Source organism: Chanodichthys erythropterus, chromosome 8 (assembly GCF_024489055.1).
Source record: "Chanodichthys erythropterus isolate Z2021 chromosome 8, ASM2448905v1, whole genome shotgun sequence".
NCBI lineage: Eukaryota > Metazoa > Chordata > Actinopteri > Cypriniformes > Xenocyprididae > Chanodichthys > Chanodichthys erythropterus.
This window is the reverse complement of record NC_090228.1, coordinates 46596933-46730872: the sequence shown is the minus strand read 5'-3', so window position 1 is coordinate 46730872 and position 133940 is coordinate 46596933. Positions and strand designations below refer to the sequence as shown.

Genomic DNA, 133940 nt, shown 5'->3' with positions numbered 1-133940 from the left:
CTGAGAGAGAGTGGCATAGACGCCACTGACGCCTCAGTGTATTCTGGGGATTTGCACTGAGATCTTTAAGGAGGAATCTGTGATTCATCAGAGGAAAGTCTACTGCTTCATACATCTGAGCATTCAGGAGTTTCTTGCTGCATTCTATATCTTTTACTGCCATCTGACAAAGAACATGGAGCCATTGCAGTTGTTTCTGAATGATAAACATGAGAAGTACAGCTCTACAAAAAACATGTCTGCACTACTATCATCAGCAGTCGACAAAACCCTACAGACTGAAAATGGACATCTGGATCTTTTTTTCTGCGGTTCCTGCTGGGTGTCTCACTGGAGTCCAGTCAGAAACTCTTACAGGATCTACTGACACACACAGAGAACAGCTCAGAGAGCATTGGAGAAACCACACAGTACATTAAAGATGAACTTAAAGGAAGTTACGGTCTATCGGCTGACAGATCCATCAATCTGTTCCTCTGTCTGCTGGAAGTGAATGATCAGACTCTGTACAGGGAGATTCAGGAATTTGTGAAATCAAACAAACACTCAGAGAAGAAACTCTCTCCTGCTCACTGCTCAGCAATTGCCTACATGCTTCAGATGTTAGAAGAGGTGCTGGATGAGTTTGACCTCATGAAATACAACACATCTGATGAGGGTAGATGGAGACTGATACCAGCTGTGATGAACTGCAGAAAAGCCCTGTGAGTATTCATTCATAACAAAATAAACATTTGTATGTAGTTTAGATTCAAACTAATTTATCTATGGAACCATAACTCAATTTTTATTCATAGAACACAAATGTGGAAATAATTGCATACTTTTTATATGGATATCGAAAAAGAAAGGATATAAACAGTTGAAGCCTCACTAAAGAGTAGGCTGTAGAAGCACAGTCGTGTGAAAACTGTTTATAATCTCATGGTCAGAATTCAAAGCACACAGTTTTATATCCCAGACAAAGTTTTACTTAGTACAGTGTTTCCCAAAACTGTTTCTGAAGTCAAACCAATGTCATTTGAGTTTAATGGCAGCAGTGATGAAGAGTCTCCAGCTGTGCTTCATCACATACTTTCAGCTCACCTGACTCTATTTCACATGCTTTTGTTAGGGTTTTCACACAGCTAATGTATCAATTATGAAGTGTTTTTAGAAAGCTTCATGTCATATAGTGTATTAGCTTTGGCAGTGGTTTTTCAATGCTGGCCCTGGGGACCCACAGCACTGCACATTTTGTATATCTGTCTTATCTGACACACTCAGTTAAGTTCCCTGACCTGAAGATCTGAATCAGGTGTTTTAAAAAGAGGTCAAACATCCAAGATTTTTAATAATGTAAATTGGAAATGTTATTTTGGGGTCTATGCCCCCAAAATGAGACTGACAATTAACGAGTGAAATAAGGAAGACATTCTGCACAATGGGGCTTCTCAATTAGAAGGCTATACAATATTGAGGCTGTGTCCTTCCTATATCAGTCCTTCTGAGGACTAAAGACTTGTGTCCTTCTTAGCATTAAACACTAGAACAGGGCTGGGCAACTCCCACAATATACCAGCCATATTTAAATAATAAATCCCAGTTTTACAATTTATTTTTGTTTTTAAATTAAATGAAAAGAGATTAAATGAATATAAGTTTGAACTATAATGTTTTTTTTGTGATATAAAATCATTTTGGTGATCATATATTATTTTCAGACATGCACAGACCTACTATATACCGAGTACTCATTTTCTATGACATACTGTATATCAGGGGATTGTGTAACTTAAGTATATTGGACAAGTAAATTCACTTTGATATGAAGAATTCACACTGCTAGCCATTTCAACACACTGTGAAACAATAAGAAACTTTTTTTAGTATTTCTTGATTTTTGAGTGTAACAGAAATAAAATACTGTATCTGCCACCAGAAAACACCTCCTCTTCTGTGTGTGCAACATCTAGGTATAATAATATTATCTGCTAAAACCATAACATTAAATCTGATTGGTTTTCATTGGAGACGTCATATGTAAATGATATGCAGCCCGTGACACTTGCACTTGGGCCATAGTGTGGCCTACTGGGAAAAAAAGGTTGAGAACCACTGCCTTAAATAGGGCACTATTTGAGGGGACAGCCATTTGTAGTGGTGTCTGAAAGACATTTCAGAGTCCACTCATTCAATCCCACAATGCACTACAATAACGAGTGTACAACTGATGTACACTCAACGGCTAGATAATACCCATAATGCACTGTGAGAGTCGCGCCGCATGAATTCCTGTGTCTGACCAGAGGATGGCTCCCACAGCTGAATCATCCATCCACTTCCCAATGTGGTTTATAGTGTAATATCATACAGATATAAATTAATTTTTACTTGATTATTAAATTGTTTAATTAAGGTATATACATGCTAGTTTACATGCACAGATTATAGAACACGTTTTTAACATCCATCTCCTCCTCTTTGCATCTTCCTTCATAGACTTGTTGGATGTGGTCTCTCTGATCAGTGCTGTGAAAGTTTGTCTTCAGCTCTACAGTCATCATGTACCTATTTGAGAGAGCTGGACCTGAGTAACAATGACATCCAGGATTCAGGAGTGATGCTGCTCACCATTGGACTGATGAGTTCCCACACTGTCAACTGAACAAACTGAGGTTTAACCTTCACGTTCACTATTAGATATGCACAATCTATGAGCAATCAATGTATTACTGGCTGATAACTGGGAATATTCAGTTATTACTGTCTCAGTAATAGAGAGTTATTTTGCTATATTTTAACTGTTTTGGTGTATTTGCATGCTCACTACTTACACATTATCTTATTTGTCAGGTGGTTTCAAAATATATATATATATATATATATATATATATATATATATATATATAGTACAATGCGTGGCCTATCATGCAGCAAATCTATTCAGTGTGGAGAACACAAATGTAAACTACTATTAATGCTTGGTTGCTATGGATACAAGGGTTCCAATACAATATTATTGGTGGCTTATTGATAGTATAAGATTTACTTAACAAGTAAAGTATGTAAAAGGTAAATGACAGTCGGGTGTCAATTAATTTTGACATTTTAATTACTGAATCCTTTGTTTTGTTCAGACTGGCAGGTTGTCGATTGACTACTCAGTGCTGTGAAAGTTTGTCTTCAGCTCTAGAATCATCTAACTCCCCTCTGAGAGAGTTGGACCTGAGTAACAATGACCTGCAGGATTCTGGAGTGAATCTGCTCTCTACTGGACTGAAGAGTTCAAACTGTCAACTAAACATACTGAGGTGTGACTCTCACATATTCACTATATACTTGTCTGTGTATAAACAGATGTTTTGTAGTAATCAAATTTTATTTTAAATTTGACTATTTGAAAAAAAAGTTTTTTATTAGTGTCATTTTATAACAAATAAAAATTTGTGAGATGAGTAAAGAACCCTAGTGACTGAGCAGGTAGTTGAAAAAGAAGGCAGTGGACCAAACTGGTTATGGGACTCGCAGCACGGTAGGCAGAAAAAGAGGTAGACTTGAGGTAGGTTTGCTGACAGATAGTCGGAGATCCCTGGGACTGGAGGGATGCTGTCAGTGGAGCCAAATGAGCTGGAGAAAGGGGAGCAGACACAACAGAGGAAAGTACAAAAAAATAACACAAACAATAGGTAAGAGCAGACAAAGTGAAATCAGGGCAAGTGGAACAGACTAGGGAGCCAAAAATAAAAACTAGGTAGACTGGGCAAAGGACTAGACCAACTGAGAAAGCACATGGCAAACTAACACAAACAAGGCCATGTGCTTGCAGACATGACAAATAAAACAAACCTGGGACATGGAATTAGGATTGTACAAAAATTACATTTCGATCTTTTGTGAACAACCTTAGTAGTCAAAAATGTAACATTCTCATTCAGTCAGATTGAAGGACCAGAATATATTGTGTATATATCTTTTAAATTTTTCTTTAAATGTTAATCTTCTGCTAGCATGTTCTTTTGTAGCTAGTAATGGGTTTATTAGCTTAAAACCACACCGATAAGGTCCACCTTAGGTCAGAATTATTAGGTTATAATAGCTTGAGCTTGACCTGTTTGTTTTTATGATTGACATACATTTCCTCCCTCTGACAAGACAAAAAAAACACTGAAGATCCACTTTGCTGTAGTGCTTGGCTCCAACAATAATCAAACAACTAAACAAGCTAATCAAGGTCTTCAGGATTACCAGAATGCTACGAGCATGTTTTATCAGGGTTAGGAGTTAAACTCTGCAGGAAAATGGATCTTGAGGGCCAGAGTTGCCCAGTGCTCCTGCTGTAGAATATACAGCGATTTTTAATTGATTTTAATTGTTTACACAGATCTGTGTGAATGGGGATCATTTTTGACAACATTGTCATCTGTATGCGAATAATGGAAAAGTTTTTTTTGTTTGTTTGTTTGTTTTTTCATTTTTAGTACATTGTTCATGTAAAAATCTTATATCGCTCCTTTCTGACATTGGTGTTGATTTAGTTCCTGCTTTGTTTTTGTTTAGACTTGGCCATCTGTAATCTTTCACCTGGTCAGTGCTGTGAAAGTTTTGTCTTCAGTTCTACAAATATTCAACTCTCATCTGAGAGAGCTGGACCTGAGGAACAATGCCCTGATCGATTCAGGAGTGAAGCTGCTCTCCTTTGGACTGAAGAGGTCACACTGTCATCTGAACATACTTAGGTAATTAAGAATGCAGATAAATATTTACTCTGATCAAATTAAATGTCTAACTTGCTCTTGATTTCTTGGGAGCTTGTAACATCACATCAGAAGACAGTTGCTTTTATTTTCTCTAGTCTTTCACTGAAAACTTTTGGTCTTGGTTTTTAATAAATTGTCTTATTTTTACATTGTGGGATGCTCTGACACAGTACAATATGAATGAGGTGCAATCATTTCATCATAACGTCTGACATAATAGTGAATTTGAATAGTAATGCCAATCAGAGATGATAACTAGAGACAGTTCTCAGAGTTCCATCATAGCAGAATTGCAATTCTTGTATTAAGGTTATTAAATAATGCCTTATTTTCAAAAGAAAAAGAAAAAAAGGTGGGAATAATGAACACATTAACTTCCATAGCTTGTTAAAGTAACATTAAAAGGTGCCAAATAGCTGATAAATGAGGAATACATTAACCCTTTAGAGCCTTAAGCTAAAATAGGCTGTTTTCACAATGTGATATCTTCAAATGCAAGGTGTTGACAATTTAAATAGACAAAAAAAAAAAAAAAGGAATAAATTATCTGATTATTATGTAGAAAAAAAAAGAAATCATGATCGAAAGAATTTAACACTTCAAACTTGAAACTCCAACTATATTACATATATACAAGTCTTTGTGACACTGGGTTGCACAGATTTCATTCAGGAGAAATACACACACACACACACACACAAACACATGCACACATATGCATATACTCGCATACATTTACACGCAAGGATACATTATACAGATACATAGAACACATGCAAAAGAGTCTCACTCATCCTCCTCCCAAGTCTCATCAGATATCATCCTAATTGGGTTTCTGTGTTGTGTACTCCTTCTTCACCATGTTTTTGTTTGTTTCTTTTATTATTAATGCAATACAAATCTCCATAAACTGCCCCACTCCATATCTCTCCATTAAAATCCTCCTTTCACCCGCTGTCCATGAAAGCAGCTGCCATTTGCTGACGGAAAAGCACAAAATCACAGTAATAACCCATATATTGTCGAAAAGCCCATGTTGTCTTAATGTCTGCTTCAATTTGAAATATTATGATAGTGCAAACTTTCCTGCTTCCAGTCAGTGATCTCACATCATACTCATGCAGAATGTCCAATGTGGGCAATCTGGTCACGATGATTACTATTTTTAATGTTTTTGGAAGTATGGTCATGCTCATCAACCCTGCATTTATTTGATCAAAAATACAGAAAAAAACAGCATTATTGTGAGATATTATTACAATTTAAAATAATGGTTTTCTATTTTAATATACTTTCAAATATAATTTATTTCTGTGATGCAAAGCTGAATTTTCATCATTCATTGTTAACAAAAGCTTCACTGATGTAACACTAGGCTATATCACAGTAAACACCTCATAATCTGTCCAACACAATCCAAAGAAATCTTGTCTAAACATTCATATTATTCAGAAATGATTGACATCTCTCTTTTCAAACAGATTGCATAAACAAAGAATATTTGACTTACATTATTTAAAACTTAACATTTAAACGTTTCTTTAGTCATGTCTCATGTTTGTGTGATAAGTATTCACTAAGTTACAGTTCATTTTTTTAACAAATATCAGAATGAACTTTATTGAGAAAGAGACGGCAGATCATGCATCATGTTAGTTTTCTTTATTTTGCAAAAAGCACATTTTGAGCTTACTGTGAGTGCACTCAAATAAAAGTAGACAATTCTGTAGTTTCAATTGATATATTACATTTATATGCATGACAAAAATGACTTATAAATGACAATAAGTTGTTTTGTTTTTTTTGCTATGTGAGGAAATCCAGCAACTCCAGAGTGTTGAAAAACATTTTAAGTGCAGTAGAGGCTGTAATTATGCAGAACAATTAATCTTATTAACAAAACATGCATATGCACAAATAGTTTGGGCATGTTGCAGTGATACAGCAATCTGACTGCACATTCAGAGTATAGTCTTAAAACTGAAAGTAGAGAAATGGAGGAATGATTATATTAAAGACTCTTTCCTTGCCCTTGTATTCAGTTTGTGTTTGGAAACTGTTGAACTGTTTTTATACTGTTTGATTGATTTCAGTAAAACATAGTGATAAATTGACAAACTAATGTCATGTAAGTCCTTGCTGTGTGTGTTTGTAGATTGTCTGGCTGTATGGTGACAGAAGAAGGCTGTGGTTATCTGTCTTCAGCTCTGAGTTCAAACCCCTCACACCTGAGAGAGCTGGATCTGAGCTACAATTACCCAGGGGATTCAGGAGTCAAGCTGCTCACTGATAAACTCAACCATCCAAAATACAGGCTACAAAAACTCAAGTATGTGTGTGTGTGTGTGTGTGTGTTTACTAATTGCATCATACATGCGTGACACTTTGTCACATAACGTGACACTTTGTGTTTTACAGTGTGGATCATGGAGGAGAATTCAGGATTACAGCAGGACTACCCAAATGTATGTCTACAATCACACACACGCACCTTTAGTGACTGTTGTTGTTGTGTTATAATATTTCTCTCTTTTTGTGTTCAGATGCCTGTAAACTCACACTGGATCCAAACACAGTAAACAATGAACTTATTCTTTCTGATGAGAACAAAAAGGTGATATGTTTGGAAGAGTATCAGTCATATCCTGACCATCCAGAGAGATTTGATGAGTGTCCTCAGGTTCTGTGTAGAGAGGGTCTGTCTGGACGCTGTTACTGGGAGGCTGAATGGAGAGGAGAGGTTGATGTATCAGTGACATATAAAGGAATCAACAGGAAAGGGTGGTGTGATTGTCAGTTTGGACTCAATGAGTACTCCTGGAGTCTGAACTGCTCTGATAACAGATTCACTGTCTGGCATGATAAAAAGTCAACTGACATACGTGTACCATCAGGCTGCATTAAAAGAGTTGGAGTGTATGTGGATATGTCAGTCGGTACTCTGTCCTTCTACAGCGTCTCCGACACACACACACTCACACACTTACACACATTCACCTCCACATTTACTGAGTCTCTCTATGCTGGATTTTGGGTTTATCGCCTTAACTCCTCAGTGTCTCTGTTTGAGTTTGAAAAGCTTGTAAGAAAAAACAGAGATGTTGCACATAAATGAATTAAATACTTTATAAATCTTTAACACACACAAAAACTCACATGTTGGGTTTCTGTGTTTTATGGGGACTCTCCATAGACATGTTTTTTACATTGCACAAACTATATATTCTATCCCCTAATCCTAAACACAACCCTCTCAGATATCTTTTATGTATTAAAAAAAACTTAATTTAGTATGATTTTTAAGCTGTTTTTCTCATGGGGACTAAAGTGTTCTAACAAAATCAAACATTTCTAACCTTTTGGGGAAATTTTATCCCCACAATATAGGGAATACCTGAAACACACACATATAAACTGAATAAAATATATAATAATTCCACATACACCCTTGCTACAATTGTACATGTATCTAGAATTTGTAATATTTCAATGTAACATTCTGATGCAGTGCTCTTAAGAGCATAATCATATGTGTAAATATGAGAATGTTAAAGTACTGAAGTATTCTGAGCAGAAACAAAAAAATTAAGAAATATATCGTAAATTCACTCCTCAGGTCCTTGCAATGGCTTCCAGTTACATTTAGAATTGATTTAAAGCACTGTTACTTAAGGTACTGTTTAAAAATCACTCAATGGCCTAGGACCCAAATACACTGCAGACATGCTCATTGAATATATATATCATCAGGATCAGTTAGAAATACCAAGGAATCACTCAAGCAAGGAGTCTGCCTTTAGCAGTAGTCACATTCAAATCCAGACTCAAAACACATCTGTTTAGCTGTGCATTTACTGAATGAGCACTTTGACACTGTATGTCCAACTGATTAAATCTTTATCTTATCTATGTATCATCTTTTTTATCCTTTTATTTTTATAACTGTTTTAATTGATCCTTGTATTTATTTTTGGCTAGGGATGTCTGGTTGGAAGAGTTGAGAGAATTAGGAATGAGATGCAGTGAGAATACTCCACTCTATTAACACTCTGGGGTGGGCGGTCACGCCAAGGTGATCACAGCGTTTTTTTTCTAACCAGTGTGAAAGAGACTCAAAATACTCTGTCAATGTTGCACATACAATTAAGAGTTATACACCATTTTAATCTGTGGAATATTTTCTTTTATTTGTGTACACTCAGAGCAAAAACAAAATGTTGTGCTTTTTGTAAAATAAACAAAACCAACATGATGCGTGATCTCTCGTCTCCCTCTGAACGAAGACAAATCTGATAGTTCTCAGAAAATGAACTGTAACTTAGTGAATACTAATCACAAAAAAATTAGACTTATGTCTAAAAAAATGTTGAAATGTCAGGTTTTAAATCGTGTAAGTCAAATCGAAAACAAATATTCTGTGTTTATGTAATCTGTATGAAAAGAGAGCCATGTCAGAAATCCGTGATTCAGCTCATTATCCGCTAATGCGGCCACGCCCACGGAGCCAGCGCTATTCAGACGCAAATTCTGAGTCAATACATGCATACATGTCGTTCTCAATCGTGTATTTATTGTCTTGAAAAGTGTTTTGAATAGCCATAGTTGTAGCGATCTCTGGCCTCTGTTAGTTCAGTTATTTCCTGGATTGCCTATTCTTCTTCAGTGCTCAGGCATTTGTGGACAAAAGGGGCAGAGCGCCCACTCCGGCTTCAAGTATGAATTGTAAACACAGTATCCAGCACTCATTGTAATGACAATAAATCCTGAATATTACCTCCTCTGTATAGAAATTTGACAAACATATGAGAATCCATCAATATTTCTCCAAATGTGCATGCTTTTAAGCTAAAAGCCTATATGAAATGCCATAGAGGTAACATAATTGTTCAGACACTTTGCATCACAGAAATACATTATATTTTAAAGAATATAATAGAATACCATTATTTTAAATTGTAATAATATTTCATAGTGTTGCTGTTTTTTTCTGTATGTTTGATATACACCATGAGCTTGAGACATGATCAATGTCTCACAGGTTTTCTTCTTTACAGCCTACCTGACTGAAAGGCCTCATTATTTATGCAGCTCATTAGAGCTCTTTATGCAATTCTTTTGTCTTCTCAGGTGTAAATGACCCATTATACATGAGGATTCACGCCTCCCACGCATACTGTGTTTCTTGACCAAAGATGTTTTAGAAAATTTAAATCTCTCTATTGTTTTATATGAAGGAGTAGGCAGCATAATTTTTACCTCATTTTTGAAGCAAAAACTCTAGTCTACAACCTCAAATACCCAGAAGTCTTTTGAACAAAGATTTAATATATATTTTTTGGCCTTATTTCAGTGACTTAAGTTTTTTGTTTTTTCAATAACCACACATAAACGTTATTCCTTCAAAAACACAATCATGTACATACATGTTCCTCACATATTATTGTAGACTAGTTTGTGCTGAATACAGTGTAATGACACTTTTGTCATTTATATGTTTATGAACACAACTGAAAAAAGCACAAATGTCAGGGCATGTCAAAACTTCTCCAGGGCCCCAAAAATCCTCAGACCCCTGAGGGTTAAAGACAGGAACACACCAAGCTGACGCCGACAAACTAGTGGCGACGAAAGCAGACTGCGGGGTCAGCTCACATCAGCAGCCTCTGTGTCCAAAGTTGGCCTGACACACCAAACCAGCGGTCGACAGCTGACGGCCAAGTAACATGTCTGTTCTGTGCCTGCGTAGGATGAAATGTCTTTCCGTACCAGCAGGTGGCAATAGCTGAACAGCCAATCAGAATGATCGGGTGTATTTCCCAAAAGCATTGTTAGCCAATTAACATTGCAAGTTCCGTCGTTTCTTACATAGTTCAATGATTTGGTGTTTCCCGAAACCACAGTTCAAATGAACATTCGCAAACTGCATCGCAAACTTGTGTGGTTGGAACGACAGCTCTCGAGCTGTGGTTAGAAGCATAGTTTCCTGTTTTTTATGACATGTGGACTTAATAAATCGTTATCTTGAGGAAAATAAGGAAGCTGACATTAAGTACAACGTATATTTTTTATTTTGAATATATACAAATATCATTTATATATTTTAGTTTGTCAAGAGATTTAAAGTACTGTTTTTGGAGAGTGCGCATGTGCGTACATGCTCTAGTAGGCCTACGTCAGAATAAGCATTTGATTTAATCTGGAAATAAATCAAAATAACTGAGGAAAATGAGAATTAGTCCTCTAATGTCCATTTCTGTAATTTCTAGCAGAAATTTCTAGCATTAATTCGATTTCAAACTGATTAATTTAAAGAAGTTATTACTCCACCACCTGGGTGACGTCATTCACCAACGTGGTGGAACAACAGGTTTGCGACAATACGGTTTCGGGAAACATTCGTGACTAGCTAGTTGATTTGTTCAACGATGCATCGTACTATAGTAATTCAGCAGTGAGTTACATCGTTGTTTGGGAAACGCACCCCAGATGGCCCGACAAGCTACGACACCGGTTCAACATGTCGAATCGGGTGAAAAATGCAGACGAGGACCAATTTCAGCCAATGGTGTGGAACACACTGAGAAAACTTAGTCGGCTGACGAACAAAAACTGCTCGACAGCCGAATGTCGGCTTGGTGTGTTACTGCCTTAAAGGGTTGAGGGACACTGAAAGCCATCAGAGGCAGAGTGTGGTGGATACTCTACCCCATTAAGAGTTTGAAGGGGCTGTGGTAGATTTTTTCCCTACGCACCTGACTTAGTTAAACCCGTGTGTCCCAAACACCCATAAACCTATAAATTTATACTCTACTGAGCGTACTTTTAATACCTGTTCGAGTCGGCCGACGTCTCGGCCTATTTTGGGGCACTATCACCTGATACTAAGCTCTTTAGTGCTCCTCACCTCCACTAAACACTATCACTATAGTATAGAAAAAGATCTCTAGTGCTTAGGTTTGCTGCAGCCTAAAAACCAGACAGACTCCAGTCTATGCCTCAGGAATATGCTTTAATCACGTGTAACGTCTGGATGGATCCGTTCAGAGTCAATAAACTTTGGAGTTTTCAGAATGCTTTTTAACCTGATGAACTTTGTTTCTTAATCACTAAATCGGCTCCGAACAGTCTACTAAAGATGAGCCCACTTGACACCTTTGTTGCCCTCCGAGGTAACACAGCAGGCCCACTTTCCTTGCTCTTAGGACATCAAAGGGGCCCCTCATGTGGACTATGGGCCAGATCCACATTCCAGCACCCACACACACTGGCACACACAAAAACACACACACAGACACACATACAGAAACACACAAACATAAATTTTTAACTGTATATATATCCTACCACTATGCTGAAATATATATTTAATATATTTTAGGGCCTATGCATGTTTCCTAGTGTTTAAATTAGTGTATTTGTGCTAGTGTGCATTTTAACGATATAATTTTGTCTGTAAACCATAACTTCTTGTTTATGCCTTTCTAATCTGGCGAGTTTGGTCTCTCCGTAAAGCTCCGGACTCGAGCTATTTACTGAGGTGGGTCACATGGCTGACATATGCATTTTTCTATGTGTTTTTAATGATACTGTGAAGAAAGCACTCGATCTCGAAATCCGGTCTGATGGCCACTAAGTATGCAAATTCATCTAGGAGACCAAACCAAGGAACTTTGCCCGCCAGATAGTGCTGCGCATCTATTGGCCGCTACAATTCAGGAGGTGTGTTAGTTTGGGTTTCCATAAAAACAACACCACACACCTTTTCTTATTTTCCGGTGACCTCCCGATCGGTTCTCGTGCACGTCTCCCCGGACGCCTCAGGTGACCGCGCTTCCCAATCCACGCGCGCAGCTTCGGGAGGACCACTTCCTTTCTCTCTCTCTCTCTTCGGTTAAGTTACTTAAGTTTAAACCTCCTTTTTGAAAACCCCGCCGGAGAAACCCTCTCGGAAAGGACCAAGCCAAGCGCGTTGAAACTGCTACTCACGGACTTGAACCAATAAGCAAGTATTATCATTTACCTTAAATTTGTCTAAACTGATTTCTGTGCTGGCTCTCTCAAAAGGGTTTAACTGTGTAATTTGCCATTCTTTGATCATCTTTTCTTTTCCCTGTCTTTTCTTCATTTTCATTCTCGTGTATATATATGTGTATTCTTGTATATATATTTAGATGTATAACCTCTGTATTCGTAGTTTGCATATATTAAAACGTTTATTCACGCTCGATTGTTCTGTTTGTTCTTTCAGCTGAAAACCAAGTCACTTTAACGTTTTCGATCGCTTTTATGCTTTGATGTTATAATAGGCAAGTTATTTTCATGGCCAGATAATAACTCTGTTTATAATATTCTGTGAGGGACTTAGTTTGCTGGACAAACGAACAGTTTCTCTAAATAATTATTAAACCAGAACTAATCATATATGTAATTGATTATAATTCGTTGTAATTGATTCACAATATATGTTTAATTCCCCCGTTGGGTCGATATATGAATCATAATTTATTCATAACCTTATGAATTATTATATTCATATTTCATCCATAAATTTATTAATAACCGCTACACATTCGTTACACACGGCCGGGGAGAGTTCTCATCACATTCCAGAGAATCTCTCTCCGAACAAAGGAATACAGCAGGTTTTATAGGATTTCAGGTACACTTCGCAGTCAGTATGGCATGATCTATTACTCATTATCATTAGTCTTAATACAATTGGTTCAGATTTAAGGAAAACATCTCAGTTCCTCCGTCCACGCATAAATTTAGGATTAGAACAACTGAATCACAAGATCATCAAAAAATGTCTCAGGGTTAATAGTTCAGATTACTCAATAGGTTAGAACAATTCCTCAAAGACTATTTTTTATCCCCAGAAGGATGCTGTCTAGCCAGCACAGCAGAATGTTTCTGAATCAGCAACACTCAGTCCTAGTGACTGTTACTCTATTTCTAAGTTAGATTATTATTATTAGGCCTGTAGAAGAAAAGAAATGTTAGTTCATTATTAATTAGTTCAAAAATTCCATCACAGGGCACTGTGTCACCTTTGAATTATAAGGTTCTATTTGACATTTTTGTCAAAATTGAATTATTCATATATTCTTATTTACATTATGTGAATTTTTTTAAGTTATGTTTATTTTGATACATTTCTTTTTATAACACAGAAGGGTCTATCCGCAGGAGTATGAAATGCAAATATTTTGAAGCTCAATATCTCAAAAGCTTATAGTCCAAGGTGGTGACTGGAAGCCATCAGAGCAGACAGTGTGGTGATCACTAGGAAGCCGGGAGTTGCTACTAGTGTGTCTCGCGAAACTGTTGCCTTGCCTCTGTCTAATAAATACTTTATTAATGTATTCTTTAAATTAAGAGAAATGCTTGTTCTCTTTAATCACATCCTCTGGTACTTGAGGTCTGCTGTCTTGCAAAGTTTAGCTCTAACTTTAAAAAATACACCCATTTGTAATTTTCAAGTAATCCTATACAATTTGGTTTGCTGGAGTCATGGCTGTGGGAACTAGGGGTGCTGCAGCACCACCTGTTGACAGCTGCCTCACTGCACTGGAATTTAAGATGACTCGACTAGTAATAGTTGTTTTTCATTTTCCAACTTTATTTTTAAAATTATTAAATATTTAATTTTTATATTTTTTCAAATGTGATTTGTGACTTTGATAAATAAATATAATTCATTGTGTCCGTGTTATCACTGTTAAAATTAGATTATTCAAATGAGAAAACAATGGAGTCTTTACACAGCTAAGTAGTTCAAATGGCAGTCAAAGACAAATATCTGATTTCTTTAAAAACGCTCCAGATTCTAAAAAAGCAAGGTATAAAACAAATCCGTGTCTGATAACAGAAGCACTTCAGTTGATGATGGTCTCCAAGCATCTCAATTCAATATTAATATTATAAAGTGACGAGAATATTTTTGGTGTGGCAAAAAAAAGCAGTGAAGCAGTGTTTTGAAATCTGCCATCACTAAATAAGTTTGGTATTTATATTGGTTATTTGCACCAAAAATATTCTCGTCGCTTTATAATATTAATATTGATCCACTGTACTTGCATGAACTGATTTAAATATGTTTTTAGTACCTTTATGGATCTTGAGAGAGGAAATGTCATTGCTCCCTATGGAGGCCACACGGAGCCGTCGGATTTCAACTAAAATATCTTAATTTGTGTTCCGAAGATGAACGAAGGTTCTCCTCACACACAACTCAATTTGTCTCCTCTGACCGTTGTCCTGTATAATCCTGGCTTGTCTCTGATCTCTTGGCTGCATAACAGGCTAATCGTATGGCTGTGGTCATTCACATGAGTATCCATAAACATTTACAATTTCCTCAGCATCCAAACTTTCATTGAGATTTATTGTTTTCCTATTGTTTAAATTGACCGCACTCCATCCCACAACGTCACTTCTGGTTTGGCACTTTTCAGATACGGAAGTAAAATTTTCTCACAAAAACGACTCCAGAAGCCTCACTAACGTATTTACAAGTATAGTATACATTAACTCACTGGGGGGCTCTAACCTGCAATTTGCCCTTTAAAAGTCTAAGTAGTACTATATTAATTACAATACTTCAAATAAATCTTATAGACATTTGCAAATCAAGGTCATGTCTGAGAGTAATTTTATGTGACTGCAAATATATTCCTCAAAGAATCCTCAAAAAAAAAAAAAAAAGTTCCATTGATAATAATAATCAGAAATGTTTCTTGAGCTGCAAATCAGCATGTTCGAATTTCTGAAGGATCACGTGACACTGAAGACTGGAATAATGATGCTGAAAATTTAAGCTTTGCAAAGAGTAGACAGAAGCAGAATCCAAGAGAAGGCTGTTTTCTCCAAATATCCAGCTGCAATTTTGCTGAGCATTTTAACTATTTATTTATTTACACAGTCATTCTTTGTGTGACATGAATCAGTGTGTGTTCAGGGTCTGATCTGAAGCTTTTACTGCAGGTCTGTTAAACAAGCCTGAATGTCATTTTTGCTTTAACACTTTATTTTGATCGTCCCTTTTGAACATTCTGTTGATTGTAAGTAACTATGCAACTACATGCCAACTAACTCTCATTAAAGTATTATTAGACTGTCTGCTTAATACCTGCTGTTTATTTCGATGGTCCTCCAACAGACTATAAGTAACTTTGCAAGTACATGTCAACTTATTCTAACCCTGCCAGTTTACGAAATTCTCTACTGACACTCTAATGAGAGTTATTAGACATGTAGGTACAATATTACTTATAGTCAACAGAATATGTTAAAGGAACCATCAAAAAAAAGTGAACCCATTTTTGCTTCTGCATGTGTCAAAAATATACTTTCATTATTGATTTACCACTATATACTTTATGGTGGTTTATGATTTACCACTATATACTTTATGGTGGTTTACACACCCTGGCGGTACCTATGATGAAGTAAAACAAATAAAAAAAGTCAACAAGATCTAGGCTATATCCAGATCAGATGAAGGACCTGCGCCTAGACAGGACCACAGTGCAGCCCTGAAGTGTAAACCGAGATTGTGTCAACTAGACTCTTTCCAGTGAAGGCATGATTGACATGACAGCCAGTGGCACAGATCCTCAACAAACCTGTCTCCATACCAGCATGATGAATCTTAAACCAGATGGAACTGAAATAAATATTTTGAATATTCTGATCCTAATCTGATTTGCAATGGAAATGAATCAACACTGAATTGACTCAAGCTAAACAATGACACTATTTTTAATTAATGAAAGTTACAATCACTTTAACTTTCAACATTATCAGTGGTAAAAGTAAAGATTCTCAAAGCCTTTAAAGCAGACAAAGTTACTTATTACAGTTTTTCTCAGACGCTTCGGTGCATTTCTCACATCACTATTTACATTTGCACAACAGTTAGTTCAACCTCCACAACATTTAGTCATTTGTGCACATCATAATAGCAGTTTCTCATTCCTTCGAACAAATTTCAAATGCTTTTGGACATGCATCAATTGCTTTCATACAACTCTCTGCTGTTTTATAACATTATCATTTGCTTATGTCATGTCAGTCAAAATTAACTATACTTGTGAATGCTGAATAGTCATTCCATATAAAACTAATAGTCCTCATTTCATTGCTTGAGTCATTACATACAAAAATGTTGAACTAGTTGTCAAAATCTGTCAAGCAAATTTTACACATTTTTTTAAATCTTTTTTTTTTTTTTTCCTAAAAATGTCTCCTAAATTGAACAGTTTCTCTCAGGTGAATCTCAACTTTCACTGATGAGAAGGGGAGTGTGAAGCATTAGTTGCAACCAATGATAAGCCACTTGTCTACAATCACTGTCAGAGCTGAATCCCATAAACCCCCACTTTACAAGCATATATGAACCAAGCAGGACATAGTCTGTACCATTTCTAAAATACTGTGACACACAAATGGAAGGTCAGCCTCGTGGAAGAGGGGTGAGGGTGCGAGGAGGAGGAGGAGGAGGAAGGGGAAGGGGAAGGGGAAGGGGAAGGGGAAGGGGAAGGGGACAAAAAGGGGAAGAGGAAGAAGAGGCCAAGTATATAGGCAGATCCCTGATGAAATCAGGGCTACAATTGTGGACCATGTTATCAATCATGGCCTCACAATGGCTGAGGCTGGTCGAAGGGTGCAGCCAAATGTTGGGAGAACCACCGTAAATTCAATTATTCAAACATTTCGTCGGGAGTGTGTATAAATGGACAGTAATTCAGCACTAAACAATCTGCACTGCACTACTGTCATTGTGTCATACATGAAGCTTGCAGTGGGACAAGAACTTGTCACTGTACATTTTACATTTAGACATACAGCTTTACTGCATCATACATTTAGTGTATTGTAGTGTACAGTAGTGTTACAGTAAAGATTTGCCATATTTACTGTAATTTTACTCTGCACCACAAAGGATTGCAAGACAACCTCGCAGAGGTGGAAGAGGGCCCCTTTTTACTCCGCAACAAGAGGAAGCCATTTGTGCAGTGGTTATTGCGAACAATGCCATAAGGTTGAGAGAGATACAAAGTGCTGTTATAGAGGATGACAACATCTTTGGGAATATCGAATCTGTTTCAGTCGCTACAATTGACAGAGTGCTCAGGAGAAATGAAATGCGCATGAAACAATTGTACAATGTGCCATTTGAACGGAACAGCGACAGAGTGAAGGAGCTCTGTCACCAGTATGTACAGGTAAAACATGTATGTGTTCTATGCATATTCTAATGTTCAGTGCTGTAAACTGTTTACTTTGTGTAGTGTCATGCACTACACTTACATGACAGTTCTGTGTATGTGTATTCACCGTGCATACTGTACAATATGCTATCCAAAATGCATTATGTTACACAGGAAAAGTTGTTATAGTTTTTCTCACTCCCTCTTCTGTAATAAAGCATGTACTGGAGCTGGAGGCCAGGGAACCACTGCACACATTCATATACCTTGATGAGGCGGGTTTCAATCTGGCAAAAGGTAGAAGACGTGGAAGGAATCTCATTGGACAGAGAGCAACCATTGATGTCCCAGGCCAACGAGGAGGGAATATTACTATGTGTGCAGCCATCTCAGAAAACGGCGTCTTCACCCATATCCCCCGCCTTGGTCCATACAACACTCAACATCTGCTGACTTTTTTAGACACTCTTTACAGGGACATAATCCCTGAGAATGAGAGGGGTCTAACTGGAGACCATCTGAGCAAGCATGTTGTTGTTTTGGATAATGTGCGTTTTCACCACTCAGATGTCGTCAGACAGTGGTTGGCAGCACATGATAGGATGCTGGTGGCATATCTCCCTCCCTACTCACCATTCCTAAATCCAATAGAGGAGTTTTTCTCTTCCTGGAGGTGGAAGGTATATGACCGGCATCCACATACCCAAATGGCCCTGCTAGCAGCCATGGATGCAGCATGTGATGACATCACAGCAGAGTCCTGCAGAGGGTGGATTCGCCACTCAAGAAGATACTTTCCTCGCTGCATTGCAAGAGATGATATTCGCTGTGATGTAGATGAAATTATGTGGCCAGACAGAGAGGAACGCCTGGATGTGCATGAATGATTACAGTACTATGTATGTTGTATGTTCAGTTCCTCTATGTACTGCAATATTATTTACAGTTGTGCACAGCTCTACCTAAAGGGAATTTATGTTTGTTGAAAATAAGGGTGTATTTTTTTTTTCTTTTGCAAAATGCTGTGAACAAATTAGAATTGCAAAGAGCATATGCATTACAGTAAAAATGTGAAACATACATATTCAGTGTCTTGTACTCAATTACCTCACTAAATACAGTAATGTATAACTTTACTGTATTTTTCAAATGGCTGTGCAAATAGTATATAGTGCTGTCCTGAGCATTTTCAGGTAGTGTCAACAAGATCTGACTTTTTTGCATTGAAAAACATTGAGAGTAAACTGTCATAATGAAAACATGACAAAGCCATTTGACTATCTTGTTCATAAACAATGGTGTCAGGACTTTTCATCTTGATGACACTGACACTTTCATTGACATGAATACTTGCTTTTGAGGAATGACCTATCCATTTTGAGCAAGTGACACGCTTTTGCAGGTTATCAACTAGGTTTTGCAGTTTGTACTAATTGTTTTGAGAACTGCATTAACTGTTGTGCAAATGTAAATAGTGATGTGAGAAATGCACCAAAGCGACTGAGAAAAACTAAGTTCCATGATTAAAAATACAGACAGTAGAATGGAAAAACATACTTTATAGAAAAACTTAGCTGTAACAAATAATGCACTGCTGTGAAGGAGAGGCTGTAAAACCCTTTCTTGTAATATGAGGTTCAGTCTGGTCTCATTGTTAATACGTAGGTATTAATATGTAACTTTCAAAGACACAAAATGTACATTTTTGTACGTTTAGAAAGGTGCTAAAACGTGCAATATTGATGTATTTATAGCACTAAAACATAAAAATACTTACGTTTTTACAGCGAAAAAACATAAAATATTTACAAGTCTTTGTCATAAAGATATATGTCATAAAGATATATGTTTAATTTATATATATATATAAAGATATATGTTTAATTTCCATTTTATCATTTTATCCCTAAACCCCACCCCCGAACCTTAACATACCCATAGAAAAACTGGTAACACTTTAGTTTAGGGTCCAATTCTCACTATTTATTAGTTTGTTTGTTTTTTAACATCATTATTATTTGGATATTGACTGTCATAGTTAATAGTTAGTTAATAGTGAAAATTGGACTCTAAAGTGTGACTGAAAAACCTAGCTGTAACAAATATATATATATATATATATATATGTGTGTGTGTGTGTGTGTGTGTGTGTGTGTGTGTGTGTGTGTGTGTGCTTTTGTTTATATTACATTGTGGGGACAAAATGTCCCCATGATGTAATATAAACCTGAGTTCACCCACATCGTGGGGACCAGCCAGCGGTCCCCACAATGTAAATGGGTTTATAAATCATATAGAATGAGTTTTTGTGAAAAAGTAAAAGTTTGCACAGTTTCCTGTGAGGGTTAGGTTTAGGGGTAGGGGCAGGGTAGGGGGATAGAATGTACAGTTTGTTCAGTGTAAAATGCATTGAAGTCTATGGAAAGTCCCCACAATTCACAAAAACAAACATGTGTGTGTGTGTGTGTGTGTGTGTGTGTGTGGCAAACCCGAGTATAGTTTTACACATCAGCCCAGTCTATTCTGTAATGTGATACGCAGAGTCTGGGTTTTTTGCACATTAATCTGAAAATAAATGTGGCACACCCAGTTTTTCTGATGCACTCCCAGAGTCTCCTTTTTACACAATAAAACTGGCACCCAATGTCTGACAAGTGGGTCATTCTACAGAAACGTCCACTTTTGGTATGACAAAATGTCTTAAAATGTATTTCTTTTTCTAATATTTAAACTTAGACCACATTATTATATTATACTTGGACTTTATGAATACACATAAATGACAGCTTAATGATTTTTTTTTTTTTTTTTGTACATTTATTTAAAGACTGCATGACCCCTTTTTTTGTCACTGGTGTTATCGTACTTCTCTGGCATTTTTAAACATTTTTATGAAATATTATTTCTCAATTTTTTCAGCACATGCAGTCAGAGTTACAGAATAATAATAATAATGCAAAAAATAAGGAGATTATGTTTTATTTATTTTAATCAGGTTATGGTTAATCAGGTTGAATGATGATAATTCGATTGCACAACCATGTATTTGCTATAACAATCAAAATATTTGAAAAACAGTTATAAAAAAAAGTAATGATGCAATCCTTTAAATCTTAATTCTTGAATGTAGCAGAATTCAGTGGATGTAAAATTATTCACATGTCACATCATGTCACATATGACACATATTATTTAATGTGACAGACAAAAAACAGTAACACCAGTGACAAAATGAATCACCAGTGATGTATACATAGGACCAAAGATCCTTATTCTTTAACCATAATAAAGTAGATTGGACTAAATTTTTACATTTGGTGTACAATAAAAGACTATCATTGACACTTAGTGAAAACATTCAGAAAAAGATCATAAACAACATTTTAAAACTGTCTGTAAAATACGCTGTCTGTAAAGTCGCTGCATTGAATTTAGCCATATACCCTTAATTTAGCCATATCTGCCCAAAGGAGGATTAAAAATGAGAAAGAAAAGTTATAATCACATAATCTTAGTGCTGTTTTATGCAAAATAACTAAATTAATAGCTTTAAATAAAGTTTATCTATAAAAAGGTAACACCAGTGACGGTAACACCAGTGACATTTTTCATGAAAAATACATTTTACAAAATGGCTGCTGCAAGGAATCAATCCACATGTTGTCAATCATGATATATTCACTAAATCAAGTAATTTAATCCATTTGTATTCTAGTTTTTTTTTTTTAAATTCCCTAGCAATAAAGTCACACCAGTGTCTTCAACTAAAAGCTTCATATGAAATCATGATTTTCTAATTAAAATTTCTGTTAACTGAAAAGAGATAGTGGACTTTCCATGGGACATTCTTCATTGATCTTCGGGAAATAGGAAGAAGGAAGTCAAGTGATGTCATCAGTGTGATTTTTTTTCTTTCAAAATAAGAGATTTTTGTTAAAGGTAACACCAGTGACACAACACCAGGGGACAACTACATTCATTAAAAATTTTATAATATTTATTTGGCATTTGTTTGTTTTAATGTCATTTACATTATATATTTGATAGTTATGCATACATTATTGTAATTAAAATGGTAGAAACCCTGTTTGTGAGCTCAAAATAAAGCCTTTTCCCTCTGTACATGATTGTGGGGACGAGCACTTCTGTGGCACTTGGAATTTTTATAATTAATTAAAAAAAACAAATATTGCCACATTGATGGCTCAAAAAGGTTTAATTTTTCAAATAACATATTGTTTCATATTAAAATATATTTAAAAAATTGTAATCCTAAAGTGTTTTTCAAGTGTAATATTTCTGTAAAGTCTAGGGACAGAAAAGTGGACGTTTCTGTAGAATGACCCTCGTACATCTGTAAAGATGTGGGAAAGTATGCATGAAGAGAAAAAAGGACACATAAGGAGGAGTTATAACACTCTTGTACCTAATATGGGCCAATCACAGGCGTCTGCTGTCAGGAAGAACCAATCACATTTGGGCTGATTCTTGTTATTTGATCCTTCACAGTCAAGGAAATCGAAACCAAAAGTAATTCCTTTTCTGATAAGACGCCATTTAAGATTGTTGTTTACCAAAGCTTACAAGTTCAAATTGGTAAGTCCAATAATGCCATCCTTATTTAATTTAACTTACTTATATATTATATTACTTATTTAACTTACTTTCATAACGTTGTCATAGAAATGTCTTGACATTAGATGTGTGTGTATGACTTTACTTATGAGGTCGAAAATGTCCTCACTATTAAAAAATGACCTCACTAATACAGTGAAAACTGTTGAACACTGACTAGTGAGCCAGACCTCACTTGATAAAAAGACTTGATTTTTCATGTCCAAATCATGTTTCTATTTACGTTGTATTTTACACGGGTTTCTGTGAGGGTTATGTTTCAGGGTTGGGTGAGGACAACGTCTTCTTTTATGGCGCATTCCCATTATACGAGGTCCGCCAAGGACATAGAAAATATAATTTACCTGATATAAAAACTAGAAATCTATCAGACACCCTCACTAATATAGTCAAACAAACGTTCATATGCCTGTGTGTGTGTGTCCGTATGTTTATTTGGTGTATATTTACAAAAGGTATACTTGAGGCATTGGGCACAATTAATGAATAGATCATGTTTATTATATAATGTATTATATACATTTCTGTGAAATTTGAACATTCATATCAAGGTTATTCATTACCGATTTCCCCCAGTGTTGTAGCAACAGGCTTTTTGTGTTCTTCCCAGGAAACATGGGCGTAGATATGATTCGTCATCATGTTTTCTCCCCTGCGTAGTAGTGAAGAGTACAATAGATGAGGTTACTGTTTACAAACAAACACCCAATGATGGCACTTCTGTGTTCTTTTCAAAACACTAAAAATACCTGGACAACATAGGCATCTATGGGCACTTTGTTAAAATTATTTTGAAAATGAACTGTGGTGCATGTATCAGGTTTTAATGACTACACAAGTAAGTTTGAGTTTAGTTTGAGCAAACATTTCTTTCAAAAAGGTTTTTAGTGGTGTTCACTGCCATTATAACTTACGTTACAATCAGCTGTGAGCAAAGTGACATATATCTGATGCAATAAAGTCACTGTTAATTATATAGTATATTTAAATAATTAGCACACTACACATAAGCAATTAATATTAAACTTAATTTACAACTATATTCAAGCTTCAGATTTTAAATTTTGATTTTAAATGGCTAAATTTATTAGGTGCACTGAAAGGAATAATATCAATATACATCATCTGTGCACGAGGTAGGGCCTTAAAAACATCATCCAATCGTTTGTGTGATGTGCGTGCTCCAGTAACTTTCCACAGGCGCCGCATGCAATATTTTTGTCAGGAGTAACAACTGCAGATTATTATTACCTGCGGTGAGTCCGACATAATGAATCCACTAACACGACACAGCGGATGCCGGTGGTAAACAAACACTCGTGTTCCAATACTCGTGCACGAGTTTTGGGAGGCGTTCCATCGAAATGAGCTGTGAAGGAGGGGGGTTGTTCTTACGCATGCGCTAATTTCAAAAACTCACTAAAAGTCTTTGGTTTCTCAGTCGTCGAAAAGACCCTTTATAACACCTTAAGCCGTTGGTTGCAGTTTGCAACCTCACTGCTAGCTGCCGCTAAAACTTGCACACTGATCCTTTAATAACACATTTTACAGATGTATTGTAGCGCTTTTAGTCAAGTCACCTTTATTTATATAGCACTTTATCCAATACAGATTGTTAAAAGTAGCTTTACAGGGATAAACATGAGAATAATGATGCAAGCAGAATTCAGACTCCATTTGTAACACTAGGTGAACTTATAAACAAAGGGAGAGCTGGATCCAACTGGAATAAAGTTTAATAACAAAATAAACGTAAGACCACAGAGACCAGGGAACTTCTGATGGATAACAGAATGAGCAGCACCGAACACAAAAAAAACACAGGGGTTTAAATACACAGGGGCAAACAAGACACATGTTTGAACATGAATGAACACAGATACAATGAGAACAGAGAATTTATTACAACATAAAAGTCCATACAAAACAAAAAATACAGAACCAGGATCATGACACCTCTGATTTAGAAGGCAAAATAATATTACATTAATGTGCATAACTCTTTACTCCTAGAATTATACTCTATTGGGTTTCATATTGGGTTATCTATGAGCAGATTTCACACTTAATTTTGCATTGTCTTGTTACGCGGGAGAGCATGAGACAGAGCCTGAGAGCACAGGAAATGTGTGAGAGTTGGCAACACTGCGTTACAGAATGAAATTGTTTATTAGAATGTATTATTTTTGGTTTTTCTTTTAAGTCATTTATATTGTCAGTGTTTCTAATTTTTTTTTTTTTTTTACTGATAATCACATTTAAATCACAGGAGAATGAGTGGCTATGAGGAGAGAGAGGAGGAGAATGTTGTTCACTACCAGAACCAGAGAGAAGCATCTCCAAAGCCCAGCCATATATCTATGAAGAGTGATGGATCCATGGGAGCACCCCATAACTTCAATGATGGATCCATGGGAGCACCCCATAACTTCAGTGATGGATCCATGGGAGCACCCCATAACTTCAGTGATGGATCCATGGGAGCACCCCATAACTTCAGTGATGGATCCATGGGAGCACCCCATAACTTCAGTGACGAAACAGTGACTGTTAACCCCAGGTGAGACAAAAACCAGTACTGGGGACAAGGGAAAGAATTATAACTTAAACATCAGTGATAAAAGGAGATAATCTTAATTATTGAGGTCAGTTTCTCAGTATCAGACCAAAGGAACATCAGACAGTGTTAACTATCTGCTGTGTGTCTATGAAGGGTGACAGTGTCTTGAGTCTTTTGAATCCTTTCACCTAAATTGTTTGTTTTGTTCTCAGGGAACTATGGTTACAGTTGTTCCCTTTCAAGTGAATTCCATGCTGCATCTAACATTGATGTTATGGGGAATGAATACCCACTTCACTATACTGACAAATCCCTGTCCTAATGTATGGATTAAAACAGATAACAGATAATATGAAAAAAAAAAATTGGGGTACAAGTTAAAGCTGCAGTCCGTAAGTTTTGCCTCTTTGTCGCCATCTCTGTTTGAAACTTGAAATTGCAGTTAGTTGCGGAATTACCATTTTATGGGGGTTGTGCATCGTCATGGCTCCTCAGCGCAGATAAATCTAATGTTTTAAGGAGCAGAGAAGTATGTGTAGGCTGTCAGTCACCACACCAGAGTGGATACTGTACTTCGTAATAACAGATACTATGTCTTGGAAGTACGACCAAAATAATACGTTTCATCTAAAAATGTCATCTGAACAAGTAACATTTGTTCTGACAGACTGAAAAAAAATGTTCTACAATCAATCTAATGGTGATTAAATGTAATTTAATCATTCTCTGGCTCTGAAGGATCTGAGCAATTTATAGATTATCATGACAGAATATGCCAATTAATGACTTTAAGATAGTTAACTCCACATCAGCTACATAAATTCATCAACTAACCGTTCAGAAACTTCCTGTTGCATTCTACATGTTGTCACTTCTTGTTGAGTCTCTCCATTATTGTTTGACTCTGGTTTGAACATAAAAGGCTGAACAGTTTCTGACATTTTCAGTGAGTCTGCATGAGGTAACATTAAAGGTGCCATAGAATGTGTTTTCAAAAGATGTAATATAAGTCTAAGGTGTCCCCTGAATGTGTCTGTGAAGTTTCAGCTCAAAATACCCCATAGAGTTTTTTTTATTCATTTTTTAACTGCCTATTTTGGGGCATCATTAAATATGCACCCCTTTAAATTCTCGTGCTCCCCGCCCCTGAGCTCGCGACTGCCTTAAACAGCATAAACAAAGTTCACACAGCTAATATAACCCTCAAAATGGATCTTTACAAAGTGTTCGTCATGCAACATGTCTAATCGCGTAAGTATGGTATTTATTTAGATGTTTACATTTGATTCTGAATGAGTTTGATGGTGCTCCATGGCTAAAGCTAACATTACACACTGTTGGAGAGATTTATAAAGAATGAAGTTGTGTTTATGCATTATACAGACTGCAAGTGTTTAAAAAATGAAAATAACGACAGTCTTGTCTCCGTGAATACAGTAAGAAACAATGGTAACTTTAACCACATTTAACAGTACATTAGCAACATGCTAACGAAACATTTAGAAAGACACTTTACAAATATCACTAAAAATATCATGGATCATGTCAGTTATTATTGCTCCATCTGCCATTTTTCGCTATTGTTCTTGCTTGCTTACCTAGTCTGATGATTCAGCTGTGCACATCCAGACGTCCTGCCCTTGTCTAATGCCTTGAACATGGGCAGGCATATGCAAATATTGGGGGCGTACATATTAATGATCTGGACTGTTGCGTAACAGTCATGTTATGTTGAGATTCACCTGTTCTTCGGAGGTCTTTTAAACAAATTAGATTTATATAAGAAGGAGGAAACAATGGTGTTTGAGACTCACTGTATGTCATTTCAATGTACTGAACTCTTGTTATTCAACTATGCCGAGGTAAATTCAATTTTTAATTCTAGGGCACTTTTAATCGGAGCTCCTGAAACTCCACCCTCTTCTTGAGAGTAGCAGCTCATTTGCATTTAAAGGGACACAGTCACAAACAGCGTTTTTGCTCACCCTCAAAAAGTGACAAATTAACATGTTATTAAAAAAAATTATCTTTAGGGTATTTTGAGCTAAAACTTCACATACACACTCTGGGGACATCAGAGACTTATTTTACATCTTGTAAAAGTGGCATTAAATGACCCCTTTAATGTTGACAACATCAAAATTGCATGACTGTGTATTAGTGTTATCTAATTAGCATTATCTACCCAATAAATCATTAAAATGTCTTGCCTGTCCAGCAAAAAAAAAAAAAAAAACAATCTCTGAATCCATTTTAAACCCATTCAAAACACACAGTTCATGCCACATTTCAAAAGCCCTGCAGATATTTTTATTCTTGTTTTCACATGGGCATGGTCGCATTCCCTTTTTTTGTTGTTAGCCACTCCGCAGTCCGAAGTCTTTTTGGGAACAACACTGATTGAATGTCAAAGTGTGGTTTGAACGCCCCGCCCCCATCTGAACTGGATGTTTTGATTGGTTTTGCACTCGGGTCAGACCTGTCAGTTATTGACTGAAGTACAGGGCTCCACTGCAGTAAAATGATTTGATCTGAGAGGGCAAGGAAGGGAGTGAAGCATCCATAGTGGGAGACGTTCAAAGTGACCGCAGTCAGCCCCCTCGACAGCTGACAGAGCATGCTACACACTCATGCAGCTTACACAAATATCAAAAACTATCTAAACTGCTTATTTGCCATCTCACTAAATAGTTATTTGGCCTATGGGACAAAATAACAAAAACCAACAAACAATAGGCTTGGCAGAAACACAAGAAGCTAATACTGCTTTGTTCCAGGTATCCTTTTTAACTTCCATGATAAGTCATCATGCATCATGGGCTGATGTTGTGCCAATCAGGATTGGAATAGTTTCACACATTACACTTTACTTTACAACATTACGCTTTCCTCATAGCATTGACGTCAGACTCAGCATGGAGTTCCCTCGAAAGAGAACTGATACTAGACCAGCAGTTATGGGCAGGTTACTCTGAAACCTGTAAAAAAAAAAAAAAAAAAACTCCAATCAGAAGCAGGCAGGCCTTGCCCAGCTTTACACATGCTCTGCCTATGCTTGCGCCTGTAAATAATTTTTTTATTTGTTCTTGTTGTTTTTAGTCTCCCCCAACCCACGCACACACAAGTGTCTAACCACCCGAACACGCACTCGCCCATCAAATTTGTCACATGGAGCACCTCTGTTACTGCAGGAGCAAAGGTCGCTAGAATATAAGAGCTCATTAGTGGATCAGCATTTTTATGAACACACATTTCACAGTTGAAACAAACATGATGAGATGTTTGTGAGATGTAATTTGAAGAATAAAGCTCATTCTTGCTTATCTAGGATAGTTTCTGCATAAAAAAGTTTGTTCTTAATGCAGAAAGTGTTTTACTTCATGGCTGTACTAGATGATCTTGCTCAAATTCATTCTTTTTGTTGTTGTTCTTGCTTTCGTGAATAGAGATGATCAGCCTGGAGACCTGCAAGAGAATTCTCACCCACCGGTAAATAATGAACTAGACAAAGTAAAAGATCTACATAAAATCAGCATGAAGAACAAGTATGAGAGCTTATTTGAGGGAATCAAACTTAAAGAGAATCAAACCCTCCTGAACAGGATCTATACACAGCTCTACATCATAGAGGGAGAGAGAGAAGGAGTGAATGAAGAACACGAGGTTTTACAGATGGAGAAAACACCCACAACAAAGAACTCACATAACACTCAAATCATCTGCAATGACATTTTTAACTCCTTACCTGAGCCAGGATGTGGTGAGAAAGACAAAATAAAAGTTGTTCTTACTAAAGGCATCGCAGGAATTGGAAAAACCGTCTCTGTGCAGAAGTTTGTTTTAGACTGGGCTGAGGGAAAAGCCAATCAAGATATAGATTTCATGTTTGTGCTTCCATTTCGAGATCTCAACTTGATTAAAGATCACCAGTACAGTCTTCACAGACTTCTACTGGACTTTCATCCTGAACTTAAAGATCTGGACTCAAAGATTTATGAGGAGTGTAAAGTTGTGTTCATCTTTGATGGTCTGGATGAAAGCAGAATGACACTGATGTTTAAAGACAGTGAGAATGTTTTTGATGTGACTAAGACTTCATCAGTGAGTGTATTGATGTCAAACCTCATGAAAGGAGAACTGCTTCCTTCTGCTCTCATCTGGATCACCACCAGACCAGCAGCAGCCAATCAGATCCCCTCCAAATACATCAACCGTCTGACAGAAATTCAGGGATTCAATGAGCTTCAGAAGGAGGAGTATTTCAGGAAGAGAATCAGTGACGAGCATCAAGCCAGCAGAATCATCTCACACATCAGAAGAGCAAGAAGCCTCCACATCATGTGCCATATTCCTGTCTTCTGCTGGATCTCAGCCACTGTGCTTCAAAAGCTCCTGAAAGAAGATCAGAGAAAAGAAATCCCTAAAACTCTGACTGAAATGTACATTCACTTCCTCCTGATTCAGATCAACAAGAAGAATGAGAAGTATGAAGAGAGAGATCCAGAGAAACTCCTGCAGTCCAACAGAGAAGTGATTGTAAAACTTGCTGAACTGGCTTTAAAACAGCTGATGAAAGGCAATGTCATGTTCTATGAGGAAGACCTGAGAGAGAGCGGCATAGATGTCACTGACGCCTCAATGTATTCTGGGATTTGCACTGAGATCTTTAAGGAGGAATCTGCGATTCATCAGAGGAAAGTCTACTGCTTCATACATCTGAGCATTCAGGAGTTTCTCGCTGCATTCTATGTCTTTTACTGCCATCTGACAAAGAACATGGAGCCATTGCAGTTGTTTCTGAAAGATAAACATGAGAAGTACAGCTCTATGAAAAACATGTCTGCACTACTATCATCAGCAGTCGATAAAACCCTTCAGACTGAAAATGGACATCTGGATCTTTTTCTGCGGTTCCTGCTGGGTGTCTCACTGGAGTCCAGTCAGAAACTCTTACAGGATCTACTGACACACACAGAGAACAGCTCAGAGAGCATTGGAGAAACCACACAGTACATTAAAGATGAACTTAAAGGAAGTTACGGTCTATCGGCTGACAGATCCATCAATCTGTTCCTCTGTCTGCTGGAAGTGAATGATCAGACTCTGTACAGGGAGATTCAGGAATTTGTGAAATCAAACAAACACTCAGAGAAGAAACTCTCTCCTGCTCACTGCTCAGCAATTGCCTACATGCTTCAGATGTTAGAAGAGGTGCTGGATGAGTTTGACCTCATGAAATACAACACATCTGATGAGGGTAGATGGAGACTGATACCAGCTGTGATGAACTGCAGAAAAGCCCTGTGAGTATTCATTCATAGCATCACAAAATAAACATTTGTATGTAGTTAAGCTTCAAACTAATTTATCTATGGAACCATAACCCAATTTTTATTCATAGAACACAAATGTGGAAATTATTGTATACTTTTTTTTTTTATATGGGTATTGAAAAAGAAAGGATATAAATAGTTGAAGCCTTACTAAAGAGTAGGCAGTAGAAGCACAGTCGTGTGGAAACTGTTTATAATCTCATGGTCAGAATTCAAAGCACACAATTTTATATCCAAAACAAAGTTGTTGTTTTTTTTTTTTTTTTAATATATTTTATTTAGAGTTTTGAAGTTATATTAACAAACACAAAGGTATAAAACAATAACCAACATGAGACAACAAGGACACACATTTTCACAAAATAAAGGGGGAAAAGAAAAAAAGAAAAAAAAATATCTGGATTGCCTCAGTCAGCAAATATATACAAAATAATTATTGAGAAAAAACATAATTGATAATATTCACAGTTGTTTTTGTAGATCAGTTATATCACCAAAGGAGAAGAGAATTAAAACTGATACAAAATGAAAAATAAATAAATAAATAAAAATAAATAAATAAATAGAAGGGGATGATTACAGAGTATATTATTTTTAAACTTCCAAAAGTCTCAAGAGAGGTCCCCATGTGGCTTCAAATCTTTTTTGTGAGCCAAGCTCACCAAAACGTAACTGTTCCATTTGGATAATATAAAGCATCTCATTTAACCATCTTTGAAAACAAGGAGCTTGTGAAGTTTTCCAATTGAGGAGTATTACCTTTTTGGCTGCGATTAAGCCTACCATTAGAGCGTGCTGATGAGTATGAGGGATAGTATCCATAACATTAGAATAGCCGAAAATAGCCAGATTGTGGTCAGGCTGAATGTTAATTCTGTATGCGCTTGAAAACAATTCAAAAATGTTAGATCAGAAATCATACAGAGTAGGGCAAAACCAAAATAAATGTGCCAATGTCCCCTCCGTCATCTTGCACCTATCACACTGAGCAGAAATGGAAGGAAATATTTTATTCAATCTTGTTTTGGAGTAATGAATGCGATGCATAACTTTAAACTGGATTAATTTATATCTCGAATTAACAGAACAGCTCTTTATTCTCGACAGGCCTTCTTCCCAGATCTCATCAGACACGTCGTCGTTCACGTCAGTAGACCAGGCTATTTTAAGGTGTTTGGTGCACATAGGTGTTGTAAAAGCATGAACAAAACGAGATACCAAATGTCTAGTTTCAGGATTAGAAGATAAAAGTTCATAAATAATATGGTTTTCAGGTTTATTTATAAAATGTGGAATATTTTTCTTAACATAATTTCTAATTTGAAAATAACGGAAGAAGTGAGACTGTGGGAGTACAAATGTATTTTTAAGTTGCAAAAAGGATGCAAATTGATCTTCTTTATAGAGATAGCATAAACTCTTTTTTCTCCATCCTGAGAAGGCTCCATCAATCCGAGAAGGCTCAAACGAAGGATTGCATGATATTGGTGTATTGATTGAGACCTTTGGTAGTTTATAACATTTTTTGATCTGATTCAAAATCTTCAAAGAATTTCTCAACACAAAATTACTACTGCCTAATTTGCAGATAGATTTAAACTCTGTAAAAAGTAAAGTTGGGAGAGAAGACTCTGGCACTGACATAGCCTCTGCACGATCCCATAGAGGAGAAGTCTCAGGTAGCATGTTATCCAGAATACCCATTTGCCAGAAAGTGAGAACCCTGGCATTTGCTGCCTAGTAATAATGCTTAAAATTGGGAAGCCCGAGGCCTCCACAATCAGTAGTGTTTTACAGTTCCATACAAATGAAAGAATAACTGAATCAAGTTGCTTAAAAAAGGTTGCAGGCAAATAAATAGGGAGATTTTGAAAAAGATATAGAAACTTAGGAAGAGTAACCATCTTTATCACATTTACACGGCCAATTAGTGATAAGGGGAGCAGTTTCCAGCTTTCAGTGCTTAAAGTTTATTAATCATGTCTAAAAAATTTAATTTAAACAACTGTTTAGGGTTCTTTGGAATTTTCAGACCGAGATATGTAAAGTGATCATCCACTATTTTAAATGGTATGCTGCTCAAAAAGGTATCACTTAAGTTATTCGTTAGGGGCATAAATTCACTTTTACTCCAATTAATTGAGTATCCTGAAAGTTTACTAAAAGTGTCTATGTAATCTAAAATTTTTGGGACAGAAACCACAGGATCTGTCAGACACAGTAAAAGATCATCTGCATATAAACTTATCAGACTTTCAGCATTGCCCAATGAAATACCATGGATATGTGGATGGGTTCTAATTCCTACAGCTAATGGCTCGAGTGCAATGTTAAAAAGTAGAGGTGATAGAGAATCACCTTGTCGTAAACCCCGGTTCAGTTCAAAAGTTTGAGGAGAAGGTTACCTATCTGGCCATTTAGGATAGAATTATACTCATACTTTAATTTTAAGATTTTATTATAATCAGACTTTGAGAGTGACACTCTATATGCTTGTTCGAGCACTGGCAATGTTTCCTCTATTTTCCTAAGCCTACTATTTAAAGCCCGCTTTTCAGATGACTCAAATGATATGATATGGCCTCGGATTACGACTTTAAAAGTATCCCACAAAATTGAATCTGAAACCTCTCCATTGTCATTAGTCGTAAAAAACTCATCCATTTGTCCAGTTAAATATGAAATAAAAGTTGAATCTTTGATTAGCATTGGGTTGAAATGCCACGAGTAATTTCATTTTGGCAAAACACTTTCAATTTGGAACGTAACTGGGCTATGATCAGATATTAATATATTATGATATTTAGTATTACTAATATTGGAAACCAATTTGGATGTAACCAAAAAGTAGTCAATTCTAGTGTATGATTTGTGAACATGAGAGTAAAAGGAATAATCCCTATCTGTCGGATGCTGAAGCCTCCAAATGTCGACCATATTTCTAGATTTGTTTAGATTGTTAAGTGTTTGTATGGAGGTAATTGTAGGTGGTGGTTTTGACGATAGTCTATCCATATAAGGATCTAAGTAACAGTTGAAATCTCCACCTACTATTACATTTGAAGAGTTTGCATCAGGAATTACACTAAAGATTTTGTGAAAAAAAATCAGAGTCATCAAAATTGGGGCCATATATATTAAGCAAAGTTATTGGGAGAGAATTAATATGCCCAGATACCATTATATATCTACCCTGAGGATCAGCAACCATGGATGAAAGTCGAAAAAGAACATTCTTACAAAAAAGAATAGCTACACCTTTAGCTTTGGCATTGAATGGGGCCTGGTAAACCTGCGATATCCAGTTGGTCCTGAGTCTGCATTGATGAGTTACACTAAGGTGGGTTTCCTGGAGAAATATTATATCAGCCTTGAGTGATTTCAAATGTGCAAATACTCTACTTCTTTTAATTACATGGCCAAGCCCTCTTACATTCCAAGAAGCCAATGTGATCGCTTCTCCCTTAATGTTAGTCATCAAACTCTACAATTAAAGATTGGGACATTGAAATGAGGCAGTCCAGAAAAAAAAAGAAAAAAAAATTCACATAAGACAGAAACATGTAAAACTCTTTAGAACTTAGAACTTCAACCCACCCCCTCCCACATCTGGCTTCCCTGAAATGAAGCACTTTGTCCCCTATTCGACCCGAGAACACTACTCGCATGTGAGTAGTAGGAGGATCCATCACGTCACTTCGATCGCGGCAAATCCGCTCGACTCCACTTCCAAGTTACAAACATTTCAGTCTAGAATTATTGACAATAATGCCGTCCATAACGATACAGTTTGTTTTTGAAAACAAAAACTATAATGTGTCAACAGTCAGTATAAAGTATTTTAAGAGTGATACCAGTGTTGCGCATATGTCTCTACTCCTGTCTCAGCCTGGTCTCCACAAATTTCGCAGCCTCTACAGGGTCAGTGAAGGTCTTGAACTGTCCGTTGTGCTGAACATGGAGACGCGCAGGAAAGCGAAGACTGTGTGTCACCTTTAGCTCTCTCAGCTTGCGCATCACGTCACTGAACGGCCTTCGCTGTTCCATAACTTCTGCAGTGTAGTCCGGAAAGATATAAACCTTGTGTCCGTTGTATTCCAGGGTGCGATCACGGCGAAGTCGAAGAATTCATTCCTTTTCCTGAAAGAAATGCACTTGTGCAATAATGATGCGGGGCCTCTCCCCATCTGATGGCTTGAGCGTACGGTGAGCACGGTCAATGACCAACGGTCCTTGAAAATGAGTCTCGCCCAGTAGTTTTGCAATCAACGCTGCAACAAACTCTGTCGGTCTCCCTTTCTCCTCTCCCTCTGGGATACCAATTATTTTTAGATTGTTGCGTCGAGATCGCCCTTCTAAGTCATTGACCTTCTCTCTAAGAGCTTTATTGGTCTTCTGCAAATCAAAGTCGCTTCGAGAGAGCATAAACGGCCCTCGTGAACTAGTGTTTGACCCTCAACAGTCTCCACTCTTTCCGCAAAATCCCGTACCGATGTCTGTAGAGACCTAAAGTCTTCCTCGAACTTGTCAAATTTATGGTTGCAAGAATCCTGTTTGATATCTTTTCCCACATTAACGGTGTATCATCGTCAGTAGAAGCTTGACTCGTCGAAGCTTGGGATTAGCTTCGTCACAACTAGCCAACAGCTGAGGTCCAGAATTTTTCGAGGTTTTTGCTGATTTTAAAGGCATTTTCGCGCATCAAGGTGTTGATCAATTGAGAGATATAACTAAATAGAAGTTCACAACACAGTATATGAAATAAAAAATAAAGACGGCGTCTTGTTTCACTAATTTAAAAACTTGGCGTGGAGGAGCTCGATGAAATACGTCTACTCCATGCACACCTCAACAGCGCCCCCCAAAACAAAGTTTTACTTAGTACAGTGTCTCCCAAAACTGTTTCTGGAGTCAAACCAATGTCATTTGAGTTTAATGGCAGCAGTGATAAAGAGTCTCCAGCTGTGCTTCATCACATACTTTCAGCTCACCTGACTCTAATTCACATGCTTTTGTTAGGGTTTTCACACATCTAGTGTTTTTAGAGATCTTCATGTCATACAGTGTATTAGCTTTGGCAGTGGTTTTTCAATCCTGGCCCTGGACTGCACTGCACATTTTGTATGTCTGTCTTATCTGACACACTCAGTTAAGTTCCCTGACCTGAAGATCTGAATCAGGTGTTTTAAAAAGAGGCCAAACTTAAGTTTGTGCTTCAAAATATCCACGATTTATAATAATGTAAAGTGGAAATATTATTTTGGAGTCTATGCCCCCAAAATGGGACTGACAATTAAGAAGTTACATAAGGAAGACATTCTGTACAATGAGGCTTCTCAATTAGAAGGCTGCACAATATTGAGGCTGTGTCCTTCCTATATCAGTCCTTTTGAGGACTAAAGACTTGTGTAGCATTAAACACTAGAACAGAGCTGGGCAACTCTGGCCCTCAAGATCTAGTGTCATGCTGTGTATAGTTCAGGGATGCTCAATCCTGTTTCTGGAGATCTATATCCCTGCAAAGTTCAGCTCCAACCCTGATCAAACACAACTAAAGCTAAAAATTAAGATCTTCAGGAGCACTTGAAAATTATAGACAAATGCATTTGATCAGGGTTGAATCTGAACTCAGCAGATCGGTAGATCTTCAGAAACAGGATTGGGTACACCTGGGCTATACCAGTGGTTCTCAACCTGCAGACCGTCAGAAATGTAAATGCAGCCCACAATATACCAATCACATTTAAATAATAAATCCCAGTTTTACAATTTATTTTTGTTTTTAAATGAAATGAAAATAGATTAAATGAATATAAGTTTGAACTATAATGTTTTTTTGTCATATAAAATCATTTTGGTGATCATATATTATTTTCAAACATGCACAGACCTACTATATACTGAGTACTCGTTTTCTATGACATACTGTATATCAGGGGGTTGTGTAACATGAGTATATTGAACAAGAAATTTTCACTTTGATATGAATAAGTGACACTGCCAGCCATTTTAACACACTGTGAAACAAAAACAAATTTTTTATAGTATTTGTTGATTTTTGAGTGTGCCGTATCTGCCACCAGAAAAGACCACCTCTTCTGTGTGTGCAACATCTAGGCATAATAATAATATTATCTGATAATACCGTAACATTAAATCTGATTGGTTTTCATTGGAGACGTCATATGTAAATGATATGCGGCCCGTGACACTTGCACTTGGTCCATAGTCTGGCCCACTGAGAAAAAATTTACCCTATACCCTTAAATAGGGCACTATTTGAGGGTAAAGCCATTTGTAGTGGTGTCCAAAAACATAGTGGACATTACCGAGTGCACTCATTCATTCAAAATAACGAGTGTACAACCAATGTACACTCAAAGGCGAGATAATACCCATAATGCACTGTGAGAGTCGTGCCACGTGTAGAATGAATTCCATTGTCTGACTAGAGGATGGCGCCCTCAGCTAAATCATCAATCCACTTCCCAATGTGGTTATAACATAATATCATACAGATATAAATTCATTTTTACTTGATTATTAAATTGTTTAATTAAGGGTCCATGCATGAAATCTGTTCTATTTTCTGTTCATAATTTTATATTTATATTTTCTGTTAAATATTTATATTTATATTTTTTGTTCATAAGTTTATATTTACACTTATGGAGTTATGGAGGGGTGGGACATTTCCTGAACACACGCTAAGCAGTGCCAATCACAACACATTGGGCCAGCTAAACTCAGCCTTGTTTCATGGCCACTCCTCAAGCGCCAGTTGGCCCGCTATTCTGTGGACCAAAAACCTTGGCCAATGGCCCCAAGAAGGCTTGGTCAAGCCCCAGAAGTGACAGTGGAAATGATACTGGCCCTTGCATGCACTAACATGCTTGCTTGTGGCTCAACAATGGAAATTCGGCTAATTAGACTGTGCATTAAGGGTGCATGGCTGTGTTGTAAATGTTTCCTCCCCCTTGGTCACAGCATAAAAAATACTTTTAAATTAAATTGTGGAAAAATACTTTATATTATATAATAATACTTTATATTATTGTTTTTCTATTAATGCAATATAGTAAATGACAGTTGTCTGTGGTATCCCAGTGGTAATGTGATAAATTTACAACAGAAAATGTAATACCTTTATATCCAAAGTCATTTTTTCTTGCATTATGAAATTAAATTGGGTGAGGACAGTGCCGATTCATTTTCCACTAATTCTTTTTGTGATTTGAAATATGCGAAGGATTCTGAGTTAGTGGAGGAAGTGAAGGATACCACTTGATGTGGATGCAGCCTTAGAATTGAGAAGCAACCAAAATATGCAGTGCTGTGGGCCCCCAGGACTGTTGAAAGACATGGTCATGTGCAGAATATAGAAAACATTTTTAACATCCATCTCCCCTTTGCACTGTTATCTTCTTTAATAGACTTGTTGGATGTGGTCTCTCTGATCAGTGCTGTGAAAGTTTGTCTTCAGCTCTACAATCATCAAGTACCTATTTGAGAGAGCTGGACCTGAGTAACAATGACATCCAGGATTCAGGAGTGAGGCTGCTCTCCATTGGACTGATGAGTTCACACTGTCAACTGAACAAACTGAGGTTTAACCTTCACATTCACGATTAGACATGCACAATCTATGAGCAATCAATGTATTACTGGCTGATAACTGGGAATATTCAATTATTATTGTGTCAGTAATGGAGAGTTATTTTGTTATATTTTAACTGTTCTGGTGTATTTGCATTCTCACTACTTAATAAGATAGATTATCTTATTTGTCAGGTGGTTTCAAAATATATATAGTATAATGTGAGACCTGTCATGTAGCAAATCTATTCAGTGTGGAAAACACTATCCTTTATAAATCAAATATAAATTGTTATTGCTTGGTTGCTATAGATACAAGGGTTCCAATACAATAGTATTGGTGGCTTATTGATAGTACAAGGTTTACTTAACATGGAAAGTATGTAAATGGTAAATGACAGTCAGATGTCAATTAATTTCGAAATTTTAATTACTGAATCCTTTGTTTTGTTCAGACTGGCAGGTTGTCGATTGACTACTCAGTGCTGTGAAAGTTTGTCTTCAGCTCTAGAATCGTCTAACTCACCTCTGAGAGAGTTGGACCTGAGTAACAATGACCTGCAGGATTCTGGAGTGAATCTGCTCTCTACTGGACTGAAGAGTTCAAACTGTCAACTAAACATACTGAGGTGTGACTTTCACATATTCACTATATACTCGTCTGTGTATGAACAGATGTTTTGTAGTAATCAAATTTTATTTTAAATCAGCATCATCTGATAGCTGTGAAGATTTTTAATAGTGTTTTTGTAACAAATACAAATTTGTGAGATGAGTAAAGAACCCTAGTGACTGAGCAGGTAGCTGAAAAAGAAGGCAGTGAACCAAACTGGGTATGGGACTTGCAGCACGGTAGATAGGAAGAGACAGACTTGAGGTAGGATTGCTGACAGAGAGTCGGAGATCCCTGGGACCGGAGGGATGCTGTCACTGGAACCAAATGAGCTGGAGAAAGGGAGCAGTCACACAGAGCAAAATACAAAAAATAACACAAACAATAGGTAAATGTAAGTTAAGAGCAGACAAAGTGAAATCAAGGCAAGTGGAACAGCCTAGGGCAGCGTTTCTCAAAGTGTGGGGCACGCCCCACTGGTGGGGAATAGAGACATGACAAGTGAATCGTGACAAACGGGAGGAAATTTGGTCACTTTTGTGCCCATTTCTATTACCTTTGAGCGGTACGGTCCCACATAGCCTATGGGATTTTTATTTCTGTGCCCCTGAGAGTACGGTCCCACATACAGGATTTAGAATGTCCAGAGTTCAGAGACGTCACTTAACTGCAAGATTCAAACTATGTTTTCACATTTTGCTGGCGCTGAGCCAGAGACTGACGTGCACTCCACTTCTCATATATCACAACTATGCAGTGTTTTCAATAACATAATGTTTATTTTAGGTTTCAGACATAAGTGCTAGTAAAATCCATAAACATAAATATAGACATAAAATCCATAAGTACTAGAAAAACAATACATATAGATCTTGTAAAATACACACTGATGTCTATGGAAGCAGCATTAACAATCAATTCAAATATAATTTGCCGAGGGGTTTTATTCATATCCGATACATATAGTGTAACTATAAAGTTTACTCTATTTTTCTCCCAGATCACCGGCTACTTACTTACATGCATTTCAGGAGAAATTGATGAATTCACATGCTGTAAATCCGACTGACAGGACTTTGAACACTGCACAAACTAAGATGGCGGTACCCATCTCGCGTTATAAATCAAGATCATTTATAAAGGTTTTTAAACAACAAAACACACTCACTTACACATATTTGAGAATCGGAATATCAGATAGTTTATGACATGGTAAGCAAGCTTGTGAATATTTTGAATAAAAACGAGAAACGAAATAAAAGCCATATATCTGTCATACAGTGTTGGGGCCATTCACACAGAACATGTCTTTGCATCTAAAAACATGAGAAGCAGTGCTCAGGAATGATTTAAAAAAAAGTGCAGGGTAGAACGTGAGGGTCTTGAGACGTGCTTTTAAGACGTGATGCAATAATGACAATAATGGAAATAATAGAACGAGGCAAATAGCAGAATTGATAGATACCAGTTTTGACATGGAAAAAAAGGAAAATAAGATAATAATGAGCAGTGCCTCTGCCATGTTACAGTCAAATAAAACATTTGTCTTGCCAACTTGCTACTGTAAACAGAAGCTCACAACGCTTGCCCTGCCTCCGAGTTCTTCTGATTGGTCCACTGTTTTGGAACTGACATTGATGAGCGGCGCTACTTGTAAAAGTTGAAATTCTTTTAACTTGACATGGCGTCTTAAAAATGCGGCGCTCTTGTGCGAGGCGCTGCAAAAGAAGCGAGACTCAAGCGTAAAGGTCATGCACGTCTATCATGCGCGTGTTCACATAGAAAAACAATGGTAAAGTAACACATTGGAATAGAAAAACGCATTCTGTGTGAACGGCCCCTTATTGTGGCTGCGGTGTGTGACGTGAAAAGTAGCCTATGACGCGTCACCATGGAAACAGTAAGGGGAAACGTTCTAAAAAGTTTGCATTAAAAAAACTCTGAATATCTTAATTTAAACTCATGCATGAAAGGGTTCATTACTAATTGTAAATAATAATTGAATTATTATTTTTATTTACTTTTGAACAAAGTCTTTTCATACAAAATGATAATATAATTGCACTTTTATTTTTTTTATTTGAACATTTCTAATGGTGCTATTTGAGGTTGTTTTTAAAATGTGATGTTCATAAAATAAATTTTAATAAATTTTAACAGATAAACTAAAAGCCTACTTTATTACCATTTTGTTGGGGCGATTGGGGACATGTGGGGCTCGTGGGGAATGGCAGAAAAAGTTTGAGAAACACTGGCCTAGGGTGACAAAAAAAAAAAACTAGGTATACTGGGCAAAGCACTAGACCAACTGAGAAAGCACATGGCAAACCAAGGCCATGTGCTTGCAGACATGACAAACAAAACAAACCTGGGAGATGGAATTAGGATTGTACAAACATTACATTTCAATTTTTTGTGAACAACCTTAGTTGTTAAAAATGTAAAATTCTCATTCATTCAGATTAAAAGACCAGAATATATTGTTGTGTATACATCTTTTAAAATTTTTTCCCTAAATGTTAATCTTCTGTAGCATGTTCTTTTCTAGCTAGTAATGGGTTTATTATCTTAAAATCACACTGTTAAGGTCCTTTTTAGGTCAGGATTATTAGGTTATAATAGCATGAGCTTGACCAATTTGTTTTTATGATTGACATACATTTTCTCCCTCTGACAAGACAAATTTATTTTTAATTTTTTCAACAAACCTGCTCAGTTGAAAATCCACAACACTAAAGAACATGGGTGGGCAACTCTGGCCCTCGGGATCTACTTTTCTGTAGTGCTTGGCTCCAACAATAATCAAACACAACTAAACAAGCTAATCAAGGTCTTCAGGATTACCAGAATGCTAGGAGCATGTAAGTTTTATCAGGGTTAGAGTTAAACTCTACAGAAAAGTGGATTTTGAGGGCCAGAGTTGCCCACCCCTGCTGTAGAATATACAGTGTTTTTAATTGAGTTCACAGATCTGTGTGAATAGGAATCATTTTGAAAACATTTTTGTCATCTGTGTGCGAATAACGCAAACCTTTTTTTTTTTTTTTTCATTTTTATTACATTGTTCATGTAAACATATCTATTATCTCATCTTTCTGACATTGGTGTTGATTAGTTCCTCCTTTGTTTTTGTCTAGACTGGCCATCTGTAATCTCACTGCTCAGTGCTGTGAAAGTTTGTCTTCAGTTCTACAATTATTAAACTCTCATCTGAGAGAGCTGGACCTGAGTAACAATGCCTTGATGGATTCAGGAGTGAAGCTGCTCTCTTTTGGACTGAAGATTTTGCATTGTCATCTGAACACACTTGGGTAATTAAGGACGCAGATAAATATTTAATCTGATCAAATTAAATATGTAACTTGCTCTTGATTTCTTGAGAGCTTGTAACATCACATCAGTAGATAGTTGCTTTATTTTCTGTAGTCTTTCACTGAAAACTTTTGGTCTTGGTTTTTAATAAATTATTATTAAATTATAAATTATAAAATTATTTTTACTCTGGGATGACACAGTACATGAATGAGGTGCAAAAATTTCACCATAACGTCTCTAAACACAAAATGAGGACTTGAACAGCTGGAGGGTATTGTGTGTGATGAAGACATAACAGTGAATTTGAATAGTAATGCCAATCAGAAGATAATTAGAGATTAGCCCTCAGAGATCCATCATAGCAGAATTGCTACTTTTGTATTAAGGTTATTAAATAATGCCTTATTATCAAAAGAAAAAGAAAAAAAAAGGTGGGAATACTGAACACATTAACTTCCATAGCTTGTTAAAGTAATATTAAAAGGTGCCAAATAGCTGATGAATGAGGAATACATTAACCCTTTAGAACCTTCAGCTAAAATATTTTGGGATTTTTTTCAGAAAACAATTGGCTTTCAAGAAATTACAGTTCTTGACAATTTATATGTATAGCAAGGTTGTAAATAGAATTTAAATAGACAAAAAAAAAAAAAAACAGGAATACATTTTCTGATTTTTATTTAAACTTGAAACTCCAACTATATTACATATCTTCCAGTATTTTTGTGACACTGGGTTGCACAGTTTTCATTTAGGTGACCTTTTTTTATACACGCACACATAAACACATGCACATATACATATACTCATACATTTACACGCACGGATACATTATAAAAATGCATAGAACATATGCGAAAGAGTCTCACTCATCCTCCTCCCAAGTCTCATCAAATATCATCCTAATTGCCCCTTGTGCTGTGCATTCATTCTTCGTCATGTTTTTGTTTGTTTCTTTTATTAATTATGCGATCCAAATCTCCCAAAACTGCACTCCGTATCTCTCCATTAAAATCCTCCTTTCACCTGCTCTCCCTGAAAGCAGCTGCCATTTGCTGACGGAAAGCACAAAATCATGTTCCTGCTTCCAGTCAGTGATCTCACCATCATATTCATACAGAATGTCCAATCTAGGCCAATATCTGGTCACGATGATTCTCAAATCTGTGAGTTAAAAGAAAATATAATCTGTGAGCATGTTGAAAACAGAATCATATCAACTATTGTATTAACATTAATATAATCTCCACTCTTAAATAAAAACATGATTTTTGTGATCTCATGCATGTACATATCATTGCACATCACGTGAAGAAAATGTTGTATAGGCCTTTTATATTTTAAAGTATAAACAGTACCAGTCAAAAGATTGGACACATTACTATTTTTAATGTTTTTGGAAGAAGTCTTATGCTTATCAACCCTGCATTTATTTGATTGAAAATACAGAAAACACTATTGTGAGATATTATTACAATTTAAAATAATGGTTTTCAATTTTAATATACTTCAAATATAATTTATTTCTGTGATGCAAAGGTGAATTTTCATCATTCATTGTTAACAAAAGCTTAATTGATGTGAAACTAGGCTATTTTACAGTAAACACCTCATAATCTGTCAAAAACAGTCCAAAGAAATCTTGCCTAACCTTTCATATTATTCAGAAACAATTGACATCTCTCTTTTCAAACAGATTATATAAACAGAATATTTACCTTACATTATTTAAAACCTGGCATTGTAACATTTCTTTAGTCATGTCTCATGTTTGTGTGATAAGTATTCACTAAGTTACAGTTCATTTTTTAACAAATATCAGAATGAACTTTTATTGAGATAGAGGCGGTAGATCATGCATCTTTAATTTGCAAAAAGCACATTTTGTTCTTACTGTGAGTACACTCAAATAAAAGTAGACATTCTGTAGTTTCAATTGATGTATTACATTTATCTGCTTGACAAAAATGAAAGTGTATTTAAGTAGATTTTTCTGCTATGTGAGGAAAATCCAGCAACCCCAGAGTGTTGCAGAGTGCAGTAGAGGCTGTAATTATGCAGAACAATTAGGCTTATTAACAAAACATGCAAACACACAAATAGTTTGGGCATGTTGCAGTGATAACAGCAATCTGACTGCAGCCCATATTTGAAACAGATTGAATGAGTGATGCACATTCAGAGGACAGTCTTAAAACTGAAACCAGAGAAATAGTGGAGTAATTATATCAAACACTATTTCCTTGCCCTTATATTCAAATTGAGTTTGGAAACAGTTGAACTGTTTTTATTCAGTTTGATTTCAGTAAAACATAGTGATAAGTGATTAACAAACTAATGTCATGTAAGTCCTTATTGCTGTGTGTGTTTGTAGATTGTCTGGCTGTATGGTGACAGAAGACGGCTGTGGTTATCTGTCTTCAGCTCTGAGTTCAAACCCCTCACACCTGAGAGAGCTGGATCTGAGCTACAATTACCCAGGGGATTCAGGAGTCAAGCTGCTCACTGATAAACTCAACCATCCAAAATACAGACTAGAAAAACTCAAGTATGTGTGTGTGTGTGTGTGTGTGTGTGTGTGTGTGTGTGTGTTTACTGATAGCATCATACATGCAAAACGTGACACTTTGTGTTTTACAGTGTGGATCATGGAGGAGAATTCAGGATTACAGCAGGACTACCCAAATGTATGTCTACAATTACACACATTTGCACCTTTAGTGACTGTTGTTGATGTGTTATAATCTTTCTCTCTTTTTGTGTTCAGATGCCTGTAATCTCACACTGGATCCAAACACAGTAAACAATGAACTTGTTCTTTTTGATGAGAACAAAAAGGTGATATGTTTGGAAGAGTATCAGTCATATCCTGACCATCCAGAGAGATTTGATGAGTGTCCTCAGGTTCTGTGTAGAGAGGGTCTGTCTGGACGCTGTTACTGGGAGGCTGAATGGAGAGGAGAGGTTGATGTATCAGTGACATATAAAGGAATCAACAGGAAAGGCTGGAGTGACTGTCAGTTTGGACTCAATGAGTACTCCTGGAGTCTGAACTGCTCTGATAACAGATTCACTGTCTGGCACGATAAAAAGTCAACTGACATACGTGTACCATCAGGCTGCATTAAAAGAGTTGGAGTGTATGTGGATATGTCAGCCGGTACTCTGTCCTTCTACAGCGTCTCCGACACACACACACTCACACACTTACACACATTCACCTCCCCATTTACTGAGTCTCTCTATGCTGGATTTTGGGTTTATCGTCGCAACTCCTCAGTGTCTCTGTTTGAGTTTGAAAAGCTTGTAAGCAAAAGCAGAGATGTCGCACATAAATAAATTAAATACTTTATACTTAATACTTTATACTAAATACTTTATATTTTTAACACACAAAAACTCACACAAGTTGGGTTTCTGTGTTTTATGGGGACTTTTCTATAGACATGATTTTTTATATTGTACAAACTATATATTTTATCCCCTAACCCTAAACACAACCCTCTCAGATGTCTTTTATGTATTAAAACAAAACTTAACTTAGTATGATTTATAAGATGTTTTTCTCATGGGGACTAAGGTGTCATAACAAAATCAAACATTTCTAACCTTTTGGGGACATTTTATCCCCACAACGTATGGGGAATAACTGAAACACGCACATATAAACTGAATAAATATATAATAATTCCACATACACACTAGCTATAATTGTACATGTATCTAGAATTTGTAACATTTCAATGTAACATTCTGATGCAGTGCTCTTAATTGTATGTGTAAATATGAGAATGTTAAAGTACTGGAGTATTCTGAGCAGAACCAAAAATTATGAATATATCGTACCACTCCTCAGGTCCTTGCACTGGCTTCCAGTTACACTTAGAATTGATTTTAAGCACTCTTACTTAAGGTTATGATGGAATTTTTTAATTAATCATAACTAACATTTATTTTTCCTGGCAACATTTATATGCTTTTGAAACCTAAATGTCTTCAGACCTTGCATGGGACTAAGTCAGTGTGTGTCTGAATCATGTCTAAAAATAAGAAAAGTGACACTTAGGGACAGCTATCTAAATATAATAGCCCCATGATATTGAGTAATCAACGAACTAATAAACACATGATTTGGGCAGATCTTGCTTTACCTAGTAACATGAGGGTTTGACATAATGAAGAACCAGTCATATTGTAGAATGCTTTACCATGTTCCGATCCTATATAAACTGTTGTGTTCTTGCTGGTGGGATTCTCTTTGATTGATACGATGTCCTACGGCCGTGAATAAAGCTTATTCTAAGGCATTGTCTGGAGTCTATTGGGTTATTGCTGCGCAGCAATTTAGGGAGCACTAGGTTTAAAAGGGTCAAGACGTTGACTGATATATTATTGGGTGTCGATTAGGAGACGCCCCGGAGGATCAGGTATATTATTGGGTGTCGATTAGTAGACGCCCCAGGTAATGGGATTATTGAGTGTCGCCAGTAGGTAAACAGGTAAACTTAACCCTCTGGAGTCTGAGGCTGATTTTGGGCCCTGGAGAAGTTTTGACATGCCCTGACATTTGTGCTTTTATCAGTTGGTTATAAACATATTAATGACAAAAGTGTCATTACACTGTATTCAGCACAAACTAGGCTACAATAATATGTGAGGAACATGTATGTACATGTTTGTGTTTTTAAAGGAATAATGTTTATGCGTGGTTATTGAAAAAACAAAAAAAAAAAGTAACTGAAACAATACCTCAAAATGCATACTAAATGTTTTTTCACAAGACTTTTGAGAATTGTATATTTTAGTGTAGAGTTTTTGCTTCAAAATGATGTGGAAATGATCCTCCCTACTCTGACACATAAAACATTGTATTGATTTTAAATTTCTAAGACACTTTTTGTTTAGGTAGGCCATATGCGAAGAGGTGTGACTCTTCATGAATAATGAAGTGATTTACACCTGGGGAGATTAAGACCCTGCCCCTAATGAGCCGCATAATGAGCCATTCAGTCAGGAATGTGACTGAGTCAACTAAGAAAATGCAAAGACAAGACATATCATTGTTTTTTTTCTTTTTTATTTAAAATAAAGTTAACAATATAATCCACATATAAACTAGGGTCAAAGGCACATTTTTTGTGTACAGGCAAATAAAGGTAAGGTTTATAAAAAAAAGCCCACTTTTACACCCTATACATAACCTGCTTGATCACATATAGATAATCTTTGCAGCCCAATGGTCAGTGAGAGGTGGTGAACAGAGAATCTGAACAGTCACACATCTGTGTGCCATTTTTGAAAACAGTTCAACTGAAGACACAAGTAAATGTCACATGCCTGGCATTTCCAAGGTGTGTCTTGCCTTTTACCAAGCTGTACTTTGCAAAGCATGCAGTTCCGACGACCAGCGGTGGCATTATTCCTTGCATCTGATGTCAGCTCTGCTCCTGGAACCGGTACATGGTCACTTTTGGTCTGTTTTGGAGCTGCTTTCTGTGACGACACACCACAGAGCTCTGCAAATATATTATCATCAAATATGAATCTTATGAATATTATCATCAAATATTATCATCAAATATGATGATTTGCTACTTATGAAACATTTCTGAACAATTGTAAACAATAAATGTTTCTTGAGCTGCAAATCATCATATTAGAATGATTTCTGAAGGATCATGCGACACTGAAGACTGGAGTAATGATGCTGGACATCACAAGAATAAATGACTTTGTGAAATATATTCAAATAGAAAACAGTTATTTTAAATTGTAATAATATTTCACAATATTACTGTTTTTACTGTATTTTTAATTGAATAAATGCAGCCTTGGTGAGCAGACGAAACTTATTTTAAAAACATGAAAAATCTTACAGATTTCAATATAGGCCTACCATATAGTGGGTAAAAGTGTACTTACTCTTTCTCATTTCCGCCTGTGTTGCTGTGTGCCCTCCTAGTGGGAATTGCAGGTGAATGTGAGAGTGATGGATCCACATTCCTAAAAAAAAAAATGTCAAAAAAAAAAACTTATTATTAGCATATAAGATAATACTCTCATACCATTAGCTATGCATAACTGACAGGAAAGTAACAGGTATACAAGCATGCTGTATATGTCTGTCAATCAGGGGCGTAAATTTCATCGGACAGTAGGGGGGGACAATAAACATAACATTTCTCAAGAGCAATTTTTGAAGGGGACACAAATAATACAGCCAAAATTTTACTTATAAAGGATATATGCAGGGGTTAAATTGGGCCGGGGCTGTCCGGGGCTCGACATTAACGCTTAATTTCTTGAAGGGGCAAGAGAAAGAGAGCTTTACTTGTCCTGATTAAAACAACAATAACAAAAATAGTTAGGGAATCACCAAAACGCAAGCATGATTCTATTACATTTAGTGTAAGTGGCGATTGATAATGGATAATATAAATATTTAATAATAAATATTTTATTAATGAATGATTCAGCGTTTTGAACGAATCGGTTGAGTCAAGAATCAGTAATAGCCTATTCCAAAACACCTGCCTCATTCTTGAATGAATCAGTCGTTTGAATGAATGACTAGGACAGTCACTTGCCACCACCTACTGCCAGTTCAGTTTCATATTTAAATTTTCCCAACATTTCTTATTTGTATATTCAAAAATATTTAAAGACTATCATAACATTATTTAATGCAGTTGTAATTTTTCAGTGTAAATTATTTAATTTGATTCATAACAGTCCTGCTTTATTTTTTCTTATTGAATTTATTGATCAAATGTAAAAAAAAAAAAAGAAAGAAATAAAAGATGAAGCATGTAATAAGATTAGGGGAAAAAATGCCCTTGGGGTAAATATCAATACCCTGTATTTTGTATTGATATGCTCTCCTTTAGGCCTACAGAAAGACTTTGTTATCAGATGTAGCTTTGCACACTGCCAACATCTAGAATGATTTTGATCTGCATTTTAGTGTTCATAGCAGAGGGCTATGTCGACTTATTTTTAGTTTGTCAGTTGATAAGATTTTGTAGGCTTTGCATACACATGTGCACTCCTCGAAAGCCTGAAACCTGTTAACTGTTGTTGGTGTGGGTGACATAGTATCCAACAAGCAATTGTACACAAGCTACCAAACACGCTAGGTAACATTATAATTGCTAAAATAGCGGACTCACGGGAAAAAAAAATGTTATCATCTTGCTTTTTTTGTTATGACTAATTACTCAGCGTCGTCAGCATTAAAGCAAAAATAACCACTTCATCCGATGTTTTTGAATAAAATAGCCTTAACAGCCTACTTACTAGAGCTCCTCTCAACTACCGTCTGTCTTCTTCTCTCCCGCCGGCGCCGCCGGATTTCTACACGCACGAGTGTGACGTGCGCGGTGGACCAAACCACTGTGAGGCAAGGGAGAGGTGACTCAAAATGTTTCTAAACTTAAAACGCCTGTTTGCGTTTGTATTGCTTTACTTCTTACACAATTATTTTAAGGATATATCATTTATTTACAATACTTAGAGTGGTTTTTAATTATATTTTTTGGGGGGGACAGCACTCAGATAGGGGGGGTCATGTCCCCCCCGTCCCCCCCGCGATTTACGCCCCTGCTGTCAATTGGCCATTACCGGACAAAGTGTGCGAATGTGTAAACGTTTACAGTCTGCTATATCAGTTAGCACATTTAGCAAATAGCATCATGTTCGCGCATTTCACAACCAAGCATATTTTAGCACATTCACGCCTATCATATACGGTACTTAGATACGCTATATATATATTTATAGATAGATGTAAATATAAGGCAAATATAGATGTACGCTTATATATAAAAAAAAACACGTCAAATAATTTAAGTATATCAACAGAAAAGCATTCTATTTATAAGCATTTTTATGAGATAAAGTTATATAAAGTTATATATATATATATATATATATAGATAGATAGATAGATAGATGTAAATATAAGGCAAATATAGATGTACGCTTATATAAATAATTTAAGTAGGCCCTATATCAACAGAAAAGCATTCTATTTATAAGCGTTTTTATGAGATAACGTTATATATATAGCTAGTTATATAGATAGATGTAAATATAAGGCAAATATATATGTACGCTTATATAGAAAAAAAACACGTCAAATAATTTAAGTAAAACTAAATCACTTACTCATCAGAAACTGTATCTTCAGCTGGATCAAATCGCTCTTCAAAATGCAGACGTTCATCGTCAGAGTCGTGTTCTTCTTCCGAGGAAAGAGTGAACTTCCTCACTGTCCAGGACCATCTGAAGAGCCTGCTCACCTGTGTAGCGTGCCATCTTCCAAACGCGAAGGAAAGCGAATGAATCTGATGCTTTTTAAGACGCTGTTAGGGGCGTTTACAGTTCGCATAGATCGCCTCAGCACATTATCTTATGAATAGAGCGCTCTGCGCGTGGGCGGGCACACATTAAAGATAATTAGGTCAGACAGGAGAAACAGTACCTCTCTTTACTTTTATACTGATTACATAAAGGGAGAATATTTGTTTTAGAATTTATTTGTTTTGTTTAAAAGTAGACACTTAAAGCTTTCCAAAGACATATCTCTCATGTCCATGTAGCATGTATAAGCCATCTATTTTAGTTACTTTTAGTGACGTTTTAGAACGATGTTTGCAGAGACGGAGACGGCAGGACAGCACACCCTGTATATTTTATTTATTTTTAAAAAGCACAAAGTTTTATTTTGATTGTGAGTGTACACAAAAAAAAGAAGACATTCTATAGTTTCAATTGATATATTACTTATGTCTCTATGACAAAAAATGACGGAGTATTTTAAGTCTGTTTTGCTGCAATGTGAAAAAAAAACTGCAAAACGCGCCGGCGCGTTTTTAGACCTCAGAGTGTTAAGTCAGGTGCATAGGGGAAATCTTCCACAAGGTACTGTTTATAAATCATTCAATGGCCTAGGAATATAAACCAGATCAGATCACTCAGATCATCAGGATCAAGTCAGATATAACAAATACCAATACTCAAAGCAAAGAGAGTCTGCCTTTAGCTATTATGCCAGCCACAGCTGGAACCAGTTTCCAGAAGAGTTTAGATTTGCTTCAACAGTAGTCAAGCCAGACTCAAAACACATCTGTTTAGCAGTGCACTTTGACACTATATGTCCGACTAATTGCATTTTATCTTAACTAAGTATCATCTTTTTTATCTTTTCAATATTTTTTTTTTTTTTATAATTGTTTTATTTATCCTTGTTTTTATTTTGGACTAGGAATGTCTGGTTGGAAGAGTTGAGAGAATTGGGAAGTGAAATGGTGAGAACACACCAATTTAAACTGGGTGTGTCTGCGCCGACATATCCAACCAAGCTGTCTTAATCTTACCATAACTTAACTTTTCAACCGTTCACGCTATTGTAATAATACAACATGGGCTTTTATATATAGGTTATTATGGTAATTACGTGCCTTTCGACAGCACTTTCGGGGAGAGCGGTTGAAAGGAGGATTTGAATGGAGAGATATAGAGTGTGGCAGTTTAGGGAGTTCTGGATCGCATAAATAATAGAAGAAACAAACATAAACATGGCGAAAGAGTACAGAGGTGATTGGGATGATTTTTGATAAGACTTGGGAGGAGGCTAAGTTAGACTCCTTGGCATTTGGTGTGTGTATCTGTATAATGTGTCTGTGCGGCATATGTATGCGTGCGTATGTGGTATATGTGTGCAGGTATGAAAAAATTTCTCCTGAATGAAAACTGTGCAATCCAGTGTCACAAAAAGACTTTGAAGTTTGAAGTGTTAGATTCTTTTGATCAACATTTTCTTTTTTTTCTAAATAAAAATGAAAAAATGTTTTTTTGTGTGTGTATTTAAATAATTACAAGCACACCATACATATTAATGGTCAATAACTGATTTATTGAAAGCTATTTGTTTTCTGAAAAAAAAAAGATACCTTGCACTGTACTAATTTGTATTTTTTTTAAACAGAAGGGTCTCTATATCTTAAATAACTCAATATCTCAAAACTGCTCAGAATGCAAATAGAACCTTATAAGTCCAAGGTGGTGACTGGAAGCCATCAGAGGCAGACAGTGTGGTGATCACTAGGAAGCCGGGAGTTGCTTTTAGTGTGAACTCTTGCCTTGCCTACTGTCTAATAAATATTTGAGATATTATAATAATATTTTAGAATATAAAGTGTTCTTTAAATTAAGAGAAATGCTTGTACTCTTACATCACATCCTCTTTTAGCTTTTCAATACTGTTTTTTATACCATTGTTACATATATTGTTGTTGTTGTGGAGATGGTCCAATGGAAATGTTGTTAAATTTTAATGTCACAAATTGCAGGTAGCAAAAAACAAGATGTTTTGGCCAGTTTGATTCAAAAAATGATATTTTTGCAGTGAGGAGGATTTTTTTTAGGTTTGAAAATTACAATATTTTTGTAGCAGAATATTCTCTTATGCAGGGGTGGTCAACTCTGGCCCTTAAGGTCCGCTGTCCTGCAGAGTTTAGCTCTAACCCTAATAAAATACACCCGACTGTAATCCTATAGAATTTGTTTAGTTGGAGTTATGGCTGTGGGAACTAGGGGTGCTGCAGCACCACCTGCTGACAGCTGCCTCACTGCACTGGAATTTAAGATGACTCAACTTAAAATAGTTTTTTATTTTCCAATTTTATTTTAAAAATGATTAAATATCAAATGTGATTTGTGACTTTGAGAAATAAATATAATTCATTGTGTCAGTGATGTCACTGTTAAAATTAGATTATTCAAATGAGAAAATAATGGAGTCCTAACACAGCTAAGTAGTTCAAATGGCAGTCAAAAGCCCTATTCGGACGGGACTAGTTTCACAGGGGGACGTTAGAGAAATTTCTGTTTCACAGACGTACTTTGAGATTTTAATCCCGTCCGAATCTGCCATGTCTGTCTTTTTCTCAAACGACCTCTGTAAAAATTCCAGAGCAAATTACCTACTGTTTTTCGTCAAACTCGGCGGTCCTCAGAGAAATCTAATCCCGTCCGAATGCGAATGTCTGTGATTTCCGAAAATGTTTTTTCCAAAACGCTTTTTGTTGTGTGTTTTGGTCAACGTGAACTACCGTACAATCTCTCGCTATCGCACCGGTATTCAAGTTTCTGCTTTTTGCGCACCGATAATGGATGTAGATGTGTTTGGTACACTGCGAAGAAATAAAAAAAAGTAAATCAACAAGAAGAGCCAAATCATGTAAACTGTTAAGACTGGCTACTGTAATATCAGTTTCAGGTAAGATTACTTTCATTTCTGCACTTAATTACATAACGTGTAAATTATATAAGTTAAAACTTTTTATTCCAGTGGGTTTATTATAAGAACCCAGTTCTATTAAATCATGATGATAAATGTATGTTTAGTTCATATGACCATACGCAATCCATGCATTCTGAACACGTGATCTTCTGAAATGCCCACATGTAAAACACAGACACTCCTACCTCGGTAATAAACACAGAGATGTTAGTCCCGTCCGAATCCGTACATAAAATCACAGACGTAGGTTGATAAGAATTGTTACTCAAACGTCGTTTGGAAAACTAGTCCCGTCCGAATAGGGCTAAAGACAAATATCAGATTTCTTTAAAAATGCTCCAGATTATAAAAAAGCAAATTATGAAAGCAAATTCATGTCTGATAACAGCAGCACTTCAGTTGATGATGGTCTCACTCTTAGCATATCATGAATCTGCTTAATATGATCAGCAAATGTGTGTGATGTTAATGTTTACAGCAGCACTATCTGAACACATGAGCCTAAGCACTCTGCCCTCTAAACTTTGCAACACTGTGAAGAAAATCAGGAAAGTGTCACATTGGGTGCAGGCAATGAGAGTTGAAGTGTGGATCTACTTGCAAACCTGTATGTTTTAAATCAGTGGTTTTCAATCCTGGGTCATAGCGCCTTCCAACACAGAAGGGGAGTAGATTTCCGCTCAATGGCAGTGAAGACCACATTGGAGCCAGCAGATGAGATGACCATGGTGAAGGAGGAGTCCACCATGGAGCAGCTGGTTATGAAAGAGACCCCTGTGAAGTAGGTGGAGTGGAAAAGGAAAACCCCAGCAGACCTGGAGGGATGAAAATCCACGGCAGACCCAAAGAAACCTATCACTGTTGGAGCTGGTGGATCGGAAAACTGAGGCAGAGCCAGAGAAAGTGGAGACCAAGGTGGAGCCAGAAGAAAGAAGGGTAACACTTTATTTTAAGGGTTCAGAACAATGTATTAGTTAAGCATTAATTAATGATTAACTTGTTCACAATTAAGCATTAGTTAAGCACAAACACACTAGTAATTAATGATTAACTTTGTTTTAAGGGTCCTGAATTATGCATTAGTTAAAGGATTAGTTCACTTTCAAATTAAATTTTCCTGATAATTTACTCACCCCCATGTCATCTAAGATGTTCATGTCTTTCTTTCTTCAGTCGAAAAGAAATTAAGGTTTTTGATGAAAACATTCCAGGATTTTTCTCCATATAGAGGACTTCAATGGCCTCCAAACGGTTGAAGGTCAAAATTACAGTTTCAGTGCAGCTTCAAAGCGTTCTACATGATCCCAGACGAGAAATAAGGGTCTTATCTAGAGAAACCATCGGCCATTTTCTAAAAAAAAAAAAAATATATATATATATATATATATATATATATATATATATATATTTATAAGTTTTAACCATAAATGCTCATCTTGAACTAGCTCTCTTCTTCTTCTTCTTCTCTATTTGAATTCCAACAGTGTAGACACTGCTAAGTGTATTACTGCCCTCCTCAGGTCAAAGTTTGAACTAAATTGTCATATACAATATGCTAGTGCAAGTATAGTTCTGAAGATGAACAATGGTCTTATGGGTGTGGAAGAACACAAGGGTGAGTAATTAATGACAGAAATTTCATTTTTGGCTGAACTAACCCTTTAAGGAATTTCCTTGACACTTTTTCCTTTGGCTGCTATTATTTTAAAAGACTATTTTCTTTTCTTTATATTTTCTTCTCTGTGTTCTGTAAAGATGTGCAACAAAATGTGTTATAAAGGCTATTTACAAATAAATTGAAATTAAATTGTAATATAATTTGTTTTGGATTAAAGCATCTTGGCAAAAGTGTAAATGTAAAATTGATTGTATTCTCTGACAGAACCTGAGTGAGTAATAATTAACAAAGGTAAAAACACAGCTCACATTATGATACCGTAAAACAAGCCAGTGTCAACATTATCATTAGTGCATGAATCCACTTTCCTTAATCTCGGGCATTCTTTTACAATGGCAAGTTGTAAATCAGGTTAATATTTAATGTTTTTATACGTGTCATTAAATGTATTTAAGTTGACACATTTTGTGCATTTATTTAGTTTTACATCTGTTGATACAGGATGTTGCACGTGGAGGAAAAATAACATTTAAAGGGAAATTTTGTGGATTTAAGTTGAACTCTATTGGCAACATTTGTGGCCTGATATCAATAACCACAGAAAAAAATTGTTCTTTAGTTTAAAAAAAAAAATTAAGGCACTTACAATAGAAATAAATGGGTCAAGCATTAAATATTAAAACACAAAGCACCCGGTTTTACAGACGAGGCTTAAGCTCGTCCTAGACTAAAATGCACATTGTAGCCATTGTAACTGAAAGCAACTTGTACTGACATATCTTAAAGTATGTCATAGCCATTGTTTTGTCTCAAGATGCACACCATTAATGTTTTTTTTTCTAGGTGACATTTATAAAAGCTACTTAAATGCCCTAATTGAACTAAGCCCTAATCCTGGCTTAGTCTAAGCCCTGTCTGTGAAAACAGGCCAAAGTTTCAATAGTATAGCCACAAGGCTTAAACATTATATATGTAAATGTGACAATAGGTAATGAATTGTTGTATTATATCAAGAAAATGCAATTAACCTGCCTCCTTGTTTAGATTTTGGATGTCTGTTGCTACACATTTGGCCAATGTATTAAATATTAGGCATTGCTTACATTATTATTATTATTTATTTTTGTTTGTTTCTAAGAAATGTATGATACTGTAATGAGGCGGCAGACTCGATGGGATCCATGTGCAGCTTTATTAATATAATCGTAGTCGTACAGGCAAAGGTCAAATACCAGCAATAACAATGACCAAGGCAGAGATATATCGTAAACGGGGACAGGCAAAGGGTCAGGGCAGGCAGCAAACAAGGCAGAGTAAATCCAGTAAACAGGCAGAGAATCAACAGGGCAGGCAGCGAACAAACACAATGAGGATAAGCAGTCCAAGGTCATACACAAGAATACAGATAATGGACATTGGACATTTATTATGTCCAATAAATACTAATAAAGTGTGAGATTTTAACCTGCACTAGACAGGGGCAGGTCTAGAGGGGTGGCAACGAGTAATTATAATAAAGTAATTCAAAATTAATGAATTACTTTACTTTATCTGAAGCAATATACGTCATAATAATATACAGGTGCTGGTCATATAATTTTTTTATTGTAAATTATTTAAAAAAATGAAACTTTCATTTATACTAGATTCCCTACATGTAAAGCATTGTAAAACATTTTAAAAGTTTTTTTTTTTTTTTTTTAAATTGTTGTTTAGAGCATACAGCTAATGAAAGTCCAAAATCCAGTATCTCAAAATATTAGAATATTTACATTTGAGTTTCATTAAATGACCATCCCTACAGTATAAATTCCGGGTATCTCTTGTTCTTTGAAACCACACTAATGGGGAAGACTGCTGACTTGGCAGTGGTCCAGGAGACAATCATTGACAGCCTCCACAAAGAGAGTAAGTCAGAGATGGTCATTACTGAATGTGGTGGCTGTTTACAGAGTGATGTATCAAAGCATATTAAATGCAAAGTTGACTAGAAGGAAGAAATTGGGTAGGCAAAGGTGCACAAGCAACAGGGATGACCACAAGCTTGAGAATACTGTCAAGTAAAGCTGATTCAGACACTTGGGAGAGCTTCACAATGAGTCAAATGAAGCCGGAGTCAGCGCATCAAGAGTCACCACACTCAGACATCTTCAGGAAAAGGACTACCAAGCCACTTCTGAAACAGAAACAACATTAGAAGCATCTTACCTGGGCTAAGGAGAAAAAGAACTGGACAGTGAACAGTGGTCAAAAGTCCTCTTTTCAGATAAAAGTAAATTTTGCATTTCATGTTGAAATCATGGTCCCAGAGTCTATAGGAAGACTGGAGAGGCACAGAATCCAAGCTGCTTGAAGTCTAGTGGGAAGTTTCTGAAGTTAGTAATGATTTGGGGGGCCGTGACATCTGCTGGTGTTGGTCCATTGTGTTTTATCAAGTGCAAAGTCAATGCAGCCATCTTCCAGGAGATTTTGGAGCACTTTATGCTTCCATCTGCTGACAAGCTTTATGGAGATGCTGATTTCCCTTTCCAGCAGGACTTTAGCACCTGCCCACAGTGCAAAAACCACTTCCAAGTGGTTTGCTGACCATGATATTACTGTGTTTTATTGGCCAGCCAACATGCCTGACCCCTGAATCTATGGGATATTTTCAAGAGAAAGATGAGAAACAGTCGATCCAACAATATACAGATGATCTGAAGGCTCAATAGTGCCTCAGCAGTGCCACAGGCTGATCACTTCCATGCCACACTTCACTGATGCTGTAATTTGTGCTAGGAGCAAGTCATTTGCTGTAATATGTGCTGCCGACCAAGTATTGAGTGTACAAATGAACATACTTTAAAGAACTTGAACTTTTCTGTTTTGAAAATCAATTTTTTGATTGATCTTAGGAAATATTCTAATATTTTGAGATACTGGATTTTGGACTTTCATGAGCTGTACGCTCTAATCATCAAAATTTAAAAAAAAAAAAAAAAAAATGAAATGTTTTGAAATGTTTTACTTTACATGTAGGGAATCTAGAATATATGAAAGTTTCATTTTTAAAATTAATTTACAATAAAAAAATGAACTTTTTCACGATATTCTAATTATATGACCAGCACCTGTATAATATTATATGACCTCTTATAAATCAAAAGCTCTAGGAAAAGTTGATTTCTCATTTCATGACCCCTTTAATTAAGATTAACAATTAACTGAAATTACTTTTATTATCTGGCGCAATAAAAATCATGTGCAAAAGACAGTAAATCAGGACACTCTTAAAGGAACATGAGAGGCTGTGGGGATGACAGAGCAAGAGCTGGACACAAACATCAGTGAAGAATGAAGGCTTTAGTATGTATACTGCTGCTGCTCGAAACCTTTGTGTTTGTCGTTCAGCAGCAGGTAGATGGAGGACTCAATGAGAATGAGATCAGTCAACAGATCAGCTCTGAGGACAGAAGACAGAATCCACCTCAAACAGACACTTTGAGAGCTGAAGCTTCAACTGACAGCCAACAATACTGCTATCTGTGCTTCCCTGACATCCATACAGCACTGAGAGAACTGACCGCCACCGTTACAGAGCAGAAAGCAAACATCAGAGAACTGACCGCCACCGTTACAGAGCAGAAAGAAAACATTAGAGAACTGACCACCGCGAATACAGAGCAGAAAGCAAACATCAGAGAACTGACCGCCACCGTTACAGAGCAGAAAGAAAACATCAGAGAACTGACCGCCACCGTTACAGAGCAGAAAGCAAACATCAGAGAACTGACCGCCACCGTCACAGAGCAGAAAGGAAACATCAGAGAACTGACCGCCACCATCACAGAGCAGAAAGGAAACATCAGAGAACTGACCACCGCTGATACAGAGCAGAAAGAAAACATCAGATCTTTAGAGACACAACTGAGGGATGAGATGAACAAGAAAAATGAAGGTACTTAACCAAAACATTCACTATTTTATTAATGATCCTCAAAGTAAAACATTATTGCAATACACTAACATTTACACTATACAATGTAAAGTTGTGTTTATTGTGTAAACTGTTTAGTCTATTACAATTAGTAGTGTAAATGTTAGTGCAAATGTCATTTAACAGAATCTTTATTCCTTCACAGAAATTTCAAATCTTACTCAGAGTCAAGTGGAGGAGTTGAAAAAGGAAAATAGAGGTAAAACTGTGCTTGAATGATGTTAAATTCAGTGTAACAGAGTAATATATCACAATATTGCTTATGTTTTTCATTAACAGACAGAGAAATAGCTTTTTCAGCTGGATTGGTGGTATCTGGCGAAGAATATATTGGACCTTCTACCACTGACATCACACTAACCTACAAGAAAGTCTTCACAAACATAGGGAACGCCTACAACCCAGTTACAGGTAATTATCAATGAAATGGAGTCATAAACCCTTCTGCTCCATTCAGACCTCTCTGCAGTTGTGTAATGTGTATAAGAGAATTAAATGATCTGCCATCTTTCAAAACTATTACACAGTGTGTTTGGTAATTGAGCAATCATACATGAAAACAGCTGATTCTGTATCTCTTGTTATTTGACTCAGGTATTTTCACAGCCCCACTGAAAGGAGCGTACATGTTCAGAATCTCTATATAAGGTCATGGTGGAACCAAAGCAACTGTATCCATTTATAAGAATGGAGAGCACATGGTTGTAGCATATGATGTTCAGGCTCAGGATCATGATCGGTTAAACTCCTCGAATGGAGTTGTGTTGCTCCTGGAGGTTGGATATGTTGTATATGTAAGACTTTGGTCTGGCATGAAGATATATGATAACCAGAATAACCTCAACACTTTTAGTGGTTTCCTACTGTTTCGTTTAAGATAACAAGAGCTTTGCAGAATGTGATTCCAATAATTCTGAACCTTCAGCGTATGAATTAAGATGAAGCTCATGAAGAATCATTAACAAATGAACCTATATTAATAAGGACTAATGTTTGTTTGAAATTTGCAATAGATTACTTTATAAAACTGAGCTGTCTATAAATGTAACTTAATATAAAGTTCCAGCACTGAGACAGACAGGACCCATGAATCTCACATGTGACTCAAAAGTGTTTTGTTAAAGTAGTAAAAATACCTTTTTTAAGTGTAGTTTGTTAGTGATCCTTGATCACTTTATCCTACAGAAATAAAAAAGAGAATAAAGAGACATTGTGACATTTTCTTTTCCTCATATTTTCATGAATATTTCCCCAACAATGCTTGCTTTCAAGCACTCATGATATCATATTTATCAATCAAATTTTGCAATCAAAATAAGTGATGATGTGGTGGCAATCTTTAAAAATTTCCTTTTTATTTATCATTAGGACAGCACATTTACCAGATTATGTATTATGTTAGATGCACAACAGTCATACAGACATGACACTAAAGACAAACAAAATGTATAAATCTTAGAAATGCATGAATCTAGATTTATATTTAATTTTACCTTTTAAAACAACCTATGGACTTTTCTTCAGGTGTGGAAAGGGGGATGTTGAGTGCGGTGCACAGCCTTATTACACAAGTCTTTCCGAATCTGAAATCATACTATTTAGTTTAAACTTGTTAGGCTATTATAGATAGCTAGGTTAGTCTAGTGGTGTAGAAGCTTTAATAACATGATCACTTACGATGGGCAACATGACCAGAATCTTTAGGTTAAACAAACCACAGCATTTCCGTGATTTCTGTCAAAAAAGACAAATATGACTATAAGTAAATGATAAAGAATTGGGTGTGCATCTCTTTACTACTTAAAAAAGATAAAAACCCTTTGGATTGTGCATCTTATAGGCTGATTTCTTTGATCAACTTTGATGTTAAAATTTTAGCGAGGATTTCCTCCCCAACATCATCTCTCCTGATCAAACAAGGTTTATAAAGAAGCATCAGTCATTTTTTAATATCCGCAGCTTACATTAATGTGGTATATTCTCAGCATCAGGCCATTCCAGAATGTGTTGTTTCATTGGACACTGAGAAGGCGTTTGACAGTGTGGAGTGGGAGTACCTTTTTTTAGCTTTGGAAAAATTTTGGATTTGGCCCAGTCTTTCTCTCTTGGATCAAATTACTTTTATAGGTCTCCCTCTGCAGTAGTTCTGACCAATGGTCTGCATTCTAGACCGTTTAACTTGCAGCATGGAACTTGACAGGGCTGTCCGCTAAGCCCATTACTGTTCACTCTAGCTATTGAGCCTTTAGCGATCGCTCTACGCGAGAGTCAGCAGATTACTGGAATTACCCGCGGTGAGGCAGAGCACAAGGTAACTCTATATGCAGACGATCTACTGCTTTTTATCTCTAATCCAAAAATTTCTTTTTAAACTTTGCTTAAGAATTTTGGTCGGTTTTCTGGTTACAGGCTTAATCTGCACAAGAGTGAATTTTTTCCGATTAATAAGGTATGCGCAACTACAGTACTCCAACATAACATTGAAACTAGTCAAAAATAAGTTCTCTTATCTTGGGGTCTGTATCACTCGCCATCATAAGCACCTTTTTAAACATAATTTTGGCATATTTATTGAACGGATTAAGAAAGATCTTTCTAAATGGTCCCCTTTAAAGATTTCTCTCATAATGTTGGTTCCTCAATTTCTTTATCTTTTTCATTTTTCATTTTGTACCAAGGTAGCCTTTTTGTTTATCCATTGGCACCCCCTGATGGGCATTTTTAACTTTTTAGAACCTAAACTAAAATAGTCCGTTTTCACATATTATTTTTTTATTATTATACAATTCTCAAACAATGTGCTATCTTCAAGTGCAAGGTGTCATTTTTTCAGAAAACAACTGGCTTTCAACAAATTAGATATTGACTATTAATACAGTATGTATGGTGAGTTTGTAAATATTAAATTAAATTAAATTTAAATAGACAAAATAAATAAATAAATACATTTTCTGATTTTTATTTAGAAAAAAGAAAAATGATGATCAAAAGAATCTAACACTTCAAACTTGAAAATTCAACTACATTACATATTTAAAAGTCTTTTTGTGACACTTAGTTGCACAGTTTTCATTCAGGAGAAATATTTTTCATACACGCATACATATACTACATATGCATGCATACATTTACCGCACAGACACATTATACAGATACACACAACAAATGCGAAATGTGAGTCTCACTTAGCCTCCTCACAAGTCTTATCAGAAATATCCCAATCAACTGTGTACTCCTTCGCCATGTTTTTGTTTGTTTCTTCTATTATTTATGCGATCCAAAACTCCCTAAACTGCCGCGCTCCATATCTCTCCATTCAAATCCTCCTTCCACCCGCTCTCCCCGAAAGCGGCTGCCATTTGCTGACGGAAGACACAAAATTACCATAATAACCCATATAACGAAAAGCCCATGTTGTCTACTGTCTGTAGCAATTTGAATTATTACGATAGCGGTTCAAGAGTTACAGTAACATGAATACAGCTTGGTTGGTTGTGTCGCCGACGACACATCTGGTTTTAAAGGGTTAAATATGGAATAACTCGTGACCAACGCATGGGATTTTTGTTGTTCACAAAGGGTTAGTTCACCCAAAAATTTAAGTTCTGTCATTAATTACTCACCATCATGTCATTCCACCCATAATGAAATCCGGTTTATTTATCTCCCAATAAATTACCCCCAAAAATACCACATTCAAGGTCCAGAGAAGCAGTAAAGACATCGTTAAAATAGTCAATGAGACTACAGTGGTTGAACCTTAATGTTATGAAGCGACGAGAAATAATGGCTTTATTCAACCATTTTCCTCTTCCTTGTCAGTCTGTTACGAGGTTGGCGCAGTGAACACAGTTCAGCGCTTTCACGTTTACGTCAGAACGTGGCTCATTATTGGCCGGCTCCATTGCCAGCATCACACATGCGTCACATGAACAGGCATCGGCCAGTACAAGGCCGGCATTGGGACATAAAAATGGAAGCGATTAACTGTTTAGAAGACTGAATAAAAAATTTGAATTAAAGTCATTTTTGTTTTGGCACACAAAAAGTATTCTCGTTGCTTCATAACATTAAGGTTGAACCACTGCAGTCATGTCGACAGTTTTAACATTGTCTTTACTACTTCTCTGGACCTTAAATGTGATAATTTAGATGCTTTCTATGGGAGATAAAAATCCTCTCGGATTTCATCAAAAATATCTGAATTTGTGTTCTAAAGATGAACAAAAGTCTTATGGGTGTGGAACAAAATGAGAGTGAGTAATTAATGACAGAAATTTCATTTTTGGGTGAACTTCTCTTTTGGCTGCTTGTGTTTTAAAAGACTATTTTCTTTTCTTTATATTTTCTTCTCTTTATATTTTCTTCTCTGTGATTTGTAAAGCTGAGCAACAAAGTGCATTATAAAGGTGATTTACAAATAAATTGAAGTTAAATTGTAATATAATTTGTTTTGGATTAAAGCATCTGCCAAAAGTGTAAATGTACAAATAATTGAACTCTCTGACAGAACCTATAAGTGATTAATAATTAACAAAGATAAAAACTCATATTAGCTCATATAAGGGTACCATAAAACAAGCCAAGGTCAAAATTATCATTAGTGCATGAGTTCCTATAATCTAGGGCATTCTTTTACATGACAAGCTGTAAATCAGTTTAATAATTATGTTTAATGTTTTTATACACGTCATTTAAATTGACAAGTTTTGTGCATTTATTCATATTTACATCTGTTGATACAGGATCTGTTGATGCACGTGGAGGAAAAATAACACTGAAAGGAACATTTTGTGGATTCAACAAGTTTACCTCAACATTTGTGGCATGACATCAATCACCAGAGAAAAAACTTGTTCTTTAGTTTAAAAAAAATGTAAGGCACTTACAATGGAAATAAATGGGACCAGCAGTAAATATTTAAACACAGTTTCAATAGTATAGCTACAAAGCTTAAAAATTATATATGTAAACATGTGACAATAGCTAATGTATTTAATTTAAATAAAGTCATTCAAACTTGCATACGGACGTACGTTTTGAGGTAATCATTCCTTAAGGTAACAGCCTGTTTTATTAAGTCAGGTCCAATAAATACTATTAAAAAGTGAGATTTCAACCTGCGCCAGACAAGAGCGTGTCTAAAGGGGTGGCACGGGGATTATGAAATTACAATTATGAAAACAATATAACAAGTATAATATATAAAATGTAATAATTCTTCCAGCCAATAAGACCTCAGCATACAAGCTTACCACAAGACAGCATGAACAATAAAATGCAAGATGTTTTTAATCTTGTCATGGTTCATGTTCACTATAAAAGCAGAAGAAATGGGACATTGTGTGTCTAATCTAAATCTAAAGGGCTGTAAAACATCTGATTACATCTGTTCATGGTTTCCTCTTAATCCTTGTTGTTTGTGTGCTGTTTAGTGATTGTACTGTGGAGCCGTCTCAAGGAAGTGTAGCAGAAGTTAATGGACAAGGAAGTGTACAAGAGGTTAGTAGTAAAGACGGTTTGAACCCATTAGTCTGAATAAATGACCTGTGCATGTTTTTTTGATAGCCACAATCCAATGATAGTATCTGTTGTGTGATGCCTTGTATAATATATATGCCTAATATAATATATGTATAATATATATGCCTTGTAGATACAGTTATATGTGTTGATGAAGCCTTATGTTTTAAAATAATGCTCTCAGACTCTGAGGATGACCGTCCAGGTCATCTGTGACGCAGAACTGGTGTTACAGGTTCGTTTTGTTTATTATTTTTTATATTTTTTATAAGTCATGGAATTTGTATATTTTTACATTCGTGCATAATGATCTCTTATTTGTAGTAAATACATGGAAGCGTATGTGCCTGTAACCACTGAAGAAGATGATGAGCTTGTAATCACAGGACACGGTCTTCACAGTACTGATAGAGTAATCTACAAAAGTATGTTGATTGGAGTGTATAAGTCTAAAAATCTCTTTAGGGTACAAAGCAGTTTAACAGCTTCTGATATTATTTCAAATCTGGCCCTTGTTCTTGATCGAAAACATCTCAGCAGATTCAACATAAGGTAAAACGTGTGGGATGGGGCAGTCAGAGGATTTAAATGTGTCTCATACTCAGAATTCATTGACATGTTTGTGAAGTCAAATGATTATTACGTGTTGCATTATTTCACTTTCAATTTCAATAAGGAAAAAATGTGTCCACAGTAAACATTGTCTTATATTGATGTCCATTAAAGCAATACTATGTAAACAATAAAAACAAAAAGTGTCCAAAAGTGGCAATTATGGAATAACAGACACAACAATGCATCATGTTCTATAAGATCATCATGTTTTTTAGGGTGATCCAGGGGATTAAAACGTACAGTATTAGTCTTTCATACCTAGTGGAGTAATAGTAACTAATAATAGTAATTATTACTCCACTTAGTCTGAAATATATATTGTATGTTTTAATCCCCTGGATCACCCTAAAAAACACTTTATTAATTATTAATTTTTTACTTTACTATTAATAGTAAATATGTAAGGTTACATAAAATGGAAATAATCAAAGTAGGCTAACTATGTTACCTCAAATGTGTACATAATGGTTGGATTCCACAACTGATAATATAACACATGTATATGACAATACAACATTTACTGTCGGTGTCATAATATTTACTAATGACTTATTTTTGAGATATTTTGAGATATTTTCTATTGTGCTTCTGATTTGGGTGTGAGATTCTCCGATTTTGGGTGCGCAAGATGTGATGGATTCAGTTGTCCAGTTGGCATTTTCAACCCAAAATGGCGTCCGTGTTACTGAAGCGCCACCTAGTGGGTGTTATTAAAAAAGCAACAGAGTTTCGCCTCTTGGCTTCTCAGAATCAGAATCAGAAAGAGCTTTATTGCCAGGTATGTTGTTTACACATACTAGGAATTTGTTTTAGTGACAGAAGCTCCACAGTGCAACAGAGTAACAGCGACAAGACAAGACACATAATAAAGAATAAGAATAAAATAAGAATAGAATAAGAATAAAATAATAATATACAAATTTACAAGATAGACAAAGTGCAAAAAAAGCAAAAAACAATATATAATATAGACAATTTGTATGTACAGTTATGTGTGCAAATTCACGTGTCACATTCTGTGCTCTGCCTTACGTAAACCTCACCTTGATGTGTCTGCATCAGGTCAGTAACTAGTAGACGTGTATTCTTCCTACAGTACGTAGTCAGCCACAATGCCTATTACTGCCATGTGTAATGTTACCGCGAGGCCGCAGTGTTAAATGTGACACTTTTCGCAAAATCACCACCAGGTGCACCAGTACACAAAGGGATGGTTTGCAACATTGCATAAGGCTGCTGTGACATTTGTACTATTAAATAAAGATTTAAAAATAAATAAATAAAATTACTGATAGTAATAATAATAATATTTAATCTTGGTTAATTATTTATCATGTAAGTGTTTAATGTTCCAGCTATTTGACTACTGTTACAGTGAAATATTACAGTGATGGCAGACAAATGCTTGAAACTACATTCAAAGTGAAAGAAAGTGAAGTGACTTGTGCCATACTTGGAATTTGTGCTCTGCATTTAACCCATCCAAGTGCATACACACAGCAGTGAACACACACCCGGAGCTGTGGGGAACCATTGCTGCGGCGCCCGGGGAGCAGTTGGGGGTACGGTGCCTTGCTCAAGGGTCTCACCTCAGTCGTGGTATTGAGGGTGGGGAGAGCGCTGGAAATTCACTCCCCTCACCAACAATCCCTGCCGGACCTGAGACTCGAACCCATGACCTTTGGGTTACAAGTCCGACTCTCTATCCATTAGGCCACGACTGCCCCCAATAATCCAATAATTCAATAATTCACTGATGTATTTCATCACTTTTTATTAAATGTTTCTTTGTAGCCTACTAAAAATGTGAGAACATTGTTAGGCTATGAAGTTCTTATGAATTGAAAAATTAAGAAACAAACAAAAAAAAAAAGCTAAAAGGAAGGCCCAGAGGAATTAAAACACAGGGACGTAATATCCCAATCAAACACCCTCATGTTTCGAATGATTATTCAAACATGCAAGTTTATTTTTCCCCCACATTTCAGCGTGGAGTTCCATAAAGTGGTCTAAACATTTTCAACACGGGCCTACACAGGGCCGGCCCGAGGCATAAGCGAACTAAGCGGCTGCTTGGGGCCCCCTGGCCAATAGGGGGCCCCCCAATCGTGTTTTTTTTTTTTTTTTTTTTTTTACAATTAAATAACTTAAACAAGTGATATAAATGAATGAATGAATGAATACGAATTAATAAATAAATAATTCGAGACAAGAAAATTCTGATTTGCCGACAACTGCTGCCGTGTCTGCTAGCGTTTGAGTCATGCGCAATTGCGCATAGACACCTCGCGTGCATTGACAATTCGCGCCGGTGCGCAAGTGCACGTCACTGTAATAAATGTTATAAATGATAAGCCATGTCACAAAAAAGGAAGTATCCCTCTGGTGCCGAAAAAAGAAAGAAGAAAAAGACAGAGGAGGAGAAAAAAGAGCAAGATAAAGGTATGTTTGCATAATTATTTACAGAATGTTTTGTGCAGCAGCACAAATTGTGCTCATGTCACTTGAGGTAGCAGCTAGTCATGACTCATGATCTTATATAAGCCATCACCAGAGCTAACGTTAAATCGCATTATTAATATACATTTATCTAGGTGTATTTCACGTATTGATTATAGATATCAGTTTAAGTTGAAAGGGATGCCATATTTCTTTATTTCTTTATTATTTATTTATTAATATGGTGGCGAGTGATGTAGCAGTGCTATCCTCGGTAACACTTTAGAATAATGGTCCGTCATTAATAAGTAACTATGCAGGAAGTAATGCAGGACTAATGAGTAGATCTACATTAACACTTGAGCTACTACTATTAACTAATATAGAAACAAGCTTAACTAATCAGTAAGTAATATCAAATTTAGGACAAAGATAGTTCCTTATTAGCTAATCAATAATTAGAGAATGACATTGGCATCAATAATAACTAATAGGTAACTATGAGAAATTATAAAGAATTACTAATTAATTACTAATCACAACATTAAAGTGTTTGAGATGTGAGCAATTGTCTTTTTTTACTCTCAGTGTGGTCATAAAATGCATCATTAATTACTCAAGTGTTACCTAGTCACTATGCAGGAACTACTAGTGATCAGGACCATTATTTTAAAGTGAAAAACATGTTTTTCACTTTAAAATAATGGTGCAGACCACTAGTAGTTAATCTCAACATCGTCATAAAATGCATCGCTAATTAATCAAGTACCTAGTCATTTTCTTCAAGAACTACTAGTGATCAGGACCATTATTTTAAAGTGAAAAACATGTTTTTCACTTTAAAATAATGGTTCGTGATCAGTAGTAGTTCCTGCAAAGTGACTAGCTAACACTTGAGTAATTAATGATGCATTTTATGATTATATTCAAAGTAAAAATTATGACTGATTACATCTCAGACACATGCTAATGTTCTTTACAATTTGTCCATTAGTTAATAGTTATTAATGATGGTAATATCATTAGGTAATTACTGATTAGTTAATAAGGAACTATCTTCTAAATTTGATATTACTTACTGATTAGTTAAACTTGATTCTATAGTAGTTAATAGTAGTAGCTGAAGTGTTAATGTAGATCTACTCATTAGTCCTGCATTACTTCCTGCATAGATGTTTGTCTATTTTGGTTTTATTTAAAAGATTGCACATTTAATGCACATTTGCATTTGCTAATTATTTATTTCATGTTTTGTGACAGTTTGTATACAGAAGTTTAAGAATAAAGTATTTTAAGTATCAATTTTCTTTATTATTTATTTTGTATTAATACATAACCTCACTGTATTTATTTATAATGTAACATTATAGTGTGACATTTGTGTCAATAATCTTCAACCACAGGTGACTTCACGTGGTGGGAGGGGGGCCCCCAAATCAAATGCTGCTTAGGGCCCCCAAGAGGCTCGGGCCGGCACTGGGCCTGCATAAAATCCTGGGATGGTTAAACTTATTAATTATTGCAGGTTTGAACAGAGAGAGCACTGTCTGTATTTGCTCTGGGGTGTAGAATTAAGACGACACAGTGTCAGTACTTAAAAAGTTAATAATATGAATGTGCTTTGGTCCAGCAGTGGCCTAATTGTTAGAGAGTCGGACCTGAAACCCAAAGATTGTGGTGTGTTTGTTCTCTGCTCACTGTGTGTGCACTTGGATGGGATAAATGCAGAGCACACATTGAGCATGGAACAACATCCTTAGCTACACATCACGTCACAAAATGAAGAGCGTTCTCGCAGACATGATGGTTCCTGCTGGAAAAGAGATCTTCTTTTCTGGGCATTTCGTGGAAAGTTAATTCATTGTCGAGTGGTAGAGCGTTGAACAGAAACATCAATGACATGGGTTCAAATCCCAGACAAACACTTTTACTGAGATGTGTGTGTCCAACAGTTCTCTAAAATAAATAAATAAAAAAATGTTTATAGCGTTCGTTAACCTGAAAGTTTTTTTAAAACACGATTGGAAGGATCCCAGGATCCCTGTGGAATTTAGGCTAATTATTGGGTTGAAAATGTTGTTCATGGCGAGTGTGACAAAGAACGATGAGTGGGTCTATACTCTTCGTTTTGCGTGGGAAAAGCTGGCATAGTAAAATGGAGTAAATCTGATCAAGCAATGCATCTGATTCTGTTTGAACTCAAGAATTCAATGACCCATTGTCAATTATTCTTCAATTAAAGCGCAGTCCATGAAAAAGTAAACACAATTTTGACATTTACTGTATGTTACGGTAGCTGGTGTAAAGACGAGGCAAATACGGATCTCCACAATAACGATGGGTCTTTTTTAATGAACAACGCAAGGAAACACCAGACATACTCAATATAACATTTAGGACAGACAAGGAGTGGAGGGAGTGAGTCCATTATATAGGAGGTGATGATGATAAGGAACAGGTGCAGGTGATCCGTGACGATGAGGAGATGACGAGGGAAGTGAGTGCAGGTGAGGAGACAAGAGGATCATGGGAAATGGAGTTCTGGAGACGAGGGAACTGTGACAGTACCGCCCCCTCTCGGTAGGCGCGACCTCGCGCCGTAGATGTAACACCGGGGAGGGGGGGTGGGCGCCCTGGAGACCTCATGCCGGTGCAGGGAGAGGCATGGGTAGGAGAGGAGGTCTCCAGGGCGGGTCCATGAGCCATGGCGGGTCAGGCGCAGTGGGCAGCCACGGCGGGTCAGGCGCAGAGGGCTGCCACGGCGGGTCAGGCGCAGAGGGCTGCCACGGCGGGTCAGGTGCAGAGGGCAGCCACGGTGGGTCAGGTGCACTTTGAGGCCCACCCATCTGTATCCCACCCCTGGGTACCTGCCCCCCCCCCAAAAAATACTTGGGGAGGTTAAGGAGGGCCTTCAGGAGACTGCGGAATGGTGTGGGTTTGTGGACAGGAGTGGGCTCATGGGCAGCGGAGCATGGAGCGGCTGGCTCGGCGGCTGAGACTGGAGCGGCTGGCTCGGCGGCTGAGACTGGAGCGGAGGGCTCGGCGGCTGAGACTGGGGATACTGGCTCGGCGGCTGAGACTGGGGATACTGGCTCGGCGGCTGAGACTGGGGATACTGGCTCGTTGGCCGCTGAGGGCTCGTTGAGGGCTGGAGCGATGGACTCTGTGATAAAGTCTATCAACCAGCCAGTATCCTCTGGCGGCTCGTGAAAGGCTGGAGCGGATTGCTCGGCGGCGGCGGCGGCTGGAGCGGATTGCTCGGCGGCGGCGGCTGGAGCTGAGGGCTCGGCGGCGGCGGCTGGCAGCCAGGAGTGGGCAGGACCGTTGAAGCGGTATGTGCAGGGCTTTGGGGTAAGGTGAGCTGGTGATGCCCGATAAGCTGCTGATGGGGCTGGACAAGGACTCTGGTTCTCTAGAACTTTCTCTAATTCAAAACTAGAACCATTTAACAGGAGAATCACATTCAGGGAATCGACTAAGGAGAAATTACAGGCTGGTTCGTTATAACGAATAACGTCCTTGTCCAGTCCCATCAGAAAAACAGCATTAAGGCAGGCATCGGTCCAGCTCACCAAATAAGAGACCTCCAAAAATTCCTCCACATACCTCTCCAACGGCCTGCCACTCTGCCGTAAACGGCAAAGCCTTTCCTCTGTGTTGAGAGGCTTCGGGGGTACAGGAACAAGGAAAATCCCCATTGTTTCCACTGTGGATATCCAACGGTTAACGGTCTGTCCTTCTGTTACGGTAGCTGGTGTAAAGACGAGGCAAATACGGATCTCCACAATAACAATGGGTCTTTTTTAATGAACAACGCAAGGAAACACCAGACATACTCAATATAACATTTAGGACAGACAAGGAGTGGAGGGAGTGAGTCCATTATATAGGAGGTGATGATGATAAGGAACAGGTGCAGGTGATCCGTGACGATGAGGAGATGACGAGGGAAGTGAGTGCAGGTGAGGAGACAAGAGGATCATGGGAAATGGAGTTCTGGAGACGAGGGAACTGTGACACTGTACTGTTTGAATTCATTCTAAACTGCAAATTCTTGCACAAATGCTTATGTTTTCTACATGTAGTTATGTGGATATGATTTTTAAAAATGTTATTTGATAGTATTTTATCTCCACATGGCGCAGTTGACTGCTACTCACGAAAACGAGCTGTGATACGTCCACTCCATAATATATGAAAATCTGTGGTTATAGCACCACTTAGCGGTCAACAGCAGAAATGAAATGAACCGCAACGGTATCCGCGGCAACAAAAACGAATTCTGGTTGAGTACCATCTGAATGTGGAGTAGTGTATAAAATTAGAGTATAAATCCTTTAATTCAAAGATGTGAATAGCTTTTATATACAGTAGTTCTGTTGTGTTTGTTTTATGTTTGTTCTTTTAAAACAACATTCAGAAGCCACATTAAAGCAATTCTTAGGTGGCTTTCTATGCATTTGTTGTGTGTACTTATTGCATTAGTACACACAAGGGCATTGCACATGATACACTATATTGCCAGAAGTATTGGGACGCCCCTCCAAATCATTGAATTCGGGTGTTCCAATCACTTCCATGGCCACAGGTGTATAAAATCAAGCATCTAGGCATCTGCTCCTACAAACATTTTTGAAAGAATGGGTCGCTCTCAGGAGCTCAGTGAATTCAAGCATGGCATTATGGTGTGGGGTTGTTTTTCAGGGGTTGGGCTTGGCCCCTTAGTTCCAGTGAAAGGAACTCTTAATGCTTCAGCTTACCAAGACATTTTGGACAATTTCATACTCCCAACATTGTGGGAACAGTTTGGGGATGGCCCCCTTCCTGTTCCAACATGACTGCGCACCAGTGCACAAAGAAAGGTCCATAAAGACAAGGATGAGCGAGTTTGGTGTGGAGGAACTTGACTGGCCTGCACAGAGTCCTGACTTAAACCCGACAGAACACCTTTGGGATGAATTAGAGCGGAGACTGTGAGCCATGCCTTCTCACCAACATCACTGCCTGACCTCACAAATGCGCTTCTAGAAGAATGGTCAAACATTCCCATGAACGCACTCCTAAATCTTATGGAAAGCCTTCCCAGAAGAGTTGAAGCTGTTATAGCTGCAAAGGGTGGTTTTCCCTTCACATGCTATAAGGTTACCGACCGCTGAGAGAGAGGAATCAGATAAAGAGACAAACTTCCAATAAGCCTGTAACATTTCTTTGTTTATGATTCACAATCAACTTTAATTACTTTTCTTTATCTGAAGCAATGTAAATCAAGTACAAAAGACAGTAAATCAGGACACTATAAAAGGAACATGAGAGGATGTGGGGATGACAGAGCAAGAGCTGGACACAAACATCAGTGAAGAATGAAGGCTTTAGTATGTATACTGCTGCTGTTGGAAACCTTTGTGTTTGTCGTTCAGCAGCAGGTAGATGGAGGACTCAATGAGAATGAGATCAGTCAACAGATCAGCTCTGAGGACGGAAGACAGAATCCACCTCAAACAGACACTTTGAGAGCTGAAGCTTCAACTGACAGCCAACAATACTGCCATCTGTGCTTCCCTGACATCCATGCAGCACTGAGAGAACTGACCGCCACCGTTACAGAGCAGAAAGAAAAGAACAGAGAACTGACCACCACCGTTACAGAGCAGAAAGGAAACATCAGAGAACTGACCGCCACTGTTACAGAGCAGAAAGGAAACATCAGAGCTTTAGAGACACAACTGAGGGAACAACAGATGTTTATCCTGGAAGAGCTGAACAAGAAAAATGAAGGTACCTCACCAAAACATTTACTCTTTTATCAATGATCCTCAAATTAAACACAAATGCAATACATTGCATAGTCTAAATGTTAAAGCTGAGTGTATACTGTGTAAATTGTTTAGATTATCTATTAGTAGTCTAAATGTCATTTAACAGAATCTTTATTCCTTCACAGAAATTTCAAATGTTACTCAGAGTCAAGTGGAGGAGTTGAGAAAGGAAAATAGAGGTGAAAGTGTGATTGAATTATGTTAAATTCAGTGTATTCATTCTCAGTGTAATAGAGTAATATATGACAATATTGCTTATGTTTTTCAACAACAGACAGAGAAATAGCTTTTTCAGCTGGACTGATGCAATCTGGCAGTGGATATGTTGGACCTTTTACCACTGACATCACAATAACCTACAAGAAAGTCTTCACAAACATTGGGAACGCCTACAACCCAGTTACAGGTAATTATCAATGAAATGGAGTCATAAACCCTTCTGCTCCATTCAGACCTCTCTGCAGTTGTGTAATATATGTAAGAGAATTAAATGATCTGCCATCTTTCAAAACTATTAAACAGTGTGTTTGGTAATTGAGCAATCATACAGGAAACTGCTGATTCTGTATCTCTTGTTATTTGATTCAGGTGTTTTCACAGCCCCACTGAAAGGAGCGTACATGTTCAGAGTCTCTGTATATGGTCATGGTGGAACTCCATCAACTGTATCCATTTATAAGAATGAAGAGAAGGTGGTTATAGCACATGATGTTCAGGCTCAGGATCGGGTAAACTCCTCTAATGGAGTTGTGTTGATCCTGGAGGTTGGAGATGTTGTCTATGTGAGACTTTGGTCTGGCACGAGGATATTTGATGACACAAATAACTTCAACACTTTCAGTGGTTTCCTACTGTTTCCCTTAAGAGAACAAGAGCTTTGCAGAATGTGATTCCAATAATTCTGAACCTCCAGTGTATGAATTAAGATGAAAATCTTTAACATATGAACGTCTATTAATGAGGATTAATGCATGTTTGAAATTTGCAGTAGATTACTGTATAAAAGTCTGAACTGTCTATAAATGTAACTTATATATATATATATAAACAGTTTCAGCACTGAGACAGACAGGACCCATGAATCTCACATGTGACTCAAAAGTGTTTTGTTGAAGTAGTAAAGAATGTTAAATAATACCTTTTTAAGTGTATCTTGTTACTGATCCTTGATCTGTATCTCTTTATCCTACAGAAATAAATAAGAAAATAAAGAGACATTGTGGTATTTTCTTTTCCTCATATTTTCATGAATATTTCCCCAACAATGCTTGCTTTGAAACACTCATGATATCATATTTATCAATCAAATTTTGCAATCAAAATAACTGATTATGTGGTGGCAGTTTCCATAAATGTGCTTGTTTTATTTTTAACTAGGACAGCACATTTACAAGATTATGTATTATGTCTGATGCACAACAGTCATACATACATGACACAAGGGACAAACAAAATGTATAAATCTTGTTTATTTTGGTCTCTTACCAAATTCTGATACATTTTACCTTTTAAAACAACCTATGGACATTTTCCTCAGGTGTGCGGGCACAGCCTTATTACACAAGTCTTCACAAATCTGAAATCATTTTAATTATTTATTTATCTATTATATATATATATATATATATATATATATATATATATATATATGTTTAGTGGTATACCAGCTTTAATAACATGATCACTTAGGAGGGACAACATGACCAAAATCTATAAGCTAAACAAACCACAGCAAAACAAATACTTCCCTTTAAGTAAAAAGTTCTCAATTATTAAATAATCAAGTAAACAGTCAGTAATAAAATTAGAACAAAGAAAATGACAATAGGATGTATAAATACAACTAGGCATGTGACGGTATCAAATTTTCATGTTGCAATTAATTGCTGAAGCTTTTATCACGATATTAAAATAAGTTGCAAAAAAAATGTTGTCATAGTTTAACAGGTTTAAGAACTCTTTTTGTAATAAAACAAAAAGAACTCTGAATGTTTAAATACAATAATACACTACAAAAAATATATAAAGTGAAATTTTCAAACAGATTAAAATGCAAAAGAATTAGGCTATAAAGAACAACAGATAACACTTTACAATAAGGTCTCATTATTTAATGCATTAACTAAGATTGAGCAACAGCTACATTTGTTACAGAAAGTTTTATTTTTTGTTAATGTTAGTTTAGAAACAACTGATCATTGTTAGTTTTATCTCAGGTCCATTTAATACGTTCTTTTGATTTTAGTAATGTTATTAAACAGTAACTAAGAAATGAACATTAACTAAGAATAATTAATGCTTTATAAGTATTTTTCATTGTCAGTTTGGTAATAATGAATTAACAAGTTAACTAATGAAGCCATATGTCTCAAAGTGTTACTGAACAATAACAAATAATCAGAACATTTCTAATCATTAGGGCATGTTGTAGTCCAGATTAAAATATAAAAATGTTTAGGTTTGAAAATAAATATCCTTTTAAGTGTTTTTTAAGTATTCAGTATTTGGTGCTGTGATGAACAACACTGAGATTACAAAAAAATGAGTGGCTGTTTGAAGCATTTTAAAAACTTCACTAGCACAGTTAATTTGTCTGCACGGTTTCCGTGGTAACCGCTGCATGCTGCTGTTCCATCAGCGCCCTCTGCTGTCAGAGAGAGTGAACATGCACTTTCATTCAGCGCGTCTCCTTCACTCGTTCAGTCATGTGCTTCTCGTGCACGATGGGCTTGTTAACATCTGAGTGCGTGTCCTTTTGACGCAGAATACAGCGGTGTTGTACATTTTATACGAGTGATGGGTAAAGTATTCTTAATTGCATTATAAAAAATTAATAATTGGTAATAAATTATTATTTACGGTATTCTGAAGTGTCCACGATTACAATATCGTGCATATTCATTATCGCGATTTATCGCATTACCGAATATCGGCACAAGTCTAAATACAACAGATACAGTTCTTTAAAATTTAAGTAGCTTACAGTTTTATTTTATTTAACATTAACGACACAAACAGCAGCGGCTATATTAGGTTGCTTTCACTTTAAGAGCTACAGTAATGTGCAGATCCAATACTGACACAAGACCCAAACTGTTTTTCTATTTCGTTACTTAAGACTGTTTTATGGTCCGTAATTAAACACCTTTACCTTATTTTTTTATTATTCTCAGGTTAAATCTAATCTAAATTATAAGCATTTTAAAATACTTACAATCAGACAGAAGACTTCTCCATGGTCTGTTTCAGGCTCAACGACTTAAATGAATGCCATGTGTGGCAGAGTTATAAGTTCATTTATTTATTACAACTAGTATCTCTAGGAGTATACACATTCTACAAACACTTTCTACAATCACAAATATTAAATATAGTATAAATATCAAAAAGTTCTTCAGTCAAGGCAATATCAGTGATGGTTCAGGTGGTCACGAAGCAGCATCGTTGTTATTAAAGAACAATTAACTCATATACAGAAGAGGTATACTTGTTACAGGACAATTGCATATATTCCAGAACAAGACATATTGCTCACTACTTAAATGAAATACTGTTAAGTATGGTAATGTTTCTATAATACATTGCTATGAATATACACAAATATAATTAAAAAAAGAAGTAATCACATCCCCACATTTCTGGCAGAGTAAAGCATAAATACAAACACATAATTCAAGTCTCCTTTCTGCATTGTCATGGAAAAGTATTTTTGCTGTTTTTATATTCCACTCCTTTTTTCGTTTGCTGTAGAAGCGAGTAACACCCTTCTCCCACCATGTCACCATTTTTTCCAACATCAGCAAATCATTTGGGATACCTTTTCTCAATACACTAAACGACTCTGTGACACAAAGCTCTGGTAGAGTTAGGATCACTATATACCACAATATAGTTTATGGTGGTTTACACACCCTGGCAGCACCTATGATGAAGCAAAACAAATAAAAAAGTCAGCCAGATCTGGGGCATATATAGATCACAAACTTTGTTGCATTAATTTCCTCTTATGACTGTAAAGATGCTTTGAAACAATCTGTATTGTAAAAAGTGCTATATAAATAAAGGCCACTTGACAGGAAAATATAGGATTTAATCTGAACACTAGGATAATGAAAGTTACAATCACTTTTGCTTTCAATATTATCAGCGGTTAAAATAATGATTTTCAAATCCTTTAAAGCAGACAAAGTTATTTATGAAGTTACATGTTTAAAAATAAAGTAGAATGGAAAAATATACTTTATATAAAAACAGCTGTAACAAATAATGCACTGCTGTGAAGGAGAGGCTGTAAAAGCCTTTCTTCTAGTAAGAGGTTATGCACCGGTGTGCAGAAGCGGCAGGTTAAAGCCTTTCTCCCAGATAAACAATTACCTTTCCTTATTAAACCCTGAGCAACACAGTTAAACGTGAGTGGAATACCAACACCAAAACCAGCTGACAGGAAACCAAAAAATAAGGCAAATGGGTGGAGATAAATGCACTAACATATTCTCCTCAATGCATGTTTAAACAAATAGCACCTAGATTGTACATCAGGATACTTTAATATAAAGTTGACCACAATTCAGTTCAGTTTATAATGTTAGATGAGACCAAACATGACAGTGGATTGTTAGAAAATACTAGTAGATCTGTCATCATTTATGTAAGCGAATCAGCTCAAATGAAATGAATTAATTTATAGGGAATTTTAAAAAGAGTCACTTTTTAAGTGACTTAGTTTACAACCAAACAACTGAATTGTCCAGCGTTCATTTGCTCGGGCCGTAATAAGCTCTTGTAATGGATATGAATATCCAACTATCATGAAAGCACTATTTATTAGCAAGGTATCAATAGATCGCAGTTTAAGGCATTAAATTTATAAGCACATAACACAAGACAGTTCTCTTTAAAAATCTACAGGAGACTTTGATTTTTCTAACACAAACTAATATCTAACACAAACACACATTCATACAAGTTGCAGAAACAAAGGAAGTGAGAAAGAAAGTTTTAAGAGAGAATGAAATGATGAGCATGATTTCTAGCAAAATATGCACTTCATAAGACCTGACCTCAACGGGTTTTCTGAGTTTGCTGGTTTGTCGTGGAAAAGCCAATCATGTTCGGGTGTGCTGGCAAACAAATTGAGTCTTTTGTTGTGGCTGGAGTTTAACGTTGAGGTGGCAAAAGTTGTTGGTTAAACTTTGCGGAAAAACTTAACTTAGAACACGAGACTCTCAACGTAAAAAGAAAGGAAGTTAAAGTAAAAGAAAAGAAAAGTGAGTGAGAAGTTGGATGGCTTGAATGAAACTGCATTGTCTGTTCTTTGTCTTTAAGCCATATTATACTGAATTTGTCATTCTGATCTGACTATTTAAACTCAGGTGTTTGTCTAAGCTCTTAGAGGAGTTCTGACCAATCAGGTATTGTGTCTTCCAAAGGTGGCTTTCCTCCTCCCCGATCATAAACTAAATGTTATCTCATGTTCTCCTAAATTCCCGCTCTCAGTAGAGAATAAAAAAGATTACAGTTTAGACCCGATTTCACTGAAAAATATACAATACGTTTCACACAGATTTCATTCAAGCCAAACTTTTAATTGAAAATAGAGATTTAAATTCATATCAAACAAGGTTCACTTTCAAACAACCATTCAAAAGTTATAACAATTACATGAATTGTAAGTGATCTAAGCATAACTGTTCACATGTATAATGTGTAGACATGATATCAAATTATGCCATTGAACAATGTTTGGTAAGTCCGTTTAGAATTGTCTTGGAACAATTCGATGCAGTTTATTTGTAAAAACAGTTTCTGTGGGTTTTTCTGTAAAGTTTTAACTGTGTCACTCAAAAGAAATAGGCCTGCATTGTCTCTCTGTCTATTTTGATCTGGAGATCAAAGACTCTTTATCTTCTTGTGGCTCAAGTTGTGTTGTCTTTTCAACCATTTGGTTTCTACAAATTACTAAAGTTTGCCCCCTTTTATTAGTCAGGAATCATGCATGGCCATAAAAGTTCTTGGCAGGGGGTGTTTCATAGATTGACTGGAGTCGCTTGGGGTGTTTGGGTCTTCCAATGTTGATTTTGGCATCTGGATATGTTTGAAAGAATCATCTGAAAGATTATTTTGTCTGGTTCATCCTCGGTTCCTACATTTACTTGCCGGTGGTCGTGGCAGCGATACCACCTTGCTTTTTTTTCTTATCAATAGGAAAGAGACTCAAAATACTCAGTCAATTTTGCACATACAATTAAGAGTTATACTCCATTTTAATCTGTGAAATATCTTCTTTTATTTGTGTACACTCAGAGTAAAAACAAGATGTTGTGTTTTTTGCAAAATAAAGAAAACTAAAATGATGCGTGATCTGTCATCTCCCTCTGAAGGAAGTCCAATCTGATAGTTCTCAGAAAATGAAGTGTAACTTAGTGAATACTAATCCTGTTTGATCCTGTCTGGCTCCCGCTACATCTTTGGGCCTCATACTGCACACCTGCCAATGCTCAACGGCCTGTTTACAACCTGGGCTGATCTCAGTGGCCGTTCCCTCAGCGTGCTTGTCTTTGTGCCTCACCCCTTCCTACTGTATGGACTGTGTTCACCACCTCACCCCCTATATCCCAAGTCTTGTCAATAAACCTGTAAAACTCATCCTGCGTTTGAGTCCTCCCTCACAGATCCCTGACAGAACGAACTGGCCAGCATAGGACTCAGCAGGATGAGCATCAGAATCCGGCCATCTGCTAACGCCCGGGAGAGAGTGGCTCGTCATCAAGGTTTGAGTGGCTCGTCATCAAGGGTTGGGAGATGGGAACGTTCACCCAGTTTTTCTGGACTATGTCTAGGGGGTTAGATTATAATGACGCTGCTCTCAAAGACATCTTTAACACCTGCTTAGATGATCCCCTACCTACATGTGAGATGGATTCTCTCAGGGTTCTGGATTTCTGGGGTTTCTACAGTTATCTTGGTCATCGCAGCCGGCGGAGAGTGCCAAGTCGACCAGTATCTGCCTGCAGCAATTCTCCCGCCCTTCCTCGTCTGTCACGTCACGTTTATGATCCTCCTCTGACTTCTACCAAGAAGCTAAGGTTCAGAAAGCGGGTGACTGAGTCCACCACATCTACCTCAAAGACTGTTCCAAGCACCTCTGAGCCAGTCAAGTCTACCACTGTCATCTCCCAAGCAATTAAGTCTGTTCCAGTCATTTCTGAGTTAACTAAATCCGATTCTACCATTCCTGAATCAGCCACATCCACTTCTGTTATTCAGGAGCCAGTCAAGTCAAGCACAGTCATCTCTCAATACATCAGGTCAGTTCCAGTTTGTCCCCAATCTGAGTCAACCCCTGTTGTTCAATAAACGGTAACGTCCACTTCTGCTGCCCAAGAGCCAGAGAAGTCTACCACTGTCATCTCTCAGTCTAAGTTTGTTTCTGTCATTTCTGAGCCTGCTGTATCCGTTTTTGTCACTGCTGAATCGATGGGGTTAACTGCTATGCCGTCTGTGTTGGCCGAGTCAGTTACAGATACTACAAAGGCGGTCAAGCACATAACACCGACCCATCAAGAGCAGAGGAGCGGAAAGGCCTTCGCTGTTCAGTCTAATACCCTTCCTTCTAAAGCCCCAAGCGCAGCAGTTTCTGAAGCATCTGGTCCAGTGGAATCAATTTCAAGGTCTAATACCCTTCCTTCTAAAGCCCCAAGCACAGCAGTTTCTGAAGCATCTAGTCCAGTGGAATCAATTTCAAGACCGCTTGGCATTCTCGTCACACCAGAAGTGGGTGTTCTAGCCAGCCATGTCCTGTCCATGGACATCCCTTGTGTGACTCCAGAGCCAGTCAAATCAACTGCTGTCTTTTCTCAGGTTACCAAATCAGCCACTCCTGAGTCTGCTGAATTAACCACTGATTTTCCTGTATCTGCCAAGAGTTTTTCTGTTATTCCTGAGCCCGTCAAATCAAGTGTTGTCCCTCAGTCAAATAAGCCTGTTCTTACTACAGAGTTTGCTGAGTCAACTTCATTCACTGCTGAGTCAACAGAAGTCACTGCTGTTCCGCCTGAGGTGGCCAAGTTAGCTGCAGATATTACAGAGGCAGTCAGGCACACACCATCGACCCGTTGCAAACGGAAAAGAAAGACCCATGCAAGGCAGTCTACTATCCTCCAATCTCAAGCCTCAAGTCCAGTGGTCCGAGAATACCCAAGTCTGAGTGCACAGAACCATGAGGTCCTGGAGGACCCTATTCTGATGGTCTCAAATCCAGTGGTTCCTGAGGTATCAAGTCCAGTGACTTTTTCTAAGCCACCTGCCAGTCATTTTATGCCCTCTGAGACCGTTTCTACCAGTGCAGTCATGTTTACAGAGGCCTCTTCTTGTCAGTAAATGCCTGCTATTATGGCCAAGGAGGCCATCCCCAAACTGCCTGTTGTCATTGCTGCAGAGGCCTTTTCTGAATGTCTTACAAGTCTCATGTCCATAGTAAAGGACATATTACTATATATTACTATAAATTACAGCAACACCTCCCCCTTTGCCTTTCTGTCGAGGATTGTGTCGATAATCATAACCTTGAGGACTAGATTCATTTAAAGTAATGTAATCATCTGGTTTTAGCCAGGTTTCTGTCAAACACAGCAAGTCTAGTTTATTGTCTGTGATAATTTCATTTACAATAAGTGCTTTTGAAGAAATAGATCTAATATTCAGTAACCCAAGCTTTATCATTTGTTTATCTGATTTATCTGTGATTTTCATTTTTTGAACATCAATTAAATTTTTACCCTAAAAAGGTTTCGGAAATTTTTTGTATTTACTAGTTCGAGGTACAGACACAGTCTCTATGTGATAATATCTAGGTGAAAGTGTTTCTATGTGCTGTGAATTATCTGAGTTCTGTGACGTGAGGCGGCTAGCAGACGGTCGGTTTAGCCAGTTTGTCTGCGTCCTGATCTGGGCCCTGGTTTGTCATGTTTCAGCTCTAAGACTATTTGCCAAATTTCTAGATAGAAGAGCAGCACCATCCCGGGAGGGATGAATACCATCTCTTTTCAACAGATCAGGTCTGCCCCAAAAGCTTTTCCAATTGTCTATGAAACCTATATTATTCTGCGGACACCACTTAGACAGCCAGCCATTGAGTGATGATAACCTGCTAACTATCTCATCACTCCGACGAACAGGAAGAGGGCCAGAACAAATTACTTCTGCTGACATTGAATTTGCGAGTTCACACACCTCTTTAATGTTAATTTTAGTGATCTCCGACTGGCGAAGTCGAACATCATTTGTGCCGACGTGGATAATGATTTTAGAATATTTACGTTTAGCATTAGCCAGCACTTTTAAATTTGCTTTGATGTCAGGTGCTCTGGCCCCCGGCAAACATGTGACTATGGTGGCTGGTGTCTCTATTTTCACGTTCCGTGTAATAGAATCGCCAATAACTAGGGCACTTTCAACAGGATTCTCAGTGGGTGCGTCACTGAGTGGGGAGAACCTGTTTGATGTTCTAATCGGAACGGAAGAGTGGTGTTTGTTCTTGCCATTATGCCGCCTCACAGTCACCCAGTTAGCCTGCTGCGTGGCTTCTACAACCGGAACCGAATGTGCAGTGTTTACTAGGCTAGTCGCATCCAAAGCAGTATCTAAGGCCCTTTCATTCTCACTATCCTCAATTAAAGTTTGGATGCGTGTCTCTAATTCTGAGATTCTCTCTGTCAGCCTGACAATATCCCTGCATTTATCACATGTGTAAGTCTCACTGCTGACAGAAAGAGCTAAGCTGTACATGTTGCATTTAATACACATGATAATCGTCGGACATGACTGACTGACCGTCCCAACACCCGCTCTGTTGAGAGCAGTTCCCCAGCCTGCATCAGATGAGGTTTTTCCTGAGCTCGCTGCAAAGAGAGCTGTTCCCAAGTCTGTTGCTGTGAAGGCTGTTATTGAACCCGCTTCAGTGGAAGATGCAGTCCCAGAGCCCACTTCAGAGAGAGCAGCCCCAGAGACCACTCAGATGAGAGCAGTTCCTGAGCCCGCTGCAGAGAGAGCTGTCCCTGCGCCCAATGCTGAGAAAGCTGTTCCCGAGTCTGCTCCCAAGGGAGATGCAATTCCTAAGCCAGCTCCAGAGAGAGGGTCCACCGAACCCGCTCCAGAGATAGCGTTCACCAAGCCCGCTCCAGAGAGAGCGTTCACCAACCCTGCACCAGTTCCAGAGAGAGTGTTCACCCAGCCCACTCCAGAGAGAGTGTTCACTGAGCCCGCTACAGCTCCAGAGAGAGCGTTCACAGAGCCCGCTCCAGCTCCAGAGAGAGCAATCACAGTGCCCGTTACAGCTCCAGAGAAAGCGTTCACAGAGCCAGCTCCAGCTCTTGAGAGAGCAGTGACAGAGCTTACTCTAGCCCCTGAGCATGCTCCAATTTTGGCTCCAGCCCCTGAGGACAATTTTAAGTTTATTTCTGCTGTTTCTAAGGGCACCCCAGGGTCCGTCTCCCAGCCCATTTCCAAGACACTCACCTTCCCTGTCACTTCAGCCATTGCCCCTGATTCTGCCACTGTCTCCAAGCCCAGTTGGAGGTCCAGACCAGTGAGGCCAGTCTGTATCCAAGAGTGCTTCCAGTCAAGTTTTCACCCCTCCCACCCCACCCTCTGTATTTACTGGTTGTTTTGGCTTCCCTAAGCCAGCACCACCCTGGTCAGCCAAAAACTTTGTGCCTGGTTCCGTTCCCACCCGCCTCTTCCCACCATCTGTGTTCCCTGGCCAGTTTGGATCCTCCAGTTTTGTTCCCCGCCCACCCTCCCAGTTAGTACCTTGCCCACCCTCCCAGTTGGTACCTCCTTGGACCCCTTAGCCTTGTGTGGACGCCTGGAGGTGTCCATTGGAGGGGGGGTACTGTCAGGGTTCTGTCCTGTCAGCCTTGTCTTTGTTTAATGTGTCTTTGTTTATGTTGTGTCAGAGCACATGGCTTTGTCTGTGTTTGTGTTTGCCATGTGCTCCTCTGTTCCCACCTCCTTGTTTCCTGTCACCACACCCTCTTGTTTAGTCATTGTTCAGTCCTCGTTTGTTATTAGTGTTCTCACCTGTTCCCTATGTTCCCTGCTCCCTTTCTTGTTGAGTCCTCGTTAGTCTAAGTGTTGTCACCTGTTCCTTGTGTTCTTTGCCTCCTTTATATTGTGTACTCTTTCCCTCATGTCTTTGCCAGTTCGTTAAACTTCGTGCCTGTGTACTAGTCTTTTGTTCACCTAAGCGTTTGTGTAGGAGTTTCTTGTATCCATTTTGTCATTGTTGTCCTTCCTTGTTCCAAACCATCTAACCACCTGTCTTGTCAAGTCCTAGTTCTGTGTCTCTGGTCTCCCCCTGTCCTGTCCTGCAGACTGAGCATCCCTGTGGCCGCTCTGTCTCCCTGCTAAGCAGCAAGACCGGTTCAGTGCCTGATCGTGTCTCATGGATCTAACTGCTTGTGCTGTTTGATCCTGTCTGGCTCCCGCTACATCTTTGGGCCTCATACTGCACACCTGCCAATGCTCACCGGCCTGTTTACAAGCTGGGCTGATCTCAGTGGCCGTTCCCTCAGCGTGCTTGTCTTTGTGCCTCACCCCTTTATACTGTATGGACTATGTTCACCACCTCACCCTCTATATCCCAAGTCTTGTCAATAAACCTGTAAAACTCATCCTGCGTTTTGTTTTATGGTGTGTAACTTTTACCTTAACACCTTTAATCTTATTATTTATTATTCTCAGGTTAGGTTGAGTAAGTCAAATCTGACCTAAATCATAAGCATTCAAACAGTACTTACAATTTGTTCAGAAGACTTCTCTGTGGTCTGTTCGTGCTCAAGGGTTTAGTAATAAAAATATCGGTAGACAGTTATTTGCAATTAATGTAGTAATATTTTAAATTACAATTTAACAAAAGTAAAGGCAAACAAAGGTTATTAACAAAGTTTAACAAAACAAAGTAAAGTTTCAATCAAAGGTGTAATAAGCTAGGCTTCTAGCGTCGAGAGACACTGCTCAATCAGTATCTGTCTGGCCAGTCTTCTCATCAGTCTTTTATACTCAAACAGTTCACTGCCGATGTTAACTTCTCTTCTGCTGTCATCAGTTGGAGAACTGCCAAGTCTTCCACAATCCTTTTAAGGTGTTTCTGACGTAGCCTGCATTTTCTCCTATCAGCTCTCCTCTTGGCTCTTCTCCTCTGTGTCCGTCTTCTTTTCGTCTGCAAAATATGCCTTATCTACAGCATTACAATTCCCTTGTATCTAATACATAAATGTTTTCTACTCTATGTTACTTTAATATAAATTTCATACTATACACCACAGTTTAATTGTTCCTTCTAACATAAACATATACTGTAAGTAAAGTAGTCATATACAAATTACTTTAACATGGTTAAGTATACATGCATACATAATAGCAATTAATATCATTAGTTTGCTTTTCTACATTACATCATTTCAATACATTTTAATGCATCATCATTAATTGGGTTATATAAAACTACTACAAAGCAAAAACAACTTTAAACAAAATAGAGTAATTGCATAATCATCATATTCATCAACAGTTTGAGTCCTCCCTCACAGATCCCTGACTCTATCGGCAACATTTGTGGCATGATATCAATCACCAGAGAAAAAATGTCAATTCGTTCTTTATTTTTTAAAAGAAGTAAGGCACTTACAATGGAAATAAATGGGCCAAGCAGTGTATGTGTTTTAAATCTTAAAACACATACTGTTTCAATAGTTGAGCTACAAGACTTAAACATTATGGCCCAGTTTCACAGACAGGGTTTTGTCATGATCACCAGTGAGAGTGCCCTATCAGCCACTAGAGGGCACTCCATTCCGGACTCTCGTTTCCACCCATTGCATTCACTACATTACCCATAACGCACTCCCTGGACTCATTATCCCATGTTCATTGCACCAGCTGTTTTGTATCACATCATTAGTGTCTGTGTATTTATATCTGGTTTGTTTCTGCCTTTGTTTGTGGTTCTTTGTTTAAGGTTGCGTGTACTTCTGATTCTCTTGTTTGGTTTTCTTTATGTTATTTTTGTACTTGTTTGTGTTGGACTGATTTCATGGACTTTGACCCTTGCCTGTTTGGATTACGTTCTGGATTACCCTAATAAATTGCTGCAATTGGATCCGTCTATTGTTTCTGTGTGTACCGTGACAGAAAGAACCACCACTATGCAAGGATCCAGCAGCAGGAGACTCCGGTCATCAGTGGGGGCTGAGGAGGCTCAGGCCCTGTTGTCCACCCTTCGTCAGAGGAGAATGGGAGTGCGGGCATTCGTCCAGAAGTTCTGGTCGCGGGCGGAGGGGTATAGTCTCTCTGATGCGGTCCTCAAGGACACAGTTAATAACTGTCTGAATGATCCTCTGCCGCAGTGTGAGATGGAGCTGGCGGGGAAGTTAAATTTTTGGAATTTCGTCAGTTACCTGTATCTGCGTAGGGAGGGACAGATTCAGAGACCTCCAGTACCCGTTCCAGCCCGTGACTCCGCTCCAGCCCGTGTGTCCTTTCCAAGGCCTGCTCCAGCCCATGATTGTGTTCCAGCCCGTGAACCCGCTCCAGCCCGTGAGCCCGCTCCAGCCCGGGAGTCCGCTCCAGCCCGTGACTCCGCTCCAGAGGCCACAAAGGAGGTGGGCACTGAGTCTCCGCTTCCCACATCTAAAAGGAGGAAGAGGAGGAGGAAGGCTTCCATCCCCCAAGACCCAGAGGCCTCTCCAGAGCTCGCTCCAGTCAGTGAATCCACTCTAGAGCCCGCTTCAGTTAGTGAGTCCACTTCAGAGCCCGCTCCAGTCAGTGATTCCACTCCAGAGCCCGCTCCAGCCAGTGAGTCCGCTCCAGCCAGTGAGTCCACTCCAGAGTCCGCTCCAGCCAGTGAGTCCACTCCAGAGCCCGCTCCAGCCAGTGAGTCCACTCCAGAGCCCGCTCCAGCCAGTGAGTCCGCTCCAGCCAGTGAGTCCGCTCCAGCCAGTGAGTCCACTCCAGAGCCCGCTCCAGCCAGTGAGTCCACTCCAGAGCCCGCTCCAGCCAGTGAGTCCACTCCAGAGCCCGCTCCAGCCAGTGAGTCCACTCCAGAGCCCGCTCCAGCCAGTGAGTCCACTCCAGAGCCCGCTCCAGCCAGTGAGTCCACTCCAGAGCCCGCTCCAGCCAGTGAGTCCACTCCAGAGCCCGCTCCAGCCAGTGAGTCCACTCCAGAGCCCGCTCCAGCCAGTGAGTCTGCTCCAGCCAGTGAGTCCGCTTCTTCGGTCAGTCCTGCCATGGCCCAGAAGGCTGTCTTCACCTTCTACGCCTTGATTGTCCTACGCGCCTGGAGGATGTATTCAGGGTCTGTCGACCATAGTCCAGTCTGCCAGCCCGAGCCCACTGTCGTCCCAAAGCAGTCCGTACTTCATGTTGGTCTGGTTATGGCCCAGAAGGTGGTCTTAGCCTTTTATGTCCTGGTGGTCTTGCGTGCCTGGAGGATGCACGCTGGTGTGGTTGACTCTGGATCTGTCGGCCAGTTCAAGGCCGCTGCCGTCCCAGAGCAGTCCCAGCCTGAGCCCGCTGTTGTCCCAGAACAGCTCCAGCCTGAGCCCGCTGCCGTCCCAGAGCAGCCCCAGCTTGAGCTCGCTGCCGTCCCAGAGCAGCTCCAGCTTGAGCTCGCTGCCGTCCCAGAGCAGCCTGCTCTCCCTGATATGGCCATGGAGGCCATCATCGAGCTGTCTGCTCTCCCTGATACGGCCATGGAGGCCGTCACCGAGCTATCTGCACTCCCTGATACGACCACGGAGGTCGTCACCGAGCTGTCCGCTCTTCCTGATATGGTCACGGAGGCCGTCACCGAGCTGCCCGCTTTCCCTGATATGGCTACGGAGCACCCTTGGCCAACCTTGCCGCCGCCGTCCAAGCTTTCTGCCCTGCCGCCACCATCCAAGCCTTCTGCCCTGCTGCCTCTGCCCAGGCTACCTGAACCGTTGAGACCCGCCTGGTCTGTTCCTCCAGCACCGCCCTGGCACTCAGCCAGGAATCCAGACCTGCCAGCGCCCGCCTGGTCAGTTCCTCCAGCGCCACCCTGGCATTCAGCCAGGACTCTAGAACCGCTGGAACCAGCCTGGTCAGTTCCTCCAGCACCGCCCTGGCTATCAGTTGGGGACCCTGGATCTGGCCCGCCATCCCTCCCCCTGATCCTCCTTCTGTCCACCTCCCTCCTGAGTTGTTTTTGTTTTGTCTGGTGGAGCGTCTGGTAGCCGCTCCTTTTGAGGGGGGGGTAATGTCATGATCACCAGTGAGAGTGCCCTATCAGCCACTAGAGGGCACTCCATTCCGGACTCTCGTTTCCACCCATTGCATTCACTACATTACCCATAACGCACTCCCTGGACTCATTATCCCATGTTCATTGCACCAGCTGTTTTGTATCACATCATTAGTGTCTGTGTATTTATACCTGGTTTGTTTCTGCCTTTGTTTGTGGTTCTTTGTTTAAGGTTGCGTGTACTTCTGATTCTCTTGTTTGGTTTTCTTTATGTTATTTTTGTACTTGTTTGTGTTGGACTGATTTCATGGACTTTGACCCTTGCCTGTTTGGATTACGTTCTGGATTACCCTAATAAATTGCTGCAATTGGATCCGTCTATTGTTTCTGTGTGTACCGTGACAGGTTTAGCCTAAGCCAGGATTAGGCCTTAGTTCAATAAGGATATTTAAGTATCTTTTATAAACATACACTGGAAAAAACATTACTGGTGTGCATCTTGAGACAAAACAATGGCACTGACATATTTTAAGATATGTCAGTGCAAGTTGCTTTCAGTTAAAACAGCTCAAACATGCATCTTAAGCCTTGTCTGTGAAACTGGGGGTATATGTGTAAACATCACTTACTCATTTTTTTTTTTCTGTGTAAATTTTCCTCTTTTTTCCCATAACATGAAGCTAATAAACCTGGTAACATTTGTAAGATATTCACATGGATACCAGGAGAGTGGTGTGACCATCTATATCAGAGGTCAGAAATAAATCAGGGGTCAAGATAATCACTGACGTGACAATAACTAATGTATTTAATTTAAATAAAGTCACTCAAACTTGCACACGGACGTACATTTTGAGGTAAATATTACTTACTGTAACACAGGCTGTTTTATTAAGTTATTGTAAGTTTAATAAATACTTTTAAATCATGAGATTTTAACCTATGCAACCTATGTGTGTGGATCAGAAACTTAATTCATGCGACTGGAGCTTTCTGTGATTTTCCCTTCGCATGCTACAAGGTTGCCGGCCATTGATCTATATATATATATAATATATATATATATATATATATATTTTTTTTTTTTTTTTTTTTAAAGAGATGAATCAGGTTATTTTCTGTTGTGATCAACATAGTATCACAAATGTTATGACTAGAGCTAAACATCTACAGAGCCTGGAACATTCCTTTAATTATGATTAACAATTAACTTGAATTACTTTTATTATCTGAAGCAATATAAATCATGTGTAAAAGACAGTAAATCAGGACACTATAAAAGGAACATGAGAGGCTGTGGAGATGACAGAGCAAGAGCTGGAAACAAACATCAGTGAAGAATGAAGGCTTTAGTATGTATACTGCTGCTGTTGGAAACCTTTGTGTTTGTCGTTCAGCAGCAGGTAGATGGAGGACTCAATGAGAATGAGATCAATCAACAGATCAGCTCTGAGGACGGAAGACAGAATCCACCTCAAACAGACACTTTGAGAGCTGAAGCTTCAACTGACAGCCAACAATACTGCAATCTGGGCATCCCTGACATCCATGCAGCACTGAGAGAACTGACCGCCACTGTTACAGAGCAGAAAGGAAACATCAGAGAACTGACCGCCACCGTTACAGAGCAGAAAGAAAACATCAGAGAACTGACCACCACCATTACAGAGCAGAAAGAAAACATCAGAGAACTGACCACCACCGTTACAGAGCAGAAAGAAAACATCAGAGCTTTAGAGACACAACTGAGGGATGAGATGAACAAGAAAAATGAAGGTACCTCACCAAAACATTCACTCTTTTATCAATGATCCTCAAAGTAAAACAAATGTAAAAGCTAGTGTAAAGTTGAGTGTATACTGTGCAAATTGTTTAGATTATCTTTTACAATTAGCAGTATAAATGCCATTTAATAGAATCTTTATTCCTTCATAGAAATTTCAAATCTTACTCTGAGTCAAGTGGAGGAGTTGAGAAAGGAAAATAAAGGTGAAAGTGTGCTTGAATGTTGTTAAATATTTCAACATAATAGAGCAATATATCTCAATATTGTTTATGTTTTTCAATAACAGACAGAGAAATAGCTTTCTCAGCTGGACTGATGCAATCTGGCAGGGGATATATTGGACCTTTTACCACTGACATCACACTAACCTACAAGAACGTCCTCACAAACATAGGGAACGCCTACAACCCAATTACAGGTAATTATCAATGAAATGGAGTCATAAACCCTTCTGCTCCATTCAGACCTCTCTGCAGTTGTGTAATGTGTTTAAGATAATTAAATGATCTGCCATCTTTCAAAACTATTACACAGTGTGTTTGGTAATTGAGCAATCCTACAGGAAACAGCTGATTCTGTATCTCTTGTTATTTGATTCAGGTATTTTCAGAGCCCCACTGAAAGGAGCGTACATGTTCAGAATCTCTATATTTGGTCATGGTGGAACTCCAGCAACTGTATCCATTTTCAAGAATGAAGAGCAGGTGGTTGTAGTACATGATGTTCAGGCTCAGGATCGGGTAACCTCCTCTAATGGAGTTGTGTTGATCCTGGAGGTTGGAGATGTTGTCTATGTGAGACTTTGGTCTGGCACGAGGATATATGATATTAACCAGGAGAACCTCAACTCTTTCAGTGGTTTCCTACTGTTTCCCTTAAGAGTACAGTAGTTTTCAGCATGTGATTCCAATAATTCTGAACCTTCAGCATATGGATTAAGATGAAGCTCATTAAGAATCATTTACATATGAACTTCTATTAATGAAGAATAATGTGTGTTTAAAATTTGTAATAGATTACTGTATAAAAGTCTGAGATGTCTATAAATATAACTTTATATAAACAATTTCAGCACTGAGACAGACAGGACCCATGAATCTTACATGTGACTCAAAAGTGTTTTGTTAAAGTAGTAAAAATACCTTTTTAAGTTTAGTTTGTTAGTGATCCTTAATCACTTTATCCTACAGAAATAAAAAAGAGAATAAAGAGACATTGTGACATTTTGTTTTCCTCATATTTTCATGAATATTTCCCCAGCAATGCTTGCTTTCAAGCACTCATGATATCACATTTAACAATCAAATTTTGCAGTAAAAATAAGTGATTATGTGGTGGCAATCTACAAAAATGTATCATTAGGACAGCACATTTACCAGATTATGTATTATGTTTGATGCACAACAGTCATACAGACATGACACAAAGGACAAACAAAATGCATAAATCTTATTTATTTTAGTCTCAGATTTATTTTAACAAGATTTATTTTTAATTTTACCTTTTAAAACAACCTATGGACATTTTCTTCAGGTGTGGAAAGGGGGATGTTGAGTACAGTGCATAGCCTTATTACACAAGTCTTAACAATCTGAAATCATACCATTTAGTTTAAACTTGTTAGGCTATTATAGAGAGCTAGGCTAGTCTAGTGGTGTACCAGCTTTAATAACATGATCACTTACAATGGGCAATATGACCAAAATCTATAGGCTAAGCAAACCGCAGCAAATCAAAAACTTGCCTATAAGTAAAAAGTTCTCAATTAATAAATAATCTAATAAACAGCCTGTAATAAAATTAGAACAAAGAACATGGCAATAGGATACATAAATACAACAGATACAGTTCTTTCAGTAGTCTACAATTTTATTTTAATTAACATTAACGACACAGACAGCAGTGGCTATATTAGGTTTCTTTCACTTAAGAGCTACAGTAATGTACAGATCCAATACTGACGCAAGACCCAAACTGGTTTTCTGTTTGTTTACTTAAGACATTGCTCACTACTTAAATGAAATACTGTGAAAGTATGGTAAGGTTTCTACAATACATTGCTGTGAATATACACTTTTCTGCATCGTCGTGCAAAAGTATTTTTGCTGTTTGTATATTCTAGTATTTTTTAATGTTGCTGTAGAAGTGAGTAACACCCTTCTCCCACCATGTCACCATTTTTTCCAACATCAGCAAATCATTTTGGGATACTCCTTCACAATACACTGAACGAAACTGTGACACAAAGCTCTGGTAGGGTTAGGATCATGATGTAACATCTGCTCCACAACTGCCCAGTGACTGAGCTGTTGTTTCATCTAAAAAACATAGTTGAATTGAGAAAGAGGGACAGCATATTGTCTTTTCACGTCTGGACTATTGTAATGGTCTTTTAGCTGTAGTATCTAAATCATTACTCAACAAACTTCAGTATTTACAAAATTCGGCTGCTAGAGTACTGTCTGGGGTCAGGGCTAGTGATCATATTACCCCTGTCTTGAAGTCTTTGTACTGGCTTCCTGTCAGGTATCGTATTGATTTTAAAGTCCTTATGTTAACATATAAGGCTTTGCATGATCTGGCTCCTCAGTACTTGACTGATCTTTTAATGCCTTACACTCCATGTCAAAATCTGCGTTCCTCTCAGAGTGGACTCTTAGTTGTTCCTAAGACACGGCTTCGCTCCAGGGGTGATAGAGCATTTTCTTCTTATGCTCCTAGGCTTTGGAACTCTCTCCCAGCTGACATCAGGGAAGCAAACACATTAGTGACTTTTAAATCTCTTCTTAAGACATTCTATTTTAGGATTGCTTTTACTTGATTTATCATTTTATTTTGTTTATATTTCTTTGATGTTTTCTTGTAAAGTGCTTTGAGAAAGCCACTTTTAAAGGCGCTATATAAAATAAAGGTATTATTAAAGGGTCATGAAACCCCGGAACACATTTTTTTGAGCTGTGAGCAGATATGTATAGGCTGCACATCATTGAAAACACTAAAGGTACTCATTAATTTTATTTATAATATGAAATTAGTTATTTTTGCATTTTTCAGAACGATTTCTATCTTCCGGTTTTAAAAGCAAAGTCGGAGCAACGTCACAAAATCTGACGTCATCGTGTACTACCGGCAAGATCCGGAGTGCTGGTTGGCTCCAAGTATGGGCTGGTCGAACACGCTGACGTCAACTGTTTCTGTATTTATTCATGACAAAAAGCTCATTTAATCCAATCACTGTGCTGTAGTATGCATAAAATTATAATTGCGGTATTATGCATGAGGAAATCACTTCTTACAAATGTGTTTTCCTGCGATGCAACAAGAGCAGAAGTTTGGGTGCATGTGGATTGTTTTGCTGTGATCTACCAGCACAAATGGAAAATATGTTCGCATGAGATCGCATTACAGCGGAGAATTCAAATGTCAAAAAAGTGCGGCTCACTCACCTCTGCTTGCTCTGCAATTCAAACACGCAAGCCGTGTATATGTTTACCTGGACACTGATACGTGTATCTGAACGCGATGACATGATTATTCTGATGAACAAAAGACTTAGAGAATGGACAAAATTAAAGTACGTCTTTATTCTTTCTCTGTTAAACTATGTGTTGTTTATCATGAGACTTTAGTGCTCATAAACATAATGAAAGTATTATTAGCCCTTTTAAATATTCTTTCACATTCTCCCTTGTGCTTGGGAGTTTGTTGTCATTTTCTCCGTGCTCATATATTAATATTCATTATTCTGTATAATAAGTGTGTTCTATGTCTCTGTTTCATTGGTTGTTCTCTCCCCTCTTCTCCCCCTCTACACTCCCACTTTTCCAGAGCTTTACACGCCCATTTTTACAGACTTTTTCCAGCTCAGAGGTGTGAACGACCAGGCAAAAACAGGGGGGTTTCAAGACCCTTTAAATTGTCAGAGATTCCTTTGATTAACCCTAGTTGTCAAAGCGACAATAGAAGTTGTTCAGGTTGTTAGCCAGAAGCAGGTCATTAGCATTGGCAGAGTGGGGGGGGCTTTAGGTTTACAATTTGTGATTTGCCTGAGCCCTTTCCGAACAGAAGCACGGTCATTTGCTAAGAATGGCTGTTGTAATTTATCAGAATACAGCTGTTTATCTTCTCTCACTGCCTTGCTAAACTTGTATTTTAACTCTCTAAACCTGGCTTTGTCCCCACTTCTAAATGCAGCTTCCTTCTCCTGCCCTAGCAGTCTTAGTCTGGCTGTAAACCAGGGTTTGTCATTATCATAACTCACCCTGGTACGTGTTGATACACAAATGTCCTCGCAGAAGCTTATATATGATGTCACAACCTCTGTATGTTCATCCAGACTATTGGTGGCAGTTCTAAATACATCCCAGTCTGTACAGTCAGAACAAGCCTGAAGTGTCTCCACAGCATCAGGTTCACATGTGGTCACTTTACATCGAGGTTCACTTTCACAGGTTATTAATGTTTATAACTCATTAATAAATGGTTCACATGTGTTCACTTTACATTAAGGTTCACTTGCACAGGTAATTAACGTTCATAACTCATTAATAAATGGTTCACAGGTTTCTACTTTAATAACCTGTGAAAGTGAACCTTAATGTAATGTTTATTCATTCAACTCATTAATAAATGGCTCACATGTGGTCACTACATTAAGGTTCACTTTCACAGGTTATTAATGTTTATAACTCATTAATAAATGGCTCACATGTGGTCACTACATTAAGGTTCATTTTTACAGGTTATTAATGTTTATAACTCATTAATAAATGATTGACAGGTTTCTACTTTACATTAAGGTTCACTTTCACAGATTATTAATGTTTATAACTCATTAATAAATGGCTCACATGTGTTCACTACATTAAGGTTCATTTTTACAGGTTATTAATGTTTATAACTCATTAATAAATGGTTCACAGGTTTCTACTTTACATTAAGGTTCACTTTCACAGGTTATTAATGTTTATAACCCATTAATAAATGGTTGACAGGTTTCTACTTTACATTAAGGTTCACTTTCACAGGTTATTAATGTTTATAACTCATTAATAAATGGCTCACATGTGGTCACTTTACATTAAGGTTCACTTTCACAGGTTATTAATGTTTATAACTCATTAATAAATGGTTCACATGTGTTCACTTTACATTAAGGTTCACTTGCACAGGTAATTAACGTTCATAACTCATTAATAAATGGTTCACAGGTTTCTGCTTTACATTAAGGTTCACTTTCACAGGTTATTAATGTTTATAACTCATTAATAAATGGTTCACATATGTTCACTTTACATCAAGGTTCACTTTCACAGCTTATTAATGTTTATAACTCAATAAATGGTTGACAGGTTTCTACTTTACATCAAGGTTCACTTTCACAGGTTATTAATGTTTATAACTCATTAATAAATGGTTCACATGTGTTCACTTTACATTAAGGTTCACTTTCACAGGTTATTAATGTTTATAACTCATTAATAAATGGTTCACATGTGTTCACTTTACATTAAGGTTCACTTTCACAGGTTATTAATGTTTATAACTCATTAATAAATGGTTCACATGTGTTCACTTTACATTAAGGTTCACTTTCACAGGTTATTAATGTTTATAACTCATGAATAAATGGTTCACATGTGTTCACTTTTCATTAAGGTTCACTTTTACAGGTTATTAATGTTTATAACTCAATAAATGGCTCGCATGTGGTCACTTTGCATTAAGGTTCACTTTCACAGGTTATTAATGTTTATAACTCATTAATAAATGGCTCACATGTGGTCACTTTACATTAAGGTTCACTTTTTACAGGTTATTAATGTTTATAACTCAATAAATGGCTTGCATGTGGTCACTTTACATTAAGGTTCACTTTTACAGGTTATTAATGTTTATAACTCATGAATAAATGGTTCACGTGTTCACTTTTCATTAAGGTTCACTTTTACAGGTTATTAATGTTTATAACTCAATAAATGGCTCACATGTGGTCACTTTACATTAAGGTTCACTTTTACAGGTTATTAATGTTTATAACTCATTAATAAATGGTTGACAGGTTTATACTTTACATTAAGGTTCACTTTCACAGGTTATTAATGTTTATAACTCATGAATAAATGGTTCACATGTGGTCACTTTGCATTAAGGTTCACTTTTACAGGTTATTAATGTTTATAACTCATGAATAAATGGTTCACATGTGTTCACTTTTCATTAAGGTTCACTTTTTACAGGTTATTAATGTTTATAACTCAATAAATGGCTTGCATGTGGTTACTTTACATTAAGGTTCACTTTTACAGGTTATTAATGTTTATAACTCATGAATAAATGGTTGACAGGTTTCTACTTTACATTAAGGTTCACTTTCACAGGTTATTAATGTTTATAACTCATTAATAAATGGCTCACATGTGGTCACTTTACATTAAGGTTCACTTTTTACAGGTTATTAATGTTTATAACTCAATAAATGGCTTGCATGTGGTCACTTTACATTAAGGTTCACTTTTACAGGTTATTAATGTTTATAACTCATGAATAAATGGTTCACGTGTTCACTTTTCATTAAGGTTCACTTTTACAGGTTATTAATGTTTATAACTCATGAATAAATGGTTCACATGTGTTCACTTTTCATTAAGGTTCACTTTTACAGGTTATTAATGTTTATAACTCAATAAATGGCTCGCATGTGGTCACTTTGCATTAAGGTTCACTTTCACAGGTTATTAATGTTTATAACTCATGAATAAATGGTTCACATGTGTTCACTTTTCATTAAGGTTCACTTTCGGGCAATGAATCGGTCCTCTAATTTGATCAAAGGAAGAATTTACGTTTTGTTAAGATGGCTCTGATAGCAGCAATATTTATATTTATTTTATTATTATTATTATTATTATTTTTATCTTACACATCAGCTCAAGGGCTTGTAATAATGTCCATGCAAGTGTTCTGTCTCTTGAGGGGTGAGAGGGTGTTTAGAAAAAACAGTTTACTGAACTGATTCTGTAAATTGTTCATGTAAAAAATAATAAATATATTGATAAAAAAAGGTTCAATTTCATCTTGATAAACAAGCTGTGGATAGGCATCATGACCTATTTGGAGATTACCATGGGTAAGACAGAAACTTCTGGTAAGCAACATAGTATGAAAAGTGGCAGTCATGAGATATTAATAAGAAAACCACAAATACAACTGTTACAACACAGAAGGGACAGAGACAGTCTTTCACAGGAGATGGAGCTTTATTGAGAACCAGTATGAGTTGTGGCAGAAGTGCAGTGAGTAATACGTGAAACAGTGCAGATTCTTGAAGTGCTGGGTGATGATGGATTCCTTTGTGGTTGCAGGTGGAGTCGAACTTGGAGTTGGAGACGAAGGAGACGCTGGAGACGAGGAGCACTCACACAGAGAGGAGATAACACACGAGGAGAATACAGGAGACAGGTAAGTAGATCACTGGGAGTCCTTAAGGTAAGCATACAGGTAAGTTAATGCAAACAAGACCGGACATCGAGTGGTGTGTGTGAGTGCTCTTTATGCTGGCTGTGATGAGGTGCTTGATGAGGTGCAGGTGTCTGTGATCAGTACTCTGGTGACTGGGTGCGCTGTGATTGGTGAGCGGTGGAGCCTGACGTGTCTGTGACAGTACCCCCCCCCCCTCCCCGGCGTCGAGGTGGCCGTCCTCTTGCACGTCTGTCGGGGTGATTGGTGTGGAAGGTGAGCAGTAGGTTGGGATCAAGGATGTCGTTCCTGGGGACCCAAGAGCGTTCTTCAGGGCCATATCCCTCCCAGTCAACCAGGTATTCCAGCTGGCCACCACGGCGCCGGGAGTCCAAGATGTCATGTACCTCGTAGGCAGCTCCGTCTTCCACGATGAGTGGAAGGGGGGGTTCGGCGGCTGCCACGTCAGGCCCTGTGGAGAGAGGAACAGAGGGATGGTGAGGCTTAAGGAGAGATACGTGGAAGGTGGGGTGTATGCGATACTGTGAGGGTAGTTGAAGCTGGTAGGTGACCGGGTTGATCTGCTTGGTGATTGTGAATGGGCCAATGAACCTGGGACTCAGCTTCTTGCAGGGCAGACGCAGTCGGATGTCTCGTGTGGACAGCCAGACCTTCTGTCCAGGTTGGTAGGTGGGAGCGACGAAGGTCGGCCGTCATCCTGTGTCTGCGCAGGGCTCGCTGCAGGTGGTGGTGTGCTGAGTCCCAGACCCTCTCGCTCTAGGAACCAGTAATGGCTTCTGGCTCAGTGGTGGTTTCTTCGGGATAATGAAGACGAGAGAGGGCATCTGCCTTTACGTTTTTTGACCCAGGGTGATAGGAGATAGTAAAATCAAACCGGGAGAAGAACAGGGCCCAGCGTGCTTGTCTGGGGTTTAACCTCTTGGCAGCTCGCAAATACTCAAGGTTCTTATGGTCTGTTAGCACGAGGAACTGATGTTTAGCTCCCTCCAGCCAATGCCTCCACTCCTCTAGAGCCAACTTCACGGCTAGGAGTTCTCTGTTTCCAATGTCGTAGTTGACCTCCGCCGGGTTTAGCTTGCGGGAGAAGGCGGCGCATGGATGGAGCCTACTTGGTGTCCCCTGCTGCTGAGACAGGACGGCTCCCACTCCTGTGGTGGAAGCGTCCACCTTCACGATGAAAGGGATCTCTGGACTGGGGTGGACGAGGAGGGGAGCGGTGGTGAAGGCTTCTTTGAGGCATTCAAAGGCGTTGGCGGCAGCAGGGGTCCAGGACAGAGACTTGGGCTGGTTACGGAGCAGGTTGGTGAGTGGATGGGTGATGGAACTGTAATTCTTGATAAACCGTCGATAAAAGTTTGCAAAGCCGAGGAAGTGTTGGAGTTCTTTGATGGATGTTGGAGTGGGCCAGGTCTTGATGGCATCCACCTTCCCCTCGTCCATCCGGATGCCACTGTGATCGATGATATATCCGAGGAAGTGGACTGAAGACTGGTGGAATGAGCACTTTTCTGCTTTTAGGAAGAGATGGAATTGACGAAGCCATTGGAGGACCTCCGCAACGTGGTGGCGATGTTCAGCCAGGCTCCGGGAATATATCAAGATGTCGTCAATATATACCAGCACGAACTTGTGGAGGAACTCCCGGAGCACCTAATGTATGAAGTCCCGGAATACGGAGGGGGCGTTGACCAGGCCATAGGGCATTACAAGGTATTCGTAGTGGCCGGTGGGCGTGATGAAGGCGGTCTTCCACTCGTCCCCCTTGCGTATCTGGATGAGGTTGTACGCGCTGCGGAGGTCCAACTTCGTGAACACAGTGGCACCACAGAGATGTTCCAGGGCCGCTGGGACAAGAGGAAGGGGATAACGGAACTTGACTGTGATCTTGTTTAGTGAGCGGTAATCAATGCAGGGCCTCAAGCCTCCGTCCTTTTTTGCCACAAAGAAGAAGCTCGAAGCAGCAGGGGAAGTAGACGGGCGGATGTATCCTTAAGCAAGGGCCTCTTTGATGTATTCCTCCATGGCCTTCTCCTCCGGTATGGAAAGGGGATAGATTTTACCCCTAGGCACTGGCTCACCCGGAAGCAGATCGATGGCACAGTCCCATGACCGGTGTGGAGGCAGCTTGGAGGCTCTCTGTGGACAGAAGACGTCGCTGAAGGGGGCGTAGCACTCTGGAATGTCGATGGAACGTTTCTCGACTGGGCTCTCTATGGAGGTGGCACAAACGGAGATGTCATGAGAGGATGGTACTCGAGGGACTAGAAGGTCAGAGAAGCAGTTGGAGAAACATGTTTCGCCCCACTTCAGGATCTCGCCAGTTTTCCAAGAGATGGTTGGGTTGTGCTGCTCCAACCAGGGGCGCCCTAATACCACGTCAGAGGTGGATTCCTCCAGAACCAGCAGATGTATATCTTCCAAATGGAGTACACCGACTCGCAGTTGGATGGGGCCCACACATCTGCGCACACATCTTCGGCTCAGAGGCTTTCCGGTTATTGAGTGGATCTGGTAGACGGACGGAGAAGGCGTAGTCTTGAGCTTGAGCTGCCGGCAGAGGGCGCCGGAGATGAAGTTGCCGGCTGACCCTGAATCGAGGAGCGCCACCACTGGAAGGGAGACACCAGCAGCAGTAAGGTTGACAACAGTGGTGAGTGGTTTCATTTTATTGATAGAGGGAATAATGGCACTCACCATGGGGCGAGGTGGACGAGTTGGGCACGCAGAGATGATGTGCCCAGGTAAACCACAGTATAGGCAGAGATTCAGGGTCAGCTGTCTTTGACGCTCGGAGGGAGTGAGTCTAGAATTGTCGATGTTCATGGGTTCATTGGCTGGTTCTGGAGGGCTGACGGGTTCAGGCCGGCGGAGGTGGTGATGGAAGAGTGACTGGTCCTGGTGTTCTTCAATACACGACTGCATACGGGAGGCGAAGCGGATGGAAAGCTGGATGAAGAGCTCGAGGCCGATGGAATCCTCGTATGCAGCGAGATGCAACCGCACCCGAGGATCCAGCCCTTGTCGGTAGGTGGTGATGAGAGCTTGTTCATTCCATCCACTTGAAGCAGCTAGCGTTCTGAATTGCAAAGCGTAATCGTTAATGGTCATGTAACCTTGCTTGAGATTACATAATTTCTCACCAACAGAGTCGTCGAAGGAGGGCTTGCCAAACACTTCCCGGAAGTTCGACATGAAGGAGGCATATGAACGTGTGACAGGACCATTTTGAGACCAGATGGATTCAGCCCACTGTAACGCTTTGCCTGCTTTGCCTTGCAACTGGGAAATAATGAACGCTACCTTGGATGTGTCGGTGGGGTAGAGGTGCGGTTGCATCTCCAGGACCAGTGCACACTGCAGGAGGAAGCCGCTGCAGTCCTCCGCCGATCCTGAGTAGGGCGCTGGTCTGGCCATGGGACTGGCGTGCGCTGGCGGAGAGGGAGAGGTGACGGTGTTTGCGGAAGTGATGGCTGGTGACGGTGGAGGTGCGCTGGAGGTGAGAGCTCGTCGGAGAACATCAACAAGCTCTTGGAATGGGTCCGGGGAACTCATACTGGCCTCGCGCTGTTATGGTCCGGTCTTCTGTTACAACACAGAAGGGACAGAAACAGTCTTTCACAGGAGATGGAGCTTTATTGAGAACCAGTATGAGTTGTGGCAGAAGTGCAGGTGAGTAATACGTGAAACAGTGCAGATTTTTGAAGTGCTGGGTGATGATGGATTCATTTGTGGTTGCAGGTGGAGTCGAACTTGGAGTTGGAGACGAAGGAGACGCTGGAGACGAGGAGCACTCACATAGAGAGGAGATAACACACGATGAGAATACAGGAGACAGGTAAGTAGATCACTGGGAGTCCTTAAGGTAAGCATACAGGTAAGTTAACACTCTGAGGTCTGAGGTATCGCCGGCGATACCACCGCGTTTTTTTTCTAACCAGTGTGAAAGAGACTCAAAATACTCCGTCAATGTTGCACATACAATTAAGAGCTATACACCATTTTAATCTGTGGAATATCTTCTTTTATTTGTGTACACTCAGAGTAAAAACAAAATGTTGTGCTTTTTGCAAAATAAACAAAACTAACATGGTGCGTGATCTCTCTTCTCCCTCTGAACGAAGTCCAATCTGATAGTTCTCAGAAAATGAACTATAACTTAGTGAATACTAATCACAAAAAAATTAGACTTATGTCTAAAAAACCGTTGAAATGTCAGGTTTTAAATCGTGTAAGTCAAATCGAAAACAAAAATTCTCTGTTTATGTAATCTGTCTGAAAAGAGAGCCATGCCCGAAGTCCGTGATTCAGCTCATTATTCGCTAATGCGGCCACGCCCACAGAACGAGCGCTATTCAGATGCAAATTCAGTCAATACATGCATACATCGTCTCAATCGTGTATTTATGGTCTTGAAAAGTGTTTTGAATAGCCATAGTTAGCGATCTCTGGCCTCTGTTAGTTCAGTTAGTTCCTGGATTGCCTATTCTTCTTTAGCAGGCATTTGTGGACTAACGGTGCACAGAGCGCCCTCCGGCTGCAAGTATGAATTGAAAACACAGTATCCAGCGCTCAGTAATGACAATAAATGAGAAACATATGAGAATCCATCAATATTTCTCTAAATGTGCATGCTTTTAAGCTAAAAGCCTATATAAAATGCCATAGAGGTAACATAATTGTTCAGACACTTTGCATCACAAAAATACATTATATTTTAAAGTATATAATAGAATACTATTATTTTAAATTGTAATAATATTTCACAGTATTGTTGTTTTGTCTGTATGTTTGATTTACACCATGATACGCTTTGAAATATGATCACAAAGAGTTTTTTCACAGCCTACCTGACTGAAAGAGCTCATTATTTATGCAGGTCATTAGAGCTCTTTATGCGATTCTTTTGTCTTCTCAGGTGTAAATCACCCATTATTCATGATGATTCACGCCTCCACGCATACTGTGTTTCTTGACCAAAGATGTTTTAGAAAATTTAAATCTCTCTATTGTTTTATATGAAGGAGTAGGAAGGATAATTTTTACATAATTGTGCAGCAAAAACTCTAGTCTACAACCTCCAATACCCAGAAGTCTTGTGAACACAGATTTAATATTATTTTTGTGGCCTTATTTCAGTGACTTAAGTTTTTTGTTTTTTCAATAACCACGCATAAACGTTATTCCTTCAAAAACACAAACATGTACATACATGTTCCTCACATATTATGGTAGCCTAGTTTGTGCTGAATACAGTGTAATGACACTTTTGTCATTTATATGTTTATGAACAACAAAGCACAAATGTCAGGGCATGTCAAAACTTCTCCAGGCCCCAAATCAGCCTCAGACTCCAGAGGGTTAATGCAAACGAGACCGGACATCGAGTGGTGTGTGTGAGTGCTCTTTATGCTGGCTGTGATGAGGTGCTTGATGAGGTGCAGGTGTCTGTGATCAGTACTCTGGTGACTGGGTGCGCTGTGATTAGTGAGCGGTGGAGCCTGACGTGTCTGTGACAACAACACCCTTCAGTCTAATTATGATAGTCAATTTTTGCTGCATCATGAGTTAAATAAATGTTAATAAATACATGTAACCCAGGTCATTAACCTAGGTCACTAGCATTTATTTGCAATTTTATATAACTATTATTGTTATAAAATATATAAATATATAAAAAAGAAAGAAGAAAAATGCAGTAAAATTGCTTTATAAATTAAATTTAGAAATGCTCTTGAGCCGATTGCTCATTGGTGAGGTGAAAAGTTAGTCCCGCCCCTTGCTGAAAGTTAGCGGACAAGCAGGCAGAACTAGTGATGGGAAGTTTGGTCCTTTTCCGCGAACCGGTTCTTTCGGACAGTTCGATTCAATAAACCGGTTGAAAAAAATGGTTCACCGGTTCTTTTACGCTCCGACGTAATGACGTCATCCGCGATGACGTCGTCTATCGCGGGCCGGGATGAAAAAACTTAACACATTCAAATAAAGTCAGTAATCATAACATCATAACATCAGTCAACTAAAACATTATAAGCGTTTCTTACAATTTAGTTTTGCATCTAAAGCATCCAAACACATGACATATACAGGCAGTGATGTGCAAACAAAGTTTTACAGTTATAAAGTGAATAAATTTGTCTTCATCAGAGCAGAAACCATGATCCTCTTACATTATGATTTATTTGCAATTAAATAAACTTATGTTTCGCCAGAATTGGCCACGAGTCCTCTCATAGCATCAGTTGTCCTAGTTAACCGGTGCTGTGATGTTACTGTTCGGTAGCTTCAGATCACACGCTGAATCACGCATGCGCAGTATCATCAGCTCACCGGTTCTCAAATCGGACACGTCCGAAAGAAGCGGTTCTCGGTTGTGTACTGATGATCCGAAAACCGTTGCAACCGATTCTACTTGAGAACGAGATTGAGATTCGAGAACCGCGAGAGCGATTCAAAAGGAGTCGCTTGTTTGCTCTTGCTGTAGTTATCTTAATATATCCCTTGTTTAGAAATTAAATAAACTGTCCATGGATTATTTATGAAACAAATAAATGTTTCCAGGCTTTAAAAAAAATAACTTGAAAGCACAAATGCACAACTTTCACTATATTGTTTTTTAAATAATATAGAAAAATAAATTTGTAGAACTATTTCTGAACATTAGTTTGATCTATGTATAAAATATTATGTCCATGTTGGCATGTAGTTTATTATGTACAATATTATGTACAGTATTATATGCTATCAATCTGCTATGGTGTATTTGGAAAAGCACAAAAAAAAATTTGTATTTTGAATTAAGTCATAAACATATTTCCAGTATGTTTTATATTATCACACTGTCCGATGTTCAACAAAACTTGACTAACGTGCTTTTCGTTCTCTTGAAAAGTTAAACGCATGCGCAGTATCATCAGCTCACCGGTTCTCAAATCGGACATGTCCGAAAGAAGCGGTTCTCGGTTGTGTACTGATGATCCGAAAACCGTTGCAACCGATTCTTGACTCGAGAACGAGAACCGTGACAGGCCGTGTATGTTTGTTTGTGTGCGCTGCGCACGCGCACTCATATCAGCTGCTCTGCTGCTCGTGCTCATCATCATCAGTTCTCTCTTTACAGCAGGTTAAGTCACTGTACTGTTGGAGTAACCGAATAACTCCGGGATGTTGGTTTATTTCGAGAGGTAGTGTCAGGCACGTCAAAAAGTGAATAACTTTAGTAATTTGTGGATTCGTGTTTGCTAACTGGAGATGCGAACTGTTTGGAACGATTCAGACCGATTTGGTGAACTGGTTCAACCGGTTCACTGAAAAGAACCGGTTAAAAAGAACGATTCGTTCGCGAACCGGACATCACTAGGCAGAACGAGAGTGAACTTGAACAACCCAGCTAACAAAAAAAGGTCCCCAGAACGTCCCCTGAATGGCCTCTGCGAACGTCCCCCAAACGTCCATGTGTAGGGTCCTCTTCGCGTCCCGCGGACGTCCGCAAAGACGTCCTCCAGACGTTCACAGGACGTTCAGCGGCCATTCGGGACGTTTAGGGGACTTTCGACGCAGCTGAGCGTTGCCATGGATACATGCGCGTACCCTAAAGAATGACGTCACTCGATCGTCACTCGCTTGTATCTCCCAGCTGTGTGGCTATATTACACTTTTTGCCACTTTTTTGTAAAAATTAAAGTATTTTTTTTTCTTAAAATAATTTTTCTTTAATAAAACAATGTTTGACAGGTATTTATTGGTATAGGAATTGTCTTACCTGTGTAATTTTCCAATTTCTTTGCCAGCAAAGTGCTTTTCCATTCTTCATCTTTTCTTTGCTGCATTCATCAGTTGAAGTCAATAACATTATTTTAGAGCTCCACGGGATTAAATGTTCTTTAAGCATGGGAATACATAATAAATTGTATAGGGTGAGTTCAGGGTGATTTGGGACAATTTTTACTATTGAGATGACTTGGATAAAATGTCCCATTCAGTCTGAATTCACCCTATCTTATATAAAGCCTACTATTGACGGGTATCATGGTTTTGATGTTTAAAATGATAACTGCTGAAAGCACACATGATCTGATGACATCCTTAATTAGTTTGTAGGTTGAAGTACTCCATTATTTTTTCCCATAGGCTAACACGAAAGTTGTTCATTTTTAATATTTACTTCATTTTACAATGAGTGGTCATTGTACAGAAACGTCCACTTTTCTGTCCCTAGACTTTACAGAAATATTACACTTGAAAACACTTCAGGATTACATTTTTTATATATATATTTTAATATGAAACAATATGTTATTTGAACAATTAAACCTTCTTGAGCCATCAACGTGGCAATATTCATTTTTTAATTATAAAAATTTCAAACACCACAAAAGTGCTCATCCCCACAGTCATGTACAGAGGGAAAGTGCTTTATTTTGAGCTCAGAAACAGTTTTTCTACCATTTCAAATATAATGTATGCATAACTATCAAATATATTATGTAAATTGCATTAAAAAAACAAACAAACAAAAAAACAAACAAAAAAAAACAAATGCTGAATAAATATTATAAAATATATAATGAATGTAGTGGTCTCCTGGTGTTGTGTCACTGGTGTTACCTTTAACAAAAATCTCTTATTTTGAAATAAAAATCACACTGATGGCATCACTTGACTTCCTCCTTCCTATTTCCTGAAGATCCATGAAGAAAGGCCAATGGAAAGTCCACTATCTCTTTTCAGTTATCAGATATTTTAATTAGAAAATCATAATTTCATATGAAGCTTTTAGGTGAAGTCACTGGTATGACCTACATTATTGTTAGAGATTTTTTAAAAACTAGAATACAAATGGATTAAACGACTTAATTTAGTGAATATATCATGATTGACAACATGTGGATTGATACCTTGCAGCAGCCATTTTGTAAAATACATTTTTCATGGAAAATGTCACTGGTGTTACCCATATAGATAAACTTTATTCAAAGCTATTCATTAAGTTCTTTTGCATAAAATAGCACTAAGATTACATGATTATAACTCTTCTTTCTCATTTGTTAATCCTCATTTGGTCAGATATGGCTAAATTGAAGGGATATGGCTAAATTGAGCACAGCTGAGAAGCAGCGACTTTACAGACAGCATATTTTACAGACATTTTTAAAATGTTTATGATCCTCTGACTGCTTCCACTGTGTTTCAATGATAAGTCTTTGACTGTATACCAAATGTAAAAATTTAGTCCCATCTACTTAATTCTAGTTGACGAATAAGGATCTTTGGTCTTACACATACGTCACTGGTGATTCATTGTGTCACTGGTGTTACTGTTTTTGTCTGTCACATTAAATAAAATGTGTCATATGTGACATGATAATAATTTTACATTCATTAAATTCTGCTACACTCAAGAATTAAGATGTAAAGGATTGCATCATTACTTGTTTATAACCGTTTTTTCAAATATTTTCATTGTTATAGCAAATACATGGTTGCGAATTTGAATTAACATCATTCAATCACGCTTTTAACTAACCTGATTAAAAAAAAAAAAAAAACACAATCTCCTTATTTTTTGCATTATCATTATTTTTTCTGTAACTCTGACTGCATGTTCTGAAAAAATTGAGAAATAATATTTCATAAAAACGTTTAAAAATGCCAGAGAAGTACATGCTGTATTTAAATGCATTCAAAAAAATAAAAATAAAAATCATAAAGCTGTCATTTGTATTCATAAAGTCAATGTGTAATATAATGTGGTGTAAGTTTAAACGTTAGAAAAAGAAATACATTTTAAGACATTTTAGAATGACCCGAATTCAAATAGACCTACTATTTTTAAAACCATAATATCAACCTGCACAAAAAACAAACATGGTTTCTGTAAAATCCATTATCATATTTAAAGGGATTTTTTAAGGAACACGACCTCTTTTAAATCCAGGCCGGTTCTAGACATTTGGAGGCCCTAGGCAAACTTTATGTTGGAGGCCCCCCGCTCCACACCCCTCCTAATAAAAAGCACTTAAAACAAATATTATTCCTTACCTCTTTATTTAACATCTGTTATTAAAATGTTTATAGCTACACATTTATATATATTCATTTTATTTTTATATGTCCATATTAATCAAAGTTTAATTAATCTCTTATTTGTTTGTTGAGGATGCCATCATTTTTTTTTTTTTTTTTTGGTAATAATTTGTTCTGTAATTTATTTACAGTGTCCTAACACACCTACCCACTATTTGGGATAACAAACTGTTTAGGCCTACAGTAAAATGAAAGAAAAGGAAAATCACTTAAGTAAATTAACATCATGCCTTAATAATTTTTTTTGGACAGGATTTTCCCCTCCTGTTGAACCAATTTAAATTATATTATCATATGTATTGCAATGCAATTCTTCAAATATGCACTACACACTCTTAAAAATAGGTTCCAAAACGGAGTTTTTACACAGTGATGCCATAAAATAACTACTTTTGGTTCCCCAAAGAACCTCTCAGTAAACGGTAGTACACTCTAAAAAATGCTGGGTTAAAAAAAAAAAAAAAAAGGGTTGAAAAGGGATAAATCCAGCAATTGGGGTGTTTTAACCCAGCAAATGGGTTAAATGTTTTTTTGTTTTTTTTTTTGTAACTCAACTATCGTTTAAAAATTACTGTATTAATTGCTTAAAATGAACCCAAAGCTGGAAATTAACATTTATTAATATGTTTAATAAAATGAACATTTATTAACAATTAATGAATAATAATTAAACAATAAACATTTAAGTTGCTTATTAATAAATGTTCACCTTTTGATTATTATTGTTGTCTCTAGTAATTAGTCTGATTTTTAATTTCAAACCTATTTTTTGGTTCATTTTAAGACAGCCATTTAGTCATTTTTAAACAGTTGGGTTAAAAAAACAATTGCCCAGCACATTGGGCAAACAATTAACCCAACCGCTGGGTTTGTCCATTTTCAACCCAGCATTTTTTAGAGTGTGGAACCAATTTTTATTTTATTTATTTTTTTATCAGGGTGAAGAACATTCTAAAACAATGTAACGGAACTTTTTTTTCCACAGTAAAGAACCTTTTGTGTTATGGAAAGGTTCCGTAGATTTTAAATGTTTAACCAAGAGTGGCTACACAAATCAACTATATAGTAAAAGTGAAAGAGATAAAAATTCTAAGCATTAATACTTACTTAATAAAATCGTACGCTGATTTTTCAATAAATATAACAACAATATTTATGTTTTGAAAACTGAAAGTAAGTATTGCGGTAGAACAGTAATTTAAACAGCAAAATTTAAAAGATACAGACAGTTGAGATACTGTTTTTGAAACATTAAAAAAAGTACTCTAGTGCTGTTATAGCATACTCTAGCTCTTTGACTTTGAATACGAACTTTGCTTTCACTTCAGTATCGTAGTCAGCGATGTCACTCATTACGCACAAATTTAAAGTGTCTAACAGTCTGGACGCGTCGACGGCGCTCGCGCTCTTTTAAACTCATAAACCGGCAAATGATATGTCCAGAAATAACGCCGATCTACAGAACACGTTTATTTTTAGAATACATTACAATCAGTCCAAAAGAGATGATGACAACTCGCACACCTACATTACGAACTGCACTTCTTCATAGCTGCCAACTCTCACGCATTCAGCGTGAGACTCACGCAATTGACCTAATTCTCACGCTCTCACGCCACACCCCCATATTCTCACGCAGACTCGTGCAGAAGTGAGGGGAAAAAAATCGCGCCGCATGATCTCGCAAAGCAACGCGCAGAGAGACCAGACAGACCGTGTACAGCGAGTTTTTGTGACAATTGTGAACGCAGGCAGGTCAGTGAGTTACAGGGCGCTCCGTGTCTCCGTCCAGTTTAGGCTAGTAACTAATAGGCCTAATATGCTGTTATATAGTTTATAGGGGTGTGACAAGATTTCTCGTCGAGGCGAAAAGTAGTCTGTGATGTTGTTGCCATGACAGAGTGTTAGGATGATTAGGAAAGAATATGCCACCGCTTCGTTTACACTACACCTCCACTATCGTTTTGCTTTGTATTTAAATAAAAAAAAACATTTAATTCAGTTGGATAACGGTCGCCTCCGCTCCATATTCACAGAGTTACGCGCGATCACGAAAGTGAAAGTAAACGCGAGCGCGCATTCAAACGCGATTTCAATACCCCGCATTTGAAAGCGGCTCCCTGATGAATGCAAATATCTCTCAATATGAAAGCTATTTTAGGCTGGGCAGTGTAGTTGTAACCATCTCTTAGCTCTGTATCAGAGAAAAATGTGGTCTTATTTGCACTTTGAATATTGAGAGAGTGCGATTATGGTTGCACTTATTGTAAAGTGTTACCATAAAAATGAATAACAGTTTTATCTTAATCTTATTAAGCACAAACAATAAAGTTTCATTTGTTAACATTAGTTAATGCACTGAGAAATTAATAAATACTGTAGCACATATATTGCTCATTGTTAGTTGATGTTGGTTAATACATTAATGTTAAAGGTGCCCTTGACTCAAAAATTGAATTTACCCTGGCATAGTTAAATAACAAGAGTTCAGTACATGGAAAAGACATACAGTGAGTCTCAAACTCCATTGTTTCCTCCTTCTTATATAAATCTCATTTGTTTAAACGACCTCCGAAGAACAGGCGAATCTCAACATAACACCGACTGTTACGTAACAGTCGGGGTATACGCCCCCAATATTTGCATAATGCCAGCCCATGTTCCCAACAATTATCAAAGGCATTACACAAGGGCAGCCAGTTAACGTCTGGAGCTGCACACAGCCGAATCATCAGACTAGGTAAGCAAGAACAACAGTGAAAAATGGCAGATGGAGCAATAATAACTGACATGATCCATGATATCATGATATTTTTAGTGATATTTGTAAATGGTCTTTCTAAATGTTTCGTTAGCATGTTGCTAATGTACTGTTAAATGAGGTCAAAGTTACCATCGTTTCTTACTGTATTCACGGAGACAAGACTGTCGTTATTTTCATTTTTTAAACACTTGCAGTCTGTATAATTCATAAACACAACTTCATTCTTTATAAATCTCTCCAACAGTGTAGGATTAGCCATTAGCCACGGAGCCCAGCCTCAGATTCACTCAGAATTAAACTTTTAACATCAAAATAAATACTTTACTCACATAATTCGAAGCATGCATACAGCATGCATGACGAACATCTTGTAAAGATCCATTTGAGGGTTATATTAGCTGTGTGAACTTTGTAAATGCGCTGTAATATAGTCGACAGCTCGTGTGGTAGTGATGGGAAGTTCGGATCATTTTACCGACTCAGACTTTTGAGTCTCGTTCAACAAAATGAACGAATCTTTTTTCGAGTCATTTCGTTCATTTCGTTCATTTTAGCAAAATGTAATTAAAATGTTACGTGTTACTTCCCCAACACATCTACTACTTATGCAAACATTGATCCCACTACAAACAATACAAAACTACAATGCTATAAGATTCAGAAATGATTAATTCATTACCTGGGTCTTCAGTTTATGACAAGCTGATTACTCTCACCTCACCTCTTGTCTGACAAGTCTTCGGGTTTAAGTCATTCCTTAATGACGTGACAGGCAGTCCCATGCTAAACCAATGCATTCTGAGCCGGTAAGAGAATTGATTGGTTCATTTCATGAGTCTTTCGGGTTTTTGAGTCGTTCCTTAAACACGTGACAGACCCATACACTAAGCCAATGCATTCTGAGCCGGAAAGAGAATTGATTAGTTCATTTCATGAGTCTTTCGGGTTTTTGAGTCGTTCCTTAAACACGTACAGAACCTGTAGAATATTGCACATGCGCGACTGAACGAATCACCCCCCGAGATGACTCGTTCTTCCCGAGTCACATTAAAGATTCGTTCAAAATGAACGAATCGTTCAAGAACGACACATCACTATCGTGTGGCAGGAAGCTTGCGTCTTAAAGGGGTGGCGTCGAGTGAAATCAGTGCATAGTTAATGGTGCCCCAAAATAGGCAGTTAAAAAAATTAATTAAAAAAAATCTATGGGGTATTTTGAGCTGAAACTTCACAGACACATTCAGGAGACACCTTAGACTTATATTACATCTTGTAAAAAAACGTTCTTGGGCACCTTTAATAAATGAGATTTTATTGTAAAGTGTTACCATATTTATTTATACTGTTTTTATTATATGATCAGTTTGTGGAAAGGAGTTCAGTTAGGAGGTCAAAAGCTGTAGAAGCTCATAAATCATGTACAGTAAGGTCTGAAGAGACTGAAATCATACAGAAGAGAAGCCAGTCACTTGAGTTTGTGGTAAAACCTTTTACAGTACTTGAGTATTGTTGTCTTTTACTGCATATGATAATTCATACTCAGAAAGTAGAACTGAAATGACATTCATTACAAGATGATTAGTTAAAACATTTCTCGTCTCGTGAGATACCTCTCGTCACACCCGTAATAGTTTATATAGAATTAAGTTAGCATTAGCAGAGTTGTTTGTTTTGCAGCACTGAGCAGTTATTTTAAATAACTTTATCATAAAAAAACAGTACAAAAGCAAGCCACGCCCATCCACAAGCCCCTCCCCCATAACAAAGCCCCGCCCCCCAAAATCTCACTCTAAGCTGAACTCAAAAGTTGGCAGCCCTGCTTCTTTGAGTGGTTTTAGCCTTTGCTTTGCACCCCATATAAAGGATGTTGGTTTCGGCGCAATCGTATTTCAATGACTTAAAGCCAGTCAGCTGCAGAAAAGTTGCATTTTCGTAAGTTTTTTCATGTATTTAGAAGGTGGGACCCACTTTGATACGGTGACAATAGTTGGTTTAATTACAGGTAAGAATCACTGTGAATTCATCTATATCCAATGGCAAAAGAGCCTAGTATTTTGCTTGGGGGTGTTATGGTAGTGGAGGCAGGAGGCCCCTCCTCCATGCCCGAGGTCCTAGGCAACTACCTGCTCTGCCTATAGGTAGCGCCGGCCCTGTTTAAATCCAATAGGTTTAGTTTAATTTGTCCTTTGTCTGAGTTGCAAGGTGTCAGGTCTGTTGATAAAAGGCAATGCATGGGCGACTGGTTTTTGGAAGTGTTGTTATGGAAATATCAGATGAGGGACGTCAGTACTTTAGCAAACTGGCAAGAACTTGAATGTCCTCCGAACGTCCGTCAGCGAACGTTACAAAGCGGACCTACTGCGGACCTTAACGGACGTTCACAACATCTGGGGGACGTCCCTTGTTTGTAGGGGAGAGAAGACGCAGTTGCACAAATTGTGATTAGAATCCTTTGTTTAATAATACAGCGATAGATTATGAACAAGTTGAATTTTTATCTGTGATTATATAACTTTTAGAAACTCGACTGTTTGAGAATAATATTGTGTGACGACGTTTGAACCGGACATGACGAGACTGATGCAATAAGACATCTTTTCCAGGGAGAAACAACTTTGTTTTTGTTTTCTGATTTATACTTCTCCTTGGTGAGTACAAACTTCGTTATAAAAAGTGTATTTAGTTATTTTGATTGTGAATACTGTGAATTGTAATGTGAAAAAGGAATTTTACCGGGTAATAAGTGATGTAAAAGTTTTCAAAAATGCTTTAAAAGTGTATCAATATGATATATGATTGTATATGGTCGTGTTTAAAGGTTTATAAGATGTTTTACGTGTTAGACGGAAGGAATTTCCTAATGTGAAATGCGCGCCATGCGGTGCTAGTTTGCTAACACTGTGCATAGGCCCTAGTGTTGGATTGAGCACATGGTGAATTAGCATGTATGTTCTCATGTATGTGCAAATGATTTATACAGAGAGTTTGATTTAATTTGAAATGATTTATTTGGACAATGACATTAATGTTTCATTTTGGCTTTGTTGTTACAAGGCTGGGTTTTTTTTTTTCTTTGTGAGAATTGTGTTCCTGAATCCTGTCCTTGCTGAATATTCGTATTCCGGTCGGGACTGGCGAGCCATTCCATCCTCTCGTACCTGGAAACAGAGAAAAGAGCGTGAAGTCTGCCGAACTCAAGAATGGCTGTTCTTTTGGGGCAGCATCTTGAAGATTTTCTTGAACTTCATTTGTTTCTTCAAGAATTCTCATTTCCGAAACAGAAGTTCTCTTTACCTCAACTGCTGTTAAATGGTTGCGGTATATGAGAATGATGTTGCGGAGGATGAGGTACCTCAGTATGTTTTGCTAACAATAGAGGAGCCAAGGCTTTGCTATTTTTTTACTCAGTGCATATAATTAGACTTTAATAAAGCACATTTTCATAAAAAATTGTAAATCTACTAATTTTCGGAATGTAGAAAACTACCTGTTTCGGTAATGATAATCGAAATGTCGTGTAAACATTCTGACAACAGAATATTTAACATTTAACTGGAGAGATATAAAGAGATGATCTTACCTGGTAGCCATCTTGAAGTAACTGGCCCATGTGCTTGGCTACTCAAAATCAAACTCTATTTAAATTCTGTATTCTGCACTTAAACAGTCCTCAAAAAGTGTTGCGGAGGATGAGAACATCTGGCATGGACACATCATTTTCCTAATTTTTCTTCTTTATTATTATACATGAATATTCAGTAAATTGTTTTTCTGTCATCTGAAATAATCTAGTAAAACATCCATTTATTTTTTTCTAAATTATTTTATGTTAATTTGTTTAAATTACAACATAACACACGTTCAAACACAGCCGGACGCATTGCGGTAATGAGAATTTCAGCAGAAAATGCAATAAAATTGAAAAATAATCAATTCTTATGTTGAAATCACACATTGTGCAAGGTAGAGAACAGTATTGTCTTTATTCTGATGCTTTTTAATATTACTATATTACACATTTTATATTTAAAATCATTAGTGCCGTGATGTTTTAATGGTTTCATGAGAATCACCCAACTGCTTCTTTGGATGTTGCTTCATTCTTCTTGGCTTTCTCAAAGAGGCTGTCAATGGTGGGTTGCAACTTAAAGTTGTAGACGTTTGGCTATGGGCACCAGTAAGGGCAGCATGGTTCTGATTCTGAAAAAAAAGTTAACAATTTGAAATTAATTACTTAGATTCTGTAAGTTTAAAATGCATTTAATTTTGAATATGAAAAATTTATTTAATTGCCTATTTCCAATACAATAGAAAACAGAAATGTGTTTCCCTTTTACATTATAGTACTTTAGTAGTGTAAATTCAGAGAAATAAGACATTAGAGGGCTGGGACCAATCAAATGAAATCAGTGTAAACAAAAAACATTTTAGCACTGCAGAAGTGGCACAGAATCTGCACTTGAAGTGACATTAACACTGCAATCACAACCACATAAATAATATGCAGAGTATTTATATATAATGTGTTAAATAAATTCAGAAATATGAAATGTAAATCTATGGTAATGGTAAATGGTAATCTTTTCATATGGCTACATTTAAATGGGAAACTAAAACCTCCACTAGATGGTGGCAGTTCTTAATTATTGAGTGACCAAATCACCGAAATGTTAAAAAAGGTGATAATTTCTTTGTTCTATTGAGCACAAAGGAAGATATTCTGATGAAAGTTTGTAATGAGGCCACTTTGGGGCACCACTGACTTCCAGAGTAGGAAAAAAACTACTATGGAAGTCAATGGGGTAACACTTTACTTGAAGGGGTGTGCATAAGACTGACATGACACCTTCATAATCTTGACATGATACATGTCATGAATATGAAGGAGGTTTTATGAATGTTTATGACAACTGTCATTAAATGTCATTCGCTCAATTATGTCATTTTTAATGCAAAGATGACATTGTTTGAGATGTCTTTGTTACGACAACTTGACATAAACCAACACATCATAACCTGTCAGTGTCTTTGTCATGACAACTTGACATTAGCAAAACATCATAACCTGTCATAAACATGACATAGCAGATTAATTATCAAACTTAAAAAAACTATTTAGCTTTATGGGTTAACATTACATTACATTATTTTGATAACATTTCAGTATAGGGAACACATATATAAATGATTAACTATGACTTTTCCCTCAATAAACTCTTAATTTACTGCTTATTATAGTTAATTGTTAAGTTTAGGTATTGGGTAGGATTAAGAATGTAGAATATGGTCATGCCGAATAAGGCATTAATATGTGCTTTATTAATATGTGCTTTATTAAGTACTAATAAATAGCCAATATTTTAGCCATATGAATGCTAATAGTAATAAGCAACTAGTTAAAAGACCCTAAAATAAAGTGTTACCATTATTTTATAACAGTGTCATCTTTTTTACGAAATTTGAAATTGTCTATTATCAGACCTTCTGTTGGAGGAAACTTAAAAAAACAAAAAACAAAAACAAAAAAAACATGAAATGAAAAATAGTCATGACGCTGTTATAAAATTATTTGTCAGAGTTTTGTCACTTAATGACATTTTAACGACAAGTTCAATTTGTACCACTGTACTTGAGCTCAAGATACATATTTATGACACTATTATAATGGCCTCATGACAGCCAATGTCAAAACCAACCACATGACAGTTTAATGTAATGTTAACCCATAAAGCTAAATGATGTCAAGTTGTCATGACAAAGACACTGACAGGTTATGATGTATTGGTTTATGTCAAGTTGTCATAACTCGGACATCTCAAACAATGTCATCTTTGCATTAAAAATGACATAACTGAGCGAATGACAGTTGTCATAAACATTCATAAAACCTCCTTCATATTCATGACATGTGTCATGTCATGATTATGAAGGTGCCATGTCAGTCTTATGCACACCCCTTCAAGTAAAGTGTTACCAAATTATACAAGTTTGGAACAACTTGAGGGTGAGTAAATGACAAAATTTTCATTTTTGGGTGAACTATCCCTTTAAATAAAATGAAACGTGGAGGATGTTTGCTGTGACAAGATGACTGACATGCCAGATTACAGAGACAGGATGTAACTAATCGACAGAGAGCAACCGTTAAAGATGCTATTTTATGAAAGCTTGTCTACTCTTCTGCTATGCATCAAAAGTATGTACTGTTTTCACAAAAAGAGCACAACAACACTGATTCATTTAGGGACGAAATATTGCTGTGCTGCTCAGAAAACTGTTCTGCTTTAGAGCTATTTTCATTGGAGAAGTAGAGCAAAAACAGTCAATATTGCCAATAATGTGTCTAAAATATCATTTAATATTAATTCTTGTTAATTGATCTGTAAATTAATTACAAAAATTACATAAGTATATAAATTACATTTGTAATAGTGCAGATATTCAGAAAAATCAGCACTCTTGCTTGTGTCATATTGCTAGATTATATTATGTTCAAAAAAAAAAAAAAAAAAAAAAAACTGATACAGGGAAGCCTTGCCCCCTTGAAATATCCAATTCTGACTGTAGGACAGTATGTATAATAAAACATAATGTGATTTTAACATTATAAGGATTAAATATAGCTGCGAGCAGCGATGGCGGGCCCAAGCCCGGTGGCACCGCCACCCTGGTGGCTTCAGGGCAACTGTGCACAGCGGGCAATAGGCATTTAAAACGGTTAAACATCAAAGGACTATGTCAAATTCACTCCACATTTACTGCACTACAAGGTGCCGCTATAGAGCCCCTACTCCCTGCCCATTTTCAAAGGATCACATGTGCCAAGTTTTAACATTATTCTGATGAATTTTGAAGCAAATCAGGTAAAAATAAGAGGGTGATCTCAATGTATGCTGAAAGTGACACATTTTCTGCTTCCAGTTGGTGGCGCTATGACTTTGAATCACAATAGTCACATCCATGTGATCAGCCTTGTACAACGAAGACTAAGCCGAAGTTTCATCAAAATCAATTAATGTATGCAGAAGTTATAATACTTTGTTTCCCTTTTCTTGCCATAAATTCGTTGCCTCGCCACGGCCAAACCATTTGAGATATCCAAAATCCGTTTGCAATTAAACAACTTCAATGTGTTAGCAACAAGTTAAAAAAAGCTTGGTGTAAATTGGATAAACCCTGTTGGAGTAGTAGTATAAAATTCATAGCCTGTTTTTTCAAAAAATTAACATTCAAACAAAAATAGCCGACTTCCTGTTGGTCGGAGCTAATGAATGTAAATTAGAAAATTGTCCGGCTTGATGAGAACAATATGTGTACCGAGTTTGGTGACTGTAGGAAAAACTAACCCCCCCACTTTTGTCAAAAGGTGGCGCTACTGAGCCCCTCCACCACGCCCATTTCTATGGCTTTGTCCATGTCTACTGGTTGACAATATTGATGTGTGTGTCGAGTTTCATGCAATTTGAAGCATGTTAAGAGCCTCAAAAACACTCAAGAATATTATTACAGTTTGACCTGTTGCCATGGCAACAATATTTCAAATATCAAAAATCCTGTCATAGGTCTACATCTGCTGTGTATTGACATTACACTGATGAAGTTTGAAGCAAATCAGGTAAAAATAAGAGGGTGATCTCAAAGCATTTCAAAAAGTGATACACTTCCTGCTGCCAGTTGGTGGCGCTATAACTTTGACTCACAATAGTCACATCCATGTGATCAGACTACTACAACCAACACACTCGTGAAGTTTCATAAAGATCAATATATGTATGCAGACGTTATAACACATTTCCTGTTTCCTTTTTCTCGCCATAAATTCGTTGCCTCGCCACGGCCAAACCGTTCGAGATATCAAAAATCCGCTGGCAATTTTTAATCATCAGTGACTTGACTTCATGCTGACCGAGTTTGGTGGCGATCGGATTAATCGTCTAGGAGGAGTATATCAAATTCCAGAGCATGCGTTTTTCAAACAACCCTTAATAGCTGACTTCCTGTTGGCGTGGCGTTTAACTTAGAGCACGAAAGTTGTTCGGCCCGATGAGGTCTATATGTGTACCGAGTTTCATACTAATACGTGCAAGCGTGTTTAATATATGGACCAAATTTTCAGACTTTTTTCAAGGGGGCGCTGTCGAGCCCCCCTGCCACGCCCGGGTACCAGCCTCTGCGGCGTCCTAATGGCCGCGGATTCCAATGTATGTGCCAATTTTCAGGAGTTTTTGAGCATGTTAAGGCCCCCAAAAAGCCCCGGAAGACGGAAAAAAATAAAATAAAAATATAGCTGCGAGCAGCGATGGCGGGCCCAAGCCCGGTGGCACCGCCACCCCGGTGGCTTCAGGGCAACTGTGCACAGCGGGCAATAGGCACTTAAAACGGTTAAACATCAAAGGACTATGTCAAATTCACTCCACATTTACTGCACTACAAGGTGCCGCTATAGAGCCCCTCCTCCCTGCCCATTTTCAAAGGATTACATGTGCCAAGTTTTAACATTATTCTGATGAATTTTGAAGCAAATCAGGTAAAAATAAGAGGGTGATCTCAATGTATGCTGAAAGTGACACATTTTCTGCTTCCAGTTGGTGGCGCTATGACTTTGAATCACAATAGTCAAATCCATGTGATCAGCCTTGTACAACGAAGACTAAGCCAAAGTTTCATCAAAATCAATTAATGTATGCAGAAGTTATAACACTTTGTTTCCCTTTTCTTGCCATAAATTCGTTGCCTCGCCACGGCCAAACCGTTTGAGATATCCAAAATCCGTTTGCAATTAAACAACTTCAATGTGTTAGCAACAAGTTAAAAAAAGCTTGGTGTAAATTGGATAAACCCTGTAGGAGTAGTAGTATAAAATTCATAGCCTGTTTTTTCAAAAAATTAACATTCAAACCAAAATAGCTGACTTCCTGTTGGTCGGAGCTAATGAATGTAAATTAGAAAATTGTCCGGCTTGATGAGAATAATATGTGTACCGAGTTTGGTGACTGTAGGAAAAACTAACCCCCCACTTTTGTCAAAAGGTGGCGCTACTGAGCCCCTCCACCACGCCCATTTCTATGGCTTTGTCCATGTCTACTGGTTGACAATATTGATGTGTGTGTCGAGTTTCATGCAATTTGAAGCATGTTAAGAGCCTCAAAAACACTCAAGAATATTATTACAGTTTGACCTGTTGCCATGGCAACAATATTTCAAATATCAAAAATCCTGTCATAGGTCTACATCTGCTGTGTATTGACATTACACTGATGAAGTTTGAAGCAAATCAGGTAAAAATAAGAGGGTGATCTCAAAGCATTTTAAAAGTGATACACTTCTTGCTGCCATTTGGTGGCGCTATAACTTTGACTCACAATAGTTACATCCATGTGATCAGACTACTACAACCAACACACTCCTGAAGTTTCATAAACATCAATCAATGTATGCAGAAGTTATAACACATTTCCTGTTTCCCTTTTCTCGCCATAAATTCGTTGCCTCGCCACGGCCAAACCGTTTGAGATATCCAAAATCCGTTTGCAATTAAACAACTTCAATGTGTTCGCAACAAGTTAAAAAAAGCTTGGTGTAAATTGGATAAACCCTGTAGGAGTAGTAGTATAAAATTCATAGCCTGTTTTTTCAAAAAATTAACATTTAAACCAAAATAGCTGACTTCCTGTTGGTCGGAGCTAATGAATGTAAATTAGAAAATTGTCCGGCTTGATGAGAATAATATGTGTACCGAGTTTGGTGACTGTAGGAAAAACTAACCCCACCACTTTTGTCAAAAGGTGGCGCTACTGAGCCCCTCCACCACGCCCATTTCTATGGCTTTGTCCATGTCTACTGGTTGACAATATTGATGTGTGTGTCGAGTTTCATGCAATTTGAAGCATGTTAAAAGCCTCAAAAACACTCAAGAATATTATTACAGTTTGACCTGTTGCCATGGCAACAATATTTCAAATATCAAAAATCCTGTCATAGGTCTACATCTGCTGTGTATTGACATTACACTGATGAAGTTTGAAGCAAATCAGGTAAAAATAAGAGGGTGATCTCAAAACATTTCAAAAAGTGATACACTTCCTGCTGCCAGTTGGTGGCGCTATAACTTTGACTCACAATAGTCACATCCATGTGATCAGACTCCTATAACGAACACACTCGTGAAGTTTCATAAAGATCAATATATGTATTAAGACGTTATAACACATTTCCTGTTTCCTTTTTCTCGCCATAAATTCGTTGCCTCGCCACGGCCAAACCGTTCGAGATATCAAAAATCCCCTGGCAATTTTTAATCATCAGTGTCTTGACTTCATGCTGACCGAGTTTGGTGGCGATCGGATTAATCGTCTAGGAGGAGTATATCAAATTCCAGAGCATGCGTTTTTCAAACAACCCTTAATAGCTGACTTCCTGTTGGCGTGGCGATTAACTTAGAGCGCGAAAGTTGTTCGGCCCGATGAGGTCTATATGTGTACCGAGTTTCATACTAATACGTGCAAGCATGTTTAATATATGGACCAAATTTTCAGACTTTTTTCAAGGGGGCGCTGTCGAGCCCCCCTGCCACGCCCGGGTACCAGCCTCTCCGGCGTCCTAATGGCCGCGGATTCCAATGTGTGTGCCAATTTTCAAGAGTTTTTGTTAAGCATGTTAAGGCCCCCAAAAAGCCCCGGAAGACGGAAAAAAAAAAAAAAAAAAAAAAAAAAAAATAATAATAATAATCCTTAGAAGAACAAGAGGGCCCTGCGCGAATTTTCGCTTGGGCCCTAATAATCCTTAGAAGAACAAGAGGGCCCTGCGCGAATTTTCGCTTGGGCCCTAATAATCCTTAGAAGAACAAGAGGGCCCTGCGCGCTAATTCGCTTGGGCCCTAAAAATAATAATAATCCTTAGAAGAACAAGAGGGCCCTGCGCGCTAATTCGCTTGGGCCCTAAAAATAATAATAATCCTTAGAAGAACAAGAGGGCCCTGCGCGCTTAATTCGCTTGGGCCCTAATAATAATCCTTAGAAGAACAAGAGGGCCCTGCGCGAATTTTCGCTTGGGCCCTAATAAAAACAGATTGCAAATGCTGCCATATTGATGATTGGAACTGCATTCGTCATCGCAAAGATGGTTGTAGAACTAAACATTACATCTGTTCCAGAAGTGGTCAAAAGAGCAACATACGATCTGAGAGAGTTTCTGGTGATGCACAAAATTCAGGTAGAGGGCAAGCAGTGAAACTTAGAATGGAAGAGATGGAGAAAAGTCCGTTCTGTGCTGGTTTAGAAAGGTATAAACAGAAAATCACAACATAGTTGGACGTGATCCTTATGTTATGAAGAGGAGTGATTTTTTTCTACTGAATTAAAAGACTTTCCTGCCATCGAGACGGTAGATATAGAGAACATGAAGCTGCCGTCATGAGTTCAAGTCTGGTTTGTTTATATCATGCTGCCTTTCTGCTAGTGACGTTAGGGCAGTATTTTTGATTTTCTGTCGTGATTGTGAAAAACGTTGCCATTTTTTATGCTGAATCGAGAATTGAAACAGGAACTCGCATCATTGTTCAGGGAAAAAGAATGGATGGTGTAATACAATTTTCACCTTTTCTACATGTAAAAACACTACGGGCAGCAGGTTGAGGAGGTGACGGGGAGATGCCGTATAGCAAATCTAGTAATGTCACTGATTAGACCCACTCAATAAAATAATCACATTGCTGAGTGTTTTTGAAAGTTTTGTATTTTGTTTTGGTGTAATAATTAACATTAAAATTGCAATGTTTAAATTCTTTTCCTTATTTTCCTTTAGACCACCTTGTGGGAGATTGTTGGTGCGCAAATTACCCAAACAGGACATTTAGAAAGCCTACAAAAATACAAAAAACTACTCATCTTAAGTGACATTCAAATTTACAAGGGCAAAAACAATATATAAAAGTAGATTTATAGAGCTTACCTTGGTGTCCGTCTGCTGGAAATTGACCATTACAGAGAATTTGTCTGCGCTGCTTTGATTTAAATGTTTAAATTTGTCTTGTGCCCCCATTTAATAAATCACATAAAATATGTAAAAACATGAAATATTATGAATAATCATAATTTGCTAAAAAAATGTTTAGATGTTTTGCTGGCAAATATTTTCCAACTACTTATGACATAACTAAATTATATCTCCACAAAGAATGCCGGTTCATTTGGTTATGTAAATGTATTACATTTCCAAAATAACACCCAACTGGAATATATCTCAACAAAGATAATAAAATGGACCAGGGGACCACGTCGCTACAACAATCTCTATGTGATTAAGAAAAATAAAGTGATTTCTTTTGAGGATGTACCCACAACGTTTCTGAAACATTAGGTAATATTTAAAAAAAAAAAAAAAACTTTACCAAGACATCCTCACAACATTGTCATAAAGTAATGTCACGCTGACCAAAGTACGACCAACTGGGGACATCGTCTCAATGTACTGTGTTATATTACGTCGCTGCCCGATGAAACTCACGTATGTCCAAAACGGTTACTTTTCAGGAAGTGAAAAAACCACCGTATTTCAAAAGCAGTTGAATGTAGCGTTGTCATACTTGGTACGGCATCTTTACATGTAACCATATTCTTGCCAGTGTAATGATATAATCCACATTTGACCAAAATTGAGTTTAAATGGACATACGTGCATATTTTACAGTAACGGTGGTCGATACGCGTTCTTCCGATCATTAATTAGAATGGCCAAGTCGCGTTTCATATTGACAGATGAATACGCTCAGTTTATTAAATAGCCTACGTCTTAGTTTATTAAATACGCTTAGTTTAATTAATATTAATTATAAATTTATTAAATGTCTCTTGCAAACTATGAAGGGACAATGAATCAATACACTGACATGGTAATGCTAGACAGATACTTTGTTTGCACAGTCCTACCGTAATTTTGTCACTCCTAGACGTACATCTGGCGTCAGGGGGGAAACGTTTACTTGAGAACAGTTGTCAAAAACAAACGTTTGCTGATACTTTACCTCACAGTGTTATTCGGCTATCCAGTGCTGAGCTTCGATGAAACGAGACCGGCGAGATGCTTCCACAGGGCGGGAGATACGCGGCGTGATTGACAGCTTTGACACCAAATGGATATACGTGAAAATCAGATGACATGATTTCACAACTTTTCATTGGCCATTTAGATATGTGAAGCATACTGTATACGGAAATGAACCTGGACATTCAATCCGTCGAAAAATCTCAAAATCGGCAAAATGGACATACGTGGTTTTCATCGGACAGCGACAATTAATTATGTATGTGCTTAATGTACCTCATCAATTATAGATTCAAAACGTCTCAGGTTACGTATGTAACTATAGTTCCCTGAGAACAGGGAATGAGACTCTGTGTTTAATCATGTTTTGGGGAATGTCACACATGACCCGGTGTCTGAAAGCCAACTATCCAACAACTCCAATCCTTATTGGCCGGCGACAGCCTATGACGTAATATGGCGCGACCCGGAAGTATAAAAGGAGCGCCTGGAGAAACTGTTCAGCAGGCAGCCCCGAAGCATGGCAGGGCAACGCAGAGTCTCGTTCCCAGGGAACTATGGTTACATACGTAACCTGAGACGTTCCCTTTCGAAGGGAACTTCAACTCTGCGTTCAGTCACGCTTTGGGGAATGATATACCCACGCCGCCATGCTTAAGGAGAGTGCATGCCAAAAGATGGCTAGACAAACGTCAAGCAGTTTCGAATGAAACGCCAGATAGCAACTCACCCTCGGGTCACACAAAGGCTGTCAGTGACAGCATTCCCCACGGCCAACAGCCCAAGCTGAGCCTCAAGAAGGCCTTCCGTAGAAAGGCTACCAAGACCGCTAAAGGCATCTGGGGCCAACTTTTCAGAGGAAAAGTGGTCCCTTAAAGGGAATTTGGCCAGGGAACTGAAAGGAGCACTGGCCAGTCACTAGAGGGGAACGAAGTCACCCCCAGTGGAGCCCTAGAGGACAGAGGCTAAAAAGCTAGCGTCGTCAACTCAAACTTGAATGGAAAATCAAGTGGCTCAGAGGAAAAAACATTTTTCATAGCATGAAAAGTTTTAGAAAGTGGGGCCTAGCATATGCTGTAACTTATCTATTCAAAGATAAGGGCCTACCACCTGAGAAAAACAGCACCAGGGAGTCTAAAACAGTCTACAACCTTAGCTGTTAATTCACCAATTGCACCTACAAGGGGCATACAGCCTAACAACTCCCTCGGGAGGAGGCCAGAACTAGGAACTACACCACCTGGCAAGGGATAGTATACATAGGGTTAACATTAGGGATGAGCGAGTACAGCATTATCTGTATCTGTATCTGTATCTGTTAACCATATGAATTATCTGTATCTGTATCTGTACTCGGAGTGGGTGGGGCCTAACCTGGAAGTAGGCGGGGCTGGTCTTGAAATGGGCGGGGCTTTAACCGGTAGGTTATTTTAAGCATGCAATTGATATGGGTTGATCAGAAATTGTTAGATTAATTGCTGATTAGAAAAATATTTACAGGACAGCATCAGGATTGAGCTTCAGATCAATGGTTTTGATCACGATAGCAAACAAACTATATTACAGAACAAGTTTTGCAACAATGAAAACAAAACAATGCAGTGCAATTATGAAGTAAAATGTAATGAACAACATAACTTTCTTTTTTAACTTTTAATTTTTTTATGATCAGTGTGATTTTTTTTTTGGTTCTTTTTTATTTTTTTATTTCCACACCAGGTGTGTGTGTGTAAGAGAGTGAGTAAGAGGGAGAGCGAGGGAGAGCGAGAGAGATAGAGAGAGAGAGAGAGAGAGAGCGGGCCTCCTAGTGATGTGAAATATGAGCGGGAGTTTACACAGGGTGATTATGTTGACTTTATTTTGTATTTGAGCTGCGTGTCTTGGACGTGGCGTCCGTCCAAAATAGGCGAGGTGCCTATCTTTAGCGAAGCGCTGCGTCGAGCCGCTTCTGGGACGCTTCTCAAACGCGGCGCGGCTGGTGTAAACACAAGCATTGACTAGAATGGCCGTGTATCAGCTCCGGTAGCCGCGTCGCAGCCGTAACGCGCCGCACACGCGTGCAGTGTAAACGAGGCTTCACTGTGAGTGAGCAGAGCGATACACAGCAACAAAATACATCTGTATGTGTGTAGGGGAGTGGCGCTGTGACTAGCCTATCACAGAACGCTGACACAATCAGCTACCCAATGATGATTTTCATTCAATCCGAGCACAGATATTGACTCGTATTACTCGTATAATACTCGTACTCGGCAGAAGTGCTTTATCCGTACCGGATACTCGTTTCAGCCGAGTATCCGGCTCATCTCTAGTTAACATATAACACACCTAGCCTAGCTCTAGCCTGGCCGCTAAGCTACGGGCCTGCTTACAGGTCCACAAGCCTAGTGAAGCCTGGGCTTCACCTCCAAATCTCATGGATAAGATGCCGATTAAGGCCGACCTAAACATACATATTAACTGAAGTGTCGAGCGCTAACTCAAACTACTCTAGAAAACAGCAGATGAGAAGCTACTCTAAACAACAGATGGCTAAGAGGCGGCCATTTTGTGACCTGCACAATATATCGTTCTAGCCAACCTATCAAACTTCAGTCAAAAATATATGCACTCCTCTCCAGACAGAAAACGCCCAGAAATGTGTATATCAAGTGTCAAAACCTGGGACACGGATGAACACACTATCTTAAACGTTTGTAAGGCATAGACCAGAGTCGATATAATCGCAATCAGACAGAACGAAAGACGAAGAGATACTTCAGGCGCTGCTTTTATACTACCAGGTTGTGCCATATTACGTCATAGGCTGTCGCCGGCCAATAAGGATTGGAGTTGTTGGATAGTTGGCTTTCAGACACCGGGTCACGTGTGACGTTCCCCAAAGCGTGATTGAACGCAGAGTTAAAGTTCCCTTCGAAAGGGAACTTGATTTTCAGTAAAATCTGCCTAACATTTCCATATATATTCCCATTCATGTGATATCATTACAACATTACAGCATGACTCGTGACACCTTTCTATCTAACCAGCCAGTTTATATACACTTCCACTGCCTGCTGATAGGGCGATCAATGAGCAGACTAACCAACCACATACAAGCAGAACTAGACCTGCCACACCTTGCATTCGTCACACGGCTCCGGCAGGCACAGGATATTTTGCAGTCATTCAGATTTAATCAACAGCATGCCTAATGCCTAATGTTGTTTTTAAATCTGATATAATTTTTATTAAAAAATTAAAAATGTAGTGTAATCCAGTTATAAGTCACTTACCACCACTGTTAATCACTCACCTTTTCATTGCCAATAATCCCAACTGGTAAAGATCCCACAATGCATCAGTAAATTTGAAATTTACATAAGTATGTTGTGTTTCAACGCTCCCAGAATGCATTGCTGTTTACAGTAATATACTGTACTTTTTAAATACAACCATCTTATTATAAAATTATGTGGTAGTTTTTTAGAACATTTCATTACAGTAATGATGAATATAAAATCATTAATAAGAAGCCATCATCACCTGATCACATGTTCTCTTGGATTTTCGTTCTGTAACAAATGTTCTTTCATTTGTTTCAATTCAATTCACATTTATTCGTATAGCGCTTTTCACAAGAGATATCATTTCAAAGCAGCTTTACAGAGAATGCATGTCAACATTACAATTTAAAGAATGCAGTTAGCAAATAATGTAATAATTTAGGCAATTAGTTTACAATCACTGTTAGCAGTTTAACTGAAGGTAGAAGCAAGGAGGAGGAGTTGGCGCTGTCTCTTCATAGGTGTTGGTCATCTGAGGTCTTCTTAAGAGGCTGGATCCAAACTGAAGCTGATATCCTCACTAGTCACCTCGGGTGTCCCGAGGTAAAACAGAAAAGCAAATGGAGAATAATTAGCGTAGCTGCTGTTCATAAAGTTAGTCATGTGCAATTGATCTGGTATGCGATGCATTATGTGAATGCTCGGCAAAAGAGATTAAATCTAGATTTAAACTGGGTGAGTGAGTCTGAGCCCCGAACATTATCAGGAAGGCTATTCCAGAGTTTCGGAGCCAAATGTGAAAACGCTCTCCCTCCTTCACTAATACTCATCAGTGTGGTTTATATAAACACTCAGCAGTGTTCATTTAATCAATCATGCCAGGGAAGAAGCAACTTTGCATTGCGTAATATTCTTGCAAAATATAACTGCAATTTCACATTGCAGAATATAACTTCCTTTTTGAAGAGAGGAGCTGAAGGCCCATCAGTCACTTCCTCATTATCACTCTGCAGCCATGTCATTTAACTTGTTCCTGTTTGTCAAAGTGGCTTTCAAAAATATTTTCCACATTAATACAAAATCGAAGTTTTGTATTCACAGATATGTTGCTGCACCTTCATGTAATTCTGGATTTTGCACACACAAGTTGTAAAGTATTAGTTTTCACGAGTTCACACTTACAAATAAGTCAGGTAAATTAATTGGTAAACGTATTTGGCGTGCTGTCCGGGGAGAGGGCTCTGAGCTCGGTAATCGGCCCGAACACAGAGTACCCTGATGATACTCAGATACCCATGATACACTAATACAAAAGAAAACATTTTTATTCTCAAAAATGTCTCTATTTGTGCAAATTGCTGCACATTCATTAAATTCTGAATTTTGCACACGCAAGTTGAAAGGCATTTGGTTGTGGATCGTAAAAAATCTCTACAACATTTATCAAGTTCATGGATGATTGTGCATGCATTTTGAGTATGGTGTACATTTTAGGACATCCTCAGACCTCAGTCATACAACGAAAAGGCTTCATGCCTCAGACTAAAAGGGTTCAGTCACTGGACAAAACAGCATCACGCCTCAGACTGAAAGGCTTCAGGTCTCAGGAAAAACAACATCAGGTGTCAGGTCTCGTACAATTAGGCATTGAACGAAACAGCCTCAGACCAAAAGGCTTCAGACGAAACGGCCTCAGACTAAGAGGCATCAGATGAAACCGACTAAGAAAGAAGCAAATTGCCCCGCCTCAACGTGATGTCACATGCATGCAGTTTTCTGTTAGATGTTACACTAAGTTGTATAAAACATATCCCACTGAGATTATTTTGTAAATTTGTAATATTCACTAGTTTTATTTGCATGTATAAAAAGATAGCAAAATAACACATTGCAACTAGCTTGCATTGCAAACTATCGTGAACACATATGAAAATTAACCATGGTTAAAAGTGTGTTAACTGATTTTTTTTGTCGGATTGATAGGCAACTATTTGTATAACAATTTTACTACAAATACCATAAACTATAGTGTAGCAAAACCATGATTAATTTGTTGTTACCATGGTTAACTACAATAACCATTTTGTTTTATTTGTAGTAAAACCATGGTTCATTTTTATAAGAGAGGTAAAAAAATCTTTTGAGCTATGAGTTGTTATAAGCACAGCTGCTTTGTGTACAAAGGTTACCAAGGAAACGGCTTTATTTCTGCTGTTCCAGCGCCACCTACTGTCAGAGAGTCGATTAGGCAAGGCAAGGCAATTTTTTTTATTTAGTGCTTTACATGGAAAGGAAACAAATACATAAGAATAAAAATGGAATGCATAAAAAATAAAAATAATAAAAACAGAATACCACTATCTGGATGGAAGAGTCACATTTTACATTTTCATTCAGCCCATTGCTATTTTTCTGCAGACCAATGTGAAAATCGGCATGTTCTTTTCTGTTCTTTTCTTTTCTTACTCGCCAAGGAATTACATAAATAGCCTACATGAATACCATCAACAGATAGATTCTACATCATTAACGTGCACGCACACACGCCTTACATCAATTGGGAATAGTAACAGTAGCCTAAAGAAAAAGACAACTGGAGGACGGCATTATGATGGGATAAAAGCCAATAGAAAGTTAGGCAAAAAACAAACAAAACATGCCTTTCATCCGATGCCTTTTCGTCTGAAGCCTTTTGGTCTGAGGCTGTTTCGTTCGATGCCTAATTGTACGAGATCTGACACCTGATGTTTTTCCTGAGACCTGAACCCTTTCAGTCTAAGGCATGATGGCTCTTCATTGTATGACTGAGGTGTGAGGAAGTCCTAAAATGTACACCGTAGTCTAATTTCATCCCATAGCAATAGTGTTCATCACGGCACCAAATTTTAAAAGATCACTTTTGAGAATCCTAAAAGATTCCTATAATCCTAGCCTAAAATCTGTAGTCTTTGATCGTTAGTTTGACGTGTTCACCGACAACCGATTAATGACCGTTGCGATCAAAATTTACCTCCGAAGAAATTCTGGCAGTGTCAGAAGATTTGGCGCACAGTCCTGCAGTGTGACTTCTCCTACGACAAACGTCAAATTGTCTTCGTTTTTCAAGCCAAGCTGTGATCAAAATTACCACTAGCTTTGTCTTTGTTAGCCACCATTTCAGTCCCGCGTGTAATGAAGCTCACAGTCACCGAATGTGTATGGGTTGATGATGTAATACTCTGGACAAATTTTCATGCACGGACATGCATTACTTACAGTGGATTCTCCCGATTGAAAGGAGTCCAAGATTAACATAATCCCATGCGTCGATCACGAGTTAATCCATGTGAAACAACAATTTTAAAAATGCCCATATGGGGGAGCCAGTGGATAAACAAAAAGGCTACCTTAGTTCCAAATGCTGTAACTTTTGATTTCTTCCAGATACAGCTCACATATAGAGGAACATCACCAAGAATTGTCCTCCTTCCTTATTTCCTCTGAGTTATTGCATGTCAAATAAAAAATATGTAAAATTTCCCTTGAGCAAACTTTTATTTTTTGACTTCATCAGCAATTTCTCAGCATGAAAATGTCCAAATTTAAAAAATAAATAAATAAAGTAAAAGGTTTTATTTCAAATGATACCAATCTTTTGACTCTCCTAGCTAGAGATTTGAAGTTATGAGTCATTATTTTTGTGCATGTCACAAACCTTTGTTCGCCAACCTTTGTTCCAAGTAACTTTTGATTTCTTCATATGATCCCCACAAAATTTGATCCAGATACAGGGCACATAAAGAGGAACATCAAAAAAAAAAAAAAAAAAAAAAAAAAAACTACCTTATTGTCTTCATGAGATATTCCATTTTAAATTAGAAAGATGTGTACATTTTCCTTTTCCCTTTTTTTGGCAGTTTCTCAGCATGAGAATGTCCAAAAAAAAAAAAAAAAGTACCAACCTTTTGACTCTCGTTGTTATAGTTTTGGAGTTACGAGTCTTTACTTTTTTGTGTCACTCAGAAAGAAAAAAACTCTGAAAATACCCTCAGAGAATAAGGGGTTAAGAGTAATACATCTTTTGAATCTGTGAAGAGTCTACTTTTATTTGTGTGTACTCACAATAACAACAAAACCCTGTGCTTTTGTTAAATAATGAAAGCAAACGGGGAGCAAATTGAGCACGGCAAAAAAGAAAGAACCAAAACTCCATGTAAACTTACCTCACAGATATGAAAATTATATCTATAGAAAGTGAAATGCCTACTTTTAAATGAACCAATTCAAATGCAAAACAAATATTCTCAGGTTATGCAATCTGAATGAAACGTGCATATAGGCACGTACGCTAATGCGGAGATGACGAATCAGCATTGCCAACTTCATCACTGCAGCCGAATATAAAGAAAACACTAACATTTTAATAATTAATTGATGAACTAAAGCAATCCCCTTGCTGTTTTTCCCCAATGCAATTCATAATCATTACTTCTGCCAGTGCGCTGTGATAAACTTTGTGTGTGTGCTTGAGCCATGTAGGCATTAAGGGCTCATTATTATGATTAATATGGTTTATTAATAAAGTGTGATTAGTCGACTGTTGCTTAAAATGAACGACTACTAGTCGACCAGAAAAATCTTTAGTTGATGACAGCCCTAAACATTTTCACTAGGTTTTGTTTGCATATGTTCTGATTCTGTTCATTCACACTTTACAATAAGGCTTCATTAGTTAATTCATTAGTTAGCATAAACTGACAATGAAAAATACTTCTGAAGCATTTGTTATCAAACATCTTAGTTAATGTTAAGGGGGGACACTACAGGCAAAAATTTCAATTTTGAGATTTTGTACTTTTTGACTTTTCATAGTGTTTTTTCAGAGTGTTTGGTGGAAAGAAAACATCCAAAATACACTTTTAAGTGTTTATTTTTTAGCACTTCATCCGTTTGCGTCGATAGATTTCAGTTACAGTAAATATCTTTAAAGGCCGTTTTCTCAAAAGTTTTTTCTCCTGCTCTGAGTCAGAAATCTCCACATCAGCAGAACTTATATACACCAAACTTTACAGTTTTATTCCTATCTATATTCTGAAGGTTTTTACAGAGAGATTTGTTGATATATAATTTGCCTATTTTATACAAATTTTATTCCTAAAAAAAAAAATGGTGAAAATATTTTTTTTTTTCTGTCTTGCATATTTAAACATAACATTTTAGAAAACTTGTAATACAAAAAATGTTTGCAATTTTTAATGTAATCAATCAGCTGGGGTAGTATGGTTATATCTATTAGATATTTTTTTTTACCCTATTCATGTCTCGCATTAATTTCAGTATTTAATAACACATTAAAATCAAAATTTGTAACTGTATTATTTAATTGAGCTGAACTAACATGAACAAACTGTTATTAATATCGAGCAAAATAACATTTCTTTGAAACAGGTAAAAAAACAATATTAAAACAAGTTATATGAAGATCTAGATATACGGTTAACTATTTATTTTTTTAGTAATTTATTTTACTTTCCTCCAACAAATTATCATTCTTTAAATGGTTTTGGGCAGAGGAAAACAATGAGTAATTTTAGTGTGTTTCACAATGAACCACAAGAAATGACTAAACAGAGTAAGAAAAGGAAAAAAAGTTTTCATCTGAAATCAGCAAAAAAAAAAAAGTCACAAAGACACTTTATGTCACATGTTCTTGACTACAGTGATGCTGTTAAAAGTAGGGCACAAAAACATGAAGCAACAACTTCCAACAGATGCACGTTCAACTCCAACAGACTGAAGATGTCTATGCATATCTATGCTAATGTAGAACCTAACAGTCATGATGTCAGGACAGGAAGACAGATCTCCACAACACACCAAACACCTGGAAGCTCAGGTACTGAGACTCACTTCATTATAATAACAAACATTAGCCATATTAGAAGTAACATTTATGTTGATGTCTGTGGTGTTCAGTAGGTGATTCTGTGAGGATCAGAAACTACAGAGCAGCTACAGTGTGTTCGGTGCTGCTGTGTGTTGTTCTGCTGACTGCGCTCATAGTGCTGGGTGTCCACATCATTACAAAGAGCACAAACAACACACAAGAGACACAACAGCTTTAAACCAAGATTATCAATCTCACAGAAGAGAAACGCCAGCTACAATCTGACTACACCAACCTCATAAATGAGAGAGATGCATTACTGTTGAAGAATAATGACCTGATTAAAGAAAGAAACGCATGCAGACAATTTTTTAAAAGAGAACAGTATGTATCATATACTATTATTTGTATAGTTTAGTGTAGATGAGGAGAGCTAATAAATGAACTGGTTGTGTTAACAGATGGATGGATTTCTCATCTTGCACTAGTTCTGCGGCTCGTTTTGCTAGATAAGATCCTTATTCCTCGTCTGGGATCATTTAAAGCCTTTTGAAGCTGCACTGAAACTGTTATTCGGACCTTCAACCCGCTGAACCGCAGTGAAGTCTACTATAAGGAGAAAAATCCTGGAATGTTTTCATCAAAAACTTTAATTTCTTTTCGAATGAAGAAAGAAAGACATAAACATTTTCAATAACATGGTGGTAAGTAAATTATCAGGACATTTTATTTCTGAAGTGAACTAATCCTTTAATGGAATATAATACCATTATGTTATTGGCCTTCTTTTGTTTGTTTCGATTGTATCATATGTTTATTACTACACCTACTTAACCAAAGTATTCATGAAGCTTTTGGTTTTACTTATTAAATCTACCTGAATATGTTATGTGTGTTTGTGTTTTCTTTTATATCATGATTTCAGGATTAATTTAGGGTTTTGAAGTTATAACTCGTCTATGTATATGTAATGAGGACCCTTTTAAAGTACAGTAAGCATGAGAAACTCTGTTGATATTTGAAATCAACACCCAAATAAACACACCCCTACCCAAAGGAACCCACCCCCCTCCCATAGGTAGCTCTTGCCTGCATA

General features: G+C 37.9%; 5 protein-coding genes and 1 pseudogene across 5 annotated transcripts; all 6 read left to right on the top strand.

The window, feature by feature from the left end:
• The first annotated feature begins 108 nt into the window (after nt 1-108).
• On the top strand, nt 109-3534 carry LOC137025339 (ribonuclease inhibitor-like; annotated as a pseudogene).
• Nucleotides 3535-3585: 51 nt separating this feature from the next.
• Nucleotides 3586-8316, top strand: LOC137025338 (tripartite motif-containing protein 16-like). Its single transcript, XM_067393336.1, has 5 exons — nt 3586-3642; nt 4540-4718; nt 6895-7068; nt 7158-7204; nt 7283-8316. Exons 1-5 carry the CDS (start codon nt 3586-3588, stop codon nt 7852-7854), a joined length of 1029 nt encoding a protein of 342 aa, XP_067249437.1. The 3' UTR covers nt 7855-8316.
• Nucleotides 8317-22487: 14171 nt separating this feature from the next.
• On the top strand, nt 22488-46304 carry LOC137025080 (NACHT, LRR and PYD domains-containing protein 3-like). The gene is made up of 9 exons (XM_067393109.1): nt 22488-22549; nt 24858-25148; nt 28595-30451; nt 37915-38088; nt 38533-38706; nt 41828-42001; nt 44380-44553; nt 44646-44692; nt 44773-46304. The coding sequence occupies exons 2-9, from the start codon at nt 24862-24864 to the stop codon at nt 45342-45344; spliced, it is 3459 nt and encodes a 1152-aa protein (XP_067249210.1). The 5' UTR covers nt 22488-22549; nt 24858-24861; the 3' UTR covers nt 45345-46304.
• An 11957-nt stretch (nt 46305-58261) lies between these two features.
• Nucleotides 58262-59123, top strand: LOC137025337 (uncharacterized protein PF3D7_1120000-like). Its single transcript, XM_067393335.1, has 2 exons — nt 58262-58865; nt 59050-59123. The coding sequence occupies exons 1-2, from the start codon at nt 58262-58264 to the stop codon at nt 59121-59123; spliced, it is 678 nt and encodes a 225-aa protein (XP_067249436.1).
• Nucleotides 59124-72821: 13698 nt separating this feature from the next.
• LOC137024090 (uncharacterized) lies at nt 72822-74514 on the top strand. The gene is made up of 4 exons (XM_067391252.1): nt 72822-73256; nt 73423-73476; nt 73572-73703; nt 73886-74514. The coding sequence occupies exons 1-4, from the start codon at nt 72842-72844 to the stop codon at nt 74185-74187; spliced, it is 903 nt and encodes a 300-aa protein (XP_067247353.1). The 5' UTR covers nt 72822-72841; the 3' UTR covers nt 74188-74514.
• Nucleotides 74515-89857: 15343 nt separating this feature from the next.
• On the top strand, nt 89858-91561 carry LOC137024088 (uncharacterized). The gene is made up of 4 exons (XM_067391251.1): nt 89858-90335; nt 90495-90548; nt 90632-90763; nt 90946-91561. Exons 1-4 carry the CDS (start codon nt 89900-89902, stop codon nt 91233-91235), a joined length of 912 nt encoding a protein of 303 aa, XP_067247352.1. The 5' UTR covers nt 89858-89899; the 3' UTR covers nt 91236-91561.
• The last annotated feature ends 42379 nt before the right edge of the window (nt 91562-133940 follow it).

What these genes read in the sequence shown, in the direction of transcription:
- LOC137025338 (XM_067393336.1), top strand. Translation starts at nt 3,586, where the DNA reads ATGCTGTCAGTGGAGCCAAATGAGCTGGAGAAAGGGGAGCAGACACAA. An exon ending in TGTCATCTGAACATACTTAG is followed by an intron (nt 4,719 to 6,894) that starts GTAATTAAGAAT and finishes GTGTGTTTGTAG; the next exon opens with ATTGTCTGGCTGTATGGTGA. An exon ending in TACAGCAGGACTACCCAAAT is followed by an intron (nt 7,205 to 7,282) that starts GTATGTCTACAA and finishes TTTTGTGTTCAG; the next exon opens with ATGCCTGTAAACTCACACTG.
- LOC137025080 (XM_067393109.1), top strand. Translation starts at nt 24,862, where the DNA reads ATGAGTGGCTATGAGGAGAGAGAGGAGGAGAATGTTGTTCACTACCAG. An exon ending in ATGAACTGCAGAAAAGCCCT is followed by an intron (nt 30,452 to 37,914) that starts GTGAGTATTCAT and finishes CTTCTTTAATAG; the next exon opens with ACTTGTTGGATGTGGTCTCT. An exon ending in TACAGACTAGAAAAACTCAA is followed by an intron (nt 44,554 to 44,645) that starts GTATGTGTGTGT and finishes TGTGTTTTACAG; the next exon opens with TGTGGATCATGGAGGAGAAT.
- LOC137025337 (XM_067393335.1), top strand. Translation starts at nt 58,262, where the DNA reads ATGAAGGCTTTAGTATGTATACTGCTGCTGCTCGAAACCTTTGTGTTT. An exon ending in GATGAACAAGAAAAATGAAG is followed by an intron (nt 58,866 to 59,049) that starts GTACTTAACCAA and finishes ATTCCTTCACAG; the next exon opens with AAATTTCAAATCTTACTCAG.
- LOC137024090 (XM_067391252.1), top strand. Translation starts at nt 72,842, where the DNA reads ATGAAGGCTTTAGTATGTATACTGCTGCTGTTGGAAACCTTTGTGTTT. An exon ending in GCTGAACAAGAAAAATGAAG is followed by an intron (nt 73,257 to 73,422) that starts GTACCTCACCAA and finishes ATTCCTTCACAG; the next exon opens with AAATTTCAAATGTTACTCAG. An exon ending in CGCCTACAACCCAGTTACAG is followed by an intron (nt 73,704 to 73,885) that starts GTAATTATCAAT and finishes TATTTGATTCAG; the next exon opens with GTGTTTTCACAGCCCCACTG.
- LOC137024088 (XM_067391251.1), top strand. Translation starts at nt 89,900, where the DNA reads ATGAAGGCTTTAGTATGTATACTGCTGCTGTTGGAAACCTTTGTGTTT. An exon ending in GATGAACAAGAAAAATGAAG is followed by an intron (nt 90,336 to 90,494) that starts GTACCTCACCAA and finishes ATTCCTTCATAG; the next exon opens with AAATTTCAAATCTTACTCTG. An exon ending in CGCCTACAACCCAATTACAG is followed by an intron (nt 90,764 to 90,945) that starts GTAATTATCAAT and finishes TATTTGATTCAG; the next exon opens with GTATTTTCAGAGCCCCACTG.